Raw genomic sequence first — 138,672 nt, 5'->3', positions numbered from 1 at the left:
CGATCATGGAATGTACACAGCTTGCATAAAATTTCTTGCATATCATTTGGAATTTCAACCCTTACACTGATTTCTCCCGTGGACCTGCTTTTCCGAAAAATTTTGTTGCAATTTCAGAAAGCAACTGCTTTATTATATATGCTTAGTAAAACAACAGCATTAAGTACGGATACGGTATTTTGCTAATCTAAGGATGGGATGATGTAGAACTCACATTTGCAATCATAGATTGCGTAAAAAATTTCGTTGGAGCACTTTAATATATTGCGTGATCCTTTGGTCGCAAAACACAGTCAAAGTATTTTTGGGAAATTTTCCGTTACAGGGTACAAAATTTTCCTTTGCGTTTCCGCGTTAAATAAGTTCTGTTTAATCCATGTGGTTTTTTTTTTCACATTGAAATCACGGGACCACGGTTTTTCCCGTTGAAGACAGGTGTCCGCTTAATACAGGTTCCGTTAAAGACAGGTTTACTGTACTATGTTTCTTGATCAACATTCAAGAGAGTTATCCACATTTGAATTTCGGAAATGTTCCTTTTTGGAAGAAAATTAGTGGAAATGTTACCTTTTGATTAAAATTTGAGCTTGTCAAAGTCTGAAAAATTGGAAATTTCTACCTCTCCTGTTGATTCCAGAAGGTTTTAGCTAACCCAGGAGGGTACCCTTACTGCCCTCTCGTCATTAACATAAGAAACACGACCATTCTACAGTAGAACCTCCCATAATGGACACTTCCATTAGCGGACACAATTTTCAATTACTCGACGGGACTCGATGTATCTTATCCAGTAACGGACACTCTTACCGGACAAAATTTTCGGTCTCATAGGTGTCCATTATCTAGGGGAAAAGTACCGAAGTGTATGAAAAAGGTGGATATGTTCTGTTTTTAATAGGAAACGACTAATCTTGACGACAATGAACCTTGCTTACACCGTCAATGACACCCTCGGATGTAATGAAAATTTTTTGTCATTTTTGTTTCCGTTTCACAATGACGTTTTCCTAAGAAATTCTCAAGATGATCACATCCAGAAAAATGTTTTTCTATTGTTACATTTATACGTACAAAAATAGGATTGATTACATGTTTGAAGCTCCGAATTGATCATTGTACACAACATTTCCGAATTTTTCCCTCAAGATTTTTTCTCATAAAAATTTCCCTTTTTTTCAACGAAGGATGCTTTAATTCCTAATCTTAGCTAGAATAAGAACTGACGGTAATTTGCATTGTTTTTGAATTTTGTTATAATGAATATGACCAAATATTCATCTCACATATTTGCCGAATTCAATTTTTGCATGCAATACATTTTACATTACACTCGCTGTAGCACTGTATTTCTCGGCAAAGTTTAATTATTCATAGCGGTCATATAAGCAATATTTGGCCATTTTGTCGACATTTAGCTACACGTTTAGCGAGAATCGGCAATCTCCCATATACACTCATTGCCATAAAAATTTGCGCACCAAGAAATAACTGTGGGATCGAAACGAAAGTTGGCCTGAAGGTACATGTGGGGCAGATATGCAAATGATTAGAAATGCAGCGTGATTGCGCATTGCGTAATGCCACTAGAGGGCGTTGAACTTCGTTCTCCTTGGAGTATAAAACAGGTAAGCAGAGCTTGCTGGAGTGTATTTAATCGTTTGCAAAGGAAATGCTGAGGTAGACATGCCGTTACGCCGCCGTCGAAGACCATATGAGCAGTTGTCAGAGTTCGATAGGGGAAGAATCATCGGGATGATGGAAGCTGGGTGGTCAGCTCGTCAACTAGGCCGTTCTGATTTTACTGTGAGGAGGTGTTGGGACCAGTGGACAGAAGAGACGTCATTTGCACGGCGACCAGGTTCAGGACGCCCTCGACAGACCAGTCGTGGGCGTCCTGAACCTGGTCGTCGAGAAGACCGTCACACCATCCGAAACGCACGCGTAGAGCCAACTGCCTCATTGGCCGCTATCCAGACACAGGTAGCAGCTTCACTACGGGCCCCTGTGTCTTCCCGAACCATCGCAAGGCGCCTGGCTGAAGGACATCTGGTATCGCGGCACCCATTACGTGTGCTGCCAATGACACCCGCCCACCAACGCCTCCGTTTGGAGTGGTGTCGAGCACGACGGGATTGGACTGCAACGGAATGGAACCAGGGCGTCTTCAGCGACGAATCGAATTCAACTTAAGCAGTGATGACAATCGTGTTCGTGTGTGGAGGCCCCGTGGTGAACGCTTCAATCCTGCCTTCGCTTTGCAGCGACACACCGCTCCCACAGCTGGTGTCATGGTATGAGGTGCCATTGCTTACGATACACGGTCACCCCTAATACTGATCCATGGCACAATGACAGCCCAGCGGTACGTCCATAACATCCTTCAGCCACATGTGTTGCCACTCATGGCAGGGCTCCCAGGAGCCATTTTTCAACAAGACAATGCTAGGCCACACACAGCAAGGATGTCACAAGACTGCCTCCGCCACATTACCACCCTTCCCTGGCCTGCTCTATCCCCAGATTTGTCACCAATCGAGCATATCTGGGATCATTTGGACGGCAAGTTGAACACCCTACGAGGTTGGTCGAACTAGAGGCGCATTTGCAGCAACTGTGGAACGAGATGTCTCAGGACATCATACGGAACTTGTATGCCTCAATGCCCGCTCGTATCGCATCGCGCATTCGCGCTAGAGGGGGGTCCAACAGAGTACTAAAACTTCTGTTCATCTGTACTTTTTTCTGCAATAAATGATCCTTTTTCTTGGATTTTCTAATCACTTACTTATATCAACGTAGTACTTACATGTGTAAAATTTCGTTTCATTTTGACGACTTCTTTTGGGTGCGCAAATTTTTATGGCAATGAGTGTATATTTATTTTATCCCAATTTTCCTTATTTTTCTTAATCCAATTTGAGATCACCCTGGTCACAAATAAACAAAAACTTCATGCACAGTATTTGATTGCCTCTGAATGAATTTTCGATCAAAAAGTATCTGTTATGTCAGAAACGATACTTCGGTCATAATGATAAAAATTTCAAAAATCTTCGCTATAACCGAGTTTGATTGTATATTTTCTGAAGTAAAAGAGTCCTCGTAAATTAGAAAGCCCTGGTGGAGGGGGGGGGGGGGTCTTATCCATGAAATGCGGAAATTTGGCCAAGCTATTATACCCAGTTAAGACCGTTTAATATAGATTATCTATTTTTTCAGACCATATCGCTAGTGGTCACTTCTTGTACATGAAACACCCGTAACGCGCCACCCTTTCCGGCGTGCACCAATTCGTTAGAAATTCTCTAAAGCGGTGATTTCCGCGTGGGGCAATTTGAGATTTTAGGGGGTCAATTTGCGTTTTATATGAAGACTTGGAACCTTCCGAGCTCTTCTTTTTCTTTGTATCAGTTCAAATTTTTAATTTTTAAACTATTTCTTGATGACTTCTTTTTTTTATGCTTCTCTTCTAGTGGAAGGGGTTTGACTTAGGGTTTCTTAATGTTTTGTGTTCCGCGGAAAATTTGTGTCAGTAAGATAAGTCCACGGACCCCTATGCCAATAAAATGAAGAAAAATGAAGGCCGCGAAGTTCCTTTAAACCTGTATATCCTGAAGGCACTTTAAAGTACCTGGTTGTATAATTTGTTTTGAGCTAACTAATTGTTTCAAAAACATTGTTTTTGTCTTTAATTAGAACTAAAATGACCTACCAAATAATTGACATGATATCTATTCATTATTATTATTATTATTACATTTATACTTTTATTTTAATTTATTATAATTTCTTCTTATTCTACTTTTCACAATGTCAAATATAAAGGGTTAAAAAATAATCTGCGTATAGCAATGTAAAAACGATGAGTTAATTGTTTTCTCATCGAAGCGCACAGACCCCTGAAGTTTCTCCGAGGAACCCTGATTAAGAGAGAGAGAGAGAGACCACTGCTGTTTTTTGACTAAGTAAAAGTAACAGAAATGGGGAGGGGGGCAAAGACCCCTGGTTTTGAAATTTAAGGAGGTAAAGCAGAAACTAATGTTTTTTACATTTTACAAAGAGAAAAAATCTTTGTTATGAAACTATGAAGTTTCACCGGAGGGGGGGGGGGGTTCACCTCTTGAAAAACGTACGGGGGGGGGGGCATCAGGATTTCAGATATGCTTTGGTGGAGCATGGTCTAAAAAAGATTGGGAAACATTATTCTCTATAGGAATGTTTAGGCCGGTGGTCCGCTGGAAACTACTAGTAGCAAAAACAATTTACGTGTATGCGAAAAAATTTTATAGTGGTCTTGCGCATACGCGCGACCTACTTTCGTTCGTCGTATCTTCCAGTGGACGACGGCCTTACGAGAAGCATGTGCGGTTCAGTAGTTGTTATCACTCGAGTTCCGACCTGATTGAAAAATAATAGTAAGAGCATCGAATCACAGTCGGGCTTCACTTATAATGAAGTACGAAAAAATAGTGAAAAAATATTGTACTCATGTACGTGAACTCCGTTACATCCTTACCGACTTGATAAGCAATATGAAGTTTATGGAAAATTGAAAAACTTCGTTATATGTGAAAATTCGTAATATCCGGGTTCGTATATAAGTGGGAGTGACTATCTTCCTATGGAGAAGACAACGAAATCATTATACTGTATGTGAATTTATAGAACTCATACTTGCGAAAGGTAAATGAGCAATGGCGTCGGAGTCGGAGGTGCTGTAGGTGCTCAAGCACCCACGGTAATTTCTGCTATAGGTACGAGCGCAGAATTGATTTGAAAATTAAAATTTCCTTTATAAAGGCACGTATACATTAGCGCGCAGATCATGAAATGATCACCCACAAGTTTGAATGAGCACCATGGTCCCCACATCCTGAAGTAGAGCCCCTAGGCTGGGATCTTTTACGCCCCCCCCCCCGACCAGACATTCACGGGGCCTCTTCATGATGAATTTATAGCGTGAAAAAACAAAAAAAATTATTAAAATCCTCCCGGACCCCAGGGTTGGAGCCTTGTCAGCCCACCCCTTGTGGGGGCCATGATGAGCACCCACAGGTTTGAAACACTTCCGACGCCCCTGTAAATAAGGATTCATCAAATATCAAAGCATTTTGTGTTCAGTGTACGATGCATATATTTTCTAAAGATTAGCTGAAGTGTAAAAGACCTATGATTGTGTATGCGTATATTGTATATAACTTTATATAAAACATTTTGTATAAATTTTACATGCATGACAATAAATGATACAGCTGAAAAAAAATTGACTGAAAAAATACACAGTATATAAAAAGTTTTTTCAAAAGAAATTTTTCTCAAAAGACGTTCGAAAGAAAGGAGAACCTCGGTTTGTTGTTTTTCTTTGGAGATAAGACTTTTTGTTTTTAGTATATGTACCTATTGAAAGAGTGTTTTCCCCTTTCGCTTTGCCATTTAGCCGCTGGACACACGTAAAAAAAAACAGGTTTTCGGCACTAATTTTTCTCGTCTTTCCTCGGTCAGTCTCCTTCTCCCTCTCTTCTACCCACCTTTTCCTGCGGTAGAAATAATAAACAGGCAATTGTGTGTATAGTCTACACACGCCGGAATGGCCTTGTGGCCGAGTAACTTACTGCTGGCACAGCAGCATCTTTGCCCGACTCTCTCTTGACTTTTCCTCGTTGGTCGTCTTGAAATTTTTTCCCCACTTGTTTACGATCGCTTTGAGCGCGTGTTTTCATCAGTTTTCCTTTAAGAAAAATAAAGAAAGGAGGATTGAAAAATTTTTCGTTTTCCTTTAGAAACTAACAACTGACGCATTCGTCGCAGCCGATTATCCTTTAGTTCGATTGATCGGTTTTCTTTGATCAACCTCGTAACTGGATCTGGATCTTCCCTTTGCAAATGGATTCTAAAGGGAACGGTGAGTGTTGATTACCTTGAAATATCTATCATCTTACTTAATCAGTTCGAAAAAAACAAAAACATTGAATAATTTTTTTTTTCACTTTGAATAAATTGGTAATTACAGTATTGATTTACACGTCGTCGTATTGCTTACTCATTGCAAATCCCGATTATATATATACTATATGTATTATATATTATAGAAAAACAGATCGCATCGGTTAGGTTAAACTCATTTTATTTCTTTCGTTATAATTAATTTTAATTTTTTTTCTTTCTAAAGCTGGGATTACACTATAAAACTTTTATAAAACATCTTTTATTAAACTTTTATAGTGTAATTCCGGCCTTAAAATGCGTTTTCAATTCAATACTCAATTTTAAAAACAGAAATTTTTTGGTTCGTGAAATACGAGAGCCATTATAAGAATGACAATACAGTTAATCAATGTTATAGTCAATGTCTTCTATTTCCCGTATCATTATCTGCATTATTGAATCTTTAGTTTTAAGTCGGCATTACAGTGTAAAAGTTTTGGAAAAGTTTTTTTTGTAAAACTTGAAAAACACAACCAATAAGCGTAGCTGTTTCATTCGAGTGAATGTAACCAATCGGTTGTTTTTTTAAAAGTTTTTTAAAAGATCTTTTATCAAACTTTTTAATTGTAATCCGGCTTTAAAAAAGTTCATATTCGTCATTATGATATCGTAATATACATATCAACCTGTAGGAGCGAAACAAGTTAGGTCGGTTAGATGCACCCCTACTGTAGCAAAAGATGTTCAGATGTGCCGTGACTTTGGTACCCAGGGCCGAAACTAGGGGTGGGGGTGACTAGTGTCCCAATTACTGGACCGGGAGGAAGGGTGCTGAGTTTACTCCCCCCGTTAAAAAGTACGGTGAGGGATGTGCCAAAATGAATACAGGCCTCCGGCAACAGAGTAAATTCGCATTTATAGTTGCAGTCCTGTCGATTCCCGATCAGTTTTTGTCAGAATCCTTCCTGACATGGAAGTACAAACGGCAAAACGACGGCAGATCAGGCACAGACCATCCGGCCAGTGCCATCTTAATGCATGGGTCCACCCGGGCACGGCCCGGGGGGCTCAAGAGAAGAGAAGCCTCACAAAACTGAGATTGGGTTGAAATTTTCTAGAATTTATCAGGTAGGGCCTCAGAAATACCACTTGGCCCGGGGGCCCATGATGCTCTTGAGACGGCCCTGCATTCGGCGAGACATTAAAAAAAAAACTCAGTTAAAACCCTCAGTAGACATAGTTCTAATTAACCCTCTTGAGCAGAAAAATGTTTCATATTTTTTTCAAAACCAAGTTTTCTCTAAGTTAGTGATACCTTTACTGCATGCAGAATATCTGAGACATTTCATCATTTCGTATACGTTTCATGATTTCGGACGGTAACTAGGTGAGGGATGGGGGGACTGGTGCCCCGGATGCTGGACAGAGAAGGGCGTTGGATTTTCCTTTTTTCGGGTCAAAATTACGGGGTGGGGGGGGGGGGAGTCCGCCAAAATAAATACTAGCCCCGGGGGACAGAGTAACTTTCCGTTTCTAGTTGCGATCGTGACCTTAAGTATAAGTCTCTCCGCAGAGAGTTGGCAGCCCTTCAATATGATACTTACAAAACACGAAAATCCAGACATCTACCATTTTTACTTCAAAATGTACGACAGTTGGCAGTACTGGTATAATACGAAATAAGCATAGCTCTGACAACATGAATACGTTAGGCCACGCGCGCGCGCACACACAAAACTCGTTCTTGCGTTCATTTCTCCGAGGAATGTTTAGGAGGTGCATGTACGGCTAAGTAGTAGTAATAGAAGTAAGCAAGCCCTGATTTTCTCGAATATTCTCGTATGTTTCCTCTTCACTTTGAAATTTTAGCTTTTCCTTTCATGTTGTCTGTCTTTCAGCTTTTTCTTTTATTTATCTGTCACTTTCAATTTTTTTTTGATTTCTTAAAGTCAAGTTAGACCATTGTATGACATATACAATATTTTTTCACAAGATTTTTTGTAAGAAATTCAAACTGGTGGGTCCACTTTCAAAAAATGGCATCCAACAGTGTGGTGGGAGTCATAATTATTCACAAAATAACAATAGGTCATAGCGCACGAGTGAACATTTTTTCCCTTTACTGGTGGGCTAAATAGAAAAGGTGGTAGGCAAAAAACACTACTAGTTAACGTGTTAAAAACGGCTTGGAAAAGTTCTCGAAGTCATACGAAAATCTAAGTGAAAATGAAATAATAGTTAGATCGGTATTTTCCCTGGGGGCGATAGAAGCTACAGGTATAACATGGGATCCAATAGGTTGTCTTGGGTTAATGCGCAATGAGAGGGAAAAAAATTCTGCAGAAGGGGGCGATGGAACAAAAAGTTTGGGAAAGTATGGGTTAGATTATAGTTTCCAAAATTATTTTATTCCATCTTCCCCCATTTTCAGAATTTTTTTTTTCTCTCATCACTTTCTCAAATCAAGCAAATCCATAGGCTCCTATGTTATACCCGTAGCTTCTATCGCCCCTTCCCCTGGATCTTTCCATCTTTCCCCGGGGGTGATATTGTCCACTTTGGGAAACATCGGGCTAGATGGTTACCTAACTTAAATACTGTATAATTCCTTTCTCAGGGCGGAACCACAGGCAGGCAAATAAGGCAAATGCTTCCTCCGGGTGGCAAATTTTAGGAAATACCGTTATAAAAGCATCAAGATTTGCAATGATGGGGATGGAAAAATCATGGTGGCCCTCAGTGCCGTAACTAGGCAGGTGCACCTGCACAAGGCCCTCTTGAAAGGGGGCCCAGAATGGACCTAAATGGGCCAGCGGGAGCCTAAACGCAAATTCTTGCACAGGGACAGAAATGGCTAGTTATGTTACTGGTAGCCTATCCTCTTTCCCCACAAGAATACTAGTTACGGCCTTGCATTTCGGTTGCTTTTATTAGCCAGAAGAAACTTTGCAGTATAGCCAAACTGTAGAAGGAGCAAAGGATGCAGCTTCACTGGGACGAAAAATATTACGGGCCGTTAAACGAAATCAAAATGCATTGACTATAGGTATTGTTTTTCGAGTTTTTATATACAATATACACATATAACTGCTTTAAAAAAACGACTTGAAATTCGATCAATTCACAGATACGCCATAACGAAAATGTAAGTCCTACCTCTTATAAAGAAACCCTAATATGTACAGTATATACACATATTATTATTGCATATACGTAGAAGGCCGCTAGATTGCTTTTCACACGGGATCGTAAAATACTCAAGTTTAAGTGCCCGTGAAATATCCTGCGTTTGTGGGCAAATGAAGTTTAGGGACTATGATTTTTCGTTATTGAATCGGCAAAAGAATTGCACTGTATTTTGCAGCGAAAACAAAATAATCACTCATAATGACTTTTCCTCGTCACGGGAATACGATTTCTTCAGATGCATTCATTAACTTTCGTCGGGCTTTTTTGCCTGATGCATTTATGGTCAAGGATCCTTATTTTGAAGCATCATTTCCGTCCTAAAGAGGATGAAATATTCAAAACTCCACATTTAGAATCAATCAGATAGGCTCGGAAAAAAAAAAATTCCGACGTTAAAACACAAAGCAAGAGGAGGGGGATTTTTATCGTTTTATTACTATTTTATGGTTTTTATTACTATTTTTTCCAAAGGACAATCTGCGGACATAAAAAAAACTCTGTTGCTACTACCTCGCGAAAAGAAGTTTCACTTCAAAAACTTTACTTAACCCTGTATGTGGTCCTGTATATATTTGAATATACATGGATCAAAAACGCATTATGCAAATTTCTTTTCTCACTATTTTAGAAAGTACTGTACATATTTTAACGTCATTTCAGTACAGCTATATTTAAAAACTTTTTTATTATCTATCTGTCTTTTTTTTTTATTTAGAAAAAGTTGATTCCTTGTTGGTGTCCTTTTTAAAAGCTGTTGAAATTTTACATGTTCGGAGATTTATAAAATCTCGTCGTACTGAGGGGATGGGAAATAAAATTCAACGTAAAAACTATTTAGCTTTGCTGAGATAGATAACATCAAAATCAAGGCAAACTGCATATTTTACCTTTAATTAACTATTTTAAGTAATTAAAGAAGTTCATTCTAATTAATTAAATCGTTTATGAGGTATATATGGGTTAGCATATTTAATGTATTAAAAATATGCTAAAAGCATCCATGTATATTCTTATTTAAAAAAATATACATTTGAAGAGCCAAAAAAACTTGTACACTTGCCTAATATCGTGTAGGGCCCCCGCGAGCCCGCAGAAGTGCCACAACACGACGTGGCATGGACTCGACTAATGTCTGAAGTAGTGCTGGAGGTAATTCACATCAGGAATCCTGCAGGGCTGTCCATAAATCCGTAGGAGTAAGAGGGGGTGGAGATCTCTTCTGAACAGCACGTTGCAAGGCATCCCAGATATGTTCAATAATGTTCATGTCTGGGGATTTAGGTGGCCAGCGGAAGTGTTTAAAGTCAGAAGAGTGTTCCTGGAGCCACTTCGTAGCAATTCTGGACGTGTGGGGTGTCACATTGTCCTGCTGAAATTGTCCAAGTCCGTCGGAATGCACAATGGACATGAATGGGTGCAGGTGATCAGACAGGATGCTTACGTACCTGTCACCTGCCAGAGTCTTGTCTAGACGTATCAGGGGTCCCATATCACGCCAACTGCACACGCCCCATACCATCACAGAGCCTCCACCAGCTTGAACAGTCCCCTGTTGACATGTAGGGTCCATGGATTCATGAGGTTGTCTCCATACCCGTACACGTCCATCAGCTCGAAGCAATTGTAACCGAGACTGTCAGACCAGGCAACGTGTTTCCAGTCCTCAACAGTCCAATGTCGGTGTTGTCGGGCCCAGGCGAGGCGTAAAGCTTTGTGTCGTGCAGTCATCAAGGGTACACGAGTGGGCCTTCGGCTCCGAAAGCCCATATCGATGATGTTTCGTTGAATGGTTCGCACGCTGACACTTGTTGATGGCCCAGCATTGAAATCTGCAGCAATTTGCGGAAAGGTTGCACGTCTGTCACGTTTAATGATTCTCGTCAGTCGTCGTTGGTCCCGTTCTTGCATGATCTTCTCCGGCCGCAGCGATGTCGTAGATTTAATTTTTTACCGGATTCCCGATATTCACGATACACTCGTGAAATGGTCGTACGTGAAAATACAAATTTCATCGCTACCTTGGAGATGCTATGTCCCATCTCTCGTGCGCCGACTATAACACCACGTTCAAACACACTTAAATCTCGATAACCTGCCATTGTAGCAGCAGTAACCGATCTAACAACTATGCCAGACACTTGTTGTGTTATATAGGCGTTGCCAACCGCAGCGCCGTACTCTGATTGGTTCCATATCTCTTTATTTGCATACGCATGCCTGTACCAGTTTTTTTGGCTCTTCAGTTTATATTACTGTGTTATTTTAATGGAGGAATGAACCATAGAGAGTTACGTTGGATTTGTGGAATAGCAACTGCCTAAATTCCAAAATCTGGGGAGAAAGTGTTTTTCTTTTCTTCTTCTTGTCACAAGTTGCCTCGGGGGTAAATGAAGAAAAACTTTTCGTGCTGAGAAGTGTGTTATTGAATGCCCCTGCAGCAATCAGCGCTGAGATCTGACACACTTACGTGTTTGCGCACTTTATATTTTTATGACCATAGTTATTGTGTATAGTATTATAGTGTATGTACGCGTAGCTAAAACCAAAGCTTTAATTCTATCACATTGAATGAGCATGTTCTGGTTGACTTGATAAAGTGCGTTGCAAGTTTCCTTCTTTCAAAACAATACAGTCGGACTCGTTTAATACGAGCATTGTCAGATCACGATTAATATGAACATTCCTTAAGCCGTGTTTGCTATTTGATTACTTAACAAATTTAAAACATTTAAGCTCTGCCAAATATGAAGTTCGGTTTATGCGAGGAACAACTTTACTTATGTGTGAGCATATTTTTTTATATAAACACTAGAACATGATGAAAAAAATTACAAAACAGTGAATTTTTCCAAGAAGATTTCTTTGATTGGTATAATAATAATATATAGGTAGGGTTATATATTGAGCGTTTGTATTTTAAAGCGACCTGATAAGGTGTCCGTGCCATAATTTTGCAAAATAAGCGAAATTTCCTTATTTTTTAACACCTTTTTTTTTTTCCATCAATCGATTTTATACCAGGAAATAACTTCATGTTTTTGTGAATTATAAAACAATCGAACTCCTATATAAAGATACTCAAGGTACCGGATAAATCTATCATTTACCGTTTTAGATGAATTATATGCAGGGTACGTAGGTAACAGCACGCACGGCATTTTACTGGCGAACCGTTGGTCCTAGGGACATACTTTCAGTTAGGAAAAGTATCCAAATAATGTGTAGAACCCAGATTCGTCATTCAAAACAAAATTTAATGCAGCAAAACCAGCAATTTAATGCCGGTCTTTTCTGACTTTCCTCCGTTTTTCGAATTCGAATTTTCTCGGCGAATATTGCAGTTAGAAAAGTGGAATTATTTTTGTTGGCATTAGGAAAAAGACAACAACTTTCTGTTTGGGTTTTTGGGCATAGGGTGTCCGTATAAAAAGTTATTTGATTTATTTTAATAAATATAAAATCACTTGCAACATGAATGTCTTATCTGTATTCTACACGTTTTATTTGGATACTTTTCAAATTGAAAGTATGCCTGTAGGATCAACGGTTCCGCAGTGATTAGCCGTACGAACTGCTATCTATGCACCTTGTACATTAAACTATGAAAAGTGTATCTCGGGACCATAGAGTAATATCTATGGTCATATGCAATGCATTGAAAATCCTGTATAAAGAAATAACACTCTAGCCTTTATATAATGATATAGAGGCTAGGGGTATCTCTCTATAGATGATTTTCACTACATTGCATGATATAAGGCAAAAATAATGAGAAACAACGAATTTAGAAAAAAAAAATAGGCCGGCCACTTAAGCCTTACTCTTTTTCCCCGCAATCGGGGAACTTTGGGCTAGTGCAATTTTTTTGCGATCATAGTACATAATGCGTTCGAACGAGGATGACCGCCTCTGTATCAATAAAGCATGGTCATCAATCATCAATGCGTGTCCGCAAGGCCGCAACTAGAAACGGAAATTCCATCTCTTGCCCGGGGACCACTATATTTATTTTGGCTTCCCTTTCCCGTTATTCTCAACGGAAAAAGAGCAGGTCCAGCACCCGGAGCACCCAGACCCTCACCGCAATCCCCTTGTTGCGGTCCTGAGTGCCCATATTTTGAGAGTTCAAAATCTGGTAACCCTAAGTACGGGTATCCAAGGATTCGATTCTACGGTGGTGATATTCAAACTGATTCTGTTTCCCTTAAAATGTCGATTAACTGTCCATAACGTCATGGTATTTTATGCATCTGTCTTTTCAGATGCTCTGTTGAAAACATCTCGAGTAACCGAATGGACTATAAACAACAGTGGCTACCTAACATTTTTTTTCGGAGGTTTTCTGCTGGCCGGATGCCTCTCCGCCTATGTGATAGCCGTGGCCAGAGGAAACGTAGATCCTTTCTTACCTCTCATCAGGTATATATATTTCATTTTATCTTTATTCAGTGAGAATTTTTTCTCGTAGGACCAAAATGTTAAAAAGCAATGAATCTTGGACCGATTGTCATTCATGGATATGTTTGGATAACAGCGATTCTTTTCATCTTTTCAGTGATGCCGCAGGTTCTCCGCCGCAGAATGGAATATTCGGGACGCTCATCTGTTTAGGAGGGATGATTGGTTAGTGAATTAAGAAAACAAATAAGAATAACAAAAACTTTTGATGCTTATACATGTATTTTCTTTTTTTTCTCTTGCACATTATCTTCACACATAAAAATTTAAAAAGAATATTTGTCAGTTAGATTTAAAGATAATATTTTTCCATTAAGATTGCTTAAGTAAATTCGAAATTATCTCTTCGACTACTACTTGGAAAGATTTTGTGTCAAAATTTCTGTAGCCGAAATAAATTTATATGCGTTGTGTGTAAGCTTTGCAACATACACTCTCTATCAAAGGTTTATAGAATTTTGTGAAAGTTGTTTTTCAGACGAACGAAAAGAAATGCAGGAATGTGTGAAAAATATTGTATTGCAGACCAGATGCGATTGTCATTCAACAACTCATTTGAAAAAAAAAAAGAAAAATTTAAAGTTGTTTCAAAAATTCATAGAATAATCAAATACATTATAATTTCTTACAAACACGTGTTCATTAATAACTGATAATTTTTCCATTATTTCGAACGACATCAAACAAGCGATCTTCCATTGATAGAACTAAATTTTATAGGAGTTGTTGGTCCAAATTATGCCATTCAGTTTCTATGGCATGTTTCAAGTTCTTCGCTGAGCTGAATTTTCGTTCATTGGAGTAGACTTATGAGTCATGCTCTACTCGCTTTCTATCTGACTAAGATCGGACTCGTCGGTGGCCAGTCCAGTAGATTCACACATTTTACTTTGAAATAGGTTTTCGCAACGCTGGACAAATGCATTAGAACATTATTATGCTGAAAACACCATTACTGCTCCCTCCCCTAAAATTTTACCAAAAAGAATGAAATGACTTTCTAGTACCTCTATGTACTTTTGTTCGCCCTTAATGATATTCAAGATTGCTAAAGAATGCATGTTCATTGAATGAGGAAGCCGCCTATACCATCACAGAACCTCCACTCTGATGTCTGCTGTAGTATGGGCGTAGCTTTTAACTGAAATGGTGACAATACCTTGTATATGCATCCGAACCATCTGAGTCATATTTCTTTTTCGTCACTGAAAATAACACTGATCCATTTGTCTCCATAAGATAATGTTTGGAGTGCACTTTAACCTCTTGAAATGTGGTGTGTGTGTGTTTGAATGTGGTGCTTTGAGAGCACTAGTTGACGAACAATTTTCATAGGAACCGTAAAACCAGTTTCTTTTTAATTCTCCTTAAAGCCGTATCTAGCGATATATACAAACAAGAGTCCCGAATAATTCCACACACAAACAAACATCACCAGGGTGGACACCATTCTTTTCATGAACCTATCATCGTGTGAAGTCATATCGAGGTCTTGCCGAACATAATTTTGGATGGTAGGGCGTTTTACTGACTAAAACACGAAAAATTATGTTTTTGCAACGATTTAAAGCCTTTGAAATATATTCATCAGGCTTACTTTGCAACTTCAATCTCAAAATTTTGTTAATCTCGTCCACACAAAGCTACGTCGCTTTTGCCATTTTTTAAACAAAAGATTCTCTATCACCTTATGTCGTCTTTTACTGAATTTATAGATTCCAAGATGCGTCACAATTACGAATTTCTAATTTGCATATACAATAAAACGTGGTTAATTCAAATTTGAATAATTCGAACTTTTACGAGTGCATCGAGAATGCGTGGCAATTACTAACGATTACGTTTTATCAACCCTATAGATCAAGGTGTAACATTCAAAAATCTGAATTTTTTATTGTCATTAAGAGTAGGTAAAGTACCGGAAACTTGGAAATTCCGGTATTTTCCAAGTACCGGAAAGTTCAGATTGCGTAATATGTTAGTGAAAGTATATTTCCTTGATAGAATAAGAATGATAAGCAAAGTTTTGGAAACCTTTTCGTAACGGATGATCATGAACTGTTACCGTAAATAAGGCTTTGAGCATGGTCAAGGATTTCTGCAGTGATGCTGAGTCCAGAACAGTGTAATAATGTAACAGCTACGAGATCAATTATTATAGTTATAAATTATTAAAATTTTGAAAACAGTTTCGTAACTAATGATAAAATTTTAATAATTGATTACAATTGTTCTATGTGAATGTTGATGATTAAGTTGCAATTTGTAATCATTTTACGGATCCAGGATAGATTAATTGGATGAATCGAACTTTTTTCCAATGAATTTAGACTTCAAATTAACCAAGCTAGACTACATTCAATAGCATCCATAAACTTTTGGGAGACATAATTTTAACAAATTAACGATTTATAAATACAATTTTTGTTAGTTTATGAAGAGTGTTCATTATAATGTTGAGAAAACGCTTTTTTTTCCTTTTCTGTGCAAAAATTGCATTTCATTACACCACGTGCTACAAAAGTTAGTCACAAAAAATAAGAGCATAAACTTTTGGGACATAGAGTATGTTCTATGTAATGCAATTTATGCAACGTATGCTCTACGAACATAGCAATTTGATTTGCAATTTTCGTCTGAGCAGTAAATCTTTCAATCGTCAATTCTTTTTAAGACTTTTCAGTCCAGACAGAAAAAATTACTAGCTTTTCTATCTCAAGTGTAGGTTTTGTTCGTACGTTTATGTGTTTTATGATGTTTCTATAAAACACATGGATTTTTACTCGTCGTTTTCATAATGTAATCTTTCAGGTGTATTATTCATGATAGTTAGGTATATGATAGTTTTGGAGCAGAATCTAGAGAAAAACAAAGTCGTGAGCTACCTCAATAAGACGAGCCTCGCAGTTGGTATCCTGTCGATGTTTGGCATAACTATAGTCACCGGGTATCCAATGAACTTCTATAGGAACAAAGATGTTTGGGCAAGTTATTCACTTTTCCATCTTCTGGCACAATATGCATTTTTTTTTTCATTTTGCTCGTGTATTTGGCTCATTTTATGACTCGTTTTGAGGACAGATTTTTAAACAGAAAAACTTCATTGTTCACATTTTTAATTAATAATTGTTAATAACTAGTTTAACAATGGAATAGGCATATATGGTATGTGACCTGATATATCGCCATGAAAAAGTCACAAATTTGCCGGAGTGGCCAACAATTCCGTAGTACTTCTACCACGAATAATCATACACGCAATTTCTTGTGAAAAACTAATATTTGAAAAGTGTTTTCCATTCTAGTATCGGACGCGTATTAAGGGAGTTATAAGGTTTTGAAATTTCGTGACGTATCAGTTTTCTAACGATCAGTTACACGCCAAACACCCAACGAAAAAAAAATACTTTCCCCATGGTTTAGTGGCCGATAATTGAAAACGAACTGAAATATTCAACCCCGTTAGAAGCCAAGTTCAGTTATCTTTTTTTATGATTTGGCGCGTTTTCCTCTTCGCATATAGTGATGTTAGCCTTGTTATTAAGTGTTACCTTCACCCCCTACTATATTGGCAAATTTATCTCCAGATTTTTAAAGTGTTAGGCAAACGAGATCTATTGGAAAACTGTTTTTCGGAAATCAGCACTGTTTTGCCAAAATGTGGTCTTTTTTTCCCCCTCCATTGTTAACTGAAATTTTTTGAGGGAAAGGGCAAAGCCCGGTTTTAGTTTTTCAATTAATCATCATGAACCTATTAGTTTCTGACACTTGTTAATTAATTCATAATTACAATTATTTAATATACCTTTAATTAAAAACGGGCTTTTTACTCTTGGGGGTCGTATGCATAACCGAATGAGTCAATAAATGCGTAAGAGACCATATAAGTGACCGTATGAGTCTGTGAATGACTGTATGCGTGAGCAAGTAAGTGGAAAGTGACCATGCACTTATTCACTCAATATGGTCACTCACTTTGGTTTCTCATACGGTCATTGATCCACTCACTTGGTCACTCACACGGTCAGGGAACGCGAAACGTCAGGGGCCACGTATCTGGATCCCACTGCAGCCAATGCAATGTTGCCGTGTTGCAAAAACTCCGTTGGATTAGTATACTCAAGGTGGAAAGTATCCGTTTTAGCAATTTCCAGCGGTTAATTCTATCCCTATTTTAAACATCTGCTAGTTTATCAAATTTATAGTGCAAAGTATTCAAATTCAAGTGCACTTAATATTATTTCTTTAAAAACGATACGACATTTTGAGGGAGGTGGGTGGGAGGGGCTGTTAGTGATTTCTACCGTGCCGCTAAAAAGGTTAAAGAAAGGTGAAAACAGGAAATCACATTCTTGCTGTAGATTTTGCTGCAATAAATGAGGAGATGGGTTCCATGGTAGACGGGGTAAGATTTCCGGGGAGCGGGGGTATGCGAGTAAAAGTATTTGAGAACCGCTGTGTTGCAGCGTTTCCGTCAAACTAAAATGTATAGTGTATGTCAATGTATGATTTAAAATGCCTATATTTTTTCCTCGTGTCCTCTATAACATAATCGTTTTTCTTTTGCAGCTCAACGACGTCGGTGTACCTCACATGATTGGAGGAGTGATGGTGTTCGCCTTCGGACTAGTCTACATGGCTATCCAGTGTGCCTTGACTCTTTTCTTGTCAACTAAAGACCGGACGACATTGTTTTTGAGAGTTGCCATATGCATGATCTGCACTGCATCGTTCGTCTACCGTATCCTTTACATCTAATATACACGAATAGATTCGTGAGCACGAGCTCTTCATCATTCTTTTATTTATTACAATATGAATTAGCAAAATACAGTCGTACCTCGATTTAATTCCCCCATATATTTTGCAGATTTCTGGCACTTTAGTGATTTCCCTGTTGTATCGAGTTGTAATATTTTTACTTCCCCGTTGTAATCCTTAGGAATGGAAGATTCCTTCACAGAAAATTTCTGGCGCTAAAAAATTAAAAGAGTGAAATACTGATCGCATGTTTCTTCTCGGAATTCACACTGCAAAATTCTGCCGAAATATAAATACAGCAGATACATTTTTTTCTTACCAAAAGCTAAAATGTTTAGTAATTAATTCTTGTTTTGGTTGAATCTGTATTAGAATAATGTGATTATAATTCAGGAGATTATAAATCGAAATTAAACTGGAGAAAACAAAGTGATGCTGCCTATTGGGGAAATTTCCTACTCTCTCATCTGATTTCTTTAAATTCCATTAATGATGTGCGCATCATCTCAAGATTTTGTTGTCCGAATTTTGTCATATTTTGACCAGTGCAGCACACCTTCTAAAGCGGTGTTCTTCAACAGCGGAAAGAGTGACGGATGTAATAGTCTATAGCAAATAGTTAACTTTTATTGACTTGCAGACAGCGATGCTTTAACACATGGGGACTCCCGGAAACCTCGAGAGGGGGGAAAAGGGGGCCTCACAAAATAGAGGTCTGGGTTAAATTTCTGAAAATTTCCCAGGTAGAGCATCAGAAAAACCACTTGGCCCAGGGCCCAATGATCCTCCTAAGACGACCCTGCTCATGGAGCCATTTTTGCTGTATGACTTGTACCAAATCTATACAACAAGGATGCTTAACCTTTTTGTAAAGTATAGGTCATTCCACTGCTATCAAAATGTGCCACAGGCCACTTTAGTCATCTGGAAATATGCGACAGGCCACTTGAGTGCTCTGGAACTGTGTGCGTGTCACTCAAGTGATCATAGAATGTGCTGCAGACCACTTAAGTGATGTGGAACTGCACTGCGGGTCACTAAGTGATCTTAAAATATGTAAACTGCTGTTGACACAATTTATACCTATTTTCTGACAATACAGGCTTGAAATTCTCAGCAGCATTACAGGTGTGCGTGTGCATGTCGAAATTCTGCTGTAAGTAAAAAAAAAAAAAACTTTGAAACTTTGAACTTGTGGCGCTCTTGAAAAGGGTTAGAGGTGCACCAGGGCACCGCGGCGCACAATTTAAGAGCCCCTGCCCTAGGGGAATGTTTACGAGGTACAGTAAAAGTCCGTTATAATGAGTACGGCTTATAAAGAGAATCTCGCTATTACGAGTAACTCGCAAGTGATTGTTTGTATTGCACACGTAGTTAAGTCAGAGCTCTTTGGCTTTTCGCAGGTTTGCTTATAATGCCGGACTCGTGATGCGAGGATCCGGGTTCGAACCCCACAGTGGTGGTCGGCTGAAGTTGGTTTTCTGTGGTTCCCAACTTCAAGGCGCAAATGCGAGCCGATCTCCCCGTTAAAAAGTCTCGCCACAGAGAGCAACAGTCCTACAACGGTAAATCATTCAACCATAACACTTCACTCATAGTTAGTAAAACTGGGGGCAGATGACAGCACTACACATAACAAGCATTACACAGAAACAAACTTTACGTCAGGTTGCACTACACGTACACGCACATTCCCGCATGTACCGATTCGTTGGGGGGTTCCACGGGGGGGGGATGCATGTGTGGTCTAGCAGTAGTAGGTAGGGGCTCGGGGATCCATGATGATCTTAAGTCAGCCACCTCGTTGGGCAATTTGCCTGTTGTGGCGTTGTATTTGTATTTGTATTTGTATTGTAAATAAATAAATAATGAACGAATTGTCAAAAAGAGCTAATGTTAAAGATCAAAAATATATCCGCTTATAGCGAGTAATTTATGAATCACAATCACAACACATTTGCTATAACGACAACGGGAATTCTTGAGAAGCATGCTTTCCCCCCTTTCTTTAAGAATCATACGTAAATTTGAGACCGGAAAAAGAGTAGCACTTTTCGAAATCTCTTCACATTATTCATGGATGGTTTATAGGCAGGGCACGTCAGTACCTTTATATGCCCGAGTGGCATGGTGGTAAGATGCTCGTCTACCATCGTGAAGGTTGTTGTCAGGATATTTTCCCTAACGAACTCGAGGCGACCACCGATAGACAGTGCCTTCACTTCTAACCCATCTCACTAATGGCAGTAAATTGCAATATAGCGATATGGCCAGAGTTGGTGTTTCGTGAAGATGGTTTTTTTTTTCCCTCAGCCCGAGATATCAAGGAAACTGTTATTTTCCGGATATTATGCTGAGGTAAACTCGGAAAGAAAAGTCATCCGTCCCACCCAGGGGCCATTTCCTGAAGTTAAGGGAGGCTACTACTGCCTCTACTTCAGCGCCTCACGGCACAGGGCGTGAAATAAGGAAGGCAGGATCATGCTTCCAGTGGTGTAGATGGTAGCGTGCTTGCCCGGTATGCAAGAGGGCCTGGGTTCGTATCCCGGCGGAGGCGTGATGACTTTTCTTTCCGAGTTCAACTCAGCATAATATAATAACTGTTAATAAAATATATAACTGTTATTAAATATATAACTGGAAAATAACTTCCTTGATACAAAGTGTTTGTCTGTAATATGTGTGCATCCATCTTTTTTTGTGTATTATATGTTTGTATTCGTGTAACACATGTCTGAATTTGTGTATTACATGTTTGCATTTGTGAAATAATAAATAAGTCCATTATAACGACAATTTTCTTTCTAATTGTGAACTGTCGTTATAACGGACAGTTACATTGTACGGTTTGGTAGAAGTGATACGCTATACACCGGAACGATCATGAATATTTAGTTCACAAAAAAATGTTTTCCCTTGACATTCTGTCCTAGATATGGTTACGGTTCCAGATAACTTCGGTGGAATATCTCAATATTATTTTGACAACAGCACGGAGACAGCTTCTGATACAAAGCAGATAGTAAGTGTTATCATTTCAAAGCAAAGCAAAAGTACTACAGTATTTATCTTTTATTATTCTTAGAGATTCTTTGAAGACCAATTTTCTGATACTAGGAAGAAACCGTATTTGTCAATGAAAAATAATTGTATTTTTTTTTCTCTTCTAATCGCGAAACAGCCATATCCTGGCACTTTGGGCTCAAGTTTGAAGCTTCCCATCGACACAAGCGGTAATTACGTGTCGAGTGCAATCACAGAGTGGATTCTCGTCGTTTTCTTTTGCGGTTTCTTCCTGACGTTTTTCAAAGAAACTCAAGAGTATTCGTTGCTAGTTGTCATCGAGACTCAAATGCAGGAGACGGAGAGCATGAACGACGTCTCGGCTCAACCGAATGGAAAGGGCGCAGGTGGCCGACGGGAATCTGAAGTCAAGACACTTTTCAGAAGGGACAGCACATGCCAGACGGTTCTAGATTCTGTCGACAGCGATGACATGAAAAAACCAGCCGCGACGACAGCATTGAACGGAAAATACACCAAGAGACAGGTATCCTCTTTCGAAATGTTGGCGGGTGACAAGTTGGAGAAACTGATTGAAAGTAAGGTCAAGAAATCAAAATCGGACGACACGATAACTACGGACACTGGTACAGACGCTGCTGACGTAAAAGCTCAAGAAGAAGTGTCAATGGTCGATTCCGGCGAGACTAAAGTTAAAGATGTTTCAGAAACATCTGAGGAACAAGTGCAAAAAAGCGGAGAAGAAATCGTGCACATAAATGAGGATTCGAAAGAGACTGAACAGAAAGACGGTGATTTGGAAAATTCTGCGGTGCTTCCGAACGGTGTGCACCGAGAAACAGAATCAGTAACTAAGGAATAAAAATCTCAAAAAAAATTTGTACATAAGTGAAACAGTTATTTAAAACAGTTCTTGATTAGCGATTGTTATATGAGTGGATAAGAAACTGAAGTGAGATTGTGAATAACAAGTGTGGAATCGCTTGTGTGGAACTTGTTACTAGTATTTCAAATGTTATTATCAATGTATTCTTGTGTATATTTCGCGTATCTTGCGTAAACCCCACATTTATCATCAGATTTATTCAAAACGAGGTTGTGAAAACATATCAACGAATTTTACTGTGCAGTTTTTCAAGTGTGACCACGATGCCATTATTTTAGTGTGTATCAATGAGAGAGATTGTGCAATAAATACATATTTATTTAAAAAAAAGAGGTTTGTACAAGTAAATATTTTTTTTTCATTTTACGATTTTCTTTTGTTATGAAAGGGAATATTTTATTTCATTCGGTAGTGGCAATCACGGTACTTATACAGTAAAATCTCCCATATTCGTAAATATCAGAATATATTTTTTACGTCTTCGTATTCAAAGAAATGTCCGTGAAATAATGAAAGAGAAGTCAGTAAAAGACGTTGTGCAAATAATTGAGCTGATTTGCTTAAATTTATGTAAAGTTGTTTAACTAACATAACCAAATTTCTACAATATTTCGCCACCTTATAAGCCTCCTTAAATGAGCTCCTTTACAGCTCTAGAGAGAGAGAGAGAGAGAGAGAGAGCTAATTATTACTCGTACCCATAATTTTTCTTACCCCCAGAATACGTTCAGTCTTCTTCATATCAGATAAGCGCAGGGGTTCTCAAACTTCTTCCACACGTGGTGCCCCTATTTTCCCAATCAACGCTTATCCATGGCTCCCCAGAGCAGTTTTACAAAATGTATCTTCAAAACACCTTTGTCAGAGGCATGGCCCACACAAGGGGTGGGCTGACAAGGCTCCAGCCCTGGAGCCCGGGACAATTTTCACAATTTTTTTGCTTTTTCACGCTATAAATTCATCATAAAGGGGCCCGTGGAAGTTTGGTCGGGGGACCCGCAAAATATCCCAGCCAAGGGCCATGCTCCAGGATGGGGGGGGGCGCATGGTCAGGGGCACCGCTGAACACAATTTGAGAACTCTTGAGATAAGGAATGCTCTACTTTATACAAATTCCGATTCTTAAGAACATTTAAGGACAATCTTCTGAAGGAAAAGAGATGAAGGGTAAAAGAATGGTAAACACTGTAAGTGCACTGTAAGAGAAAAATGTTGTGAAATCACTAAAAACTGTTTTTGCAGCCCATAGGGACTCTCATCTTTGCGACCACTTTTACACGCTCTTTTGAACCACCTGGCAGATTGCCAGGCACTTTTTAAGTTAACAAAATTATAAAGAATTGTTCATTTGACACTTTAACGTGAAAAAAAAGATGTTTGAATTTTTTTTGGCTCTTACAGTGCACGCGTTTACCAATTTTACTCTTCAAATATTTCTGATTAAAATAAAATACTTTAATGTGTTAGAATTCACTTCAAAGTTAAAGTGATAGGATCAGGGCTGGAACTAGAGGGGAATATAGGGCAACTGCCTCGGGCTGCAAATTTCAAAAGGGAACAAGAATACCATTATAAAATCATCGGAATTTTACAGCAGTGAAGATGACTTAATTATGTTTGACCCTAACCACAAAATTCTAGTAACGGATAGCCCCTGAATAGGTCGACTAAACCAGACATGCACCTCGTCCATATTCCTCTGCGGAACTTCTGACGAATTGGTACATGCTGGAATGTGTGTGTGAACGTATAGTGAACCTTCCGTGAAATTTGTTTCTGTGTAATGGTTGTTATGTGTAGTGCTGCCATCTGCAATCGATTTTTCAAACTATGAGTTTTTATTCTCAACTCATAGTGAGTGAAGTGTAATGAATGAATAATTGTAATATTGTAGGCCTGTTGCTCTCTGCGGCGAGACTTTTTAACGGGGACATCAGCTTCCATTCGCTCATCGAAGTTGGGAACCGCAGAAAACCAACTTCAGCCGATCACCACTGCGGCGACGGTGGGGTTTGAACCCGGATCCTCGCGATGCGACTCCGTCACTATGACCACTCGACCACTGCAGCGGCCCCTGAATAAGACTGCACGTCACAGAAAGATGTCAGATTTGATCACCTGTGTAAGATTTTTTAAAAAAGCAGAAGTTTTGTTAGGATAAGCAAATTTTTGAGTGATTTGTGAATTGATGGTCACTGATCTTTTTTTTATAGTAGTGGTTGAAAGTAATTAATTTTTTAATGGAAGATTTTCTTTCTGAAACTTAATTAGAAAAGAAATGGAAGGGTAGAAACTCTTCGCAAAACTGAAACAAAAACCATGGAGCAAGCACAAGGGGAATAGAAAATGTTTTCCTTTCTCAACCTTCGCATCATTTATCTTCTTTCCAAATTACGTCAAGAAGTTGAATCTTCCGTGTTCTAGAAAAACGAAATTTGAGAAACCACGAAACACGATGACACCCGCAATGAATTCCTCATGACGTTTGAAGTTGTTCGAGACAGAACAATTCCACGTACCGTTTTTGTTACGTCAATTTTTTTTCCCCCCATTCCAACTTTTAAAATTCGCAGTAGATATGTGATGCTTCGAAGCGCAAATGCAAGCCGGCCTCCCACTTGGAAAAGTCTCTGCGCAGAGAGCAGGCAGACTTTCAGCACGATACGAACATTCAAGAAAATTCAGGCACCTGCCTCTTTCACTTAAAATATGCGAAACAGACGGCAATACTACTAGAATACGAAGCACGCATATCTCTGACATCATAGATGCGTCCGGAAGCCGCGTTTCGGCGTAAATATTTCAAGATTTAATGACATTCATTATATTTCAAGACATTATACTTAAAAATGTTACATCGACATTACATTTAAGACATTTTTTTTTTTTGTTCCTTCATCAAATAAAAGTTCATGACTCGTGACACCAGCAAAAAATTCACAGAATTCTAAAAAATGAACAACTTTTGTTTCTTTGGGTCTTATTTGACTTCTATTTCTTAACGAAACAGAAGAGTGATTGGTCACTTGGGATTGTGAACATAAGTACGAATGAGGAAAAAAATTTACTACTGTACTTAAATGTGTATTTCAGGACGCAGTTGAAAACACGGTTTTCTAATGTATCAGCAGTTTCATCACAGATTAAGTCGGCGGCATGTTACTTAACGTTTCCCCCAAAATCTCCAGTTTTTTTTTTTTTTAATTTTAAAAAATTTAAAAAAAAACTAAATTTTCGAAATTTCTGTACAACATTCTTACAGTTTTGCTAATAAACGTACCGTTTACCGCATAATTCTATTGATCTTTGTTGTAGAGATATTTAATTTTGAAATAAGGGCTTATTCGCTGATCACCCTGTATTAGACTTCTTTTTTGTTACGGAACCATAGCTGCCAACTTTTGAAAATGAAAATTCGGGAGATTTTCGCGCACACCCGCATTTTATGCTAAAACCACTCCCTAATAAATACAATAGGGATTTTTCCAAATAAAATAGGGATTTTCCAAACATAAAAGTTGAAGCGTAGGGAATAAAATCCCTACTCAAAAACTGAAGTCTAATTAAAATAGGGATTTTACACACATGGAAGTTAAACCCTTGGGAATAACATTCCTACGCAAAAAACAAGTGAAATTGGAGGTCAAAACTTCAATGATGTAAAAATAAATATTGTGTTCAATCAGAAACGCTGTGAACAAACATTCTGAGCGAATGACCCCAAAATCATCGGAAGATGAAGGAAAACACCGTCAATTTTTGAAGAACACTGACTTTTTGTGACACTTGCTTGATGTTTTTTTTTCACTTCACAACTGATGACGGCAGTCTTTCCATGTCCGATGTTTATGTCCGTAACACAACTTGTACAAAAAGGAAAAGTCAGCCCTCTTCTGGAACGTTTGATGAAAGGAAATTCATCGGAATAAGAATCTTTAAAATTGATTAAATATGTTTTTGCTTATCATTATTCATGCTTTGTTATATCGCACGTACGTAACTTCAACAAAAGAAATTTTGACCACATGTGCATCACCATAATCTTCAATTATTATCCAGGACTATTGGCTGCTAAGCCATTTTCCCTGCACGATAAGACAAACAACTTTCTTGTTACCATCAGAGGGTTTGTAAAACTTCCTTAAAAAGGGAATTTCCCCATTTACGACGTGTGACGTCATTTCGAAAGGGAAAAAAAAGAGGCTTCATGCCCCACAAGAAATTCCTTAGGGATTGTTTTCATAAGCGGGGATTTTTTTAATGGAGTAGGGAATTTTTAGGGACAATTAGGGATTTTTGTGATTTTCGTAAAAATTCGGGAGATTTAAGAACATTTCGGGAGATCGAGCGATGAAGATAAAATTCGGGAGATTCCCGAAAAATTCGGGAGACTTGGCAGCTATGCGGAACAGAAGAGTGGTCATATTCGTGATTGTGAATCTAAGTATGTATAAAGAAAAATATTTAATACTTACGTAAATGTGTATCTCAAGATGAAGTTGAAAAGACTTGTTTTTTCCCCCAGTGTATATCAGTTATTTTACCACAGCTTAAGCTGATATTATTACTTAATGTTTGCGTCTGTTAGTAACGCTGAAACCTTTTTCGATAAGAGGAGCTGCTATGAAAGCAATGATAAGCAACAAGACCACTTTTAAAAGATATCTTTATGCGCCTCCTATAGATATCTAAAATAATTATTGATAACATAGCAGAGGAAACGAAACGGTAGATATTTTAATGTGCATAAAACGTCTGGTGGTACAACTGATCGTGGAAAGCATCGATACATGGAGAATGCAAGGTTCAAATAATAATAATAAAACGATTTATTAGACAGGGTTCGTTCAAGTAATTACGTCAGCATCGATAAGGTGGGACAGGGTTTATGATTTGCTGACTTTTAATGACGGGGGGGGGGAGATTGTATGGTGTTTACGTCATCAACCACCCTGTATAAAAAATATGAAATATTCTTAATGGTATCTTACTCGGTGTGCCAAAAAACGAGAGAAACCTTTTCCTAGGTTGTGGGCACCTGAACTAACATTCTCCTCTATTGATAAGTCCTCTATAGAGCCACTTTAGTGATTTCTAAATGTTCCGCAGATCCTTCAAGTGATATGGAAATGTGACACTTGTTCTAGAAAGAAATGTGTTGCGGGTCACTTAAGTGTTCTAGAAATGTGCCTCGAGCCGCTCAAGTGCTCTGAGACTGTGCTGTTTACGTGATCCGTAATTATGCCGCGGATATTTTAAGTGATCTGGGAACGGGCTGCAGGTAACTTGAGTGATGTAGAACTGCACCGAGGATCGCTTAAGTGCGCTAAAACTGTGCCACATGCCACATAAAGGATCTCTAAATGTGTAACGTACACCTCAAGTGTTCTGGAACAGTGTCGCGGGTCCCTTAAGTGATATGTGAATGTGCCACGGGCAACTTAAATATTCTGCAATTGTGCCATGAGTCACTTAAGCGATCTGTAAATTTGCCGCTTAGTTCACTTTTATAAAATTAGGTTTGAGAGGGCGGGCCACATTTGGCCTGCGGGTCATGGGTTTAGCATATGTGGCTTAGAAGGTGGGTCATAAAGAATTTTTTTAAAGAGAAATTTTGAGTTCTTAGCCTTCAAATAACATTGCCATTAACAGAAATTGATTATATTAACATATATGAAGGTATTCTATTACGAAATTTTAATTTAAACTAAAATATTTTTTGCGCAGAAAAACCTTGATCGTGGGAAGGGAAATGGGGGCTCGTGCTCCCTCCCTATCGTTTACGTGTCTGATCCCAATATGCGGGGGCAGAGCTGACGAAATTTTGCTGACAAGGGGCGTGGGGGTTCAAAAATGGCTAAAAATTTGTGACGTTATAACTGAACGTCCCACATGAGCAAGCTCGCCGCAGAGAGCACAAGAACGACTGACTCCAGTCGATACAACAGAGCAACTGTCCAAAAAGGCAGGGAAAAATAACAGATAATATTAAGGTGAAAACAGTGCCATCTGTATCGCCATCTTGTTCGCGATATTCATATATAATGTATATATATACACACTACGTGTATATGAAACTCTATAATACACAAAACAATACAAATACAACGCCACAACAGGCAAATTGCCCAACGAGGTGGCTGACTTAAGAAAACTATGAAACTCTAAATATTATATATATACACACTACGTGTATATGAAACTCTAAATGTTTCATGCTCAAACATCAACTATCTGACGAAACCGGCTGTATTAAAAATTGATGCAACGAAAATTACGCTCGGGTGCTAAAGCACCCACGACACCCCGGCTCCAACGCCACTGGTTGGTGACGATGACTGAGAAAGACAGACTAATATATCTTACACTTAGACATATATTATAGTGTAGGCCGACTGTCTGCTGGCAACTCGTGAACCTTTGCAGGGAGGTAAAAATTCGAGGATGTGCACTAGGACCGCCTACATACATTAACCAAATCACGTCTCCCTAGTTTTACTGGTTCACTCACGAAAAATTATGGTCGGACAATTTTTGAACGTACCTCGTATGTGATTATCGTTAATATTTGTTGACAATTTATTACGGCTCTAATTAAATTTTCAAATCTGTTCGAGGCCCACCAGCCCCATCTTAGCGGACTACTTCTAGTCAGCGGACCTCGGTTGAGAAACGCTGCTTCAGTTTCGATATCTGTTACAGATTGGCAAAATGACACATGTTACCGTGTACAATATACGGGACATTGTTTTCTGGGCATAAAAAAAAAAACACTCTAGAAACAACACGAGTAAATATTTTGTAGTTTTTATTTACCGGGAAAAAAATGGTCCCTTTCATAGCCACTTTTGTCCATAAGGGTCCGTTAAAGTATTACGTCATCATCGATGGAGGAGGGGGTTTCCGATTTGCTGACTTTTGATGACGAGGGGGGAAGGGGGGGTTGGGTAATGCTTACGTCATCAATCACCCTTTATGAAATATTTTTAATGGCATCTTACTCGGTGCGCCAAAAACGAGAAAAACCTTTCGATAGTTTGTGGGCACTTGAAGTAACTATCGGGAATTATGAGATGCATCGGTTGCGTGTAGTTACAGAGACATATCTTACACAAGGGACGGACTTTATTTCACACAACATCCTATATACATGACGAGAAACGAACTGCGCAATAACTAGAATAATCACCTGATGGCGCTTTGAGCGCGTACATCAATCCTCGCTCTGAGGAAGTGGCTTTCTTTTCCCACACGTCGGCGGCGACGCCACAGACTATCCCCCCAGTGAGCGAGCGAACGCTAATGTAGGAAATACAAGATTGACATTTACATATTGATGATACAAAATTATAACAAATAATAACCAATGTGCATGTGTGTATAAATACTTGCGACAGCTGAGAATTCAATATTTTGCTAAGACGAATGAAAAATACGAATATATACGATGTTAACATGTTTGCAATGATTTGAAAAAATAAATAATGTAAATTAACACTTATGCGAGAAATGCGAAAATAATATGTACACATATGCGAAAATGTAAAGGCATAACACAAGAATATAAATGGGTGTAAAACATATGCAATCAAAAATACGAAACAAATCGTTCTGGAAAATGAACTCTTCGTCCATAACGAGTTGTTACTGTTTTTTCTGTCGTTGACACTGGACTTTTGGAGTCCTGTTTAGAACTGATCTCATTTGGTAGTTCGGTGACTGCAGGTGGTTCTCTGTCATCCATGGCGAATGCAGGTTTGACTCTGTCAATAGACACTGAGATAGATTTACCATTTACTTTGATTACAAAAACTTTGTCGGTCCTTCGCACTACAGGATATGGTCCAGTGTAGGGTGCGCTTAATGCGGGTCGAACTTTGTCTACGCGTAAGAACACATGAGAACAAGATTTTAAGGAAGGATGAACATAAATCTTGAAAGTATTCTTATGAGATGGAGATACGGGTGATAAACTCCTCATGAGCGAAGACAGCATTGATGCATAGGTAGCGTCTGGTGTAGATTTGGACACCTCATCTGAAAGTAGGTCAGATGGCAATCTAATAGTGGTTCCATACACCAGTTCGGCACAGGTAGCTTGAAGATCCTCCTTGAAAGCGGATCGTAGACCCAGGAGGACTATCGGAAGCGATTCTGACCATTTGGTATTGTCGTGAGCAATGATGGCACTTTTTAGGGTGCGATGAAATCGCTCGACCAGACCATTGGCAATTGGATGATATGCAGTGGTTCGTATGCGATCTGTTCCTAGTAGTGCTGCGAGCTGCTGGAAGAGATGAGATTCAAATTGAGTTCCACGATCTGTGGTCACTGTTGAGGGACACCCAAAACGACTGATCCATGAATCAAAGAATGCTTTGCAGATGGTTTCGGCGCGTATGTCCGGTATCGGTGTTACTTCGGGCCATCTTGTAAATCTGTCTATCATGGTAAGACAGTAGATGTTCCCGTTTGATGGTGGATAAGGGCCTATAATGTCAATGTGCACATGTGAAAAACGAGCGTCGGGAAGTGCGAAGGTGCTCAGAGGTGCTTTTGTGTGTCTCTGGATTTTCGATCGCTGGCATGATTGGCAGCAGCGTACCCAAGCTGTGATGTTATTGTTCATGTTTGGCCACACATATCGTGAGCAAATGAGGTTTTTTGTTACAGCGATTCCGGGATGCGATAGATTGTGAAGGTGGTCAAAAATCAGCTTTCGATACGAGTCTGGAACGAAAGGTCTGGGTGAGCCAGTTGAAATGTCACACCATAATTCACCATCTGTTAGATGACATGGCTTCAGTTCCAGCTGTAGAGATGTGTTGTTACCCTTCAAAATTTCTTTTAGTTCCGGGTCGCTTAATTGAAATTCCCCGAATTCTTTGAAATTAATGTCCTTAGAACCAGTTATTGCGTCGATTTCGATTCTTGACAGTGCATCTGCGACATAATTTTGAGAGCCTTGGACGTGACGGATATCGGTTGAATACTGGGATATCAAGTCCAAATGACGAAGTTGTCGCGGCGAACATTTGTTTGGATTTTGCTTGAAGGCATAAATTAGGGGCCTCTGATCTGTGTAGATAATGAACTCCCTGCCTTCGAGCATATGCTTGAATTTTTTTATAGATGAATAAATTGCAAATAGTTCTCGGTCGTATGCGGACCATTTGTTTTGACTTTTGGACAATTTCATAGAGAAGAATGCGATGGGTTCCCATTTGTCGGCTAATTGCATGAGAGCACCACCCACTGCGACATCTGAAGCATCTACCCAAACACTTAATTTAGCTCCAGGAAGTGGATGTCTCAGGAGTGTGGCATTTGCCATGGCATCTTTGGCCAAAGTGAACGACTTTGTTGCTTCATCGGTCCACGCGAGTTGGTCGTTGGCACGAGCAGAACGAGGTGATTTTTTATTTTTATGACCTTCGAGAAATTTTATTAACGGATGTAACAAATCGGCAGCTTTCGGAATGAAACGTCGATAAAAATTGTACATACCGAGAAATCTTCGAAGTTGTGTCAAGGTCGTTGGCTGTGGATAATCCAAGATACACTGAACTCGATCTGTCAGAGGTTCGATGCCGCTTGTAGATAGCCGGAATCCAAGGAAGTCGATGGTTTCTTTACCGAAGTTGCACTTGGAGACGTTGACGCAGAGTCCATATTCTTGAAGTCTGTTGAAGAGAGTCTTGAGATGATGGATGTGTTCATGAGGATCTTTTGATGCAATCAGGATGTCGTCGACGAATGCGTAAACTCCAGGAAGTCCTCTGGTCACTTCATCGATGAATCGCTGGAAGGTTGCAGAAGCGTTGCACAATCCGAATTGCATCCTGGTGCTCTCAAACAATCCGAGAGGTGTGCATATTGCTGTTTTGTGGATGTCATCAGGATTTATTGGGATCTGATGATAGGCTTTTATGAGATCCACATGGCTGAAAATTTTAGTACCATGCAGTTCAGCAGTGAAATCAGCAATGCAAGGAATGGGATATTTGTCTTTTAACGTTTGTGCATTTAAAGCACGGAAATCTCCGACCGGTCGAAATTCCAAGGTACCATTTTTTGGTACCATATGAAGTGGTGAGGCGTAATTACTCCTCGAAGGTCTCAAATGCCCCAGTTGTAGCATGTTGTGAAATTCCGATTTCGCTATTTTTAATCTGTCTGGAGCTAACCTACGAGGTTTCGCCACCACAGGCGGTCCTTTTGTGGATATATGATGGATGGTGTTGTGCTTTACTGGTGCATTTGGATTAGGAAGTTTAGTGATCTCCGGGAATTCAGAAATCAGCTTGTGATACGCCGAGTCACCGGTAATCGTTTTCACCGAATGAATGCACGTTGCGTTTGAGACGCGTCCGGGACGTTCAGTTTCAATTTCGTTTTCAAGTCACGTAGGAACTTGTTGCGAAGGTCCGGGACTAAGTCGAAATAATGAAGGAAGTCCGCACCCAGTATAGGAGTTGACACATTGGCGATGTAAAATGGCCAGGAAAAATTTCGTCTCAAGCCGAAATCCACGGAAAGAATACGTTGGCCGTACACCTCGATGGATGATGAATTCGCGGCTGCGAACGCTTGAACAGGCCGTTGTTTGCGCTGAGAAAGGCTTGCAGGCAAGATCGAAACATCACTGCCCGTATCAACGAGGAAAGATAGATTCGTTTTCATGTCTTTCACAACCCAGGCGACGTGACGTAGATGGCAAAGAGCAAGTCGCCTCTACTCTTTGCTGAGTTCGTTTCCCGAATATTTGCAGGGAGAGACACATTTCTTGGCATCGGTGCCGAATCGTCGATGATACCAACACTCGTCGCGATTTTTCGATCTGCTACGCTGTCGCGGGTAGCGATTTCGGTACGGGCTACGACTTCGCCCTCGGGAAATCTCGTCGATTCGCACATGGAGCTTTTCGATTTCCGACAACAAACGTTCCTCGATGGAATTCGCGGAAGAGTTAGAACAGGCACTTACCGCTTGTGGTGCTACGTCCATGACGCGATCGGCGATTTCGGCCGCTTTGTCCAACGTTAGTGGTGTGACTGCAGCCAGGATAGATTGCACAGATGTTGGCAAATGCTGAAGAAACAGTTCCAACATGAGCTCGTCCGGAACGCTGTGTGATTCCGCGCGACGCCGCATGACGCGCAAAAGTTCACTTGGACGACGATCACCGAGTTGCTCCCCAGTGAGAAGTTTCCGTATCTCTTGCTGTGACGATTCACCACTGCGCTTGATTAATTCCGATTTCACGTGTCCGTAGGGATCTGTTGCCGTTGGATTCGTGATGACATCGCGGATGACGGAAGCTGCTTCCGGTGGTAGATGGGCCACTATGTAGTTGAATTTTGTGCGACTGTCCGTTACCGGTTTCGGAATCCCCAGTTCGAAAGTTGATTCGCACATCAGGAACCACAGTGTAGGATCGGCGAAATTGTACGGTGGTATCTTTACCGCTGCCACGTCCGCCATGCTTTCGCTTTTGCGTGGGCGAGAATGTTCAACAGCACGTGTTGTTTCCGTTGAGATGCGTCCGCTGTTTCTTTTTTTAGATATAATGTCTCAACTGATGATCAGACTTTCCAAGGTCACCAATATCGGGAATTATGAGATGCATCGGTTGCGTGTAGTTACAGAGACATATCTTACACAAGGGACGGACTTTATTTCACACAACATCCTATATACATGACGAGAAACGAACTGCGCAATAACTAGAATAATCACCTGATGGCGCTTTGAGCGCGTACATCAATCCTCGCTCTGAGGAAGTGGCTTTCTTTTCCCACACGTCGGCGGCGACGCCACATAACATTCCTCCGTATTGATAAGTCCCCTACAGAGTCCCTTTGGTGATCTCTGAATGTTTCGCGTATCCAAATGATCTGGAAATGTGTCCGGGCCGCTTAATTGATCTGGAACTGTGCCAGGCATTACGTAAATAATCTGAGAATGTGCAGCGGGTAACTTGAGTGATGTAGAACCGCATTGGGGGCCACTTAAGTGCCCTAAAACTACGTCACGTGTCACTCAAGGCATCTCTAAATGTGTCACAAATCGCTTAAGTGTTCTGGAACTGTGTGCAGGGTCATTTAAGTGATCTGAAAATATGCCACGGGCCGTTCAAATGTTCTGGAATCGTACCACGGGGCACTTAAGCGATCTGTAAATGTGCCTCTTAGTTCATTTTTACAAAATAAGGTTTGAAGAGGGCAGGCCGCATCAGATAACCCCCAGGGCCAGATTTGGTCCGCGGACCAAGGGCCTTTATGGCCTTTGATTTTTCATTATATGGTTTAGAGCGTGGGTCGCAATGAATTTATTACAGATAAATTTTGAGTTCATAGCCTTCAAAATGGCATTGAAATTAACAGAAATTGATTATAACAAAGGTATTTTCTTCCGAAATTTAATTAACAAAAATATTTTTTGCATTAAAAAAATAAATTGTTGATCATGGGGGGAAGGGGCACGAGCCCCCCCCCCCGTGTTCGTCTCTGATCCCACCAATATGCGTCAGGATTCAGAGGGGGCTGAGCTGATGACGAAATTTTGCTGAGAAGAGAGGGGGGGGGGAGGGGGTCAAAAATGGCTAAAAATTTGCTTACGTAATACTTGAACGGCCTCTAACCAACAATTTTATCAGCCTAAACATGCCTTCCAGAAGATAACTATAAAGTATGTATTTTATATTGAGAAACATCATTAATTGGAACACCTTCTGCCACCTATCGAAGAAATATCACAACTGTTAGGATTCGAATTGGTGACCGGTTTTTGATTAATGTGCCGCATGAGTAAAATAATGTAGTGTGATATTTAGAGAGTAAATATTTTTTATAAGGAATAATGTTAATTAAAATGTTAAGATATTGCAGCAAAATATATTTTCACATAGTAAAATAACATTAGTAAAACTCGGAAAGTATAAAATTACTACAATTTTTCTTGTGATTGTAATCGAAATATCATGTAAATCAGAATTAAAAATGTTGTCAGCTTTCAGACTTCGCTCTTACAAGTTCCTAAATATGACAGTGGCCTGTGGGTTTCGACTGAAATTGGCAAACAGTGCATACCCCTGTCATTTCTTAGCCGTCCTGGACTAGTAGTGCGATTTTCGCCATGGTTGTACATATTTTATTATTTTTTAGACTACTTTTTAATATTACCCATATCGGGTTAACCTAGGGGGAAAGAAAGCTTAAGCATGCAGGAAGGGAAGTAAAAAAAACAGAATGTCATTCGTTATTAAGTTTATAATTAATGCTCTTATTAATGAACAGAATTTAATTTATTTCGTCGTTTCCCAGCCCAATGAGGCTGCCTGATGACTTACAAATAGCCATTCTGAGGCGTTGTGAAGGAGAAAGACAAGTTTGTACATGTATGTGTAAAGCATGAGTGTGTTTGTGTAGAGTAAACAAAAGTCCAGTCCAACGTCATGTCCAAAGTACAAATATAGTATGCGCTCTAAAAGATCACAATAAAGGGGCAAAATTGAAATATTCAATATAAAAAAAATAAATAAAAATAAATAATAATCGTTGGTAGACAAAAAACCATATAACACATACAACGCGTATAAGATATATAGATAACACATACGGATGCAAGAATGAGTACAATATACCAGTGGTAAAGTAGATAAAGTGGGATATAATAGGATGACTTGTACGGAACTATAAAAACAGAAATGCACAGTATAAATATATATTTTTTCAAATCTATCTCCTCTTTTTTCTAATTGCATTCAATTCTTTTTTTCTAATTTTTTTTTTTTCGAAAATATTTATAACAAATAATAATAGAATACATAATTTTCTTTATCAGTAGAGTGTCCAGTCAGAGTGCAATACCCTTTTTGGCCTATGGTATATTGTTCTCTGTAATAGGTCGTAATCCACTATCTCATTCAGATGGCCATATTCAGAGTTCTGTAGTTTGTCATAGTGGGTTGTAGATAGCTCCTTGATGAAGTCCAGTATAAAGGGTATACCCAGGTCTTTCCTGATGTCAGCTCCACATATAAACTTAGGTGCCCTCACAAGAGACCTTAGGATCTTGTTTTGCTGAGATTGTAGTTTTTGCATGTTGCTATGACTTGCGTAGGCCCAGACCGGGGCTGCATATGTCATAATTGGTCGAAGTATAGATTTATATAGTATGACTTTATTCTTTAAGGAGAGACGAGCTTGAGGAAATGTCATTTTGGAGAGCATGCCTAGGGCTTGGGTTGGCCTTGTTCCTGACATAATCAATCTGCGGATCAAAAGTCATTGGCCGGTCCAGAATACAGCCTAGGTATTTTACTTTTCTCACTGGTTCCACGGCCGCTCCACCAATATAGATGGGAGCGTTTCCTGGGTCCGTTTTTCTTGTGAACCAAATAAATTGGCACTTGCTGTGGTTCAGCTCAATGGCATTGATGCCACACCAATTCTCAATGGCCTCAACGATTTCTTGAAGATTTTCACGGCATTTTTTAGATTTCCTATGATTGGTGAGTATGATGGCATTGTCAGCAAAAAGTGCTATGATTCCTACCAGAGGTGCAGGAATGTCGTTAATATAAAGTAAGAAGAGCTGAGGGCCTAAACATGATCCTTGCGGAACTGAGGCTCTCACTGGGTGCACGTTGGATAATATTTTTTCCAATTTTGACTCTGAAAGTTCTTCCTGAAAGATAGCTATGGAAAAATAATATAAAATGCTCCGGAAACCCCATTTCACTAAGTTTGACCAGTAGTGTATTATGTTTAGTCTTGTCGAACGCCTTACTTACATCAAGACATGCTGCACAGACGTAATCTTTGTAGTTAAATGATCCAATTATGAATTCTGTCACCCTGCGCAGTTGGATCACACAGTTGGGCCCTCAGCGGAAGCCATGTTGCTCAGGTCGGATGATGTTATGTTGATTGAGATAGTTATCAAGTCGTGTTTTATATATACGCTCAAATAATTTAGAGATGCAAGAGAAAAGGCTGATGGGTCTATAGCTTTTTGCAATGAGAGGATCAGTACCCATTTTATGAATTGGTTTTATAATAGAAAGCTGCCAGATGCGTGGAAAATAGTTGATTCGGAGCATGGTGTTGAAGAGATTTGTGAGAGTAGAGATAATTGGAGGAGGTAAGATTTTAATAGCATAATTGGAGATTTCGTCACGGCCAGGGGCTTTCTTAGTTTTGAGTTTATTAATAAGTGTCTTAACCTCGTCCGAGGAGGTTAGCTCGGCTTCACTAAATCCACATAGAGCCGGTCTTGGTATGCTCAGGAAATCTTGAAGTTTCCTCTGATGTTGAAGTTCGATGATAGATGATTGATTGGAGTTACTGCTTCTCGTAGTTGTTGGCCAGTACTTCGGCTATTTCACTTTCGGAGAAGACAAATTCATTCCTTTGATTTTTGCTCCCTTTGACCTTGCAGTTCTTCCAGGCCCTCCAATGCGATCCATCCGCTGCTGTGGCATCTTCTATAAAGTTGGAAAATCGTTCGTTGACGTAGGCTGAGGTCTCTTTTCGTATTTCTTTCTCCAGTTTGTTAAGAGCTACTTTGTCCATTTGCCTCCTGTGATGTTGCCACATTTTCCTGATCTTGTTCTTGAGTTTGATCTTGTTTTGCAGCTCTTGGGAGATGCCAAATCTTTTGTCAGTTGCAAGAATTTTCCTTGTCGATTTATCAATTGCGTCTTTAATTTTGAAAGTGATATCAGAGATTCCTTGTTCGACAGTATCAGGAGTATGTTCGTCGAGGGTTAGTTCTTCTTCGGTGCTGAGAATTTCACGGTATTTAGACCAGTTAGTTACTAATTTATAAGGAATGTCTTTGGGTCTTAAAATATCCATGGTGAAGATTAGTGGATTATGAGTTGAATTTAGCACTGGCATTGAACCTAGTTGAATGTTATATGGAAAGTTTTTAGAAATTGCAAAGTCAAGTACATCAGGCCTACCTCTTCCCCGAGGAAAGTTAGTAGAAACCTCGCTGGAGTGTATACAAAGACATTTGTTTCTACAATATTCCTCCAGAATGCGTTCACATCGGTTATATCTGTTGCTATAGAAAGCCGGGCTTTTGCTATTCCAGTCTCCAGCACTGAATGTGGGATTGGTTGAATTGAATAAGAAACTAAGCAAGTTAATGTCCAGATTATTATTCGGTAGCTTATAGATGACACTTATTACAATCGGTTGTCTGTTTATGTAAACTGTTATAGCTTGAACCTCCATCTCAGTAGATGTTGGCAGATCCATTTCCAAAAAAGGAATGTCTTTGTGGACGAAGACGGCGACTCCCCCACACACCCCTTCCGTGGAGTCGATCTTTACGGACACATTTTTAATTAAAAATTTTAAAAAACGGGAAAAACAGAAAACCAACTTTAGATTTACCAACTTCATCACCACTGTGGTGACGGTAGAGTTCGAAACCGGGTTCTCGCATTCGACCACCAACAGTGGTTTAGTGTACATACCTACGTTTGACTGCAGTAGTCTTGAATGAAACGGTTTCTGCTCAGCTCTGCGAACCCTTAGCCCACCACCTCAAAACCCGGCACCATTGGCACAGTGACTCGAAACAACGAGCCAGTGATACCATTGCCACAACGATGTTGAGTGTAAGTGGCTGAGCAACTGACCTCCGAATGCAGAGAGGACGGGGGTGACGAACGCAAAGGGTTCGCTCACTCAAACTGCCGGGGGTCACGATGCTCGGTACCTCTCTGGTCCACAGAGCTAAGTCAAACTAACAGGGGAGAAAGAACAACGAACCACAAAAACATCAAACGAAGATATTGGGAACCCTTCCCAGAGCTACCTAACCGTGTCAATGCCCACGACCGAAGCCTTAAAAACTGTGATTCTTACCTGAATCTAGATTAAGCCTCATACATAGGCCTTCCTTCGAGGTTAGACGCAAACACGTCTTACCGTAATGGAATCTCCAACACGAATGACTTTCAACAGACGTTTCAACACCTCCAAAATGAATTTTTAGAAGATTGCGTTGCTAAATAATGAGCGAGAAAGTAATTCATTTGTTGAAACACATTTTTATTCAACTATGGTAAGAGCGAATCACAGTGGTGCGCAAACCGTGGGTCGTGTCAATGAACTGAGGTGAAGTTGGGGAGGGGCGGGGGTCATGAGAGATTCTCCAAAATAAAAACTTACAAATAAGAAATTTTTATTAAAAAATATATCAAAACTAAAGAATGCCTTTATTCAGCTGAGCTAATTACCATGTATCATACTGTAATTTGTTTTGTAACGTAATTTTGTCAAATTCTGCTTGTACAATAACCAATATATCGGCTACGTCATGCCAGAATCACGAATGAGCAATGTCCTCGCAAAAAAAAAAAAAAAAAAAAACGTGGGAAATGACATTTGAATGGATTCTCTAGCCATGTCACTCTATGGAAGCTATTTTCCTAAGATGTTTTGTAACGTGTGCTTCAAAAGGGATACACATCCGCGTTTCAGGAACAACTTAGATAGTAAAGATCAGCGGTTCTCAACCTTTTTTGTCTCGCAGAGCCCTTTTCAGTACATAACTTTTATATCGGAGCCCTTTTTGTATATAATTTTTATGGTGGAACCCTGTAGGCCTCTTTTTTTCATTTTATATATATCTATCAAATTTACTTATTTTATTTTCCTTAAGTCACCGCGGAGCCCCTAAGAAGTGCACACGGAGCCCCAAGGGCTCCGTGTGCACTTCTTAGGGAAGCACTTCTTTTGCACTTTTCCTTGTGCAAAACCCTTTTACGGAGCACCGGTTGTTGAGAACCGCTGATTTACATGATTTACCGGACGAACTCCAATTTTGGGTTTTGGTGTTGATGTTCCTATTTCTTCTTCAATTATATACGTGTCACCACATATCTCCGTATATTATCAGTAATTAGAGAGGGCTTCAACAGTTGAACCTCAACTAAGTTGGTAAATCCATCTTGAACAATTTCGGTCTCTACTAATTGCATCTGATGTTCGTGAATTTCTCGGATGACTTCGTTATATTTCCTTCCCACATCACTATTTTGGAATTCAGTACGTTTGATTATTTCGGCTTCACAGTTGAGTCTATTCAGTTCGTCTAATAATTCATGCTTGGAGAGCTGTACTGTTCCTCTGCCTAGTATATGTGGTCCTTCTCTGACTTTCCCAATTGGTGTATCCTGTTTATTGTCGTGGGCATTATTAGTTTTCCAGGCTGTAATAGGCTGAGATGAAATTACTTGTGTATTCGTTGTTACTCTGTTGGTAGAAGGCCTGAATGTAAGTATATCCGTGAAATTTTCTTCAGTGTCTACATTAAGAGCTGGAAAGTCCTGCAAGTCCGGAGGGACTTTCGGAAGAAATGTCCTTGAGTTGTCCCCCTTCGGTAGAGGTCGTTCCGGACAACGAGTAAATGTGCCCGTGTATGGACCACCACACAGTATGCATTTAATTTTCGATTTATTACCTTTATCCTGGCAAACTCTAGTACTATGTCCTAGAGAACAGAATGCACATCTTGGGGAGTTATAACAATAATAGGACGTGTGTTCAAACAGGAGACAGTTCCGGCATTGAAGCGGGAATCTGTTCCCCCTTGTAGCGCTCAATCTCTATTGGGAAATCATCAATGTCAACAATATTTGCTATTTCTTTACAACGAATGTCATATAACTTTTCATATTGCAAATTTTGATGATCTCGAACCCTTTTTTTTCCAGATCTTGAGTGATTTCATCAATATTGACATTAGCCGGTAGGCCATGGATGACAAATTTCAAAGTCCTTACCGACTCAAGTTGATAGGTGTGGTACTCCATACCCTGACTATTGACAAAATTTGGTTGTAGTACGATGGTCGTTTACTGAAAAAACATTAAGTAATATATTTTTATTGGTGGGTTTCGATACAGGAACGAATTCCCAGAGTTCTATTATTTTCTTAAAACTTGATATCCAATCATCCCCCCATTTAGTAAGTACTATTTGAGGAACATTGGATTTTTTGCCGTTGCTAGTTGATGCGAAGTACCAAGCACTAAGCTCTCGTCTTGGTTTCTCTACTTAGGTAGAGATATTGGTCAGTCAATGGCACAATGGTTGCTAAAACACAACCACCAGTAAATTTTTTTAAAATTATAAATAACATAGTAATAATGGACTTTTTATTAATTAATGAGTTTTACTAATGTTATATTACTATACACAAATATCAACTGTTAAAATTTCACATCAAAGTTAGCATTTCAACTATTATTATTTTTTTAAGTACTTACTAATTCATACCATTTTTTTTTCATGCGGCACAGTAATAAAAAACCGATCGATAATTCGAATCATAATAGTTGTGATTTTTATTCGATAGGTGGCAGAAGGTATTCCAGTTAATGATGTTTTACAATATAATACTGTACTGTGTAGTTATTTTCTAGAAAGCATGTGTTTTATGGCTGAATTTTTTTTTATCCGACAAAAGTGACTGAGAAATACACAATTTTTTCATGGTGTATAAAATTACAAAATAAGGGCGTTTAGAGTCTGAGAATAACTGGTAATAAATGTTGTCTGAAAAAAAATATTTTTAAAGAGTAATTTCACTCCTCTCCAAAAGTTTAAGAAAACTTTGTAAAAAGAGGATTTTTTTTCTGGAAAACAGAAGGGAAATAACTCTATTTAAAAAATTACCTAAAATTTGAGGGAGTATTTTCTCTCGTCAACAAAATTTGGAGAAGAAAAATTGAATTTTGATGCGTGAATCACTCATCAATATACGTATTGGCGAACACTGCTGAGGATGCTTCCATGCAGGGGCGTAGCCAGAAATTTCGTTCGGGGGGGACCACTTTCATTTTGGGGGGGGGGAACCAAAGTGACAGAACAATGGATTTGGCCATCTTTTTCCCTTTTTTCGGTCATTTTCTCACATTTCGGGGGGGGGGACCAGGCCCCCAAGTCTCCCTCCCCCCCTCGCTACGCCCTTGCTTCCGTGTACAGAGTTTTTTTTACGAAGAAAAAAATTCCATATATTTCATAAGGTAGCATTCAATACTTTTCCATCCGCACAGATATCAAAATTCTGTGCTCAGAGAAACAACGGGTCAGTGCAGGTGAAATTAAAGAGTGCGTGCAATATCTGCAAAATAAAAAGGATCCTTAGTACCACTTGGAAACTTGGTATTTTTTTATTCAGCTCAGCAGGATTTTTTAATGTTTTAGTGTTATTTATATTTCATATATAAACGACAACAAGGGTTCCAATCAGGGCCGTAGTGTGCCTTTTCGAGGCTCTGGGCAAACTTTTCCTTGGGACCCTTCTTGAAAGGGTTATTATTTTTCAAAATAAGTGTAAATTTTTGGAACTGTTTCGCCGGTCACTTAAGTGATCTGCGAATGTGCCACTTGGTTCATTTTTACAAAATTAGGTTACGCCGGCCAGATCAGATAACCCCGAGGTTCCACATTTGGTCCGCAGGCCATGGATATTGCATATATTGCTTAAAGGGTGGGTCTTACAGGCATTTTGAGTTAGCCATCACCTTATCCTTCAAATAGCATTGAAATTTACAGAAACTGATTATAATAAAGTATAAATTTTCATTTTTTTAAATATTTTTTTTTACACTAAAAAAATAAATTTTTGACCTTCTGGGGGGGGGGGCGCACGAGCTCCATATGCCACCCCCCTTCTCCGCGTACATCTCTGATCCCAATATGCGTTAGGAGGTAGGGGCAGTGCTGACGAAATTTTGCTGACGGGGGGGGGGGGGTCAAAAATGGCTAAAAATCTGCTGACGTAATATTTGAACGATCCCTAGCCCTCGTGTACAGAAAATGACCGTGGTGTGACCAAAATGATCAAAGTTCGACTTATTTTGTTTGTTTCTGAATTGAAGAAGGAAGATAGTGCCTGATTCTTTTAATAAACCACTCCAGCGCCGTCTTAACGCATGGATCGCCAAGCACGGCCCAGAGGGCGTGCTCTGGTGCATAGGGCACTCCACGATAATGGGATTTGGTGATATGGTATATAGCAGGTGCCCATTTTTTCACGCAAAAATCCGAGCGATTGACAAGGCCTTTTAAAGGACATCCGATGAGGGATTTGCCCAGAGGCCCCTTCCGTTGGTGGATTTACAGTTTCGTCGCCTGTGGGTTAAACATATTTTCCGCCCTTCATCCATTCTTGTCTAGTTTTCTTGACTGCGCATTCCTCAAAATTAGCCGCCCTGTACTATAGCCCCGTTTAGTTCTTCCCCCGCACCGTAAATATGCCTCTGTGCCTAAGTCCCCGTTTCGGTCGTTCACATGCATACACACCCTCTAGCTCACTGTTCAGCTCGTCATCAGCTTCGTTCAGGCTAGTCAAGTGGTCTGGTCGTCTGGACTTTCTCTTAAACGACACTATCAAGTTAAAATTCAAAACAAAGAACAGCTTTGCGAATATCGATAACAAGAAAATTTTCTTCTTTGAAAGCTCTCCAGGTTCTGGGAATTTTAAGGGTTTTATGACGTTTGATCAAGCAGAACCATAGAAAAACTGTCACGGAGCAACAGGGTTCCGCGGAACACAAGTTGGAAACCCATGCTGTATGCAATGTGTTGGGATTACTACCATCTATCGACCATATTGGAAGCGAGAAACGATAAATTCGTGAATTTCAATGATTGTGATAATTGTTTTTGTGTATGGAGATCTGCTTACGCTCTGTGTTGACACAATTTTGTACATTGTGAATTCTTCTGAAGTATTTTGCTTTCTTTTTTTCAGACAGAATAATAGACAATCGAAACGACAATACGCAGCATAAAATATTTAATAATCAATTTATACTTTCTATTTGAATCATGGTCTGGATATATGTGTCCCTTTCCATGTGTACTATTTATTTAAACATTATTGGTATATATATTTTATTGACACATTAAGATCGTTGCGAACATCAATCACAATATGCGAACAGTTTCCACACAACATATCAGTAGTGCCCGGATTATATACCCCAAAAATGCACTGCAAATAAAAATAAAGGTAAATCTGCATTTAAAAATGCCGAAATATGGCGTGAAATGCAAAGAACTAATACAAATCCGTCTTGGGGATGGAATTGATTTTAATTTAATTAACTTTTATGGCAAAATATATGTGTGGTGCACCCATCACGGACGGGAGGTACCGGTGAGAGGTTGGATTTAAGTGGTACATGATTTCTTTTTCATATTTGTCATACTTATCAACTTCAATCGGAAAATATGCATAATCACAGATAAAAGTGGTAAATGTAGGATAACTGAACAAACTTACTGATACGATTGTGTAGGTTCGATTGTGTGTTGTAGGTTCAAACCTACCCACCTCCAGACAGTTACACTTTTGCCGCTGTGGTGGTCGAGTGGTTATAGTGACGGACTCGCGATGCGAGGATCCGGGTTCGAACCCCACAGTGGTGGTCGGCTGAAGTTGGTTTTCTGTGGTTCCCAACTTCAAGGCGCAAATGCGAGCCGATCTCCCCGTTAAAAAGTCTCGCCACAGAGAGCAACAGTCCTACAACGATAAATCATTCAATCATAACACTTCACTCATAGTTAGAAAACTAGTGGCAGATGGCAGCACTACACATAACAAGCATTACAGAGAAACAACAAAAACTTCACGTCAGGTTTCACTACACGTACACGCACATTCCCGCATGTACCGATTCGTTGGGGGGTTCCGCGGGGGGGGGGGGTGCATGTGTGGTGTAGTAGTAGTAGGTAGAAAAAATGTCTCGGGGATCCATGATGTTCTTAAGTCAACCACCTCGTTGGGCAATTTGCCTGTTGTGGCGTTGTATTTGTATTGTGAGGTGATAATGCATAATAACGGCTATTATGGATAATCACCGATTTGTCACATTCACTGCATACACCCCCACAGTCCGAAACATGGTTGCTATGATTATTTGTGGTTTAGTAGATTCAGTCGAGCTTTATTCCTTTGCAATAGAAAACCTGGTTATACTTAGTAGATTTCTGAATTGGCAGAAATTTTAATTCATTATATAAAGTACATTTTGAACAGCTAATTAGTATAATCATATGGCATACAAAAATATTACTTATTTCTTCAAAACCTACAATAAAACAATTTATAGGGCACTTGACATCTTTACACAATGACAAGGGTGCCATATGTTAAAAGAGCTTGAGAGTCAGTGGTATATATTGTACGTACAGTACAAAAAAAAAGAAACTAAGGCAAAAACAAATCTGGCCACCAATCGATGATATCAGTTCCCCTTGTTTTGATAACGAATTTCTCTTTCAGCCTCGCGTATTGAGAGTCGGAAAAGTAATTTTCCCAATCTCCGACTATCCCTTTCCTAATGTGTGGTGTGGCTGAACCTTGACATTTTCCAGAACTCTCGTTTTTCGGTTTGTCGTACAAATGCACCAAACCGGATAACATGCCAGGAGATGGACCGTGTTGGCGTTCAGCCTCGATCTTAGAATACGTGTCCTTCATGTAACTGAAATCGGAATGCAGGAGGATGTTGTTCATCACTTCGTTGTCAGAGAGGATGGCGTGACTGTACTCCTTCCCGAGAAACTCTGCCACCTCGATGACAATGGACTTCAAGTTCTTTTTCATGGCCTCGTAAGTGGTCCAGTAAACTTGTTCATCGTTCCTGTGAGGGTACCAGGACAACAGATGGTCGAAGTAGTCGTTGCACTCGGTATTGCCGGTGATGAAATGCTCGAAAAATTCGTCGAATGATCCATCCCAGTAACAAAACTCTTTTTTGAGATGTGTATGGTGGAAGAAAGAGACGCACACGTCAAAAGGGTTTCTGATGACGTATATATACTTAGCATCTGGCGAGTATGGCATCCGATCATACGGCAGGTGGGTCTTTATCAGTCCCGGACGAGGCATTTTAGACAGTCCTTCTGTTCCCACCATTTCGAGAAACGGTGAGGCGGTGTAGAAATCCCTAGGGTTCTTCAAGGGTATACCTTTCCTGAAGATCTGTATCACCACCATTTGCATCCAAGTCGTACCGCACTTTGGGTACGTGGAAATAATAACATCATCCGATCGTGGTTTATAGGATAGACTCTCTATCAAGCAATTTTTTAATAAAATCGGTGGGAAACGCATTCCACCAATAATTTGAAGCGGGATCGGATTCTTAGAGGTTTCCATCATTCAACAGAGAATCTATGGTATCATAAAGAAAAAAAATAAAACACTTATGTTACGCTTGGTGCATATTTCTCTTATGGTAAAATGTATAATTTTTTTAAATAAATAATGCAAGAATTTTGGAAAATATATACTGCTAAAAAAAAGTAGTAGCAATGCGTGTTCAATGTGTGAATCGTATATTTATGTCTCTAAGATGTCTGAAACAGTTATATAAATATAAATACGAGGCCACAACAGGCAAATTTATCTGGATATTGATTTACCCCAATATGTTTATCGTATTTATTTTAGAACGTGCCAATTGTGTTAGAATTTAGTACCCCCGGGGGTAAGGTATTCCATTTATTAACAACCCTAGTAGACGAAAATTTGCGACCAATCGAATTGATGCGCATTCATCGCGAAAAAAAAATAATAACAACCTCCATGAAATATTAGTATGTTATGGAAATCTATTGCAGTTTTCGGGGAAAATTCTATATAACTTCATAATTATTTTCGTTTTATACAGCGCATTAAGAAGTGGGTTTCGGGATAAAGTACGCAAAATCCCCAGTAGTGTGGCGCGTGCTTGCGTGAGATAATAGTTTCCTTCATTTACATATTTTCATCTATACTGACGGAAAAAAGGACAAAAAAAATATATATTTTTTCAATTTGTAAGAAGATTGCGGAACGAAAGTAAATATATATATATATATATATATATATATATGGCTTAACATTCCCTCTTATCCTGACTTGTCTAGTATGCATAACATCACACAAAATTGGCTATCACGATAACTGACAGTATAGTGAAAATAATTTGAATTTATTATATCGAAAGACAAAGTTAATCAAGGTCAAAGCCAGGTCAACACTTACTGAAAACCTGTTGGGAAGAGGAAAACGCAAAAAATAGCATACGTATATTGCTTAGCTTTTCGCATGTTCTAATAAAAGGGAAAACTTTCTGGTTGTAGACATCAAATCAAATTATTAGAGGTCAGCCTTTGTTTTTCTTGCATAAAAACTCGATTGGTGAATCTTATATATCTATTTTTTTTTATGTTGAAATTCGATGTTCATTAGTGAGAGAGATTTGCTACACACTCTTGTTTGGACTGCTAGCTATTCTTGTGAAATTATGTTAGCATAGGCTTTTTTTACGTATTGTCATAGAAAGTAAAGTTTTCTACCTATAAAAATCTTAATTTGCTGTAATGCAATTCATTCGAATGGTGTGATCGCATGCCCATTTCGCGAATGATGCGGAGTAGTTGCGTCAAATACAGCGTCACTCCAGTATTGCGTAAATAAATAAAATAGGGCTTTGTGGGCAGAACCTCGTATCCATGAACTCTGTTTCTCGAAAGAACTTTATATAAAACGCATGACCTTGAACTGCGATCAAGTTCTGAACACTTACGGTTTCTCTGATAGATAGAAAAATGATTATTTATTCACGATTGAGAAAATATCTACTTCACGATCTTTCACTGTACAACATTAAACTTTTCACTAATATGTGTTGTAGGCCCATATTAGTAACAGATAAACCTACCCCCCCCCTTCTGAATTCATATAATATAATACAAATACAAATAAATACAAATACAACGCCACAACAGGCAAAATGCCCAACGAGGTGGCTGATATATTCTAAGTGACGAGTAACTAACTAAGTTCTTGAGACGAGAAAGAAAAATTAAATCCACGTGGTACAGTAGAGTCCCGATAGTCTGAGGTGAATGGCGTCGAGGCCAACTCGGATTAATGAAAAACTCGGATTATCCAAAAAACAATAGAAATCGGCTTTTTTCTGGAATGTGGGGGCTTAGACTTACGTATTCGTGTACTTACTTTTTATTCTCTCCTATTTTGTTCTTAATTCAATGGCTTTTATAGTTAGTTCAGTGGTTTAGCCGAAGACCCCAGTCTAAGGATCAAGATCCTTTAAAAGTGAAATTATTTGCATTCGTTGAAAGAATAAAACAAAATAAACACGTAAAGCGCTTTCAGAAGGGCTTTTGAAAAATCCAGCATCTCGGATTTTCCGGGACCTCGAACTTTTGGGACTCGAGTTGTCGTAGCACTCTACTGCACAAGTATTTTATTGATCGCAATTCAACTTCATATAATAGCCTTTCAACGACTTAAATATTCCTATTTTTGCGAAATTACTGATAAATTATACTATCACGATGGTTTTTTTCAGCCTCTATGTATAATGTAGTATACAGTACATTTTAAGACCGTTGTTCTTGTCAAGAATTTATCTTCAACAAGCGATATAAAAAAGTAAAAATACTGAAAATCTAAGTAATATTGAACGTGGTGAAATTTGTTAATTGATGCAAAGCTTGATAACTTTTTGTATGTTCCGAATTTCTCCAGTAACTATTTTTGAGTTGCTGTTTGATCTTCGTGATAGCCTCGCATTGCGAAGGTTTTGGTTCGATTTCCACAGGCTGTACAGTTGTGATCTGGTGAAGATGGTTTTTGAACTTCGAATCCGCGTGAGGATGCGAACTGGTTCCCCATTCAAGAAGAGTATCTGAATTCAAGTATTTGCCATTTTTATTTCCAATTTGGAAAGTAGAAGGCAGCAATCTTCAAACACAAGACACAAACAGCTCAGGCCTCATAAATACGTTAGGGGCACGCACATATGCACATGAAATGTTTCCGGGGGGGGGGGGGGCATAAGAGATTTAATTAATAGTAGTGGTGGTTGTACCTTTTTTGGTATGCATACGTGTGTAGAGGTACTCTACAGCGAGCGTCACTTGTATTGTAGTGAATTGACGAATTGTCACGAATGATTCTCCCCGTGACTAATTATATATTGATACGATTTAAAAAATCGTTTATTTTTGTTGTTTATGTGTAAGCGATGATTCGTAGCTCTGTAATCAAAATAAACAAACAGAAATTCATCTTATCAATGAGTGAAAAAAAATCCCCAAAGATAATCATTATATATTCCTGTGAATCAATCGTTAGTATAGGAAGTGCGTATTTCTTTCTTCTTTTGCTTAGATTTAATTTTGCTCGATAATAGATAGTTTACGATTGCGCAGATATTCAGTCAATGCATATGTTGCTGCCCATTCATTAAAATTCATATTATTTCATTAAAACGGAATATCTCACTTAATTGATGATGAAACGCCTTACAATGAAACATCGTGTAACACTTGATTCACCTGTCTCATCTTCGCAGAGGAATGGAATCGGAAAAAGCCTTGAAAACCCTCAAACAGGAATTACAGGTACATTTTTGAAAATGCTTACTTAATTACTCTTTAAAGCTATTTTATTTAGGGTAAAAATTCCCAGCACGTATAAAAAATTAAAATTTGAAGAAATTTAAAAAAAAAAAAATTCACTCGGGAGTTAAATGACCGACTCGTATTTGTGGATTCAAATTCCAAATATAAAACATACACATAAAATAGAGAGCCATAAAAATGATATAAATGAAATTGAGAAAATAAAAGTAAAATTGTATAGTGACACATATTTGTAGTTTATGGTATTATACGTGTATATATCTGTAACTTATTATGTGAAATTACAATAAAAACCCTTTTTTTTGCGGACGCCGGCGGGACAGAGAAAATTCGTCCGTAAAAGAGAGATGACCATAAAAATGACGTGGGGGGGGGTGTCTCTTTTCGCCCCCTTCTTAGGAAGGGGGGGGGGATTTAAAACAAGCTTAACTATAGTAGTGGACCGTGGTTGAGGTTTTTTGTGGATCACACGATATCCTCTTTCTTTGAGGGACATACAAACCGTGTCTAAGTTAACCAATATGGCGACTTCCTGCGTGACTCTTGAAAGAAATAAATCTAAATTTAAAGAAACGTAGAAATGATTTTTTTTTCCTTTTTTTAAGGGCACTAGGTATTTCAATTTCCCATCCCCCCCCCCCGAACTTCAAGTCCATCTGCCTGTTTCAGATTCCAAAAATGCTTAATTAAAGCTGTGGAAATTCTTCGATGTACTTTACGGGCCCATAATTGATTTTAAAAAATCCTAAACTATATGAATTTATGCAGTTGAATATTAAAAGTCAATACGGAGAACTTTATTTTCATGCCTGAGAAATAAATAAACGGTTGAAATCAGTGTTATTGCATGGATATCCAACTCAAAAGTAAGTCCGGCTAATTACTTCATATTAAATTTTCTGGGCTTCGTATATCTCTAAGCGAATTCAATATTTCAAAAATCGAGAATTCAATACAATTTTTAAAATTATTGATGTGGCGGAAAATCCCACTAAATTTCCGCATTTCTACAGTTAGAATCGGAAATTTTAACACTGATTTCTATGGGGGAATCATTTTTTGCCTGACCCTCAAAGTGATGCTGTTGATGATTCTGACTTCTATTCAAAAAGCCTCATTACTGGGAGGATTGAAAAAGTGTCAAACCATTACGAAGGCTTATACTATTACACATATAGTAACAGGATTAGAGAAGTGACAAACTATTGTAAAGACACATACACAGACACAAGTATCCTATCGTTCAAGCTGGGTCCCATTTGGGCGAAATGGTCCATGCAAAATTTGGCGACGATCGATCTAAAATTGTAAATTTGTATAAAGAACATACACACACACACATACACAGACATACAGAAAATCAGTTTTATATATATAGATAGATATTTGCGATGTTGTAAAAGTTTGTATGTTTTTTTTTCTTTTTTTTTGACACAAAATAAAGTGTTCCAGACTCTGCCACGAAGCTGGGCTGGAAGAGATCTCGGCAACGGGATAAGTCCAGTGGCAAAGTTCTGGCGTTCATTCATTCATGCACGGATAGGAAGGGATTATTTTCAATGATGCACACCAGCGTCGTATCACTACATTAGACAAAAAAGGGGAAATGAAAATTAATATTGCAACATTATATAGGGCGGGCGCTTTCTACGTCACGTTTATGCAAGAAGGAGCAACTAGTCACACTGCTGCTACTCCGGTCAAGGCATTCCTGATACAGACGTTTGGGGAAGACAAAATGGCGTTGCAGGTTCCCATGGCCTTAAGATTTGACACCGGCAGACTTTTGGTTATGGGATATTTGAAATCCCGGGTGTATCGATCCGGCCCATCCAATCTATCGGAACTGAAAGATGCGATCCGCTGAGAGGTGTCAATATACATCCGGACCTGCTGCACTCTGCCGTTGCTGGATTTGGAACTCGCCTGCAATGTGTTATCCCCTGTGGTGGTGGTCATGTGGAACACATACTGCGCTGTAATAAATGATTTGGAGGCATTCTGTTCATTATTTACGTATCTTTTCTTTGACTTGTGTACATCAGAACCACCTATCGGCAGTTTTTGAGTTTTCCTTCCCCTGTCTTAATAAAATTCCCGTGATCTAGCGATGCTAACCCTGCAAACAGTTTTTTACTTCAGTTATTTTTCCGGTTTTTATTCATTTTTAAAGTTTCTACGGACTTTTTTCCTACCCTGTGTTATAAATAATAACACAGCTCAAAAATTTTTTTCTCATGTGAAAGAAATTTGAATGGCTTAGGGTATATTTTGGCTGATGATTCCGAATCTGGCATTGGTTTTATCAGCTTGGCTCTAGTTTTTGAGATAAAATGAAAATTATCTCTCTCTCTCTCTCTCTCTCTCAATGGTAACGCATAAGCAGCAAGCAAATCACATTGTTGAGGGTATGCATTATCCTGAAAACGTTCCAATTCGGCAAAACCAATGCTAGATTCGGGATCAGCACCCCAAAATGACTCTAAATCACTAAAATATCTTTACCAATTATTTAGTTTATTTATTTATAATGCACAGTTTCTCAACGTGATTTGTATGCTGCTTATGATATTACTACTGGAATTTAATTTTCACTTCATCTGAAAAACTTGAACCAATTTGAAAAAAATCTGTCAGATTCGTAATCACTAGCTCCAATATACCCTAACATCACTGAAATAGCTTTGAGAACAAAATCGGCGTTGAGCAGTGTGTGCATACAGGGTGTTCTGTTAATGGACCGACAAACTCAGAGGGTTGTTAGTAGACATCAAGAGGAAAAAAAATTGCAATGGAAAATGGTGTCGCAAACCACGTTGAGAGGGTGAAAATCATCGCGAAAAACGCAAGCAGGCTCTGAATCCAGAAGAGACGGAAGATGGATGTCAGTTGATCACTCAATGCGTTCGTGGGTTTGCTCACCATATCTGACGTAAGCAGAGTGGCGAAACGCTTGCGCTGGGGTAGGATCACGCGATGCGGACGACGTAAATTAGCGCTATTGCGGTAGTAAGCACGTGTAGCAGTTAGTTGTCTGTTTCAATGAGTATCGTGATGGCTGACTACACGGACGAAGAATACGCTGATATGCATCTGATTTATAGTAGAGTAGATGTGTGTGTGAGTGTGTGTGCGTGCGTGCGCGCGTGTGTGTGTGTGACAATGGGCGCTTGGCACAGCGGATATCCGATGTACCAACAGCAATATCTTTGTCCGCACCATACTACCTTCGCCACGATCGATCGACTAGTACGGGACACTGGGACCTCCCACCCAGAACGGCGGGAGAGAGAGAGAGAGAGAGAGATGCAGGGAGACGTGCAATATATACGTACTCCTCAAATGGAAAACTCCCTCCGTGCTGCAACGGCTTGCTGATTCCCCGTCGACAAGTACACGTCGCTGCGGGAGACATCAAAAGCATGTCTGGCATCTTCGAGTGCGTCCGGGAATCGTTTTTACGTCGTTGTAGACTGCAATGACGTCAGCGGCCGCCACTTCCAACAATTTTTGTCATAATTAATCAAATAAATCTTTTTTCTTAGTTATATATATATATATATATTGTACTTTTTGTCGTTTCAGCGTGACGTCGAAACCTGCATGCGTTTTCCGCGATTTTCACCCTCTCAACAGGGTTTGCGTCACCATGTTCCATTGCAATTTTTGTTCCTCTTAATGTCTACCATTGGCGTACGCAAAGAGGGGGGTTATCAAGCCGAGATTATAGTATTATTTTGCAGGAAAAAACGTAAACCCCCCTGAGAAGAAAAACAAATTGAAACCCCCATAGAAAATTCTGCGTACGCCTATGATGTCTACTAACAACCCTCTGAGTTTGTCGGTCCATTAACAGATCACCCTGTATAACAAATAATCATGTATTACGCAGTTTCCATACGATGACACAAATGGTGTTTCTTCAGTCTTTTTTTTTTTTTTTTTGCAAAATAAATGATTTCTAAAATTCTGATTTGAAAAAGAATCGATTATTTCATCATTGTTTCTGTATTTTTATATAAATATTTTACATCGTTTTTTTTCTTATACACATCGATCGATAAAAGATATAGATCGATAGTACTAGGTAAAAGAAAATCACTTGATGGAAGATCATCTACTCTGACTATTCTGTAACATTCCAAAAAAAAAAAAAAGAGAGCTCTTTTCAATTTTGGATAATCGAAAAAATATATAAAATATTATCGTATTATATAACACTACTCTTCAATAGAAATATAAGTTATGTAATTTTGTTCCCTCTTGCTTGTGATTCTTGATTGTTATTCATCTGATGCAGCTTCGTTTACTTTCTCTCTCTCTCTCTCTCTCTCTCTCTCGCTCGCTCGATTGATTCCTTTCTAATGTATCGAGCATAACTAATGAATATTCTGAACTTCCATTATCTGGAATGTTTATGAACCAAACTGCTTATTAAGAATACCATTAGTTTCGATCTTGGGTTCATCGGACTGTTTTTAAGTAATGATTTCAATGAATATTCATGTTTGAAATATTTCACGAACATTCTATCAGATTTCATTACTAGAAAACACGGGTTGGGAACCAATTTGACTTCTTTAACTATTATTCGAACTCTTTGCCCAAGATATGATTTCAACAATGATGTGAAATTTTTTTAAAAACCTCGAAAAATTTATCCTCATCAGCAGTTGATTGGATTTTCCCTTTAAAATTAATGATTAATTGAAATTTTTGTTAATTAATCGGGTTGCCTAATCGACCTTGATAATTAATCGTAGTTAAAAATTTTAGTTGAGATAATCGACTCGATCAATGCGATCAAAAGTTTTATTAAAAGTTCTTATTTATCTTAAAATTTATTTTGCGAAACTGATTAGATGACTTAAAATTACACTTCTAGAGGAAACATATCGATTCAACGAAGACTGGTGATGATTTCAGTCGTAAATTGAGTTTGATGAAACTTTTTGTTGATCATCATCATAACAACAACATTTGTTGTCTCCTACGATTTTGTGAACAACAGGTTTCGTATTCGGGAAATATCATGCCTTTCCCCCCCCCCCCCCCAGTACCATTTGGGAGTAGTTTCAGGGTAAGAAGTTACAGCATGAAATCGAAAGTAGTTTCAAAATCAGTGACTAATCCAAAATGACTGATTTTCTAAAAAAAACGACAAGATTCTATATAGTGAGGAAATTCCAGGATGTGAGACAAAAATGTTTTTCCATTACTTCAAGCATGCAGCCTTAATTAATTAATTTATTCTAATATCTGTTTACATCTAGAGAATAGGTGAGTGAATTGAATAAAATATATATTTGTAGGATCAATTAGTAAAAAAAAATTACCTAATAAGTTTGTTTTAAAGTAATATAGCATTTGAATAATATTCTATTAAAATTCGACTAATCAGTCGATTAATCGATTTCAATTTTTTAATTAACCAATTAAATGTTTTAATCGGTTTCGAGCCCTAATTTCGAGTCATTCGATTGGGAATGAAATAAATGATAATTAGGAAGCGGGTAGCAAAAAATAATCAGTGGGATCGACTGGTGAAAGATCATAAGTTCGAAAATGAAAAGGTTTTCCGTGAAAAATTTCTTCTGACCTTATAATTCCAGTGTATGAGGGAAAGGGGAAAATATTATGCTAATGAACATTTCTTAGGAAATCCAAATGATCAATAACTTAGTGGGAGTGGGGTCAAGGTTTTGAAGTTCAAGCAAATTATAGTAGCCATCTTCGTCTCATTCCATCTCCGAAATATCGTAATATAACCCAGAGAGAAGCGTTTTTTATATTTCAATTTCTTCGAAAGGAAAACTAAAACTAGTACGTCCCCATTAATTTTACATTATTGATATTTCATAGTACGAACCTAATTACCGAAGGAAACATTTTTACCCCCATCGAACAAGTCAATTAAAAAACAATCTTTATTTGTGGAAATGACGACGTCGCAATCATCATCATGATAAATGAACGGTTTTTCGCCCCCATTTCGGCACAAAATTTTCCGTCATTTTGCTCCTACTTATAAGTTTATTTTGTTATCCGCTTAGTAAACACGAATCTGACATTTCTTTAGCTGCATGCTGTAAATCCGGTTTACCTTGAGCCTCTCTCGCACATACACTTCTTGCTTCCCTCCTTTCTTTCTTTGAAGAAGAAGAGAAATAAAAAGAGAAAAGAATAAAACAGCTCAAAAACTCGATCTTGACCAAGTTCAAGAGAGTTATACATTCTATATACACAGTCGAGTGTTGCGGACCATTCGGCTCAACTTCTTCATTTGATTCTGAAATGTCTCGGGGATAACATTCCCTGGAAATCTCGGTCTGCATCTCTTATTTATTACATCGGGGAAGCATTAATTGTGCGTGTTTGTGTACCTGTCAGCAGACTTCAGGGCACCTAGCTGTAGCATTCTTTGTCGTTCGAGCACTTCGTGAAGAGAATGTGGTCACCAAAATGTAAGTACTTATTTCATCGTAAATTTATTTACTGAAGATTTCCGATTGTGATCGAAGATAAGCTGGGGTCTGCCAACACGTTTTTTTTGTAGGATCCTGTTTTTGTTTTTTTTTAATGTTCTTCATTTTTGTGAAATGATCCTTAATTTTTGTGAAAGTAAGTAATCTAGTTTATTTTATACAAAAGCAATGAAATGTCAAAATTATGGTTTCGTTAATTTTCATTTTGTGAAGGGTCCATTCATCTGATACGGAATTTTGTGAAGTGTCCGGAAACGGGCCTATATTTTGACTGAGTATTCCCTTGATAAGTTTCGTTTTTTGCTTGAATGTTCAAGGAATCTTTTTTAAACCTATGCGAACCATGAACACAGAAATTTTATTCATACCGTATACAGAAAACATGTGTGAATAAAATCAATGTATTATTTTAGCACACACAAATGTTTCTATTTATTCATGATATATTTTTCATACTATCAATCAACGGTCAACTCAAATTTGGAATGAAGTACTCGTAACCATGCTGCTGCATGTATTGTATGCAAATATATTTCAATTGTCATACATAAAACGCCTGTTGAGCATTCTGAAGAGATACAACGGATTGTTTAAGAATGGAGAGAAGAAGAAAAGCGTTACATGAATGGAATCAAATTATCGTTTGCGTTGTATTATTACGAGAAAATAGAACATTTTGGAGTCAAATAAGTGGAAGGTATAACTGTTTAAATTTGACCGTTCAGATTAGACTGCTATTAGTTAAATGGTTATTATGAACAATTTTGTAGTACAAATCAATCAGGCAACTTCAAAAAATATATAAGAAAGAAATAAGAAAAAAATATTTAATATCGATATCTTCATATTGTCGAGAATAAACCTCAAACAATAAATGATTTTTTTAAACATCGAGTCTTCAATAACGTTGAACAAACCTATAGTCTCTGAAGGACTACCACAATCTGTATAAGAATAATTTTATAATTATATTTAAAGAATAATTTTATAATTATTTAAAGAATAATTTTATAATTATTTAAAGAATATTTTTTTTTAATTCGAATTCGAGAGAGAGAGAGAGAGAGAGAGAGATTCCTATATATTAGTTCACATATAGGACGAGACTACTTTTTTGAAGGGCCAGTGTTTTGAGGCACCCAGAGTAAACCTATTCGCGGAGGTATTAAACGTTTCCCGCTAACCACATTCTTAGGAAACAACTAATGAGAAACAACTTTGAGAAATTCACATTTCATTACCTATTAACACTTTATCTGGTGCATGACCAGGGCCGACTTGACAAGTTGCGGTGGGGGGAGACACTTTTAAGGGCTTTTAATAGCATTGTCTATACAGGGAAAAGTCGACATCCAAAAAACATACATAATTACTAAATTTATAGAAATTATTCAAAGTCCCTTCGAAAAAAATATTTTCATGATCTAGTGACTGAATTTCGACACAAGTAATTGCAGAATTCTAGTGACAGAAGTATTTTGAAAATTACCGAAGGAAATAATTTTTGACAGAAATAATTTCAGAATTGATAAATATTTGGTATCAATAAAAAAATAATTTCAGAGAGAAAGAGAATTACTGTTAGAAATAATTTCATAACTATTGAAACAAATAATTTCCGAATTGCTGTAAATCCCACAGGGTAAAGGGCTTACATCCCGGAAGCGACGAAGCCCGGGTCGTGTCTGGTATGACAGAATTACTGTAACACAGGGTTGGACAAATCGCAAAAAGACTAAGTGCCAGAAGAAATTTTTACCCGTAAGAAAGGTCCAAAATAATGCTTCTTTTGACTTTTTCAAGGCATAGTGACCCTCTTTTATGTTGACAGTGATGCTACTATAAATTCCAAACATTTTGTGCTTTTCTCATCCTGCAATTTAGTAACTACACAAAGAAAATTTTAGGTGCCAGCACCAATTTTTTAATCGCCATGGTGACCTGGCTCCTGGGATTTGTCCCGCCCTGCTGTGAGAAATAATTTTGGATAAGAAATTTCCTAAGAAATACTGTATTTATTTATAATTACTGGATAATAAATTCTCATTGCAATAAATTTACATTAAATATTTCATAATTACTGAAAAAAATAATTTCAAAATTATTGAAAGAAATAATATCGGAATCATTAAATGAATTTCAGAATTAATAAAAGAAACGCAGTAACTGATCAAAAAAAAGGTTCAGAAATGGTTCTAGAAAGAATACATTTTTCTTCAGGTAATCGGGGGCCGTGTTGGATGATCCATAAAGACGCCACTGTATATATTACATCAAGTCCTGGTGAGCCTGCATCTAACAGTTATAAAAAACGCAATACGACTTTGGTATGGTGGCCCGCGGGCTTCATGGGAAGTTCGAATTCGGTCCGAAATGCCTGCAAGGTTGAATACCCTGACGTAGCATTCCTTATACGCAATTTTCTTTTTATGCATAATAATGATGATGATAACAGTGCATATAGTAATTGTGTGAATATTATAATAACTATGCATGATATAATTTTTATCGTTTGGAATTTTTCCTTGTCCGCACGCCTATTCATACGAAATTTCACGATATTCATGGAGTTTCCTTCAGGCAACGAGACTCTTTTAATTGAAAATTGATCGTGTGTGTGTCGACAAGTTTTTCGGGAACATTCCTCGTCAGAATTCAAATCCGGCACAGTTTCGTCGCATTACGTCGTTCACGTTTTAGCTGAAGGTAAACAGCCCATATAAGACTTAGTACCTATTATGTTAGTTGAGGGTCACGTCGTAATTATAAGCATGATAAGCGGAAAAATTATTCCGACATTTATCGAACTTGTTTATGCGTTGTAGGGAAAAAGATAAACGTGATAGTGTTCAATTTTTTGTAATAACATTGTAGTAATAACACATAACAGGAAGAAATAATTTAGTCGATGTTTTTCGAAGGATATTTCGTTTTCATGATTTCCTTCAACGAGTAATTTACCTGAACAACAAAGAAAAGAAGAATGCTCGCCAAAGTTTGTTGAATCGTTTGGGATTAATAGCATATATGTATTTACAGCATGGGCGGGGGGGGGGCAATGCCCCTCCAGCGTCAGTGACGGAGCCAGTATATGCATGCACATATATATGAACTGGCATCATCATCGTCATCACGCCTCCCCAAATTTCATTATCGTGTCCCCCCCACCCCCCAGCCTTTCATGTCTATTCCTGCCTATGATTTACAGATATTTCGGTCATAAGATGCTCTAGGGTAAGTTCTCAAACTTTTGGCACCTGGCTCCCTCGGCTCAACCATAACATATTCAAGGCTCCCTTGCTCTGACGATAACCTACTCGAGGTGCCCCAACAATCATTTACCCGCAGCTTCATTGCACTAGTGACCAGGGCCCGTTTCTCGTATGAGCAAACAGGGCACGTGCTCAGGGCCCACAAATTTTCAGGGCTCCGAATTTAGCTGCTTTTTGTATTATATACAGGTACGGGTCCCTTCCCCGTAAACTCTCCCCATGAAGTCTCTTTTTACGTAAGGAGAACCTAATATTGCCCAGAGCCCTGAACTTATGAGAAACAGACCCTGCATATAAACTTGCCCTAACGGTCATTTGCCCGTGTTTCCCCTACTTGTGATCATTTACCTCTGGCTTTGTCGCCCGTCATATTCCACCCGCGGCTTCTTCGCCTTAGCTATCATTAACACGCTATTGTGACCATATTTTCGTGACACTCTCATGACGGTAGCAGCTTTTAAAATTATCATGTGAAGTCCGAAATTCTTGGTATTTAATATGTAGTCGGTGATGGAAGGAGTGACTTATCGTGTAAGTTTGTTGGATCGTCCCGTATTTTACGGGACAGACAAATTTTTCCTATATTATTCGGCTCTTGGGAGCGGCCATCGCGTCCAACTGGATCTATAGCTGGTTCGGCGTAACGCCCTAGACGAAGTTTGGCGGCGTCTATGGGAGTATTGTTTGCCAATATGCATATAGATGCGTGATTTAAGCATCAAAATTAATTTTTACTCCTCCAAATTTCCTTGAGGAGTGAAAATACTCCATCAAATTGAAGGTAATTTTTTTAAATAGTTATTTCTCACTGAAAAAAATAAAATACCCCCTTAAAACTTCGGAGTGGATTGAAATTATAATCTTTATAATTATATTTTCGAATAACAGTGCTCAAGAGTCGAGACGCATACGGAACCACTATTCTAGGAAATCAAACACGTTACTCATAAAGAGTTTAGTGGACTTATTAATTCTATAGCATTAAAAAAAAATGAACACTCTATTTCCCTGCATTTCATTTCTTGCACGCAGAATAAGTTAAATTGTTCAGAATAATTATGACAGAAACTATTTACTTTCACATAATTTCTTATTCAAACATTGACGTACCCATTCCAATTCTTGTTTCCCAACTAAATATGTAAATGTATGCATAAAGAGTTTTCTTCTCCTATTAATACTTTTTATTTCGTTGAGAGCTCTCTTTTCGCTTAAACGTTCTTGCCGGACACAATGGGTCAGTCTTGCCAGTCCGAAAGGAAAAAGAACCGTCTTGGATAATGACACTATTCCTCGTGGCGTGAGAGAAAGATGTAGGTCATTGTACTCGATGAAATCGTTTCTGCGTGTGAACGCGATAAAAAAAAAAATAATAACGTGTGCGCCACGGGCATGTACATTGACATAATGGTTCGAACAAAATCCACGAATACCAGGGTATTTGAAAAAAAATCGTAGTAATGGAAATGTGCCATTCTTTTTTTTGTATTAAGCAATGACGTTCCGTTGATAGAAATTTTTTGCGATGTTAATGTTAATGAATTCTGTTGTTTTATTCTGGTTTTTTAGTTTCCTCCTTCGCTGTCGTTGCGTATATTATTTTCCCAGAGAAGGAAATATTTTCGAGAAATTCTACTGACGTGAACTAAACGTTTGTTTAAACTGATGACTGAAATAACATAAAAACAAGATAGGTCGGGCTGTTTTCATATAATAGCAGAGTTTCTTTAGAGTTCTCTCGAACTGAAAAGATAAAACACCGAAATGATTTTAACCCTCTATGGTTCATCCCCGTAAAAACGTATTGGAACTTTTTTCACAAAAATGAATGTAAATTGGTGCATTTAGCATATTTTAAATTGAAAAAATGCATCCAACACAGCAATTTAATTAATTATAGTGATAATACATGTAATTAGCTTAAATGATTAATTAAGGATAAAATTTAGTTTCCCCTCTATTTCGATGTTGTCTAAAACCAGAAAACATCTTGGCAAAGTTGAATAGTTTTACTCCGAATTTCATTTCTAGTCCCCCTCAATTTTGTGCAGTTTCATAAATCTCTGAACATGTAAAATTTCAGCAGCGCTCGAAAAATGACACTTACAAGGAATCAACTCTTTCTAGATAAAGAAATATTGTATTTACATAGCCGTACTGGAATGACACAAGAAGATGTACTGTTTAAAAAAAAAAGAAAAAAAAAAAAGAAAAAAAAAAAAAGAAAAGAAATCGGTATAGTGGGTGACCATGCATATTTAATACATATGCATATTTAAATACCTATAATGTATGTATGTATATACGGGATTAGAGAATAGTTCCGTTGAATACAATTGATTCCCGAATATTTTATATTTACAGCAGATGTATAGTAACTACGTTCCTGAAATGGATGACAGTAGTAGTTTAGTGATTCTATTTGGAGTAATAATTATGAAAGTACTTTCACTTGTAAAATTCTGAAGGATATTGGACTCGTTTTTCACGTCCAGCACCTCCTAGAGATAGAAGGCCCCTGCAGTGTTTGCCATACACGTCATTCAGACTGTGCCTAGCAAGTATGCGACATTTTGAAACACGGCATCCTATTTCGTTTCTTCTTATTGTGGCGTAGAATTTTTCCGATTGGCTCATAAATACCGCGTAGCGATTGGATGTGGGGCATAGAAATCACCACCGATTCTGAGCCCGAGATCATTTCTTTTCCTCACAAGGATGATACTGGCACGAGCAGGGAATTTTTTCCCTGATTATTCTGAGGGAAAATGGACTACTTACTGACGTCACAAGCAGACTGCAGAGGCCTTCTATCTTTAGGAGGTGCTGGTTTGTCTCTCTGCGACTTTTCTCTGTGTCAATGTTGAATAGCTGGTGTATTTGTTATTGAGAATGGTGATTTACTAAACATTTATTGTTTCGAATATATTTTCTTGAGCTTTAAACGCTATGACATTATGCTCAATTAAAAAAAGAATACTTGCAGCAACAGTATTTAAAAAAAAGAGATTCTTGATGTTAAAAGCAGCCTACCCAAGGAATATTATGCGGCTTATTCAAGAACTTTATTCGTATACATGATTTCGAACGGATTTTATAACATAATTCGGTGAAACTTATATTATATAAATGAAGTATAAGAATAATTATTTTTATCATAAAAGAAAATATCTATTTGTCTTAGAAACCACTAGAAAGTTCACTTTCATGAAAATTATAAGTCAGTTGAATGAAAGAAAAAGAAATGATTCCAAAGCAACATCGAAACAAAAGGGGGAAGTTGGAAATGAAAAAAAAAACAAACAAAAACCCACCGAATATATAAACCATTTTGACAGAACTGGTTTCCCTGGAAAAATGAAATAAAACTCGATGTTCGATTGTCGTAATACCAAGACTAAATCGCACGAGAACAAAACCGCATAGTAATTACTATTGCGATGCCAATATGTGAAGCCCGAGCCGGATGACCTTCTTTTGACTTCGTAAGGTTCTTGGATAACATGTTATTACAAGACTGCGAAAGTATACAAAACTAAACCCGAGAAACATCCATTTTGATGCGTTTTCTTCTTAGCTTTTGCGAAAGTAGTTTCTGCGATTCCCTTTTCTTTCATAGATATCATACAAAAAAGAATAAAAGATATATGAGGAAAGATATATAAAATTATAGGATATGGATACGAAAATAGTTTTAAAATTAATTTTCCAACTTTTTCTTACGATTTAATGGTATTTTAGGTTCATTAATAAGTTTCCAACGAGATGATGAGAAAAACTAAAAAATTCCTTTGTATAGATTTTTATGGATTTCTTATGTGAGAAAGGAATGTATTTTTTTTTAATTTTCTAAATCATAAGCTTTCGATTTACTCTCTTCCCTATTATTTTTCACGTATTAATTTCCTACGAAGAGATAATTACAGTCGACGCTCGTTATAACGATCTTCCATTCCGGTCGTTGTATCGAAAGAAAAACATAGAACATAAGTTATGTGAAAATATTTGGGACTTATCGTACCGGTCGTTGTAATGGAAACTATAACTCATGGTCATTATAACGAGCGCTAGGGAAGTTATATTCCGTGCGTATATACTCCAATTTAAACCGAGTACAGTAGCAAGCACTTCACTTCAAAATGTCCAATATTTCGTTATATTTTTACCGATCATAGCGCTCAACGATCAAATGTTAGCTCTCAATCGAGAAGAATCAGGAATAAGATAAACAGCATTGTAGTCGACGCTCGTTATGACGACCGGTACGAGAAGTCCCAACTTTTTTTACGTGCATCCCATGTTATTTTTCATCCAATATAATGACCCGCAAAGACCTTTCAATCCAATACAATGACCGAACTCAGTTCTGTCTCGACTCTTTTTCACAAAGTAATGTCTGAAATCCGTGATTTTTTAGTCAGTCAAAACTATTTGACCTTTAATTTTGATATCGGAAAACCTTCAATACATAGGTGCGTGCACGTAATTAGCTATTATAAATTTTATTATTAATTTTCTAACCTGATGCATTTTCAGTGCAGCTGCTTACATTATAAAAAATATGTATCACAATTTTTCATGCCAGCCAGATACGAATTCTCTTAAAAAGCTAATTTTTTTTTTAAACTTTCGATACAATGACCTCCCAATATAAAGTCCATTTTCTGTGGAACGATATAACTAGCGTAGGCTGTACGTGGATCTCGAATGGTTAAAATGGCGATTGACAAATGATAATTTAGCACATATAAATGTTATCAATTCATATTTTTATCCGCTAGCGTGTTAACTTTTTCTTTCCTTATCTCTTCCGCAGTTCGTTTGACGTCGAACAAATCCTTGGTTCAGTACAGATTCATAGGAGGAGGATGGCTCCCGATACTTCTAGGAATTTTGATGCTAGGTGCCATTTATGTGCCATACTTCATAGTCATCCTACGGGGAACCCTAAATCCCGTATTGCCGTTCGTTAGGTGAGTTGTTGATCCCGTATTCTGAACACAAACAAACAAAAATGGTCAATTAAACCGACGTTTTCACATTTCTGTTCAATATAAGAAGAAAAAAAACCCAAAAGAGCATATAGAGACAGGGCGTTGACTTGAATTGCTGATTTGCTAAGGAGAAGAGGAAAAAAAATCACTTTTTTTTTTTTCTTAACACCCGTTGAGTTAACATGTAAACGCTGGATATATACGAATATAGAGTGACTGGGTCAGTGGCACACAGAAACCGGCTCGTGCCAGTTGTAGTCTGATTTTAGTAACTGCCAGCAAATTTTGTTTTCACTTACCTACGATTTGGTTGAATTCGTTCAAGGTCATTTTTTAGTCATTCAGAAAAGGGGAAAAAAATGAACGGTCTATTAATGGAAATTAATAAATACTATGTATATATTAATGGGATTTAGAAATTCCACAATCTTCAAACTCGTCCAAGGTTAGGAGATTAAGAATGCGTAGCCCCTCGAGTATGGTGTTTAATTCGTTCTGGAACGTTGCTCGTGTCATGAAATTGCCATATTCAAAATTACATTTTCCTATTTAAAATAATGCATAAAAATCTCTTTTTAATTCGTTTTACAACCCACGACATGGATATTCGTATACACAAATAAATTAACTCGAAAAGTGACTTGATAGTGTAGTTTTATGCAGAATGAATGTAGTTTTACAATACATAGGGAAAAACTGACTGTGTGAAGAGATGTCGATCTTTTAAGGAAAGTAAATTTTATCTCTCTCTCTCGGGGAAGAGCAAACCTTGTCTCTCGTACGACGTATGCCGGACGAGTGCTCTACCTCTGAGCTACTCGAAAATGATTTCAAAGCCATCAGATGGCAACACATAATAACAAATATTGATGTTTAGGAAAGAAAAATTCATCTTGGCCGTCATGGGGACTCGAACCCCGGTCTCGTACGTCAGATGACTGCTCTACTTCTAAGAATGAAAGCAGATAGAATGTTTCCTCCTTGTATTAACAAAGGAGAGCTTGTCTTTTCTACATATGAATGTGGTTTTGTTAATTAGTAAGTTAAATGACAGCAAACATTTGTCGTCGTTTAACAATGACTGTCTGCTCGACTTTCATGTATCGAACGAACTCCGCGTCGCAATTACGATAACGTAAGTCGAATATTATGTGAACGTGGGTTAAAGAATTTTTACGAATTTCGATTCGTAGCTTGGATTACTCACAAGTAGATATACTCGCAACCACTGTACTAAAAGCAACCAGATGCATATATAAATAAAATGAATTCCTGCCCGAATGATTTTTGATTAAATACGGTGTGACTCGATTACCTTTTAAAATTTAATCAGGTGATGGGATATCTTAAAAATGATTAATACGAACTCTGTTGAACTGGGTGAAATTTAATGATTCGATCATTTTTGCTACATTGCTTTCAGTTTCTGCGCATCCCTAATTTCGAGACACATATGCGAGCCGATCTCCTCGTTAGAAAGTCTCGCCACAGAGAGCAACAGGCCCACAACGGTACAATTAGCCAATCATTACACTTCACTCATAGTTAGAAAAATTGATGACAGATGGCAGCACTGCACATATCCGGCACAACTCACTAGGTTGTAAATTACCCTTGGCAATACACCTGAGTTGTGCTTGGCTTGAGAAAAAACACTGCACAATAAAAAGCATTACATAGAAACTGACCTCACGTTAAGTTCACAACATGTACACACACACACACACACATATTCCACCATGCACCAATTCGTTAGAAATTCCGCAGAGGAATGCATGTATGGTTAAGTAGTTTCTGCGAACGAGGGAAAATTAATAGCGCACCTACAGTTTGTAGCAGTTTCGAACGGCAGCGGTCTACATTATTTTTTCCATGTCTGTTACCGGGAGGTTTTACCACTGACCCCTGAGAGGTGGGGCAACTTCCAGCAAAGTTTCTACACAGACGGACATCCGACGTGATAAAAATGGAAATTCAGTCACTTCCATTTCCAATATGAAAGCCAGATAGCAACACCACAAAAACACGAAACACGCATAACTCTTACGCATAAATTCGTAACGCGATAAATTCCTGAGAGGAATGCCCATGAGGTGCATGTGCAATCTATAGTAGTAGCTCCATTGACCTGTATTAAAGTCAGGTTGCCGTAATTTGTAAGAGCACCGTTGCATTTAATATCGCTGACATCGAGAGTTTGTGTTCAATTTTAAATAATTAAAAATGAAGATGGAAATAATTTTTTTCTAAAATATTTTTTTCCTCTTTCCTCGTCTCATTTTTCAGCCAAGCTGCTGGCAGCCCACCGCAGAGCGGAATATTTTCAGTATTGTTGTCGCTGTCCGCACTTGTGTGTAAGTATCAAGATAACAAGAAAAACCATTGTATTTACTAATGTAGTTCTGGTTATTGTTTGTCTGCACGCATTTGTCATTTACAAATGCTCGAAAATAGTTGAACCCGTAATCATATCATGTTTTGTCCGGAAAGAGGAATCGAAAAGAAAATCGCGTGTTAATGATGCGTTATTGAGAGAGATCTTACCCGAGAATTACTGTGATTTAGTTTCTCAATGAACACTTCTTAGTTCATCATTTCGATAGAAGAGCATTTTTAAGTTAATGCATGAATTTACAGTGAAAAATATAATCATTGTTTCGGTTTTATATGAGTATTATTTTACGGCATATACCCTTTAACTTATTTTAAAGGCTCCTGAAACCACAATTACTTAAAAGAAAAAATTATATACTTTTAGAGACAAGAATAACAGACATTTAATTTATTATTTTCACAGCATTTATAGGGATGCATTTGTTATACATGGTAATCCGTCTGCATAATGAGAGGTTGCAGATAAAAAATTCGAGGCATGTGGTAGACTTGTTGAATAAAGCCCTGCTCATACCCGGTCATGTGGCAATACTTGGTATGATGATTATCGGAGGTTATCCATTCGATTTCCATCGCTCCAATGAGGATTGGGTGAGTACGAACTAAATCCAAATTTTCCCTAATTTCAAAAGTAGAACATCCAGCAAATTAAAATATAGAAACAATATAACGAGAATTTATTTGTACGTAATTACGTTTTTATTTCGCTTTGTTCTTTCGGGTATAGATGATTGTGTCTCTGGTGCCGCACCTCATCGGAGCCGGTTCCTTGTTCATCGGAGGCATTTTTTATTGCATTCTGTTCACGTATATCATGTCGGTCATTCATCCGGAAAGCAAAGAACTTCGCTCTACGAGATTGGCTCTCATCGCTGTCGTAGTTTTTTGTGCAGCTCTGCGTATCCTTTTTCTCATTACTTTAATTTTTTTCCCCTTTCATATTGAATTCATAAAATACTACAAAATTCTGTTGAAGTATAGAAGTTCCCCACAGAGGAATATGAACGAGGTGCATGTGTGGTTTAGTAGTGGTACGCGTATTCTCGTGGATACATGATGGACCGTTCAGGTGTGCACGAAAAATAACCAGTATTTTCAGAAAAAACAAGTAAAAAGATTTAAAAAGTGCAAAAAATTGTTAGCTATGGCCCATTATTCAAGTAGGGTACGCAAGACACACAAGTAATTCCCCCGGGGGGGGGCTGTGGGGTCAGGAACCATGGTACAAGGTGTGTGCCTACACAGCACCTCCTAGAGATAGGCCTCCGCAGTCTGCTTGTGACGTCAGTAAGTAGTCCATTTTCTCTCAGAATATTCAGGGGAAAAAAATTCCCTGCTCGTGCCAGTATCATCGTTGTGAGGAAAAGAAATGATCGGGCTCAGAATTGGCGATTTCTATGCCCCACATCCAATCACTATGCGGTATTTGTGTGCCAATCAGGAAGATTCTACGCGAAAATAAGAAGAAACGAAATAGGATGCTGTGTTTCAAAATGGGGCAAACTTTCTGGGTAGTCTGAATGACCTTTATGGCAAACAGTGCAGAGGCACTGTCCTCCTATCTGTAGGAGGTGCTGGCCTACACCACATCACTGTAGGCTGGTATTGTGTTTCTTATCCTAATTCTTACCGTAGCCCCTTTTGGAACACATTTTTTTTTGTCGTGGCTCCTGTTCTGTCGTGGTTAAATTAATAAATTTCCGGATACACCCATCCCCGGGATAGCTTCGATATCTCTCTGAGATGGGAAGCGGGGTGTGTGCGGTCCTTCAATGTTCAATGTCGTGGCTCCTCCCCTCCTCATCTAGAAGCGAAATCCTTTCCACGCATTAAATTAATTTTTTTTTTGAGTAAATTAATGTTGAACAAAATTTTTATGAATCAGTTCGGTCTCTAGGCTCATGTTCAGTGAGCTTTGCTCTCGGGGAGGGGCATTGCTGCCGTCTCATGGGGTGAACTGATGTTCTGGGGCTACGTACTCAACTGTAAGGAATAGCTTACGTATTTGCATGCTGTTGCTATTGGGAATCATAGTACCAAATCTAATCGTTATGTCTCTCCCTTATGGACTAGAGACCTCACCCTTCCACCCTTCGGTCATGCCCAGATGTTAAGATGGCCCTATTTCCATGAGCAGCTCTGCTAGATTCAGACATTAATCCACTTCCACATCCATATTTCCTTTCATAGCTTCACGTCTTCACATCTCAGTTTTTTACAGCTCCGAGTGACTTCCTCCCCCAAAGCATTTTTCACGGCTCTCTTTCTCCATTTTCACTCGTGAGCCCCCGGCCCGTCATTTAGGGGGGGGGGCAGGGAGGGGCCGTTGCCCCCCCCCGGCTTTTGAAAATACACTAGAAATGATATATATATATATATATGCACAACTACAGTATATATACATACATTGAGTACATGTGCTTTGCCCCCCCCCCGGAAAAAGGTGAAATGACGGCCCTGGTGAGCCCCCCCCTCCCCCTCCAGATAAACTTTTCCATCAACACAAGGGGGCCATATGACCCCCGTTTGAGAACTATTGGTATAGCTCATCAAATCTATAACCTATTCCTAGGAATATTAATTCACACCTTTACAGGTACACTTCTGCAATCGTTGACTTTAGAAACGTACTTTCAATAACAAAAAGTTTTCAAACCTTAAAATTCATTTGAGGGGTCGTATACAAAATAATAATAATAATAAAGAAATTAACTTTTATATACAGTCCCCGTGTGAACAAAAATCCAATTAAAAAGTTTTTCTGTCTTTCCTGACGCAAAAAAAAAATCCACGCTTGTAAGTACAATATTCGTTGTTAAAGTATTTGAGTTCCTAAATCGGAGAAAAAATGGGAAGCAACAACATAAATAAGGGAAAGAAGCGTTGTCTGTTAGGTTACGCTGTGCTCCACCAACTTTTCTTCGATTTTTGAATTCAAGTGCTTCAGTGACAGTTACACTTGGTTATCACACAATTACACAGTGGATGTTACAATGTTACACTTGGAAACGTGGAATTTGTTTCTATTGACCTCAGAAGAGACAGCGCAGCAACTTTTTAATTAGGTTTTTGAGCTCACGGGGACTGCATGAAAAGTTAATTTCCTCATTTTTTTATGTATACGACCCCTCAAACAAATTTTGAGATTTTAAGTAACCAAACCGTACGTTATTTAAAACTTTTTTTAATTGAAAGTATGTTTCCGAAATCAACCGTTATAGAGGTATACTCTGTGCAAACAATTTGGGACAGCCTTTATTGTTATCACTATATTATTAGGCAATCAAACCTAAGTAACCACCCATTACAGCTGAATGAAAATGCAATATAAAATCATATACATAAATAAAAAAGGGGTCACAATAAATATGAAATGAATGTCTGGATGTGATGACCACAGTAAAGATGAATTCGTAGTATAATTAGGAGCAATTAGGGAGTATATGTCTCTGAGGTCATGGGTGTTGGCAATAGAACATAGTTTTACTAAGCAAACACGGTATGCCAATTTCGAATCCATCGTTATTCGCGACTTCAGCCAGAGAAACGGGATAAATTTAATTATTTTATTTCATAAATTTAGAGACATTCATAAATGACTATACTTACTACAGATGATTGCTATTTGAACAAAATTGACTTTAACACCAATGCAGATGCTGCGACGATGAACACTGCTTTTATGCCTCAGTACTATGATGAGAAACGGCTAAAAACATGTGAAGTGGGAATGATAAAGGTAAAACAACAATATTATTTGTGCAAAAGGAAATCTATACAATGTTGCAATGTTGCAACAGCTGGCTGATGTAACGACGGCATCAACCAGCTGTTAACACTGTCCGGAATTCCATATCCTCTACTGAAGCTGTCTTTTTGACCGCTATCGAAAAAAATATATGATACAGCTGTAAACGTCGATTTTATCAAAACAGTGTCATAAAAACCAAGGTTGCCCGTCTTGAAAGATTGTCGTATTCGGGTTTAGAAGAACACGAGGGGCCCCAATCTCGTGAAAAAAATCTTGTGTTTCCCAAATTTATATTGCGTACCATTGATTTGAAAATTTTGGAATGTAAGTTGTTCCCTGACAGCTGAGTGACACCCCGATGACTTTCCGATGAGGCAAACAATGAAGGGATACCGGGGATGCTAGACTTCTGGCATATGTGGGATTCAATAAAGCACTCGAGGAAGAATACGTGCATTGCTCTGTATGTTCATGAATTATTGAGGGCACACTTCATAGAAATTCTTAGGGGCTCAAGTGGCTTGAATTCTTATAGTTCCGCCACTTATTCGCCCCCCTCTGCATCCCCCTCCTAACGGGACCAGTCAAGAAAATTTCACGTTCGAAGCTAATACTCGATAATATACTAGCCGAAAGAACGCGAGGTGTTGCTGTTGCAATTTTGTCACTTTTGTTTTCAAGCGGTTGCAACAGGTGAATCATTTTATCACTTATCATATAATAGTATAATCAGCCCAAATAATGTGGAAAACAACGATTCTGTCCGATAAAATACGGCAGCTGAGATCACTGTACAACTTTTACTCCAACTGTGTTGACCCTCTGACACATCCGCTTGGGCCTGTGGTCGCAAAATGCCTGGTCAAAAATAAAATGTGATTCAACTTCTTGGCTTTACCTTCAAGGGCACTCTGGCACCTTTAAGCCCTATTGTTATAAAATTATTAAAATATACTTATTTTTTCACAATTGTAAAGACAAACCATTGTCCCTCATTTTCAATGGAACCGGCAGTGTTCAAATTATACAACACGTCCCGCCATTTCATTTTCAAGCATAGAAATTCTAATTATGAAGGAATGTCTGAATATGTCCAGCCCACGCTAAATTTTTTTATTTTTGTTTCCTGGCCCGCTAATAAAAAAGTTGCCCATCACTGGCCTAAGAGATCCATTCTTAATATATTTAACATCTGGGTAAGAGCAACGGAATTTTCAACCGCGGTCAAAATGACAGCTCGGTAGTTCGTTCTATAGGTAGAAGAAGTTTTTAAAAATCAACGGAATGACTATAAAATTTCTTTTTTGCTCCAAAAAATTCCTTTCGACGAATTAGGAAAAGTCACGGAACGAAATTTTCCAAAGATAGAGTTGCAAATGACGACCAAAGTTTGAAAAGCTGTCAGAATGACCACGCGATAGTGTCATAACCATTACATGAGTAGCGGAGAGTGGCATCGTCTTTTTTCGAAATTTAATTTCCTTCCAAAATCATAGTTTTAACAGTTCAACGCAATTTTTTTTTCTAATATTGTTATCGTTATATTTTTATAATTGCTAATACTTATTTTTATTTATTTATTTAATGCAGTACAATACTGACTACATAATTTGCTCAGCGTGTGAGTGGGTCATGGTGACCGCTTTCGTCTTCTTCTTCATGACCGTCCGAGAAGAAGCCAAGAACGTCTCCTTCACGATGACTATGACGATCGACGAGCCTCAAAGCAACAACAACATTAACGATACAGTGAAGAAGGCTCCCGTCAAACAAATTAACGGCCAAACGGACGATAAAAACAACAGCCTTTGCAAGCAGAAGAACGTCAACGGGCAGCAAATTTACAGCAAGAGTCAATCATTGTTATCGGACGGACACATGTGAAAATTGCTCTTACGTTTGTTAAAGATGAAGCAAGCGCTTTATATGTGTGTGTGTGTGTGTGTGTGCGTGCTCGTATAAGGACGTAACTTTCTACCCCGTGTATAGTTCGCCAAATTTGGGGATTTTGCTCAATTAGTTTCATCGAAGCCTCTCGATCTGAGTTGTAAATGCATGCGACAATAGACCATCACAAAACTTGAGTTATCTATTTCATTACTTTTTCCGCCAGGGAAGCTTTACGAAAAAAAAAAACCCCCCCAAGATCTTATTACACCTTGGACAATGTTTTTTTTCCTATAAATTACATCCAACTGTAATTTTTCACGTGTTTTCAGTTACTAAATAAAAATGTTTTGTATTTAAGAACATCTGCGATCACAGCTTCTGTATTTTTGTTTATTGAGATAACAAAAATATGAAACGTGAATATATGCGTCGAGTCCATAAATAACAACCCCACACGTTCTTATCATAAGTTTATCGCGGCCCCTGTAGTGGAAGTAAATTCACTACGGGCCTCTATAAATCTAAAATGGAAATTTTTGGCATTCTAATTGCCATAAAAATTAAATAAAAACTTACAATTTCACAATAATAAGTGTGTCATATAAGTGTCACAATAATAAGTATCAGACCAAATACCAACAAACGTGCCCCCCCCCTTTCCCCGTCCTATAACTTCCTGTTAAAAAAGATGCCCTGTCTTCTGAGCCCAACAAAAAAATCAAATTTTTCAACTGCAATGTTCATTGACATATTTTAATCGGAAAAGATGGGAAAGAACAGCATGTATGAAGTTGTATGAAGAGTTGACCATTAGTTTAGTCAGTTAGCGATCTTCGTGTATTCCCAGCAGATTCATAAGATTGCCCAGGGAATTTTATAGTAAATGTCCATGCCTGAACCGGGATCCGAACCCAGACTTGCACAGTCGAAGGCAGCTAACCACTCAACTACAAGTTGGCAAATACTGATTAATGATTTTTAATGTGAGCTCGAGAGTGGCTGAGGAAGGAGAACATCCGTGTGCGCACTTTTGGATTGTCACTTTTCTCAATTCTTACAATAGATGGCGCCACTATAGTGACAGAAGAAAGAAAGAAAGAAAAAAAAAAAAAGAATCCTTGAGAAATTTGTGAACCACTAATTTCTATATTTCTGAATGGAAGATGTAACGCTCCCCTCTCTTAAGGGGGTTCTTAACGGCATCAGAGCTCCGCCCATTCCCAAGCAAAGCGATTTTTCTGGGGAGCCCTGCCACCCAATTTAGGTACTCGCAGTCGAAAATTCGACCATATCTCATTTTCATGAAGCCATTTCTGTACTTGAGGTCCATGCATTAAGATAGTACTGCCCCCCCCCCTTCCATTTAAGTATACTGCTTTAGCTGTTGGTGAGCAAACGATGGTATTCTCAAAATGGATCTTGCGGTTTTCCTCTTTGAGAAACTGCTTTTCGGACGGTCTTTTTCGTATTATCCTTGAACAAGCTGTTCCGTGGTTAGAATATCATCTGCCATGCTTGGAGGCAACTTCGGCTCTCGTATTCTGGGGTAAATCCCTTTCCTCGAAGTTATCTATAAATGAACGTGAAAAGAATTTCAACTGATTTGACAAACACAATAATAAAGAAGATTTGCTTTTAATATTCATAGAAATCGAGATTATTTACATTTTTCAATCGGGATTACATTTCTCTCATACCTCTAGGCATTCATGTGATTTATCGGAAGTCCGCCCCCCCCCCGTATAATATCCCGTGGGAGAAGATGCTCGTTGTTCTGTATGATTTAATTCGGGAGTCATGATGCGTGCCTAAACAACCGCTTTCATGAGAAATTTTTAGTGACTTTTCCATTCCTAACGCCTATTCCATTCAGCCTGTGCAACGTTTCAGTAGAAAATATTAGTGTTGTTTTTTTTCTCCCTTCGCTTCTTTTATACGTCTTATAATGGCAAGATATCTCTCCGTAATTTCTCACGTTATGGAATCAGTATATTGTTTGCTTCCATAACAATTGGGATCTTTCAGAACCACATTGATGTGAACATGAGCTCTTGTCTGTGAATCCCACAAGCCACAACAAGCAAATTTTATATGATTTGACAAGAAAAATAATAATAAATAAATAAATAAAACGATTAATATACATGGCCCTCATGTGGGGAACGCTAGCAGAGCTCGAGCTTGAGGAAACATCCCTTGCATATATACAGGGGCGTAGCCAGAAATTTCGTTCGGGGGGGGACCACTTTCATTTTGGGGGGGGGGGACCAGACCCCCAAGTCCCCCCCCTCGCTACGCCCTTGCATATATATATATATATATATATATATATACATATTGCATTATTATTTTAATGTGAGTGGAGGGCCCCTCTAAAAGGGTCGGCCCACGTTCAAGGAGAGAGAGAGAGAGATCGTGTTAATATAATATTATTCCGACCAATACCAATGTCTTCCTTTTTTAACATGTGATTTAAATTTCTATGCCACTCTCGCATCAGGAATTTTGAACTCATTCGCAAAATTAATTCCACAACAGTGAAATTTCGAGGATGTGCTGCTCTTCAGAACTTTTTTTACCATGAATATAGTCATTTCGAACAAAAAATTATATAATTAGTTTAACCCTTTATGTACAAATACAACGCCACAACAGGCAAAATGCCCAACGAGGTGGCTGAGAAAAAGATGCCCATAAAAATATGGATGTCATATATTTCAAAAATACAGCAACCCAATTAAAAATGCAATTAATAAAAATTATAAACAATATATACATAAAATATTATACAATGCCCATAAAGAATACTTATGGTTGTCTTATTCTGAGTATGGATAGCTTCTCGATTTACCCCAACATGTTTATCGTATTTCTTTTTAAACGTGCCAATTGTATTACAATTTACTACCACCGGGGGTAAGCTATTCCATTTATTAACAACCCTATTAGAGAAAAATTCCCTGCGACACCATAACCTTGCATTGTCCCTTACCAATCGATACTGGTGTCCCCTTGTAAAAGCAGTCGATTGGCGGTGTACTAAAAGTTCATGGTCCATCCTATTCATCCCATTGAAAATTTTGTACACTTCGATCATATCTCCTCGACACCTGCGTTCATCCAATGTAAACATATTCAAAAAATGAAGTCCTTCTTCATAACTCAAGCCCCGTGTGCCAATAAGGACACGCGTAGCTCTTTTCTGCACCCCTTCAACCAAGTCTATGTTCCTCTGTAGGTATGGTCTCCAAAACCTTACAGCATACTCCAGTGCAGGACGAACTACGCCTCGAAAAAGCGGAAGAATGACTTTAGGAGAACGCGAAGAGGCTTGTTTGAAAATGAGACCAAGCATTCTATTCGCTTTTTTGACCACCGCTGAACAATGTTCAGAAAACCTAAGCCGCTCGTCAATGAGAATTCCCAAATCGGTGACCCTAGTTGCATCCGGGATAGTTCAACTCGTAAGAGAACCGTGGGTTGTTGGAACCAAAATGAGCGACCATGCACTTATCAACGCTAAACGTCATGCTCCATTCATTTGCCCATGCTGCAATCCTGTTTAGACTGGTCTGGAGCGATTCCTTATCGCTTTGATTCCCGATTACCCCCATTAACTTCACATCATCTGCGAATTTGCTAGTAATCCCATCGACACCCTGATCGAGTTTATCGATAAAAGGTGAAAAAAAGTATGGGGCCAAGGACACTTCCTTGAGGAACTCCACTTGTGACGTCTGTCCAACCAGAGAATTTCCCGTTCACCATAACTCGTTATGACCTATCTCTTAACCACGAGTCTATTCCAATTCAGCAAGTTGCCCCCAATTCCAATCTCGTGTAAACGCTTCAAGAGTTTGTCATGTTGGACTCGATCGAATGCCTTCTGGAAATCAAGGTGAACAACATCTACAGTTTTGCTCTTACCCAAAGCCTTAGTCACATGATCATAGAAGCAAAGGAGGTTAGTTACACATGACTTCCCCTTCCTGAACCCATGCTGATTATCCGACAATACATTATTCTCGTCTATCCACTTCACAAACTGCGTTTTGATGATAATTTCCAAAATTTTCGAGAGGGAGCTCGTCAAACTCACTGGACGATAATTGGACACAGCTTCTCTACTACCCTTCTTAAATATCGGAACAACATTAGCAAGTTTCCAATCCCTTGGGACGATACCCTCAGCAACACTACTCCTGTATATCTGTGCGACTGGGCCCAACAATTCATTAGCACATTCCCTGAGGACCCTGGGATAGATATCATCTGGTCCTGGTGCTTTGCTTGCACATACATTTCTTAGAAGATTTAGGACCTCCACGTCTTCTACTTGAATATCGTTGAGGGTTTTATTACCACATGCAACACCCGTATATCGAATATCATTATCTCCATTAAAAACCGACGCGAAAAAGTCATTGAAAGCACTTCACATACCTACATTGCTCTCTACCTTAGAGCCTCCTATCGAGAGGGGGCCAACTGTCCCCTTACATCCATTATTGACGTATCGAAAAAATGATTTTGGGTCAGAGCCAATGTTATCTGCCAACCTAGATTCAACTTCCTTTTTACTATCCCTTACCGCTTCCTTCAACAGTCTTCTTTTATCCGTAAACAATGATAGGTCACGTCGTCCACTTTTATACTCTCTGAATGCTCTTTTCTTTTCAAGATAAAGGTTCCGCACGCTATCCGTGAACCATAGAGGGTGCGATGTGCAAACACGCTTTTTTCGAACAAAGGGTATGACGTCGTGCAAAACAGAGGACAGCTTCGTACTAAATTCTTCCCATTAACTACCACCCCTACTGATTCCAACTGGTCTTTGAAAACCTCCGCTAACCTTCCTCTCAAAACATCAAAGTTAGTTCTCCAAAAACAAGGAATCGGTCTTTAGTTATCAACCTTACCCAAGGAAAAGTTACAGTGACATCTGACTATACGATGATCACTAGAAGAAAACTCTTCCCCCACCGAAACATGTTCAACTAGATCCTCAGAACTAGTAAGAACTAAATCTAAAATAGCAGTACCCCTAGTGGCTTCTGATACATGCTGATACAAAAAATTTTCGAGCACTAACTTAAGAAAGTCTCTTTCATACTGATCTCTAGATGAAAGGTTCTCCCAATCAATACCTGCATAATTGAAATCCCCTAGTATGAGAACCCTCTTACGCTTACACATGTAGGAAATTTCATCATGCAATTTGGCGATGTGGTTTTGATCCCTATTCGGTGGATTGTAACAAACCCCAACAATAAATTTATGACGTCTTTTGTTCTCAAGCTCAACCCATATAGTTTCAATATCACTTCTCCGCACGTTACACTCTCTAGCCTTCAAACAGGATTTCACGTATATTAACATTCCACCCCCTTTCCTATCAGATCTATTTCTCAAAAAAGTATCGTATCCCGAGATGTGTAAGAAAGATTCATCCGCATCGTTTGCCCAAGATTCTGTTATGGCTATAAGATCCAGGCCCTCCACAACTATCATAGTTTCTAAAAAATCTTTCTTATTTCCCAAACTCCTGGCATTTATTAACACATATTTTAATTTGCCCGGTGATTTAGTGTCAATCGAGAAGCCATCCAAGTCAGAGGTGGGTAATTCCCCGTCAGTACTGTTGTGATTATCATTAACTAACCCGCATACCCGACTACGTGGTATGGGAGTAAAAAACCTGACCTAAGACTATCGTAAACCTCCCAGAACCCCCCCCCCCCTCTTATTTAGATGGATCCCATCCGAACGAAGCCACCTATCGGAAATGCGGGAAGCTCCAAGAACGTGACCCCAAGTGAGGAGCAAATGTCCTTCAAACCTATATTGAATTGGTGGATCCTACTCCTATACCCCCCTACTACCCCTTGGCAGCACTGGAATCACTGCCACATCTGAACCCCCCCCCCCCCTAGCGGATAATAGTAAATCCCGGTACTCTGACAGAGACTCACTAATATTCGCTCCTACCTGATGTTATTATCTGCCATGTTAGAAAAATGAAATAAAAAGAAATGGGTAGTAAATAAATAAATAAATATATATATATATATATATACAGTATATACAAGGCCAGATTTAAAGGGGGTGCGAAAGGTGCGGTCGTATAATTTAAGGGCCCCGCAATTCTTTAAAAAAAACCCCTTTTCTTTCTCATCAGATGTTTTGGAAATTTTCGATTAAATTTTAATTTTTTCCCATTAAACTATTATTGATTGTGAAAGGAGGCTTTCAGTTCGAAGCCCCTGTAATATCATTTTTAGTGTTATTAGGTATGGCATCAGCTTATTTCAAACAGGAAAAGAGGTATGCAGGTTGTCACATTCTTTACCTCTGAGAAAAGTTGACATTTCTTTGTGCCATTAAAGAAATAACAAGGCTACATTAACCAGGGTGGGAGGGACATGCTTAGGGCATCTAATGAAAAGGGACACTAAGAAAAAAAATCTAGTAATTTTTTTCCTTTGGAAACCTCCCCTCTCGTTAGAGTTACCATCTTATCTGGAGGTACCAATAATGCGCACAAGGTGATCCGGCGGTGCTTCCACTGTTGATAGTAGCCCGTAGATTGGACATCTCTAGATGATGACTGCCCCGGAGCAAGGCAACTTCCACTGCCCTTCGGAGTGTTAATTGCATGCTTCCTGGGAACCTCTGAACTGCCATGTTTCCCTAGGGAGGCTTGAGAACTTGTTCAAAATTTTCAAACACCACCATCTGAATCATGCTCTCGTATATTCCGGAAGATGGATATACAATGTATAAATTCTAAATTTTGAAAATTTTCACTACTGAACTTCCGAAAAAATGGTAAAACGTGCTTTCCGATTTTTTTTTTCTCAGCCTAATTACTCATTTAGTACAGTACCGACATTAGAGGTATTTTGTTTCATGAACAGAGAGATTCATGCATAAAAACACTTAAGAGTACAAAGGTCTGAAAATTTAGGATGTAGGCTACGTTGCTTGCAGACCCGGTAATTCATTCTCTGATAAGAAAATGTGTTTGTTGAATCTATTGAATAAATTATATCTGAGGTTTAAGCTGATTGCAGCAAGTGTTGCTAATGTTCAACAATCTATATTGAATTTGAATATTCAAATATGGATTTCAATCTTGGATTTTGTTTGTGGCAAGAAACTCTTTGCTTTAAAGGAGTAATAACATTGGAGAGCTCATACACAGTGACTCGTACTAAGCGACAAAACTTTCTAAATGGGAACATTAGGCGGAATATACTGTAGTAATTTCAAATTAATATACATTTTCAAATACAGCTCTAACGTGTCAGCATGTTTTTATTTTTATTTTTGGGAATCCCAGTATTTTTGATTAATTTACTTCTATTATTTACATTAACCAACCATTAAAACCAGCAATAAGAGATTCGAAAAATAATCAAAGTTGTCGAATTGCAACATACACAGTCGAATTCCGTTTTAACGAACACCGATATAGCGAAAATTTCGTTTTAACGAATACCGATATAGCGAAAATTTCGTTTTAACGAACACGTTTCTAATCCTCCAAATAAGTTTACATAGGAACAATGCAAAAAAATCTGGAATTCCTTTATAACGAAATTTCATTATAACGAAGTGATTTCTCCGGTCTCTTGGAGTTCGTTATAACGGGATTCGACTGTATATGATAAAGATGAGGAAATGCTTTAAAAGCGTGTCAGAAATTTCTGTTCAATATGATTCGAGCCACGATGAAGTGTGTTAGTAGGTGGACCACGCTAATTAGTATAAATCATTCATAAATGTTATCAAATTATTTAAAATTGGAGTATAATATATATCTCAATATATCGTGTTTGATTCGATCTCAGCTATCAACGTGTTCCATGAGTGTATATAAAATGAATTTTTTCTGAACAGTTTCTCCCCTTCAGGATTTATTTTCGTAAGTCGCCAAAAATTTATGTGTAGGAGCGACTGCGTAAAATTTTTTGGGAGGGGCCGTAAAAAATTTTTTTCACCGGGCCGCGAAATTCCTAAGCCCGGTCCTGTATATTGCCAGCCGTCGCCTTGGGTGGCTGCGCGCAACTAATTAGCTACAGAATGAGGCGCCGGAAGTGCTCATATGTATCTAATAGTCGGAGACCGTATCTAGTGTTGTGTGTGAATATTTGGTGTTGCCATCCATTTTTCAAACTATAAGTGAAGTGTAATGAATGAATATTAGTACCGTTGTAGGTCGGCTTGTTGCTTTGTATGGAGATAAAGAGTTAAGAAAAAGTGATTCAGGAAATGGCCTTTGTTGCGTATTAAAAATTCACTGGAACAACGTCCTAAATTTTTCTTTAATCTCACCATAAAAAAATTTAATGACAATATAAAATTTATGTAAGACTTACTGTAGTTATGAAAGTTATAACTTATAAAGAATGTTATTTTTAACGGGGAGATCGGCTCGCATTCGCGCCTTGAAGGTGGGAACCACAGAAAACCAACTTCAAGGCGCGAATGCGAGCTGATCTCCCCGTTAAAAAGTCTCGCCACAAAGAGCAACAGGCCTACAACGTTTACAAATATTCATTACACTTCACTCACAATTTGAAGTATAGATGGCAGCACTGAAATATCATACACAACACTAGCTACACACTCAGACTGTTAGGTGCACTCACTTTGTTCCAGACTCTGCCACGAAGCTGGGCTGGAAGTGATCTCGGGAACGGGATAAGTCCGGTGGCAGAGACCCTGGCGTTCATTCATTCATGTAGTTATGAAAGATGATATGGAGTAACCAACACAATAGAATATTTCTTTTTAAAATGATATAATTTATTTTTATCTTATTTGTTTTATCGTAATGAATAACTACTGTATTTTTAAATGAGGAAAAAAAAGCAAGAAATTGTGAATTAGAAATGAAAGAAGAACGTTAAGGGAAAAAAAAGCAATCATTTTGCATTCATAAGTGCAATTTTGCATTTATTTTCCCCTTTCATAATTTTTGTCACTTTTCTATCGAGAATTTGTTTTCACAAAAGCCTAAAAATTATTTGGTCTGACTCTTTTTGTTCATTTTTTTTCTAATTTAGAGAACAATGAAATGCATTGTAATTTAGATATTAGAACGCACATGCATTTTTAGATAAATATAACTGATATAAATAACACTCGATAAACGTGCAAAATCGAAGGAAATGCAGAATAGTTAATTTTTTTCTTGTTATTTGCCGGACTTTCTTCCTTATTATGCTGATTAAGGAAGAAGCATCTAATGGCTAATTCAGGTTCAGTTACGTTTAACCCATGTTCAATTTATTCTTCCCCGAAACATACACGATAAGAAAGAAAAAAAAGATATAGAGAGTTTCGTGATTTTTTTGAATTAACGTAAATAACATTGCATGCCGCTATAAAACTTAACGAACACCTTTTTGTACTTTCATGTTCTTCAAGGTTCTGACGTAAGTTGTTAGGGAAACTTGTATAATAACAATTCCTTTTCCTTTCGTAAAATTAGATTCGCTCTTCAATTTGCACTTTTTGTTTTTCCATGAATAGGATTCCATTAAAGCCTTACGTGACTTTTACACGGACACTTTTTTGGTTGCCTTCGAAGAAGTTGCGAAGACTGAATTTGATCGTGCCTTTATTTCAATAGCACAAATCAAATAAGTGATATAATTTTTTTTTCTACGATTAATTAATATACCAATGTTGTAGAAGAATGGAGAGGGATGCTTATCCTTTGCTACCTTCGTCGCATTTTAAAGTGGTTCTGAAGAAGCTGTCAAAAGGTAATCAATACCTCTCAAGTTCAATCTAATTAATATTCATTTCAACCAATGTCGAAATTTTTGTTTCAAACTTTTCTTGCTGTTTTATATCATTCACATCAGTTTTTCCTCTTTTTCCCCTATGGCTCCCTTCGAACCATAAAGGAAACATTTGTATAACGGTACTGTCTATAACGATGAACCTGCCTATTACGACATTTTCTTTGGTCCGGGCGGAATTCTTATTTAATCAATGTATTTTGAACCTGCCTACAGCGATAATCACTTTTTAGATGCACCTTTCTATTTTGAAAGTCAAGCTGGTAGTACATTATATTCCGATTTTTTTTCGTTTTGGAAAACGACACTCCCATAATCCAGAGTGTGAAATAACAAAAGTTTACGGCACATGACTGATAATAAATCATAATCTACATCTCTCGAGTTTATTTTCCATGTTGATATGTTATAGCATTGAATCTAACTAGCCTTGAAACGTACAGGGTTTCGTTTCAACATTACCAAATGTTTTCGATGAGCATCTGGGACTATAGACGCACATGACTGAGTTAGATGGACTCAAATATATGTATATGCAAGTGTCCACCAAATAAAGAGAAAAAAATTGAAACACAGATTTTCTTTTCTGCAATTTTATTATCAAATAACATTATGCTTACATCTCTCTTTTATGCATACATTTATGTACATTGTTAGTAAAAATTTCAACCAAAATTGAAATTTTGGTAAAAAAAAAGTTTAAATAATTTAAAGTTCGTAAAATTCAATTTTATATAAGCGAATGTTTGTCAGATGAATAATAAGCGCAGTAAAAATAGTTCGTGATACATACGTACACACATTATACGTACATGAGCACCAGATGCGCCAATCCTGAAGCTGTCTACAACGATAACCTTGTCTATAACAATATTTTTTCTAGGTCCCTACAGTATCGTTATAGACAGGTTTCATTGTATTTTCTTCTTTTGCCACTCCCACCCCCCCCCCCCGTTTCATTCCCCCTGCTTTATTTCTTTAGATCTAATTTTTTTTCATAGCTTTCTGTGGCCGCATTAGAAACCTATCATGATTAGCCTTTCATTTGATTTTCACTAGTGGTCCCCCTTAGAATATCCCAGGACCTCAGGGGGCCATATGGCCCCAGATTGAGAGACACTGATTTACATATAGTTCGATATTGAATTAGATCCGATTTTCTTTCGCATTTCAGCAGGGACGGACTTGTAGAAGGCTCAAGAGTGGAGTTATACAGGGCCAAAAACACCGAGGTTTTTTTTTTTTTTTGATACGCGTGTCTTACACCTTATTCATGAAAAAATTAATATCATATATATACCGTGTGACTAAAAAACGAGATGGACGATTTTGCGCTGTTAAAAGAATAGAAAGCATACAAATACAGGGTGTTTTATGTAAATTCGTAAATAATTTAAAAAATTCATAAAAAATGAAGAAATTGGTTGAATTGCTTTAAATGCGGTTTGAGTAAAAGTTAATTTTACAAAGGGGGGATTTCCTTTGGTACGGAAAAAAAAATTAATTCAAATTTTTGTCGATGGAGCATGAAAGTAAATAACTAGGAAATGTGCAAACCAGTCCCGTAAAATCTAGGATGTACGATTAACAGCTCATTTCTGAATTTTCCTGTTACTCGCGCTGACATGAAAAAGGTTTCATTGTGATGACATTAGTGGATAAAGCACTACTGGTATAGTTGTTTCACCTCAGCCACGAATCGCCGACTGAAACTTTACGAACATTTCGGACAAGAGATTGAACAAACGTTTGAGTTCAATCACTCCAGTCGTGCTTTTCGTGCAGCATTCTCTATTGACAAATATTAGAAACAATTTTTTTTTTGTGTAAAAAAAATCACCCTTCGTGTGAGAATAACTTTTTCGCAAACCACATTAAAAAATATACTGATTCCTTCAATTTCTGTAAATATTCGAACTATTTACGAATTTATGTAACGCCCTGTATTATTAAAGAGCCGCAAAATTGTTTTCCACACAAGGTTCGCAAACTGCCAAGCCCGGCTTTGAATATCTTCTTGAAACCAACATAAAATGGCCACTGGTTACCGCGGTTAATTGCAGCCGTGACATCCACCCATAAAGATGTCACGATGAAGAAGGTTGTAATAACAAACTCTGATTTATTCCTTGGGAATAAATTTTCTTTTGAACACAATTGACCCCAATATGGCCTAGTTCAATCTCGAGCATTTCAGAAAAATAGTGTATGATCCTTACAGGGATTGCAAATACTCTCTGTTACCTATGTTCTTTATTATATATACTGTATATTAATGCGTATAATGAAAATTTGAAAATACATATATTACGGTGTATGTGATAAATTGGTTATATTATGCGTAATCGTCAATTGTCTCGACAAGTTTGATAAATTTATCGTTTTTACCCACACAAGCGCCTTTGATAAATTTGATGAATACTAACAAAAAATATCAATTTTATCGGTGATTATGAATAATATTCGAGTTTCATTGGGAAATTCGATAAAAATGCTGAAACAATTATTACTTTTACTGGCGATTAACATTATACCAAGCGCAGCGTACCTAGTAATTTGATAGAAAAATTGGTGTGCTAGATAAATATGAAATAAATTCCCAAGTGAGTCTGTATGCTTTGATAAATATAGTAGGACTCCGTCATAACGAACTTTCAATGAAAATTCCAGGATTTCACTAATAAAATCGTGGTTTTATAATTAAAAATTTGTTAAAATGTGTTAAATTAGGGTTCATTATATCGGGGTGTTATCGTAAAAATTATTAAATATGAGTTTGTTATATCGAGGTTCAATTTCAGAATTCGTCAAATACGGATGAACCTTTTTAGTTATTTCTACGATGTTCGGAAAAACTCGTTAAATCAGAGTTCATTATATCCGGTTTATACTCTCTTTCTCACAAGTATGGGATCATCTGAATAATAAATCTTACCAGGGTAATGGGACAGATTTATCATATTTATCAATACGAAATGGCGAATATGCGTAATATCCGCAAATGCGATGAATTTATGACGATTCCATCACGTTTACCAACGGCACTTGAGTATCATGCATAAAACACCGGTAAAAATGATAATTTTTTTGGTGCTTATTAAATTTACTAACGAAGCTCGGGCATCATGCATAATCACCGGTAAAAGTGATAAATTTAGGGAAATTCATCGAACTTACTGAAATTGTCAGTTGATTATGAATAATAACAACCAGATTTATCACATCTACCTTAACACATACATAGTAATCAGTAAAAAATTATCGATATATACACAATCCTGAATAAATTCAACTTTTTTTCGACACTATTTTGCGCCCCCCCCCCCGAAAAAAAAAATTATCCACAAAGTTTTTCTTGTGAAGAGAAAGGAACGTTTTCAAATTATTTTTCGGAACTCAACAGTCTTTAGACTCAAACGGTTTTTTCTCTATATAATTTTCACGTATTTTGAAAATCTCCAAAAAACTCGTAGAATATAGATGATGACTTGAGACTCCCCCAAGAAATAAGAGTGAAATATTTAAAGGATAGAGTTTTTGAATGAGCTTTTATTTGAATATATATTTGTGGCGGCCTTGAAATTCTCAGGTTATGTCCACTCCACATGCATTATCGACCTTCTTTTCCCGCACGAACTATCGACTCTAATGAGGGGGCAAGTGCAGGTATATTTCATCATCATTTCATCGACTGCCTTGGCACGGTCACGTCAAAGAATTTGAAAAGTTTAGAAGGGTATCATTTGCCATTTATTATTTATTAACAAACACGTTTTTTTCCTCATTCATAAACGAGAAAAAGAACGTTAGGTTATTATAAATAACCATTGCCGCACATTTTGTAACATACAGGGTGATCATAATTAAAGTTCCCATATTCGGAGTAGTTTTTCTCAAAAAACTTCTTATCCGAATGTAGCTAAATTTTTAGGATATCTTGATGAGACCATGGGAGAGAGGTATATGAAAAAATATAGTTCAATTTTCGACCACCAGTGGCGCTTTTTTATTGCATTTTATAATTTTCCCTCGGTCCATATATCGTATATACCAAGTTTCAATGGAATACATTTGCCGTGACGAGTGCTGTATAGGTCTGAGTAGTCCCAGTACACTGACACTACTCAGACCTATGTAGCGCCCGTTCTGGAGGACGTATTCCGTTGAAACTTGGTACGGAAAAAGAAAGTTCAGTAAAATAGCTCCACTTTTTCATCTGGTGGTCGAAAATTGAACTTTTTTTTATTTCGTAAATCTCTCTCCCGTGGTCTCATCAAGATATCCTTAAATTTTGGCTGTATACGGATAAGAAATTTTTGGGACAAACTACTCAGAGTACGGGAACTTTAATTATAATCACCCTGTATTTCATGATCCTCTTTGGATTTTTATGAAAATATTCTTAATATTGAAATTTTTTATGAAAATATACATACGATTTAGAAAAATATCGTTTAATATATCATGTAATCGGTATGTCTGAATGCGGTTTGCAAAAAAGTTATTCTCACGAAAGGGGAACACGGTACAGAGAAAAAAAGTTCAATTTTTTGTCGACGGAGGGCACGGCATAAAAGTAAATAACTAGATGTATGCAAATCAGAATTCTATAAACTGCACGGTGTGTGATTAAAATCTCATTTCTAAATTTTCTTGTTACTTATAAAAGTAGCGTAATGTATGAAATTGATTAACGTAAATATGAAGTTGTACATGCATTTAATCGCAATATATAACTGTATTTCACGAATTTCTCTATCCACAAGTCCTAGTTGGGCACGTGTGATTATTTTTGCTTTCTTTTCTTTAAAAAAAATAGCCCTTCAGGGCATTAGGTGTGAACCTAATTATTCACCCACTTAATGCATATAAACCGTTATGTGGCAAAGCGCACTACTGTTATATGAACCGGCAGAGTAATTATGAAGGAGTTTGATGGGTTATTACTACCCACTGGAATCACCAATTATAGTTTTCAGGTTAAATTGTTTGAGAAAACATTTATCTTCAATTAGGACTAAAATAACCTCCCAAGTAGTTTACCCGAAAATTATTTACATTGTCATTGTCATCATATTTTTATATTTATATATTTATTGTCATTATATTCTTATTTAATTTTTTCACAATGTGCTAGCTAGGATTGTTGAAACGAATTAAGAGTGGCCTAAGGCTATTTTCGGGGTTTACGGAACACGGAATTCACCTACAGCGATTCCCGCTAGGAAAATTCACCGACGAACAGTTCGACACTAGTCAGTAAGTGAACGAAGAATGAGTGAGTCAGTAAATGATACAGTAGTTGGTGAGTGAGTGAGTGACTTAGAGATGGTCAGTGAGCGACAGAATGAGTGATCTAGTGAATAAGTGCGTGAAATGGTGATTGAGTGTGTGATAGAGTGAGCGATCTAGTCAGTAAGTGAAAGACCTAGTGATTGAGTGCGTGTGACAAAGTGACTGACATAGTGAGTTAGTGATAGAATGAGCGACCTAGACAGGGCTACAACAGGTGAGCAACCAAGTGATTTGATGATAGAATAAGCAACCCAGTGGGTATATGATAGAATGAGTGACCTAGCAAGTTGATGATAGAATGAGTGACGCAGTGAGTGAATGACAAAGTGAGCGATCTTGTGAGTAAGTGAGTGACATAGGGAGTAAATGAGCGACCTATAGATCGAGGGAGTGACCGGCCTACTGAAAGATTGATCGAGTGGCATAGTAAGCGACATTGTGAATGATTGACCTGGTGAGTAAGTAAGTGACCTAGTGAGTGAGTGATATAATGAGCATCCTAGTGAGTGACAGAGGAAGCGACCCGAATGAGTAATAGAATGAGCTACATATGATTGACTGAGTGACCTGGTAAGTGAGTGAGCTAGTTCTAGTGACAGGCCAGTTTTGCTCATTCATTCCTTCACTCGTTCTTTGCCCACTCGGATCATTCATTCACTCGTTCATTCACTCATGTCGAACTTATGTCCGTAAATTTCCCATTCGGTGAATTTTCCTGGCGGCGAATTTTCCCAGCGGCGAATTTTCCCAGCGGTGAATTTTCCGGACACGATTGTCGGAGATAGATATTATGTACATTTTTATTGTGGTGCTTTAGACTATGTTAAGTCATCTTAATAGGTTGCGCCCGGTTTGTACAACTCAGAACCAAAACAAAACACGTACAGTCTCAAACTCGGTTATAACATCATTGAAGATTCTAAGAAATTTTGTCGTTGAAACTGAAGTGTCGTTACGACCAAAGTTGAGATTTTCCAAGACATTTTAAATGCAATCCAATACAAAAATTAAGTTATTTCACTTGGTGACCATATTTTATCGAGAAAAATATGTGAAATTAAGATCGTAAATACAGGACACCACTAATTTTTGTCAAAAATGTTGCCAATCATAGGCAATTTTGCCAATTGTTACTTATAAATGACCCTTAGCTGGAAATGAGGAGCTTCATGTCTGGAACGCTAATTATTGACGTTGAGGCAGAGTGGTCGTTTTAACAGAGTTTTACTGTATTAATGCTACCCAACATGCATTCAAACCCTAACAAAAATATTTTTCTAATACACATTTTTCACTGAGGAGGAAGGCAGGACCTTCTTAAGAGCATCATGGGCCCCTGGGCCAAGTGAGTCTTTTGAGATCCTTTTGGGCTAAAAATGTTTGGTACCTACAAATTTACATTTTTGTTCTCGAAATTTTCAATCAGATCTCATTTTTTGAGGTCCTTAGAATGAGACCCCAGGGCCGTGCCCAGGTGGGCATATACGTTAAGACGGCACCGGAGGAAAGGGAGGGGCGAGCTGTACTCAAAATTTGGTTTTAAAGCTTGCTCATTTATCGTTTGCATTGTGAGTGCGGCCTAAAATAGTTTTTTTCTTTTTTTAACGAGGCGTAAAAAACAAAAAGTTCCGGACATCACCATTGGGTTACAAACGAACTCAATCTTTTGTCTGATCCAACAGCAGCATCTGCAATTCCTTACATAGAAGATTTGCAAGGACTGTAAATGAGACGATCTCGCATATAATTGCATTCCTCGTGTTAATGTTACTCTCATAATGCTTGTTTTTATTCTTTAGATAATGATTTTCATGTAGAGGGGTTCTTTGAACCAATCCATAGGGGTGAACAACCACACGAAGGCGCGGTTTTACGGCTTTTTTCACCCCACCGAGACCCTCGTTCTCTTTCGGATCACTGTCAAGGACGATTATTATCATTATACGTACTATTCTTAGGTGTCCATCAATGGGATGAGTTATATTCAGTCTTGTATCTCTGAAGCCTTATCATTTTGCAGAAATTTTCTTTCGGCAATCGTGTATCATTTTTTAGCTCGAGCTCGTAACTGAGGGATATCTCCCCCCTCCCTCTTTCAACAAGGGGGAGGAATGCAGGTGAGGGGCCGTTCAAGTATTACGTCATCATCGATGCGGGGGGGGAGGGTTTCCGATTTGCTGACTTTTGATGACAAGGGGGGAGGGAGGGGTTTGGATAATGCTTACGTCATCAACCACCCTTTATGAAAATATGAGTTAGGATTCAGAGGGGCAGAGCTGATGAGGAAATTTTGCTGACAAGGGGGGGGGGCAAAAATGGCTAAAAATTTGCTTACGTAATACTTAAACGGCCCCTGAGTCTACAGCTCAGCGTTGGACTAGAGGGGGAGGGGCACCGAATTCACTCTTTAACTACCCCTCCCGCATTATAAGGGGACTCCCAAATGCACACTTGCACCGGCTGACAAAGTATTCAACTGTTGTCCTTGCCCTCTTTCATGATTACTGGGAACAACAGAAAAGTGAGCGAAATTCACATAGAAAGAAACAAAACCTTAAAGTACACGTAAACAGAATTTTGGCCTTTCTTGACCCCACCCCGTCAGAAAATGTTAGCAAAGCACTGACCCTCCACTACCACCCCTTTGTCAGCAAAATTAAGCAAGCTGGGCCAAAGCTGCGTTCATAGCGGAGCGAAGAAGTACGAGTTCCACGAATTGCGACTAAGAAGAAAAAATGCATAGGGGGGGAAGAAAGTCATGAGGAAATAAATTCCATTGAGAAATAAATTCTTTTTAACTGAAATTTTCAGCAGCTTTACTTCTTCTTCTCTTTACTACTTCCTCCTTCAGTGATTTCAGTAATAATTAGCAAATTCGTCGTAAATTGCATTTTTTGCCTACAATTACGTATTTTTCCAGTTGTGATATGATTACCTTAAGAACGAAGGTCTGATTTTCTGTTTTAAACCATGAGAATATTACTTTACTTATGTCCATAACAAAAATTCCATAATTTTTCGGTCAGTTAGACAATTACCAAGTCTGTCTGTGGAGTACGTGTCATCGTCACGGACCATAGGATGAGTAACATTGCACTAAACCATGGTTTCCCAAACTTTTTGTTTTATCCTGGTCCCCCCCCCCCTTCTTCAAAAAATTTTCCTTCTCATAACCCCCCCCACTCAAGAAAAACCATAGGATCTTATGCTAAATTCAAAGCTTCTACCGCTCGCCTCCCAGGGGCCGATTTTCCCCACATAGAGAAACACACTACGCTATTACAAACAACACTTCTAGGCATTCATCGATATTTTGGAAATTCCTTATCAGAATGTTTACAAGTTGCACTCGTGGTCTTATTTAGTAGGAGTTACCATGATATAAAAGAGGGAAAATTTTCGTTGCTGTACTTGTACATGCGTATTTATTTAAGGCACCTCCACAGTTTGAACACGAAAGAAATATGCAAATAAAAATATATTTCGCAACTAAAAAGATGTTTTTTTTCATTATAAAAGTAGTGATGCCCTTACCAGACGTGGGCCCCAGGGACGCAACTAGGGGAGAGCAGGCGGGTCTCGTGCCCCGGGCGCTAGACCCGAGGGGGCGCAAGTTTTCATTCTGAAACCTCCCCTTCAACATTACAAGCGGGCGTCAAAATGGGCGCTTGCCCCGAGTGACCAGCATCCAGTTGCGGCCCTGGTGAGCCAGGCGAGAAAATAATAGTACAGCCAGGTGAGTACGAACAATTTCGGCGCACCGAAAATGTTTAGGATCCCCCTTTACCCCAATTTTATATAGCAGTAATTATATATACATACACGCAATATATATATTATATATTTTATTATATTAGGAGGGTAACAAGGTTCTTGCTAGAAATTTATTGTTTGGAAGAAAGGATATAATGTAGAAAAAAAAAGAAGCAAAAAACATATATTTTCTGAAGTCATAGTTCATTCCACGGTGATCCCATCAGGCAGGCAATATGACCTTACTGCGAGTTAGTATGCGTCTAGCGGCCTTTCTTTGCTCTCGCACTGGGCAATTTCCACAGTAGAAATAGTGTATCCTACTGTTTCCTACGGCACTTACAGTGGACTCCTATTAGACGGAATATATCGCGGTTGCACCCATGGAAGCACCAAGTTTGGATTTCCAGTAGAACCAAATGATGTAACGAATTTTAGATTTTTCAACAGACAATTTTACACGTCCCGTATTACACCTAAAAGTTGCAAACAACGAACACATTTTTGCGTAACACACTCTAACGTTTCCAAAACAATCGCGATTATGCAAATTAGACTGTAAACACGACTACTGAAGCTCGTCTGCCGCCAACTATCATTTCTGGCGAGAACTTTGTTCCTCCATCTAATATATACATAAAAAAAATTGATGAAAATTCAGCAGCACTAAAATTTATTTTAAATTAAGAGAAGCGCTTCCCGAAACTGATGGGAGTTTCAGACTTGATGAGTAAAAAAGTAATTGAAGGAAATAATTCCAGCACTAGAGGTGAAAATCCAGAATTTATGAAAGAAATAATTTCAGAAATTATTTTTAAAAAAATTCCATAATTGAGGAAAATTTAGAATCAATGATAGAAATAATTCCAGAACCAACGAAAATTCAGAGCTAACGGTATAAAAAAAAATTACTGATGGAAATTCGGAATTAATGCAAGAAATAGTTTAAGAATGGGTGTGAAAAAGCCAATACCGTGACCGTATATTGGAGCCTCCAATAATTTACGGTTGAATGTGGTTTAATACTGTTACAAGGAAGTTTTTTTTTAATTGGGAAGAAATATATTTATATAGAGTGAGTTCATAATGTTATATCACAGATGGCGCTGCTTACTGGATTTCTCAGAATATCCGAACTTTTAACACTATTCCTAAGAAATTTTGTGATGATGCGGAAACTTCAATATAAACTGATAAACTTTGATAAAAATCATTTGAATTCTCGAAATCGACACGATTGACGAAAAATAACTCCTTCACCATCGAAAAAATATCGAAACTTAAAATTTGACCTACTAAATTAGTGCTGTATTGCATATATACCACATAAGAGTAGTTATAAATGGCTGCGAACCGTGGCGTGTTCGTGTAACCCAGCTACTTTGGGAGCCTGAGCTGGCGGACGGCTTGAGGTTGGGAGTTCTAACCGCTGTGGTGCTATGTCGATCGGGCGTCCGCACTAAGCCCGATGTCGATATGGTTGCTTCGGGGGAGCCCATTGCGACCAGGTCGATTCCTAAGGAGGAGCGAACCGGCCCAGGGCGGAAACGTAGCAGGCAAAAGCTCCCGCATCGTGCAGTAGTGGGATAGCGCCTGTGAATAGATTGCAGTGGTTAGCCCATTCAACATAGTCGGACCCAGTTCTTTTAGCACATTTTCGACAATTCCATTTTTCGCAGAATTTTATTTTATGTAGTAATTTTTTTTATTGTGAGGCTTAAAATTTCAGCTACATCATATTTTTGTGGGGCCACTAAGCGCCACCTCCTGCAGGAGGATCCCTAGGTTAGAATCTTTGGTGACAGGGCCGCAACTAGATGCTTGGTCACCCGGGGCAAGCGTGCATTTTGACGACCCTTTGTATGTTGAAGGAGAGTTTTCAGAATGAAATTTGTCCCCCCTCGCCTGCTCCGCCCTAGTTGCGGCCCTGTTTATCGAGCTCCCAATCTAGACTTTTCACGGACCCTTTTGTATTGAATTCATCGCATGAAAAAAATTATGGTAATATCCCTGGGACCCAGGGTTATAGCCCTACCCGTGTGGGGGGGGGGGAGGAGGGCATGCCTATGTAAGCGTTAGATTGGGAATGCGAAGGGTGCGATCACACCGGGCCACAAAATATTAGATGCCGTGAAACTGGATTTGATTGCAGTGACTCGTATAATATTTTACGATAACTGCTTTAAAAAGTCAGAACTTGAAATTCAATTGATACGTAAACTCATTAACAGAAACACATATGGTAGTGAATCCCTAGCCCCCAATTATTAAACGGTACCTTGATTTTGTTGACAGCACCACAGGCTAAGATTTATAGCTGGCTTCTATTTTTTGATTTTCAAGAAAATTTTCAGTTTTATAGTTTAAATATTTATAAAAAATATATACTTTGTATTTTAAAAATATAAGACCGATACCTAAGGCAGGGGCCCCATGGTCTTAAAAGCACCATAGCCCCACCCGTGTAAAAGAGCTTCTCTGGGCCCGTTACTCTATAAAAGTGCCAGTCACCCGATTCAAAATCTTATGTCCAGTAAAATCTCTCTTTTGCGGACACCGGTGGAACAAAAAAAAAAAAATTCGTGTAAAAGAGGGGATGACCGTTAATCAAGGGTTCGGAATACATACTTTTATTACACAAAGAAAAATTATTATTTGATCATGAAAGAGGGGTGGCCGCATCTGAGGAGGTAACCGTTGAGAGAGGTTTTACTGTATTAGATATTACTTTGTTTTGCCTTGTTTGATAAACGTCAGGCTCCTTATCGACCTGCATTATACAGTATGTCCATGTGTTAAGATGGACCTGCTTTTTTCTGGAACATCCTCGGAAAGGGTTGTTTTTTTTTACTGATCCGAATTTCAATACTCTTACCGGGCCCTCCAAGATGAATTTCGGTATGTGTATAATAAAAATGGGTAAATCTCTGGATCTAACCTTATTCACATCTTTCTCTCTTTCTCGTGATATTGAAAAGGACCGCAAAACTGTTCTTCCACCGGGCCGCTAAATGACGAAGTCCGGCCCTGCATATAAAGATCAGTGATTCCCAAGCAGTGTGCCGCGGCAGTGCCTTCTTAAAAGCTTCATGATGGGCCATCCGGCCAAACAATGAAGCTGAATTGGTGCCAGAATTGATATGCAATGTCAATGGAGGCTATCATTCACCAAGAAATTTCTGAACCATATCCATCCGGTAACCTCATTTGTGTTAAGACTTTGATATGAGGCGTAGCCTGGTCAAAGCAGAAATTATGCCAAAACCATGAAGCCCTGATTTGGCATTCCCCCACTTGTCAATGAATTGAGAAGCCCTATGCCGGGATTTTATGTGGCCCTCCACAGACTTTGAATGGGTCCATGATTTTCTCGGCGTATTAATAAAACTTGTAAAACACAACCAATGAGCCGATTGATTACATTCGCTCGAATGCAACCGATACGCGTGTTTGTTGCATTTTCAAGTTTTATAAAAGAACTTTTATAGTGTAATCCTGGCATTACTGTGAAAAATTATGAAAACATAAATGTTTGATTCTCGAGCAGGGTACGTCGGAAGGTGTTTTAGGCATATACATATTGTGTGCTTGGCTTAAGTTTTTTAAGTAGGAGACACTGATTTTTTTTTTCTGAATCATTTCTGGGTGTACTCAACAGCATGATACAAAATTCAGTGGGCTGGGCCTGCTTCTCCTAAGTTCAGGCTCCGGGCAAATATGAATTTTTGAAGTCCCCATATCTATAATGCCCTGTGAGGCAGAGGCGTGGAAGGGAAGAGTAGACCGTGCCTTACGAAAATTTCAAGCCCTGAAAATTTGTGGGGCCCTGAGCACGTAATCTCATTTGTCCTTGCGAGAAACAGACTATCAGTGACAATAGCCCCGGCTTTGACACCGATGTTCCTAAAGTCACATTCTAGAGCCCTGGGCAAATATGAATTCTCGAGCCAGAAATAATTCAGCCCACTTCAATTTATCTGTCAGCAGGGCCGTCTTAAGCGCATCATACGCCCCCGGGCCACGTGGTTTTTCTGAGACCCTACATGGTAAATTCTAGAAAATTTTAACCACATCTCATTTTTGTGAGGCCCCCTCTTCTCCTGAGCCCCTCGGATCGTGCCCAGGTGGGTCCATGCGTTATGACGGCACTGCCTGTCAGCCTACAACTTGTAGGAGGAGAGCCTGCATTTAAGCTCTTAAGTGTTGTGATTTTTTTGTGTTTCCGGTGGATCTTTTTTTATCCACCACACAGACAGGAACAAAAGATCAACACAAACAAATTGCCAATAATTGTTATCCTCAGTCTATTACGTATTTCGCGTTAGCTTCAAAATTTCTCTTCTTGACAAATTTCACAACTTCAATTTATCTGTTATTCGACAGATGGCGCCTGTTGATTGAAGTGAGTAAATAATCGTATGAGTATCCAATTATTTGCCAGCACTGACAAACAGCGGAAATTTAGAATTTGAATATTTGAATAACAGCCTTGGGCGAGAATGCTATTACGACCTTGAAAATGCATGTAATCAGTCAGGATTAAGAAGTTTGAAGACCCTAAGCACTAGAGGAATTTTGGTCCCCCCCCTCCCGACTTTACAAATCCAATATTCAGTATCACATGTGTATATACATATGCGGCTATATTTTTTTCAATGAATATGTACTAAGAAATAGAAAATATACATTTTAAAAGCATATCTGCTTTTTTTCCCCCATGCTGATTTTTTTAATGCATATTTTCTCATTTTTGGTACATAATTGGAAATTTCTAACTTTTCTTCGGGATTTTTCAGTGCATAACTTAATTTGAGTTGTTTAGGTATATTTTTAGTGCATCTTTTGGGATTTTTAAGTGCTCATTCTGGCATTTTTAAGTGAATATTTTAGCATTTTTAAGTGAATATTTTGGCATTTTTAAGTGAATATTTTGGCATTTTTAAGTGAATATTTTGGCAAAGCATTTTGCCGTGGCTCATCGATCATTTCGAGAAAAAAACATCTGTTTAACAGTGAAAAAGACGGTTCAATAAAAAAAATCATTCGATAAAGCCTGCAGGTCACTGAGAGGTTATGCTGCCGTATTTATGAGATGCTTTCCAGATTCATCATTAAAGCTGAGTGGAATTCTATATATTTCATTATGAAAAAGAATTGAAAAACATTACTTTTAGAGGAAAAACACCTCAATGAATAAGTATATACACAATAATTTCAAGAATTAATGAGAGAAATCATTTCAAATTTATTGAGAAAAATAATTTCATAGTTGTGCTTTTCCAAATAATTTCTTAATCATTCAGAGAAATTCCAAATAATTCCTAAAATTCCAGGGTAACTGAAAGAAATTATTTCAGATTTAATATAAGAAATAGTTAATCGATGTCTTTTAAGGGAAATAACGAAAATGTATTTTTAATCAAAGAATAATGATTTTTCAGTATTTATGAAAATTTATATGTCTTCAATAATTTAGCTCCCACCCCTGTTCAACCCGGGCCCTTTAGCTTACTCACCACTGTACATAGCATTATGTCTTAGTGAATCCAAGTCCAGTGAATTCTAAATACTACTGTGGGAGTTTGGGGCAAGCGGACTTCACTGAAAGTGTTTATTTGGCCCTTGCAATGTCTGAAAGTTTGGTGACCACTGCTGTAGTACTTGGCTTACTCAGTGCCATCTTAACGTATGGGCCCACCACAACACGGCCCGAGGGCCTCATGATAACTGGATCTGTTTACAGATTTTGAGAGTAAGTACGCAAATTGGTAGATAAGTATTTTCAGCTTGGTGAGGAATCTCAGAAAAATCGATTTCTCAGGAAGGGGGTCTATGGTAGTATTTAGATAGCCCTCTACTTATATGGAAGTTGTGCTCTTTAATTTCTATTGGGTGATTAACGCAGGGTAAAAAATTCCAAATTAAAAAAATAAAATAATTTTTTTTCATATCACGAATTATACGATACTTTTTATAATGTTCGGTGAGTTCCATAGATTCCCTCGTGAAAGTCTTCCGGCAGAGGAACTGTGAATGCGGTCAGTTGAAAGAAATTGACCATGAATTCAAAAAACGAACTTTTTTTACCTTTCGCATGGCTTCACTATAGGAAATAGGAAGCACTACACGCACATGGATCGTAGCGGCTATTATGGCCAGATTAGGACATCGTGAACTGAGTACGGACATTTGTGTTGATAAGGAAGCTTTCTGAAATCCTAGCATAATCTTGAAGATGGAAAACGATGACTTGTGGAGAAAAAATGAGTCTCGCTCAACCTTACTTTCAAAAAAAAATATATACTGATAATTATAAACGAATTTCTCTCATGTTATGACATTACTTTTTTTTTTGGCTTAGCTAGTGATAACAATACCCGAATGTAAACATTACTCGTGATTTCAATAAGAGGCGTCTGCTGTATTATTCTAGAAAAAAGCACCAAAACAACTTTTTCTTTCGACATAATAACAAACACACTTCGAACACGATAAACAATTTAAGAGGAACAATTTGATTCAACGGAGCAAAACGAATAACGTTTTGTTTGTGCCGCTTGCCATTTCGTGACTTAATTAACTTTCCAGCGTCTATTCTTTCCCTGTGTGTACGAAAAAATGAACTTTAAAGTAAAAAACTGCAAAAGAGAGTATATGGGAAAGAATTGTGAGTTGAAGGTAATTAATTGTCGGGAAAATTATCGATTTTATTTATATAGTTCTCGTTTCGTAGACAGGGATCAACATATTTATCAGCATTCAAAAAAGTATTTTATCATTATTTTTCCTTTGAAAATCGGCCTACCGTCTTATAATTAAAGTCTTATTATGTTTCACCATTGTAATAAAACACTTCCAAGCCCAAGAGTTTCAGAAAGTGAAGGAACATATGCTGGGAAATATGATATTTTCTAAAGGTCAGGAATTTTCTTTTTTCCGAAACGAAAACAGTATACAGTATATTATTGGGTATTTTGTTTAGATTTTTCGAAAACTACGTACTAGACATATTTTAAATCTGAAATTCTCATTTAGTGACGTCATAATGGGTATGCTAATGACAAAAGGGCCGCAGGCCGAGTAAAACGAGTTCTCTAAGAACGAAAAAATTTTCTCTGGAACATTAAGAATAAATTGCCCTCATGCAGGGCCATAACTACGCTGGGACGACCGGTTCACTGCAACGGGGCCCCGAGCCAAATAGGGGCCACACAATGAATGTACATTTATTTCCCATAATTTTTTCTCCCTTTTAAGAGGCCCCCAAGAAAATGTCTGCCCCGGTGCCCTGAGAAGGTACGTACGGCTTTGCCCTCGTGACTTCTACAAAAATGCTTGAGATCCATGCCCCAAACTCATGAGACGTCACATTATACGTCAATGGTTTTCACAAGGTAATTTTCGGATCTCTTATCTTTGTGTTTCGCCAAGGGGCAAATTGGAAATCATTGCTGTGGGAATGAAACAAACAGTGATAACTAGAGCCCGGATTATATGCATATACATTCGCATATTTTGGCTCTTTTTCATTAATATATATAAATGCTTAAAATAAAAGAATTTTTAGAATAAGTCTATATTTTTGCGATTTTTATGTAAGTTCAATAATTTTTTTAATAATTTTTTAAATAAATATTGCTCATGATATTTTCAAAATATTGGCTTTTTTCCCTCAGGTGAGATTTAGTGAATTAATAGAGATATTTGTTACAACGTTTTTCTAAATATCAACCGTTTTATTGTAAGGAATAGTGTCGAAATTATTTTTGTTACTGGTATTTCATTAACTGGCCAGCTACAAAAAACTGGAAATGTCTAAATAAAAAATATTTAGAAGTTATTTGCATATACAGTATATACATATGCGGGGATATTTTTTTCAATGAATATGTACTAAGAAATAGAAAATATACATTTTAAAAACATATCTGCTTTTTTTCCCGTGCTGATTTTTTTAATGCATATTTTCTCATTTTTGGTACATAATTGGAAATTTCTAACTTTTCTTCGGGATTTTTCAGTGCATAACTTAATTTGAGTTGTTTAGGTATATTTTTAGTGCATCTTTTGGGATTTTTAAGTGCATCTTTTGGGATTTTTAAGTGCTCATTCTGGCATTTTTAAGTGAATATTTTAGCATTTTTAAGTGAATATTTTGGCATTTTTAAATGCATATTCTGGCATTTCAAGTGCATATTCTGGCATTTCAAGTGCATATTCTGGCATTTCAAGTGCATATTCTGGCATTTCAAGTGCATATTTTGGCATTTTTGAGTGCATATAATCCGGGCTCTGGTTAATGTTGATACAAAAATTACCATTTGTGTAAAAAAATAAAATATTTCCACACACACACACACACATTCTGTATATATTTTCCCGTCTGCTAACTGGTTACAATGCTATATAATTCAAATTAGCATAATTAAAATTCAATTTTAATTTTTTTGTGTTTCGTGCTTAGAAAAGAAGACTGATTTTTTTCCCCTCACGGAGATTGCAGAAATTTATTTTTCCCCCATTCAACTAAATTGAACAGCTCCATTTTTTCGGCTAAACATGCGATATTATATGGGATATTGGAATGAAAAAAATAGGTATAACATATAATATATATTGTCTGAAAGTTTTCCTCATATCTATTTTCCTTGTTAGACTTTGCTTTAAATTATCGTTTGAGAGATTTCCTTAATTCCTTTTATCCTTTGTTTTGTTTGACCTTCTACCCAATAATTTTCAGTTTAACGTTTGCGTCTTTTTTTTTTTCTTTTTATGAAAATCGTGATCTGAAAGCTAAATTTTTCTTCTCCTTCCTTTACTTGATTTCATTTTATTTTATTTTATTTTTTCAGAACTCGCCTCGAAAATATCAATGATTTTGATCTCCTGTGAAATGCAAAAAAAAAGTTGTAAATGTTTTATATATTTTTTTGGTAAAAAAAGAAAAGTACCGTAGTCCCCTGGGTTACTTTACACCAATCCAGAAAAAAAAAAGATTCATCGTTGAATAGCGGCAATTCTGATGGAAATTTCCCATAGGGTTTTTCATTTCACCCAACAGGGGACATTATCGGTTAACTCATGTATTTGAGTTTCTGATGCATCCGCTCTGTGAGCTTGGAAATCGCTTTACTAAACATAACTGTGCTAGTTGATTTCACATGGAATCTTTGTCAGCAGAAAAAGTTGCATTTTGCTGCCAAAAAAAAGACTCGATTAAAAAGTAAATGCTGCTTATTTATGTGTACTACCTGTCTTTTAGGGGCCATTCAAGTATTACGTCAGCAGATTTTTAGACATTTTTGACCCCCCTCCCCCACCCGTCAGCTAAATACTGATCCCCCGTCAGCAGCTTAGAATATTTCATATCTTCAAAAAAGAGTGGTTGATGACGTAAGCAACCTTCAAACGCCCTCTCCCCTTGTGATTAAAAGTCAGCAAATCCGAAACCCCTTCCCCCGATGCTGACGTAATACTTGAATGACCCCTTATACTATACTTATGAAGTTATAATTCATTGATTATTTGTCATTATATGCCTGATAGCAATTTGATGGTAATGTTCTGATCAAAACTGGGCTACTTTGCATCACCCAAAAAGTCGTGTAAATCAACAACAAAGTATTTTTTTTTTACTTCGTTTTAGGATTAATTCAGCTCAGTATCAATCCCATTACGTTCAAAATGAATATTGCTTGTCTCTTTTGTTTTTTAATAAAATAATGCAAAATTGCATTCATATAGTTGATTTTTGTTTTATTTACATGTCAAATGAGATGAGTTGCACTTTTGCGAATTTTGATACTTTTTTAACTTCAAGACGAACAAAATCCATATGAGGTAACTCAATAAATTTTAAGTTGGGGTTGACCGTGCTCCAAAACACTACACAGAAACAAACTCTTCACGTTAGCTTTCACTTCACGTACATGCACATTGTAAGATGTACCCATTCGTTAGAGGTTCCACAGAGGAATATGGATGAGATGCATGTGTGGTTTAGTAGTAGTGCTCCAAAGCATTGGTAGAAACATTTTAGGTAGTGCAAAGTAACCCGCTCCTATGGGGTTACTTTGCAAAAATTAAAAAAAAAAAACAATTTAAAAAACTGTGATGGCTTTTTATGGCAACAGACCTGTTCATAAATATCATCAACATCATTTTTAAAAATCATTTTACATATTGGTTATGCCGCATGAGTTTTTCCTAATAAATTCTCAAAAACGGTGCCAAGTACCCCGTGTTACGTTATGGTAATAACTTTGTGCATAATATAGGGAGATTCATCCGAACAATCATGAACCCAACATAAAAGAACACAGTATTGCAACGTGTATTCGTAATAGTGACGTCCCAAGAAACTTGATGAAAATGACTAAGAAAAAAAGTGAAATGACGTCATTAGCACTTTGACTAATACTTTTTTCGCATTGATTTGCTTTTCAAATGATATTTTAGGCCTGAGATAAGCTAAATTTAGTAACTGAAAGTTTTAAAAAAAACTAACTGGTTCACAACTGGCTGTTGTGATTGGAACAACTGGCAACGATTGGAACGCGTTAAATAGAAAAATTTCTATATTTCTAATATATATAATTTAATTTTTTTATTTAATTAGTAGAGACATATGTTCTGTTAGTATTTAATTGTCAAATTTGGTGGAATTTAACTACAATATTTCTAAAGGAAGACTTTTGCAAAGTAACATTGTAAGAAATATAACGTTGCAAAACTTCAACCGTGTATATAATTTTTTTTTTCGAGAAGTATAAAGTAATTAAATATGAATGTAATATAAACTTGATGTCGTGCAGCGATTCTTAACCTCGAGGTCCACGGGGGTCCTTGGAGAGTTTTCAGAGGGGTCTATGAGTTCTGGTGAGAAAACAATTAGCTTATTGCTTTTACGTTATTATGCTAAGTGAAGATGTACGTGGCCTTCATCTTATTGGCAGGGAAGGGGAGGGGACCCCTGTCTTTTATCTTATTGACACAAAGGGTCCGTGAGACACAAAAGGTGAAGTTCCTCCGGTCTAGTGTTACAATATTATTTAAACTTAACCCTTTCTACAGTTTTATAAATTTCATTGATCCGTATTACAACCGGAAATAATCAAACCCTCTGTAAAATGCCATACCTTTTTCCAAGAAGAAGGCCTCACTCCGATTTTGTACTGGTAATAATGCTCTTCCACGACTGAGAAAGAGAAATACAAAATGGAGGAAGAGGAAATACTCTATATTTTCCTATTATTTAAACAGTAAGCATATTACTGCACTGATTGTAGCCAAGGGAAGGGGGAAAAAGTATATTTCAAACAGCGTCTCTCTCCTTCTGTAATCAAAATGCGAACAAAAACCGACTCCGTGACATGTTTGGGGAGAGATTGAAAGTATGTTCGTAGGAGAAGCCGTATTCATGAAGCTTTTTGGCTCGTCATTGCTGAAATAATAGGGTATCAATGAGGCGAGATATCTCTCGTAAATGACGCTGAGGGGTGTTTAACGTACTGTCTGTTTCAAAAATTAAAAATTAAAATGAAAGCAAATAAATGAGAAGAAATCCGTAAAATATACATCATGCGTATACAGTGCCGTAACCGGGAAAGAACAGGCGGGTCTGCTGCCTCGGGCTCCGGACCAGAGTCAACCAAAAAGGTCATAAATTTGACCCTATAATTTCTACTTCAACATTACAAGGGGGAGGGGAGTTGAAATGAGTGCTTGCTTCGGCTGACCAAGCATCTAGTTTCGGCCTTGTGCGCATGAACATAAACGAAGGTAAGTGTAATGAGATGTGCTCCTAAAAATGTACATGGGCACTTCCTAGGGATAAATTGCTCAAACCCAGGGAGTGAGAGGGATCGTTGATTTTATCTGGAACACTAGTTCAAGGATGAATTGAGCGTCATAATGAGCGAACCATAAAGAAGAGGAGCGGAGGAAAAAAAGCAAGAAAATGGCGTGATTGCAGCCAAATACGCATTTTATTAACGGTCCCCAGAAACGGGGACACGAGAGAAAGTTGTGGAAAGTGGTTGCTGGAAACGATCATCGAATTAAAAAAGTGTGGACGTACACAAACGGTTCTTCTACTCGATATGACAACATGTCTTGAAGACGCTGATTTCTTACTACATGGGAAAAATTGATATGGTTACTCTGAATTAAATCGATGTAAAATGCATGCAGATAAGAAAGGTAAGCATTTTTTTCCCCCAACTTAATAGACGTAGTTTTATCAAACACATTACGCTATTTAAGCACCCGCTAGCGCTTTCGAAAACCGGTTGTTATGCTATACATTTTTGTCATTGCGCTCTTCATTAGATACCGTTCGCATATTCAAAAGTCACGTTTTCTTGGTTTATATTTATTAATTTTTATTTGATTCTTGCATTCTTAAAATTTTGGATGAAAATTCAGGTTATTTTCTCAGATATTTTACCCTCTTAACTGGGTTTGGGCAAATGAAATGTGTAATGTTTGCTATTCGACGATTCGATTTTTTTTTAACACGAGAAAAATTTGCTTTACTTTTCACCTTAAAGGCCGAATTGAGTTTTTGTTTATATTTTTATATTTATATAATTCATGTAATCAAACATGGAAAAAAAAGCTTCCATTTTTTTATGCATTTTTCCAAAACATATTCCACAGTTAGGGGTTGAAGTGCGCATTGATGGTGTGCTTTAATGCTCTTGAATTTTTTGAAAGTGAATTCAGTTGTTCTGATCGGAAAGCTTATGTGTTGTGCTAAGTGTTAAACGCTGTATTTTAGACAGTAAGATTCACGCTGTTACCGATGCACTCATATAAGCAAAAAAAAAAGATAAACTCCGCACTATAAAAATTATAAAGAAATACCATCTATTGAAGTAGAGAAATAAATACTTAATCTGAAATGTTGACAGACTACAAGAATCCCTATATGCAATAACAAATCCTTTAAATGATGTCGAATTGCGACCCTAATAGTACGAAATCAGGCAAAAAAAAAAATCAAGAATTATATTTTCTTTAAATTTAACGAGAATTTATATTATTCCTTTTTTGAGTTTGATTGCGATCAAGTAACACACAAACTCACAAACATGTATACACACAATATGTTTCTATTACGAATACTGTATATAAAAATTAATTTTTTTGCAATGTCAACTCTTTGAAAATGTCAATTTTTTCGCATGACATAAACTACCTACCAGACATAAACGCCATGGCACTGCCATCGGACTAATTTCGTTGCCGAGATCTCTTCTAGCACCGTTTTTTTATGGCAGAGCCTGGGAAAGCTTTTTAATTGTGAAGAAGACAGTCAAAGATACAGGGACAGGTCACACTCGCCATAACTAACAGTAAACTACAGGGTTTCGATATTCATTTGGGCTAAAAATGTACGGTTTTTTGAGGAGAGAACATTAATTTATCATTAATTGAATAATTTTGATCTTTTTGATGCTTATTAGTCCAGCAACTTTTAGGAGCAATAGGTACAGATAAATTAGGCAATTTTCTGGGGGGGGGGGGGTATTTAAGTGATAATTCATAACTTTGGCATCATTTTTGCCAATTTCCCGTATTTTTTCGCATTTATAATCCGATTTCCGGTATTTTTCTTGAGAGAATATGGTCTGCCCACGCATGGGCCTCTTGAAGTAGACCGCACAATCGAAAATTTTCCATGCGACCAAGTACACAGGCCGCGATCGAGTTGCAGTGCACCCATGTATAGGTCACGGGCCAAATTTACTCTAGAAATAGTTTCTATAGGCTGTGCGTATTTTTATTAGGTATGGGGACGAGTTCTGTTATCGAAATTAGATATAAAACCAATCATCAAATATTTTGTTTTTAGTTTGGGTGCATAATTTGAACTAAAATGTTTTGATTCGAACGGCATAAATCATACGATATTTTAAATCAATAGTTTAATGTCAAAAAAAAGTCTTCGATTTTGAAGAGATAGTGAGGCATGTTATACGTATATGACTAGAACCTTCGTCTCTCTGAACGAATGAATCCGTGTCAATTTTGAGCTTGCGGCGTTTGGCCTCTGAACGATTTCGAAATTACGGTGAAGGCTACTAATGAAGGAAAGCAGTAGGAAACACGTGCTGTTAAAAAGAAAAAAAAAACCAGATAAGAAACGTGCCTTCTTCTTTTTATATATTTTGGCACAATAGCTGATGGGGGGGGGGGGAAATATATATATATACATATATATATATATATAATTATTTTAAAAATTACTTGAATATACACCATTCATGATTGATGTATGTCAGCATGGTGTAGTCACACATTTGTTATTGTTTGAAAATATTTTTCAAAAAAACAAAAACAGTATATTCATATTTTCTGCAGTTGCGAGAGTTTTGTCAACTTCATTAGTAGAAATTAAAATTTTTAATTAAACATTTTTACTGATGTAGAATTTTAATTCAAAATTTCTATACTCCTCATGTGATAATGGTCATAATCTGTTGTAACGAGACCTCGGCTATAACGTCAATAATTTGCAGTCCGTGCTGATTTCCATATTGAATTGTGTTTATGAACTTTGCTTATATTGTCGATTCAAACTCAACGGTTATAACGACTTTTTTTTTTTTTTTTTTTTGGTGTTTTCCCAAATTCTTAAAATTAGAGCTGATGACATTTATAGAATGTTCGTCTGTCATTCTATTGATATCTAACACGAATTTTTTTTTTTTTTTTGCATGTCCGGGGCTCCGACTTGCTTGTTAGCTTAACACACAAGAGGCACATTCCCGTACTTTCTATTTTAATTATGCTTCTCCGGACTTTTTTTCATTGAAATATCCCGTTTTTTCGCTCTCGAAGCTTACTTTGATTCATAATATTCACTAGAATTGGAAAGCCGAAGATAATTTTCATAATTTATAAATTTTATTATATAATGAATATGACTAAGTATGAATACTGTGCAACATATTACTATGTAAATATTCATACATTTGCAACGTTATTTTTTTAAAACATATTTTAAATAACAGCAGACTTAATGCAGTGCTGTATTTCGCCCCAAGGGTAATTTATAAGCAATGCAGTGAAACCTTGCTACAACGGTGCCCGATATAACGATAAATCCCTCTACAACGATACTTTTCAAATCGTACTTGGAATTGCCGAAAGTCTAATGTTAAACTCCTTTCAATGCAACGATATCCTTTACGACAATAAATCCCTCTACAACGATATTTTTTGAGGAAATTTCGAAACTTCTACAACGATATGTTTTATATTTAGCTCAAAATCACCTTCAATATATTTTTAAATCCCTCACCAATTTTTTTTTCTTCCATGGATGTCTAATTGTCTAATAGAATAGGTATTTTGCAGTATTTACCCTTTGAAAGTGTTTATGAAATTACCGTACAACTACTTTTTGCGAGTACACAGAAAAAGTTGTGCGATAAACTACTTTACAGGTTGAAACAAATAACTTAATATTATTCCTCAACTAATCAATTACAATTTCTTGCTGTGAATTAACATTCATAAATGCATTTTAATTGTGGTACTAACAACTCCAATTCAGAAAAGATGCCAACAACGCAGCATAAATTTGGCGGCGCCTGATAATAACGCTATCCCCAATATAACGATTACCTCTCTACAACGATATTTGTTCTTAGCTCGCGGGGTATCGTTGTATCGAGTTTTCACGTATTTGGCAATTTCGCTGGTAATTGGCAATATATTTCGGGAAGAATTGGCCTTTTTTTATGATCCCACTTTCCTTAATTTTCTCGATCGAACATGGTAACTCCCAATGAAATCCCAATCACAATGAAAACACAACTTCAGGCATAGTATTTGATTGCGCCTTCGTTAAAAGTATCGGAATTGTCTAGGAGAAGGCCAGTTACAACGACAAAATTTCCCCATATCTTCAATATCGTTATAACCGAATTTGACTAATACGCACTAAATAAATTCATGTTTGAGTTTAAAAAAAATATAAGAATTTAGAGAATAAAAAATCGGATATAAAAAAAAACAAATTTTGTCGGGTCGATGCAAAGTACAGTAGACGCCACTTATTAGAATCATGGATTATGTTATCATTTGGGTATTGTTATCACTTTCGCCAAGTACGGAACGAGCCAATGTCATAACGTGAGAAAAAATTTGTTCGTTGTTAGCACGGTCCATATTATCACATTTTTTCGTCGAAAGTTTCTTTTCTTTTTCCATATTTTGAAGATAAGGTTGAACCTTACTCATTTCTCCCCCCCCCTCCATTATAAATTGTCAATATCAACGTACAAGACTATGTAGGATGTCAGAAGGCTTCCTTATTGACAAAAATGTCTGTACCTAGTTCTAAATATCCTAATCGGGCCGAAATAGCCACTATGATCAATGTGGCTGTAGCACTTATTTTTTGAGATTTTCTGTTTCTTTCCTATAGTGAAGGCATATGTAAAGTGAAAAAAAATGTCCCTTCCTTCAGTTCATGGTCAGTTTCTTTCACCTGATCACATTCACAGTTCTTCCGCCACAAAGAAATCCGGCTAATTTCTGAATAAACAAAAAAAAAAAAGTTTTAGCTTAAAAGGGAAAGAGGAATCCCATTTTTGGTTTTTTGGTTTTTTTTTTCTCGAAAAATTGAGTAAAAAAAATCACGATTTAACATTTCGAAACCTACTGTTGGACCAAACGGGGCATATGGTCATCCTACTTATGACTGGGATATATATATATATATATATACGTTATTAGTCGGTTATTGTTGTCAGAAACTACGAGTTTCGATGTGACCACATTAAGCGGCTTGCACTGTAGTTAAATTTTTTTTAAATATTAAATTGTGAATTAGGAATCGACGGAAAAAAGGGGAAAAATTTGTGAAATCGCTGCAATGGTATTTATTTCAGCGGGACTTCATCCAGGCGAGAAATTCTTTTGAGTACGTACTTCGGAATCAGGATTTTCCTTATGTCAAACTCGAATTACATTGCATTCTGCTATGCCAAGGTCTGAAACAAGAAAAAAAAAGGTAAAAAGAAGACAAACAATGGACACGATTGGGATAATTGCAATCACCGACTTTATCTGTTATGGAAAATAATTTCCTCTACGCTATCATCCTTCACAATTATTGAGTTTCGATCAGTCGCGTGTAGTGTTAGCAACAGCATGGCTCCGTGTACGCAGTCAGAGCTCCAGTGACGTGAAATGTTTTGAACTATCGCTCGAATATTTCCGCAAAACATGAATAAGTTAGATACTTTCAATGAAAGTCGCACCATGCTTTCAAATTTGACTCACCAAAACAGCCATAGCATACCGAAAAAACTCTGGAAGTTCCCCAGCGTTCTTTTCAAAAACTCAGGTAAGTAGCTTACTTTTCCAATTGATCCTTCATGGTTCAGCAACTCTCAAAAAATGAAACTGACAAGGAATCAACATTTCCTACATAAAAAAGTAGTGTATTATACAAATGTTATTTATATAGCCATGTTTTGTACTGAAACTACAGAATGTACTTTCTAAAATATGAAAAAAATTGGGAAAGGTATTGATATAATCGTAGTTTTTTTTTTATGTATTTGCCGCGTGTATTCAGATATAGACGGGACCATAGACAACAACTCCTATAGTAGCGTTTCTCAACCGGTGCTCCGTGTGAACTTCCAGGGGCTTCGCGGCCGCTCGAGGAAAAATAAATAAAAAACCAATAAATTTGAAGAAATAATTATTAATATTTTTGAATAATAAAAATAAATCAGTAACTTTGATGAATAAATAAAAATAGGACTATACGGGGCTTCCCATAGAAATTATATACCAGAAAAGGCTCCGTGGGTCAAAAAAGGTTGAGAACCACTGCCCTATGGAAATTATCTACAGACCTCTTATCTATAGGGGGTGTTGCCATAGGGGGCTAAAAGACGACTCATTAAATCTTGTTCAGCGTAAGAATTTATTATTTCAGATTTCTTCCAATTCGGTATAATTCTATCTATAATATACACACGTTTTATGTCCCTGTTTTCACCGAACTCATATGTTCATGCTCATGAAACATAAGCAGCGCTTAAAAACGGTAGTCGCAATAGTCTATTCTATATTGTTTGAAAATTTATCGCTGCGGTACCGAAATTAAATCTGGAATATGTATTTTGTACTGTATTACAATGAATTTTTACGTTTTCAGTCTCAACGAGTTTATGGTGATGTATTTACTATATATATTCAAATATACGTCGATTCATAGAGGGCGAAAATAAATCAGTGATCGCAATCATACGAATAGATCTTTTTCATAACGATTTAACTGAATGTTAAATACGACATTATTTGTATTTAATTTTTGCTGTTGTTTTTCTAGCAAGCATTTATTTTTCTTAAAAACTATGTAGATTCCATTGAAACTGTAAAAAAAAATATTCACTCAGAGAGTAAAAGCAGTTTATCCACTTATTCGGTCACTAAAAAAAAAAAATAGGTACAGTGAAGTTTCTTCTTTAATTTTTCTTTCGGAGTAATGACATTTAAGAGGAAATCAATCCAATGAAATTTAATAGAGCAAGAACACTATCACAAACACACACACACGTCCGGCACAAACAGGTAGACAAGAGAGATCCAACTGAAAAAAATTCAGTATCCACTTGAAAAGTACTTCTTCCATAAATTAATTAAAAAGTACTTCTTTTAGTACTCTTATAAGAAGTACTATTTTCAAAAGTAGTTCTTCCTTGTTTGATAATTTTGGATTGAAAATACGCATTTTGCAAAGCGGTTTTATTCACTGAAACAGTATTCACTTACTTGCATCTGATTTGCGATTTGTATCCGGATAAGACTGAACAAAATCTAAATAAATGCAGTTCATCTTCTTATACAGTATCAAATTATAGAGCTTCAACTGCACCTACATTAATATATTTCATTATTTTTTCTTCCTTGTTATTATATTCCTATTTTATCGTATGTGATAAATAATTAAAAGATACATATATCACTATCCATTCATAACTTCTGACTCTTAAACTGATATCAGTGTTTACTGATTTCTTAATTTCACTTAAACGAAGTTTTTTCTAAAATTTTTTGTATGAAAGTTCATTGAAATTAATTCTTTTTTCTTAAAAATCGAATACTTTACTCAAGAATCAGTAATTCATCAGCACCCCGAGTGTTGAAGATGATGTTAACGGTGAAATTCTGTAAAACTTTTGGATTTAGTAAAAAAATATCATTTGGGGATTTTTTTTTTTTTTTTGGTCTATTTTGGTATACGTATTCTGTTTAAAAATTAACTTACCCCAACTTGAAAATTAATATCATGCTTCTCTCTCTCTCTCTCTCTCTCTCTCATTGGTCGTAATTCCAAGAAGAACCGGAATGCACAAATAAAAATGGACCGACAGCCTCATAAATGTAGGTGCTGAAGGGTATTTGTAAAATCGAGGCCTCGGTTCAAGTAAAATTCTAGTTATGGACGAGGCATAACCTACATCGGTTGGAAGCCAATGCGATTTTTTGTGACGTTTATTGCAAGTGTTGTGAATGCATTTACATTTGCGTTTCCTTCAATACACGTAAATGGTGTTTGTAATGTTTATGATTTAATCATTTCGACAAAGAATCTCTATTGTGTTAAACAAGTGTACCCCCTACTGAGATAACAGCAACCCATTTCCATAAGTGCATCAACCTTAATTCCCCGCATTCTCAAGCAGCGAATGAACTCGTCCCATCCGCAAAAATTCGAGTCGCTGGAGAATCGTTCACCCGATTCATTAACATATTCCGGTACTCTTTGAAATGACATTTAAGAAAGCATATACGGCATACCGATTTTCAAATTGAGATAGGTTAATTGTTATATTGACTATAACAATAACAGTTACGGTTAAACTCAGCTATAACGACATGACAGTTACGGTCAAACTCAGCTATAACGACATGACAGTTACGGTCAAACTCAGTTATAACGACATGACAGTTACGGTCAAACTCAGTTATAACGACATGACAGTTACGGTCGAACTCAGTTATAACGCGACATGAAATATTCTACGATATTTTTTCGTTAAAACCAAGGTGTCTTTACAACCACAGTTGACGTCCAAAAATAAATTTAATATCTTGTTCCCATATAGGAGACGTATAAGATATTAACCCATTAAAGGCGACTTTGATTTTTTGAAAGAAAAAACACTGAGTAGGAACCACTCCCACACCATTTATTGGCAAAAAAAAAAAAATTAAAATTTCTAATGGCAAATTTTCTCACCAACCCGTTAATCGGTTAAACTGATAAGAACATATTTCCCTGTGCGATGTGTTTTACAATGAGTATCACACTTGTGGATTGTCGGTTTCACGTTGGGTGTTAAACCGAGTCCTGTTTAATTCCGGTAAGGAATTCCATGTAAACGTTCCGTGTGACACGAATCCCATCACTCATACGGTTTCCCCCTTTTATTGACTAAAAATATGAGCAGAAGCAATCATATTCTGAGCATGAATTTTTTGCTTCGTTATGTCACGATCATAAATACAGGAAATCACCAATTCTCGCTCAAAATGTTGCTAATTGTCGGCAAAATCGACAAAGGCTTATAGATAACCCTTTTTTTAAATTTTTTTTATTTGGGTCCTTCAGAAACAACTCCTCGTGTTCCACAGAGTATGCCACGAGGCTTACAAACGTAAGTAACATCAACAAACATATACTGTTCAAGAAACTCAAAAATTGCAATACAGCGTAATACAAAAGAAAGGAAAAATCAGATCAGTATGTACAATAAAAATATACGAATGCAATATTGCGCTTCGACTTGCATTCGTATATTTTTATTGTAATATTATTTATAGATAACCCTTGGCGAGAAATATAATGCTATAGCAAGTCTGCAGTGATTTAAAATGCATTTCACGAAAAGAAACATTGACCATATAAGCACACACACACACACACAAATATGTGAGATGAATATTATTTGTAGTCATATTTTTTATAACATAGTTTATAAACAAAGCAGATTACCTTCATCCCCGATTCTAGAAAATATTGTGAATTAAAAACGTAAGGTTCGTTCAAAAAAAACGGGACACTAAAAAAAAATGTCGGGTAGGGAAAAATTACTGGAAAATTGGAGAATGCGGGAATGTCCCCCCCCCCCATACACAAGTCATAACAATAAGCAAGTCAGAGCACCAAACATTTAATATTTTTTTTTAGTGTTAGCATCAGTTGAACGTTAGAAAACATTGTTTCCATGGGATTAGCTCTAATTTTTGGGCATTTCTCAGTAAAACGTCATGAAAATGGAAGCAAAAACGACGGGGAATGTGCCGTTATATCCGAGGTTGTCGCATTTTCATAGACATTATAAGCCTGGATATTTAATATTATTTCCTATGGGAATCAGCTCAGACCACCAATATTGACGTTATAGTCAAAATCTTTATAACCAAGTTTGACTATATATTCTGACGTAGAACAATGTTGAATATAATTATCATCTCTCACTGATTCACTTAAAATTTGCCGCTTGCGTGTTTCTGTTACAAATGTAACTATTACTAAACCACACGTGCACCTCGTCAATATTCCTCTGCGGAACTTCCAACGAATTAGTACGCATGTGAATGTGCGTGTAAGTGTGGTGAAACTAACGTGAAGTTCGTTTCTGTATAATGCTTGTTATAGCGCTGCCATTTGTCATCTATTTTTAAAACTATGAGTGAAATGTAATGATTGGAGATTTGTATCGTTGTGTTGGCCTGTTGCTCGCCTCGAAGTTTGGAACCGACGTCAGCTGACCACCACTGTTTCGCCGGTGTGGTTCGATTACACCACTCCACCACCACAGTGGCTGTTATTTACAAATGTATAAATGTAATTGAAATTTTACAACAGAGGCTTTGTGAAAAAAGATAAATTGGTTCAGTAACATAATTGACTTGTATATAAAGTTTCTCTGCAGTCGACGTTCTTATTTTGACTACATGCATCATATCAGCAAATCGAAAGAATCTGATGGAATTATATCTTGACGGTTCACATAGCATCGCGTGCGTCAATGTTGCCATTCTTTTTTTTACAGCACACAGCTAAGTAATAATAACAATAAACGGCTTACTCTAATTCACTTTCGATGTCTTATAAACGCCCATAATAATCAAACCAACAGACTATATAGATCATTATTATGATGCTATTGATAATGGTTAGATGCCAAGCCACCGTAATCTACTTAAATTTAGGCCAACGGTTATTTTACAAGAGAAAGGCAGAAAAGACTCAAAAACGAGATGTTAAATACGATTACTGTTTTGATTTGTTGCTTGAAGAATAAACAAAACAAAAAAATGCTAACACGTGACAAACGCATTTCTGAGATGGAAACAAAATTACTTTATCACAATGAGAAAGAGCTTAGAGCAAAATAAATAAATAAAACTAAAAAATAGCTGGAGGCTCTTGAAACCAGTTCCTCTCAAATGAAAGCAAAAACCAGGAAGCTAATGTCGAGGGTAAAACTAATTAAATATACTGTAAAGGACTTCATTTCTCTCTTTCTGGAAGAAGACCTGTGAAAAAATTAAAGCTGAATATAGTCTTATATTTTCCAATACCACTGTGTTTGTAAATATTTTATATTAAATGTGGTAAATCTGGTAATCATGCATGATCACCGGTTATTATGCATAATCACCGTACGACCATTTTATTAAGTTTGATAAATTTTGTTCAGATTTTGCGAATTTATTTACCGGTGACTATTTATGAAGCGACATATGTTATGTTATATGTAACGGCGAATGTGATAAATGACTCAACTCCTTGACTCAACGATCGGGAACGAGATATCTCGGCCCAACGCAATTAGAAAGAAATAAATTCAAGATCTCCCCTTTTTTTTCTTCACCTCTTTTTTCAATAACACTAAGCTTTATTGTAACTCTATGAACGGAAATGGGTTTTTCCTATCTTTCAATACAATTGCACTCCCCTCACATTTAATGTAGCTTTCTAGTAATACATTTAATATAACAGAATGAATTAAGTACAATATACCAAGATTAATATTCATCATAACCATATATACAGGGTGATTCCATAACTCCTCTTACCACATTTTACTGGCGAAACGTTGATCCTAGCTAGGGACATACTTCAATTTAGAAAAATTATTCAAATAACACGTGGAACTCAGATACGCCATTCATGTTGCGAAAGTTATAGTTATCAAAACAAAAGCAATTAACCTTTTATACGGACACATTGCGCTTAAAAACCCAGTTAGAAAGTTGTCACCCTGTTTTCCTGAGGCCAACAAAGAAAATTGCGCGTATTAGATATTAGAATTCAAAAATCGGATGGAAGTTGGGAAAGAACAGTATAAATAACGGAAAGAAGCGATGTCCCTTAGTTTTGTCTCGCTGTTCTTTTTCCTAATTCTCCTCTGATGTCGGCATTCAAATATCTCAGTGAATATTGCACTTAAAAAAGTGGACATTTTTCCTGTTGGCCTCAGAAGAGACAGGGTAACTACTTTCTAATTGATTTTTTGAGCACAGAATGTTCGTATAAAAAAGTTTTTTTTTAAATATTTTAATAACTTTATAACCCCTTGCAGCACGAATGACGTATCCGAGGTCTAACCGCTATTTGGGTAATTTTTCTAATTAGAAGTATGCTCCTAGGATCAGTTGTTCACCCAGTAAAATGCAGCAAGATTAATTAAGTACTCACCCCCCCCCCCGTGTGTATATACTTCTAGTACGATGCATACATATGGAAAGAGAAAAAGAACACACAGGGGAGAGTGAAGGGGTATAGTGGTCGATCACGAAAGACAAATCTACTCCACTCATCTTTTTTCTCCCTTGCATTTCTAACATGCGAACAAGAGAACAATTTTCTGAGATTTATCACCGATTTTTCAAATACAGATCATCCACATTTGTTGCCTAAAGTCCGCCGTACATGGAGGGAGGGGTTATGGATGAAGAATTTCCAATACATTTTTCTCGTAACAAACTATCTTTGAAATGAAATACCTCGCCCTGAGCACGTTTTATTCAAAAAAAAAAATTGGCGATGATTATGCATCTGAAATGTGTGCTGATACTTGTTTGTTTGATATCTAGATGGACTGGTCGCCTGCGCTTGCTGGAATACTCACACGATCCTGGGTTGGAAACGGAGCCATAACTTGACCATCATCACGTCTTCAATCATAACGTTTGCCATCCTCCTTCCTTATGCAACCGCTATTGGAAGAAAAGAAATGCCGGCTTTCCTGCCGTTCATTAGGTAACATGTAGTTATTAGAAATTCACATTAACGGCAGTTCGTGGTTGAAAATGTTTTTTTATATAGAACGGAGATATATTAATATTATTCTCCAGCATCATACAATGGAACACGTATTTAATTCGCACTAAGCGAAAATTCTTATAAAGCGAATTCATCTTAAGGGGTCTCCTACATGGTGAAAAATTAGGTTCTAGTAGAAATATTGCTAAAAATATTATTTAACCATTGATTTATTTCGAATTTGGTTTACATATTTTTGATTGTATATACTATGCTATGGCAGTACAAAGTTTTTTTACATATCTTCAATACTTAATTTAATTTTTTTGCAAATTAAAAAAACACATTAGTATAGAACACCTTGCGCACCTGATAAAATATGATATTAATTTAATTGAATAAAAATTGTTTCAAAATAAAGAAAACTGTTCAGATCACAGAATGATGAAAAAGATTGAAGTTTCATTGATTCAATCTTATTTATAATTAGATTTAAAATTTTGAAAGTGGAAAAATTATTTTTTTTTATAACCCAAATATTTTTGATTGGATCTCAAATCTTATCCGTTATGTTATGAAGTGAACAGCTTCCTTAATTTTGAATTAATTTTTATTCAATTGCATTGATGCCATGGTATTTTATCATGCACGAAAGGTGTTGATAATGCGTTTTTAAAGAACTATCAAGTGTTTTTCTTTGCTGCATAATAATAAACGCATGGTTTGTCAATTGTGACTTTTTTCACTCCTATCTAGTCAAGCTGCAGGACATCCTCCGATGAATGGTATGTTTGCGGTGCCATTGATAACAGGAGCATTTTTCGGTGAGTTTAATTTGAAATGTATCTGTGAAATGCTGATTGTTATGAGAAAGTAAATAGATTTGGAATTTAGAGAACGTATCTCTTCGAAATTTATGTTGCGGCAGAACCTAGTTAAATGCCTCATCCGTTGTCTACGTTTAGGGTACGTCGCAGAATGTCGTGTAATGTAGCTATCGTGTAATGACATTGAAGATTTTCTGAATACACGTTTCTTCCAGTTTTCCAAGAAAATTTATTTCAATACTTTTTCCCGTAATTAATTATTTACAATCGATTCTCAAAAACGAGGGACTAAAAAATTACAGTACTAAAGTGAACAGCTCTTCAGAGTAAGGTGACATAATTCTATGAAAAAACATACTAGTTTTCTTCTTTCTGGTAACATAAATTTCGTAAAGGTTTTTTAAATCTTTAATTGGACGGCTTTTATATAAAGGGAACCAAGCTCCATTTCTAACATTTTTGAGATATACCGAAATCATCTGAACTATTGAAAGAGGTAGGATTTTTTTATCTAAATAGAACCAAGTGACATATAGGCTGTGATGCGGTCTGTGTGCACTTAACCAACTACCAAACTGAAAAGATGACCGAATCGAAGATAACTTTAAATAGCTTTTTCTCAGTTTCGATTTAATGCCGCTTGGGGTTCCTTTTATATAAAAGCCGTCCAATTATGCTGTAGCGAAATTTAAATTATTATGTTATGGAAAATACTGAAAATATTGTATTGAGTGCGTAACAGATGATACCCATAATGTTTTCGGTTAAAACTATTTGTCATTATTGTTTTCATGCTTTGTTATTTTGGTATACTTACTATTATTTCATGCGCATTATAGGATTCGTAACTTTTGCTCTTTTGTACGAGAGTCTAAATCACAGGAATATAAACAACTCGAAGAAAATTAGAATTCTGAATAACCTGAGTGCCCTAGTAATCTCTATTTCGTTCCTGGGATTCATCGTTACGGCGGCTTTTCCTGTCGGTTACACTGAAGTTCCTAACAAATTGGACTGGGTAAGTACAATAATGATATAGGTTTTTTAAAATTTATTTATTACACAAAAATAAGCATATAATACACAAATACAAACATATAATACATAAATATATACAAACATATAATACATAAATATATACAAACATATAATACATAAATATATACAAACATATAATACATAAATATATACAAACATATAATACATAAATATATACAAACATATAATACATAAATATATACAAACATATAATACATAAATATATACAAACATATAATACATAAATATATACAAACATATAATACATAAATATATACAAACATATAATACACAAATACAAACATGTAATACACAAATACAAACATGTAATACACAAATACAAACATGTAATACACAAATACAAACATGTAATACACAAATACAAACATGTAATACACAAATACAAACATGTAATACACAAATAAAGAAAACATATAATACCAATCATACACACACACACACACACACAAACACTTTGTGAGGGACTGTAAAGTCCTTCCAGCAGGCCTAAAGGAATTGATTATTCAATAGTTTTAACAGCAGCTGTTATATTTATTGGATATGTTTCTCTGTATTTTTGTTTGTATATTTTGAATAGAAGTTTAGTATTAAACTAATTAGGGGCCGTTCAAGTATTACGTAAGAAAATTTTTAGCCATTTTTCACTCCCTCCCCCTCCCTCGTCAGCAAAAGTCAGTGGTTGTGATAGTGTTCTTGCTCTATAAAATTTCATTGGATTGATTTCCTCTTAAATGTCATTACTCCGAAAGAAAAATTAAAGGAGAAATTTCACTGTACCTATTTTTTTTTGGAAAAAACATGAAAAGATGATTTAGGGCAACAATTTGGTTACATGTAAACGATAAAAAAGTACTGTTTAGACATGATGCATGAGTTTTAATAGGGCGTGTGGTCTCCTCGAACAGCTAAGACTGCTGCACACCTGTTTGCCATGGATGCGATGAGGTTATCGATCAGACTTTGGGGAATACTGTTCCACTCCTCAAGAAGTGCAATCTGCAAGTCTCGGACAGTAACAGGCGGCCTTGGTCGCGCAGCAATGCGTCGTCCGAGCATGTTTGGGACATGCAGGTCAGGAGAGCACGCTGGCCATTCCATACGCTGTATTGTTTCAGCTTCAAGCATGTTCTCCACCAGACGAGCTCTATGCGGTCGGGCATTATCATCCTGGAAAACAAAGGAATCTCCAATGGCTCCAGCGTAAGGGATGACATGAGGTCGCAGTATCTCGTCTGCATACCTTCGGGCCGTCAAAGTGCCATTCCGAATGATATGCAGGTCCGTACGTCCGCCTATGCTGATTCCACCCCATACCACCCATACCATCCAACCAGCTCGTCTGCATTGTGACCTTTCACGAACGAATGCGGGGTTATTTCGAGTGCCCCTGTACCTCCATACCAGAACACGTCGGGTGTCACACTCCAGACTGAATGCAAACACCAAACATGGCCCCCGCTCTGTCCCTTGTGGGATATAAGCAGGCTACCTTGCGGCTGGGCCATGCTGGAAAAAAGAAAATGCCCCGCTAGCCACCAAGACCACTGTCCGACCTCCAACCCACGGAAAGAAATACAGACACCAACACCAAACATGGCCCAGCTCTGAGGCAGATTACCCAGCGGCTGGGACATGCTGGAAAAACTATCTTGATGTTCGGGCCCGGCAGGCATCCCCGGCCCGTAAGCCACAGGACCCAATCCCGCCGAGGCCCCCCATCGCCCCCGACTCCTGGCAATTACACCCCCAAAGTCCCCGGAAACCCCCGCCAAGGAGCCCGGGCGAATCGCCCGCAAGAGGCCAACAAAAACATCTCGAGCCATCCGCCATCATCACTGTACTCTGTCCCCAACCATCAGCCAATCTGCAACACCAACTTCACTCATCTTGTCTTTTGTTGGAAGGGTTTTTTCATAGGTCCGAATCTGCAAATAGAACATGAAAAACAGGATACATGTACAAATTCAGGTCCAATGAACTATAAATATGTAAGTGGGAATTATCGATATTGATCAATTGCTGGTGTTAATAATATCACAAGACTGAAGGAGCCGGGGGGGGGACTTTTCATTGCCAGTTAGAGACATGTTTAGATTTGGTTATTATAGTCCTAATGATGAGATCAAGTCCGAAGAAATTACAAAGTTCACTTGAACATACAAAGTTCAGCTGCGCACTAGTGGATTCACCGGTGGTATACATTGGAACACATGAATATATTGATGAATAACAAAAATTATGGCGTTTCATAGCAGTTGAGAAAGTATATAAAATGTGCTTATAAGCAGGTGTCCGGGTACAACGTCAGAGTTTTTATAACAGATGGGCTGTGGGAATGATCTAGACAAACAGCGATGCCACGAAACGTAAGATATATAGCGTACATGATGATATTATGTAAGCATTAAATAGTATATAACATGCATAGTAAATATACATGAAATGAGATAAAATTTAATTATGCTTACAGGACAACATCTGCAAACTACGCATGATTCAATAATAAAAATTTAGTGAACAATTCAATCAAAAAAAAAAATTAAAATTCAATCGACAATGCAAGTAATAATAAAATTCAATCAAAATTCAATCACAATCAATAATTCAATCAAAAATAAAATTCAATCAATAATTCAATCAAAAAAATTTCAATCAATAATTCAATCAACAATTGCGCTCAGCCCATCAAAGCAGAGCAGAAAAATTCAAACAGGATATTATTAAACATTGAATCTGAAGTAGATACTTTGGATACAAAAAATATATATGAACATGGAAAGAATACATATTGGCATCACTGACAATGATAAATTTCATTAAAATATCACTATACATATTTTATAGCACATGGGGTTAGGAAAGACGTCGCAATTATGGTACATAGTCTGAGTCCGAATCAGAGTCCAAGGGATCTTCTCTGTCTTGATATGCCATAGGTCTCGGGAAGATGTATAACTCTTGATTATTTTCCATAAAGTTGATAAGATTTTTAATCTTATTATAACTGCCAGGATTTTGGAAGACCTTCAACTTCCAAGACTGTGTATCAGCAACAGGGATTTGTAAGTGGAAGTCTTTGGTGAACGGGCAGGCTGTAGAGTAGTGGATGACCGTGCCCTCCCCGCCACATTTGCATTTCTCAGTCTGTCGATGAAATCTCGCCAGATATGCTGGGAAAGGACCATGTTCGGAAAAGAATATAACCATTTCCCTGGTCCATTTCCTATATCTGTATCTTGCTGTGGGGAGGAGAGCATATATTTTCCTGCCAACTTTGCGTTCTGTCTGCCATCGATTTTGCCACTTCTGCATCATTTCCTCAGATAAGATGTTCTTTGCCCATGACTTAGGGAAGAGCAGCGAAAAGTCAGACGTCACTCTTGCAGTCGCAGCTTTTGCAAGTTGGTCTGCCTGTTCATTCCCATATGTACTCCAGACTGAATCGGGACTCGTCTGTAAACAGCACTTGGCTCCAATCTTGATGTTCAGCAGCCCATCTTCTTCGGGCCGCACGGTGGCGTGGGGTCAACGGAATGCAGACCATTGGCCTACGTGCATAGAGCCCTCCCTCATGAAGCCGATTACGTACTGTTTGGCTGGACACCCTTCGTCCTGTTGCCAAGAGCAACCGTCTTTGCAGCTGCGTAGCATTCTCTGTTCGGTTTCGACGGGCTGTTAACCGTACATACCGGTCATCAGTTGCTGTAGTGGCGCGTGGCCGACCTTGCCCTGGTCGACGTCTAACATTTCCTGTTTCTTGGAATCGATTCCACGGCCTTGCAACAACACTTCTGGCGACTCCAACAGCGTCCGCGACACTACGTTGTGTTTGCCCGGATTCCAGTCTGCCTATAACACGCCATGCCATGGATTCCGTTAAATCACGTTGTTGAGACATCCTCAAGTCACCTTGTCTAAAAAAAAAAATACTGCGCAATCGAATTTCACAGTTACGGCAGTAAAACAGACGTTTCTGCAACATCCCGATTTCTGCCCTTATCTCCTTTTTCTGGTTTTTGACGTCGTGAACTTTGATTTGCATATGAAGTTTTCTTTTTCCGTTTCCTGCTAGGCTTTAAATTATGGATGATTCATTTTATGTTACTTATCGGTATACATCTTTGCGTAATTTTGTTAAAACCATGTGTGAGGTATGAGGGAGACAAACCACCCCCTCCCCCCGACCGGGAGGTGAAAGAGATGATGATGCAAGGAACTGAACGGTGATGGGAGAGAAAAGAAAAAGAGAGAGAAAGGGGACGAAAGAAAAGGGACGGTTGGTGTCGGGATCTGCCTGGGGCGGACGCAGGAAAAGAGAGGCTACTGGAAGTAGCGAGAAAAAGAAAAAGGCGATGGTCAATGAAACTGTGTGGTAGTTTTTTTTTTTATAGATATGAGTGTTGTTTTGTTATGTGGTCTGAGTTATTAAAATCTCAAAGAAAAGTCCAGAGTGTTTGTGTGATAAAATCGAGTATTTTCTCGTATTGAAAAAAAGGTTTCGCAGACGAACAATAGCGAAACTTTACAGTCCTTTGCAGCGCCAGGGCCCAGCGCATTAGCTTTGGGCTCTTGGGGGTGGTATCTTGCAGATACGTCAGGGGATTGTGATCCGTTATGATTTCAATCTTGGTCCCCATTGTCCATTTCTCGAATTTCTTAAGGACGAAGAGAATGGCCCATGCCTCCTTTTCTATGGTAGCCCACTTCCTCTGTGTGTCAGTAAGTTTGTGGCTCACAAAAGCTATGGGCCTGCATAGGTCCTCAGAATCCCTCTGGGTAAGACATCCCCCAACTGCAAGGTCCGATGCGTCTGCGTGCACTTGGAAACTTTTGTCATAATCTGGCGTAGCAAGATGCGTCACGTGACATAGGGCTTCCTTTAGTTTCTGAAACGATTCTTCTTCCATCTCCCCCCAATCGACTTTGTTTGGGGCTCCCTTTTTTGTGAGGTGGGTCAGCGGTGCTGACAACGCCGCGTAATCCGGGATGTATGAGCGGTAAAAGCCCATCAACCCCAACACTGAGCGGACTTGTTTCTTATCAGTGGGCGTCTTTAAATTTCTTATGGCTAGTACCTTCTCTTCATCAGGCCCGTGTCTACCCCTGCCGATCCGGTGCCCCAGATACTTAATCTCTCTCTCTGCAAAGCTACATTTTTCCATTTTGACAGAAAACCCGAGATTTTCCAACTCCCCCAGCACCCGTGATAGATGTCCCATATGCTGCTCCCAGGTTTTGGAGAATATAATTATGTCATCAATGTACGCCTGCGCGTATTCCCCGTGTTTTCTGAGGATATGGTTCATCTGTTTTTGGAAGGTGCCGCTTGCTCCTACCAGTCCAAACGGCATCGTTCTCCACTGGTAGACCCCATTGTGGGTAGCAAAGGCAGTGAGATGCCGACAGTTATCGTCCATCCTTATTTGCCAGAAACCTTTCCGTAAATCTAAACAAGTAAGCCAATTCGCACCCCCTGCCAAATACATTAATTCTTGCATATCTTTCATGGGGAAGGTGGGGCTCCTTGTTACCGAATTTAGTGCCCGGTAGTCCACACACATTCGAATTGACGAATCCTTCTTCGCGACACACACGACCGGGTAAGCGATTTCCGCCTCCGACACTTCAATAAGGCCCGCAGCCAGTAATTCCTGGACCTGTTTGTCGACCTCTGCCCGATACGCCACCGGTATCCTGTAGCAATGGGGTTTCCGCCTCGTCGCGCCGGGTATGAGTTCAATCTTGTGTTTTCCCACCTTCGCTGGCCGAATGGGTCTTGTGAATAGAGCCTTGTGTTTCATAATAATTTCCTTCAGTTCCGCTTCTTGTTTTTGACTGAGGGTTTGTGCGCCCAGCGCTTCTATCCCCCTCCTGAACTCGGCAATCCTCGATTGTTCTATGGGGCATGTCTCCACTACCCCAAAATTTTCATCCCCTTCAAAAATTACGTTGACAGAGTTCACGCTGGAGGCGAATCCCCTAAGTTTGTTTTGATGCACATGTTTCACAGTGCCATCTTCCATCTCGACCAGAAAGGAGTGCTGGCTTTTTTGGCTTTTGATGACACCTGGCCCTTGCCATCTAGCGTATACCTTATTTTGGGAATCCGGTATCAGTACAATGACCTGGTCACCCTGTTTATAACTCCTCACTGTCGACCTTAGGTTGTAATAATTTGCCATCCTATCCTGTTGTACCCGAGACGTAAGTTGTGCCTGTTCTGCCGCTCTTTCTAATCGAGATTTCATATCTAATAGATAGGCCGACACCGGCCTAGTATTCAACTGCAACCCATCATGCTTTCCCGTCCATGTATTCTTTAGGATCGCCAATGGGCCCTGCGGGGGTCTACCGTATAACAATTGAAATGGGGCGACTCCAGTGGTGCAATTCGGAATTTCCCGATACGCCCAGAGCGCATATGGAAGTTGTATATGCCATTTCCGGCCCTCCTCGTGTATGATGTGGTTCAACATTTTTTTTAACGTTTGGTTGAATCTCTCCACCAACCCGTTTGATTGTGGATATCCCGGTGTTGAGAACTGTGGACAAGACCCTATTCTTCTCTCGAACTCTTTGGTTAAATCTGCATTGAAATTTGTGCCATTGTCTGAGGCTATGACATTCGGTATGCCTGTCCTAGCGAAAATGCTTAACAATGCCTCACAAGTGCTCTTCGCCGAAATATTCGTGAGTGGCAACGCTTCTGCCCACCTCGTGTGTTGATCCACGAGGCATAAAATGTATTTATGGCCCTTCGAACTACTGGGGGTGATTGGACCAATTACGTCGATATTGACTACCTGGAAGGGCAATTCTGGTCTTGTCACTGGGGTAATTGGGGTCCTTTCCCTCGTTAACACCCGTCTAGTTAGTTGACACTCCTTACATGTCTCACAATACTTCTGGACATCCTTCTTTAGGGTGTCCCAGAAAAACGAGTACCTTATTCTTTCCACTGTTTTCTTTATCCCCATGTGCCCCCCAAATACTGAGGAGTGAGCTATTTGCATTATCTGTTCTCTCCTGCTTCGGGGCAGAACGAGCTGTGCTACTCCTTCCCCGAGGATTTTGTCCCGGTGCCATAAAAGTTCACCAGCCATGAAATAGTTGGCCTTCCCCTCCTTCGCCTTCTCCCAAGCTTCCAGCAAGTCCATACACAGATTTTGCTCTCGAAGGAAGTCGTCCCTTATCGACACCACCGCCACTTCCCCTCTTTCTTTCGCCCTGCTCTCCTCTATAGTTTCTGATGATGGTCCCTCCGATTGACTTGGGTTGCAGCTGCTATGTAGTGACCCTTCTTCTTCAGTCCTCCCCTCCTGTCCCGTCACCTCGCTCAGGGCACTGATCCCCCGTAAACTGATTTTGCCGTATTCGTTCTGGTTGTCTTCGTTTCCACTCAACAGGTCCCTTACATCTGGCGGTAACAAGACCTCCTCTACTAGATTTTCCGCTACCGCACACAGGACCTCCTGATGCGTCACGTTGGGTTGGTCCCCGATCGCCATTCCTAATGGGATGCTTAAAAGTGGGCATTTCACAGGGGGGCCGAAAATTCCTCTCAAGAAGATGGTTGATTTTCCATGTGTTGGAATTCTCGGAACTACATCCTGTCTCACCACGGTAATCTCGGTGCCCGAATCCACGAGAGCCTTAACCAACTTCCCATTCACGCTAACCGAAATCCTTTCCAACTTGCAGAGATGTTCCCGGATGGAACTCCCCTCAGTTTTCTGCCCGAACGATCGAACCCTTGCCACAATGGGTCTTTCTTGTTCTTCTATTTCTGTTTCTGATGTTTGCGCTCGATTTATATTAGCCCTTCTTCGACTATCTCCAGCTTCAGCTACGTTGCGCTCCGCAAACACAGGGCAGTTGCGTCGAAAGTGAAACCTCGAGTTACATTCGAAACATGTAGGCTGCCTCCGATTCTCCCTTAATTGCATCCATTTTCTATTACCCTCATATGATTTGTTCTCACTGCCGTGCGGCTGCCCTAGTCCCCGTTCGTTTGATATATCCCGATGTTCATCCCTCCAGTTTAACCCCCCGTAGTGTCTTCCTTTAGATGCAGCAAATGTGTCGCATTCTCTCCCGAGGTCTCGAGGTTTTAGCCAACCTTCCCCTTGTCGAATAGCAATGTGGGATGCTGTCTCTGGATCCAACGTTTGGAACATTTTATCGGCCACCACTAATGCATTGATGCTTTCGACATCCTGAGCCCCTCTCAAACTAATGTAATGTTCCCATTGTGACGCGAGTCTTGTCGCGAACTGAACGAACGTCTCTTCCTTGTTTCGCCTAGTCTTCCTGAAATTTTCCAGGCAGGTCTGGGGAGAGGGTTGATATTCCCTTAGTACGATAGTTTTTAGTTCATCGTAATCATCGTATTGATCACAGTTCATACACGTAAGTATATTCGCTGCCCTTTCTCCTAGCATGCAAATCAAAATCTTTGCTTTTGCTTCCTCCGGCACCTTCTCACTAAGAAACGCTTTTTCTAGGCTGGTAAAATAATAACTCCAGCCTTCAGGCTCTGAGGGGACCTTTACTGTCAGCATTTTCACTACCCTCAAAACCTCATCTAGGGCTCTAGTTCCCCTATTTCCCGTCTCGTTTTGATTGCTTCGATTAGCTGAGTCGATGCGCAACTTCTCCATTGCTAACCGCTCCTCGCTTTCTAGCCTAAACTGCCGTTCCCTCTGTTCAACCCCCCTTTGGATTTCCTCCCTCTCTATTCTTTCATTTCTTATTGTGTCCAAAAGCACTCTAGCCGTTTTTTCTTCATATGCTTTGCTGTTCAAAATAATGCTATTCAACTCTAATGCCTTTGAGTCTGGTGTTACCTCTTCTCCTAGCTCTATGGCCAGTGCCCTAAGCTCTTCTTTTCGATACTTCAAAAGGTAGGACATTTTGCTATTGTATATATATATATATATGTCTAAAAAAATTCATGCACACAAAAGAAAGGAATGGTAACAAAATCTCGATGGCAAAACAATGATAAACAAACGATTGAAATTATTCAAGAACACCGTACATATCAAATTATAACCAAGCTCAATTATTGCGATCAAGCTTCACACTCACCAACCGCAAAAAAAAAAAAACATCGCATCTCATTTCATAAGTGCTCGTTCTTGTGAACCTGCTTTTCCCTTCATTTTCACTTTTCAAAAGCGGATAAAAAAAATCTCGCAGAAATTTTTGTATATATTACATATTAAAACTATTATATCGTCTAAGAAGGCTTTCAGTCTGAATTCCAATATCTAACTTAAGGAGAGAGAAAAGAACAGAAGCATAGACTTACTCGACCGGTGTTCCTCCACAGAAGTTATGCTCCCTCGTTGCATCCAGGAACTCACTGCCGCACCGACTTATTCGACCAGCGTTCGCACCACTGGATACTGCGAAGTCCACAAGGTTCAATGCCGAACCACGATCACACCACTCGATACCCTGAAGTTCACGAAGTCTGATGCCAAACAATCTCTTCGGAGGTGTCACCGCTGCCACCACTGTAAAGTTTCGCTATTGTTCGTCTGCGAAACCTTTTTTTCAATACGAGAAAATACTCGATTTTATCACACAAACACTCTGGACTTTTCTTTGAGATTTTAATAACTCAGACCACATAACAAAACAACACTCATATCTATAAAAAAAAAAACTACCACACAGTTTCATTGACCATCGCCTTTTTCTTTTTCTCGCTACTTCCAGTAGCCTCTCTTTTCCTGCGTCCGCCCCAGGCAGATCCCGACACCAACCGTCCCTTTTCTTTCGTCCCCTTTCTCTCTCTTTTTCTTTTCTCTCCCATCACCGTTCAGTTCCTTGCATCATCATCTCTTTCACCTCCCGGTCGGGGGGAGGGGGTGGTTTGTCTCCCTCATACCTCACACCATGTGCTCCCCTAATTGTTTTGAGCAGTGTATATATATCGTTATATTGACAGTATTTCTACCAATAACACAACGTTTCTCGCTCAAAACATCAATTAAAATTTTAAAACTACAACATAATGATTTATAGGTAATGCTACATGCAGCTCACAAATACAGCATCGATCAACATGATCGATATGTAAACAACATAGTCATAGGTGATGCATTTCAAGAGTACGGGAAGACACTTTCTTACTTAACCGCACATGTACTTCGTACACATTCCTCTGCGGAATTTCTAACAAAGCGATACCTGCAGGAACGTGTTGTGTGTGTTGGCATGCGAGCCCCTAACGTATTTGTGTTGTCAGAGTTGTGCTCGTTTCGTGTTCTTGCTGTTGCTGCGATTTCTCTTCCATATTTTGAAATGGAGATGGTAAACGCATGAATTTTTCTGTTATGCAAGTATTGTGTTGTTGAAAGTCTGCCCTCGATCTGAGGAGAGAATTTTTCACCGGGAAATTAGCATGGGAGTTATTAATGGGAAAAGCCGGCTAGTTAGTACGAGAATACTAACCCACATGGAGATTTTGAAATTATTTTTAATGATTGTTTAGAGAGAGAATTGATCGAATATTCATCTACGAGAAAGATTAAAATGGGATTTTTACTTTGCTATGTATCGAATGCGAATTAAATTTAGGCACGGACTTTTTCTTTAATTTATGAGCCACAGTGACAAACTCTCGGTACGTTTATGCTAAATTTATAACATGAAAGTAGAATGTCAACTTGTAACTCGATTCATTTCTTTCGCAGTTAATCACCGTGTTAATGGAGCATAGTGCCGGAGCATCGATGATCCTGATCGGAGCAGCAGTTTTCCATTTTCTAGTGACGGGAATATGGTTTTTTCTGCCGGATGCAACGAAAAAGATGAAATATTTAAGGATTGCCATTAGCATCGGATTTATTTGCCTTTTCCTCCTGAGTATCCTTTGACCGACAAGAGCATTCTTTTATTATTATTTTGTTATATCGTTTTCTACTATTCTTTTATATAACTGAGTACAGTAAATTAATACATAATGCATTAATTTACTGACACAAAATAAGAATGGGCCTTATAAGATTTAAGCTGACCCCACCCCCTCCCACTTAGGTTGACCAAAACCCCATCGCGGATCAGGGTTCTTCGCAAAAAAAACTGACCTGTTTATAAGCCGACCCTCCCTCTTCTCCCAACCCTACAAATTGCGGAACGAATTTTTAAACTCGGATCGTACACGAGTATATACGGCGATTTTATAAATACACGAAGGTCACAATAGACAAATTGCCCAACGAGGTGGCTGAAAAAGATGCCCATAAAAATATGGATCAAATACATTACATAAAACCACCTTGTGCCTTTTTCTATCTGCAGAAGGAATGTTCCGCTTTAAAAAATTTTTCTCGCTGAAAATGTAGTGATTGTTGAGTAGGTAATTCTAACTGTACTCACAGTACGCAACTCAGAACTATACACTACTCAGCTCAAAATATATTCTACATAAGAACACGCTCATATCATTGAATCAAAATATTTATGCCCATGCATTTTTTCTCCACATTACATGCGATAATCACATACTGCTCTATATCGTTACTTGTTTATTGAGACAAAAAAAAAATATAGAGAAAATAATTTTAATTTTAAACTCTGCTGAAGAGAGACACACGATGTATTTGAAAACGAATTTTTAAAAGAATTGATGTTTATGTAATTGAAGACAGACTAAAAAGAAGAATGACATGTGCAAACTGAATTTGTCTTTTCGTGGATTCATATGGGAGTCAGATGAAAAAATTTAAGCACGAAGCATTTTGTAATTTTTGACAAACTTATTTTCTTCTCAACTGTTATATTTATCCATCGAATATGTCGCGTAAAGTTTTTGTCTTGCATATAATCCTTAATTTTTAACTAAAGCTGTGAAACCCATGCCGGATTACATTCGTGAAGAACTGGGACCCCGAGGATTCGACATTGAATACTTTAAGAACATTACATATCGATTACCATTAGAAGTGAGTATGGACAGTCATTAACATTATCATTAAAATTGTCACTAATATTATCATTAAAATCAATATAACATACTTATATTATTACACTGAACAACAATGAAATTGCGACCGAGTACTCATGTTGAATACTGTGTATACACAAAATAATTTCGAATGTTTTTGACGTGCTGAAAACGAATATCACCATGAAAAACGTTTTATTGGCTCTTGTTCTTGAAATATTACCATATTAAATGTTGAAAAAGTGCTTTATGAGCGTTATCTATGTATATAAAATCGAGTTTCCGTGTGTGTGTGCCTGTGTTGTGTGCATGTTCTCTATACAAATCTACAATTTTAGATCGATCGTCGCCAAATTTTACATATATACCAAACAGGGCCCAGATTGAACGATAGGCTACTTTAGAATTTCGTCAGAGCAAGGAACGGGCAAAAGAACCTTCGGGCAATAATGGTTTCTATGCCTCAACAATCACTTTCGGAATGTTTACTTTAGTTACCGTGGTTCCGAAGCAATGCGTTTCAGAAATGCATGATTTTACTTTGTCACTTATTCAATCGTGTATAAACTATATGTATAATATTTTATGCCTTTTTGTAATGGTTTGTCACTTTTCCAATCCTCCCAGTAATTGAAGCGAACCGGCAGCGCCGGATGTTATAGCTAGTTATAGTGAAAAGGTAAAAAAGTGGCAAGGACCATTTATATTGCAAGGGGTTGCTTTGCTATTGAAATAAAAAAATATTTTTATACGGATGATCTGTGATCAAAAACCCAATGAAAAAGTAGTTGCCCTGTCTCTCCTGAGGACAGCAAAAAACAATTCCACGTTTCTATGTGCAATATTTGCTGAAATATTTGAATTCAAAATTCTGAGACGAGTTAGGAAAGAAAAGCATAACAAGCTGATTATGTGTTCTTTCCTTTTTTTTCTATCTGATTTTTTTTTAAATTCAAATATCTCACCCAATATTTCATTTAGAAACGTGGATTTTTTTTGTTGGCCTCAAGAGAGACTAGGCAACTACTTTTCTATTGGATTTTTGAGGACATGGTGTCCATATGAAAAGTTTTTTTTTCTTTTTTTCTTCATTTCAGTAACTATGTAACTTCTTGCAACATGAATGACGTACCTGAGGTTTGCATGTTATTTAAATACTCGTTTTAATTTCCTCCAGTAAAATGATTCAAGGAGAATCACGGAATAACTCGGTATGTATCAAATATGCAATTTCAGTGAAAACCGTAGCTAATCAAGCTTTATCATGGTCAAATTCGTGTTCGGTGCACACCGAATTACATAAGAAACAACTATTTTCGTTTTGAACGCAGAAACTTTGTAAAAATTTGTTATTCAGTGTTATCAGAGAAAAATAATATCGGTACTATATAGGTGAGAAGACCAAAAGATATATAAATTTCAGAAAAAATATTTCTATTACTACGAGCACTACTGACAGGGCCAGATTAACCATTAAGCAGAATGCTTAGGGCATTAGGAGAATAGGGGGCACCCACAAAAGTGATCCAATCATTGTTTATAAAAATGTATAATCTCCCTTGAAATGTACAATATCCTACATTGTTTTTAAATATTAAATGTTTTTTCCAGCGTTAACCATCTAGTACAAAATCCAAAAATTTTAGGAACACTTGATTGCGCAATTGAAGGTTTTTAATCGAAAGGAGGGGGGTGGAAGGGGGATCTGTTCCCCAGGCACTGGACTAGGAAGGGCGTCGAGTTTACTCCCTTTCTGTTAAAAATTACGAGGAGAGAATGCCAAAATAGATATAGACCCCCGCTCTAAGTGATGTCAAGTAAACTTTTGTTTCTAGTTACGGCCCTGAGGGTGACACATAAGCAGAGAAACTGAGGTAATTGCGAACAAGAATTCGCGTTCATGCTCAGTTTTTGGATTGAGATTTCGCTCTATGCTCTATTTTCATAAAGTAAGCCCAGAGCCGTCTTAACATCATCATAGCCACCCCCCCCCCCCCCGGGTAGAACAAATTTTTCTGAGCCTCCTCCCTCACTCAGCAATAAATACCTGGCTCTCCCCAATTTGCATACTCACTCTCCCTAAAATTTTAATCGTATCAAATTTCTACGGGGCCTTCAAGACACTTGAGGCTCTCGAGCAGTGGCATCGTAAGCTTTGGGCAAAGGAATTTCTACTTCGTCTAAACCCCCACCTCCTGCCCCAGCTAAAAATGCCTGCTTGCCGAATACCCTACTTACACACAAAAATCGTGAACAGATCTAATTGTCATAAGGTGCCATGCGTTATGATTAAAAGAGTAAAAGGGACGGGGGGGGGGAGGGAAGTACCAAAATATATTACTTGAGTGCTTAGTGCCTTCGTTTGAGTTAATCCGGCCCTAACTACTGAAACGCCGAGCCCTGTGTTTTGATGTAAAGCCGCGTTTCTCAACCTGTCGTCAACTTACAGTATATGGGTCTGATTCTTTATTCGAAACTGTATGATTATTATTCATATATGTTGCGTAAAATTAAATAATTTCCTTTAATTATAACTGAATTTTCAAACCGGCTTGTGGGCCGACCACCTGTCGCACGTTCACGGACTACATCTGTCCGCGGATCAGCGGTTCGTGAGAGACACTGACGTCAAGAAATTTTTTTGTATGGAAACATATTTTTGAAATAAGCGATGACTTATGATATGTTTATTCTTTCTGCTTGTTACAGTTCAGTACCAATTACATAATCTGTGCGTTTAGCGAGTGGGCAGTGAGTGCATTTGCGATAATAAACTTTCTGATGCTTTACGGCGACTTGAAGAGGATTTCATTCCACGTCGTTATTCGCCACAAGTCATGTTTCATGGACACCATAGAGCCAGCTCCAAGTATCATCCTGAAACGCTGATTTTACCAAAATATTAATAAATATATTTTTTATATTTTCTTTCGCTTTGAAATTACTTCTTGAACAAAACCCATGATCGACACATGGATATTTTTCAATAACAATACATCCGCTACTTGCCCGGTGTTCGGAAAAGTTGCTAATTTCTATTTAGTAATACCTGAAGGCTACCTGGTTCATTTGTCTCTCTGTGTGTCCGTGCATGCTGGACTCTCGTTCAGGTTCTAACCCCGTCAGCGGCACAGTGGTGGTCGGCTGAAGTTAGTTTTTTGCAGTTTCCCAACTTGGAGGTGCGAATGCGAGCCAGTTTCCCATTCGAAAAAGTATCTACGCAGACAGCAAGCAAACATACAACAGAACACTAACAAAGCATGAAATGCCATCTTCACTCCAAAATATAGAAGCCAAATGGCAGCATCAGCTAAAACACGAAAGAAGCACATTCCCCGATAACATGAATACGTCAGATACTACACACACACACACAACACGCATTACAGAACACGCATTCTGGCATGCATTGATTTGTTAGAAATTCCGCAGAGGAACGTGTACGAGAACCGTAGTACATTCTTCGGCGGAATTTCTTACGAATCAGTACATGCCGGAATGTGCGTTATGAATGTATACATGGCCTTCAACATATTAATGTTGCTAGAGATTTCACTTGCTTCGTGTTATTGATGGTGCTGCCATCTGTCATCCATATTTGGGAGTGAAGATAATAAATTCTTAAATTTTTCACGTTATATAAGAATGTTGCTGTACAGTGTGCGGAGAGATTTTTTTAAATGGGAGACTGTGGCTCTCATTCGTGCCTTCGGAAAACTCCTGCACAACTTCGAAGATGAATATATGAAAATATATTTTAAAGACATAAATATATACTATTTGCTGTATTTTTATTAGGAAGCCACTGAATTTCGAACAGTACTAAATATTTCCGAATTAGTTATGAATTTCGCCAATCTATGGCGCTACAGACACCCGATGAAATACAGTCGATTTCCGTTTTAACGAAAACTGTTCAAATACCCCCAGATAAGTTTACATTGGAACAATGCAAAAATCTGGAATACCGAAATCTCGTCATTACGAAATGATTTCTCCGGTCTCTTGGAATTCGAACAACGGGATTCGACTGTACTACCATATTTTCCTGGGTACAATCCACGGATTACACGTTGAAAAACATCGGAATTTCTTATATTTTGGATTATATACCTATCGCATTTTAACTGCAGCTTTTTTTTTTCTTTTCCCTGAGAAGTTGGCAGAGAAATTAATATTTTTTTTTAAATTAATGAGAAAAATAATATTTTATATTCGAGTACAAAAATCGATTCTTTCTTCGTTGCAACGTGACCTTTTTTTATTCCTCCGTTCTTTCATTAATACAACGCCACAACAGGCAAAATGCCCAGCGAGGTGACTGAGAAAAAGATGCCCATTACAAATATGGATGTCATACATTTCAAAAATAAAGCAACCCAATTAAAAATGTAATTAAAAACATTATAAACAATATATACACATGATAAAATATTATACAATACCCATAAAGAATACTTATGGTTGTCTTATTCTAAGAATGGATAGCTTCTCGATTTACCCCAACATGTTTATCATACTTCTTCTTAAACGTGTCAGTTGTGTTACAATTTACTACCTCCGGGGGTAAGCTATTCCATTTATTAACAACCCTATTAGAGAAAAATTCCCTGCGACACCATAACCTTGCATTGTCCCTTACCAATCGATACTGGTGTCCCCTTGTAAAAGCAGTCGATTGGCGGTGTACTAAAAGTTCATGGTCCATTCTATCCATCTCATTGAAAATTTTGAACACTTCGATCATATCTCCTCGACATCTGCGTTCATCCAATGTAAACATATTCAAAAAATGAAGTCTCTCTTCATAACTCAAGCCCCGTGTGCCAATAAGGACACGCGTAGCTCTTCTCTGCACCCCTTCAACCAAGTCTATGTCCCTCTGTAGGTATGGTCTCCAAAACCTTACAGCATACTCCAGTCCAGGACGAACTAAGCCTCGAAAAAGCGGAAGAATGACTTTAGGAGAACGCGAAGAGACCTTTTTGAAAATGAGACCAAGCATTCTATTCGCTTTTTTGACCACCGTTGAACAATGTTCAGAAATATTAATTGCTTTATAAATACATGACAAACGGGGGACGAAGATCTCAGTCCAAGCTCGTCTGACTGGAAAAAATATAAAACTCGTTCTTCAGTTGCAGAAAGTTTCCGAGTGTGGAATCCTTTGTTAAATTTGTGCAACGAAAAGAAAAAAATTATGCTCGATCTTTTTCCTTTTCCCCTTTTCATTGTATAATTCAAGGTGGTGAAAAAAAATAGGGAAAGAAAACGAGATAAGTGTACATATAATCGTATCTTTGATAGGGTTGCAATGTCGAGCCAGTGTTGCGCCTAGAAGGAAGGATAAAGTACTCTTAAGCCAGGTTTTTCTAGGAGCAGGTTTCTACACCGCGCGCAGCGTGAAAACGCCGATTGGTGGGAAAAACCTGACTTTCAGGTTTTAACCATTGAGCGTTTTCACGCTGCACTCGGCGCAAAATTTCTACTCCTAGGAAAACCCGGCTCTACAGTTACAATTGAAATTCGCCAGCGTAAGATGTGTTAAGATGGAGTCCTGCAGTTAAAAGTCGATCTGGATCGTAAGAGCAGGGCCGGACATAAGCAGGGGCGAAGGATGCAGTAGCATCGGACCGCTAAATTTTAGGGGCCAAAAAACGGGATAAAAATGCTTTAATTACACTTTCACCTCAACTTCATAACAAAGTAATAGCTCAAAAATTTCTGTTCAAGACAAGGAACCCCTAATATTCAGGCATTGAACCCTCACACCTAGGGTTCTGACAGTCCCCCCCCCCTCCTATGCAAAGAGGATGGACGGGGGGGGGAGGTGTGCAAGCGGATGTGGTTTCCTGGATTATGTAATAAATGGGATGCTTAATTCTTCATTTCATCAATTATTCGAAATGACACGGGGGAAGCAAAATGCATGTTTGCTCCGGCGGAAATAGTATCTACCTATAGTTGTGGCCCTGGGTAGATAATCGATTCTCTAGCCCCGAAAATCTTTCCACTATGGATCCCTGCGTACAGATATTGTAGAGCAGTGATGTTGGGAGCACACTTGCAATTTTCACGCTAGGCAGCATTATCGTCCAAATTTATAACCGAATGGATTTCGCATTACCATGAAATAGTAGCTCGATAGCCATTCTCGGGTGCCAATGTAAACCCCTGGTATGCCCACGAACATCGAAGGGATGGGAAAAGTTTTAGAGGGCTATTTTGGCACTGACCGCAAAATTCTTTAGCCCGTTCTTGCGTAAGAGCAATGGATAAATAACCATTTTTAAATCCAGATCGGGTCAGCTGCAGACTGGTGCATCAAAGAGTCCTGAAAGTGGTAAATACGAGAACCATGATTAGTCACACTTGAAGGAGTTTTATCCTTGAAATGATGATATAAGGATCTTCACTGAGTAGCTTAACTGATTGCCTCTCCATCATATCTATGCTGAATCGAAAACATTAGTGAACTGAGCAAATAACTTTAATCTTTTGCAGTCCTCGTCAGAAAACAACGGTACGTCATAGTTACAATGGTCCGTACGATATATAATAGGAAGTCTAAAACTTACAAAAACCGCAAAGGTATAAACATCGAGGCCTTTCTCATTGCGGGGAAGGCGTTATAAAGTATGAAGTCTACCAACGAAATGCCGAAAAAATCTCTGGACAGCAAAGGGTTAATTAATAGGATATAATAGAAAACTAAAGTATAAAATTTTTTCTGTCGCATTTTTTGTAGCTTTATTACTTATCAACGCTATATCATTATCTTAAATTGTAATTTTTTTTTTCAGCGAATAACTGACACGAGATTGTTAGAGAATTCGAACAGTGGATCTGATACAGTAGGAAAGCAATTTAGAGATTTCGTTTCAACATAATATGCGATCATAATCTTAAATTTTGACATGAATTGTAAATTTGAATCTTTACTTTTGAATATCGTCTTGTGATGATATTCACACACACGTCTATGGCAGTACTTGAAGCATGAAAGGTTAGGAACCATTTGCTCTAAGCAGTGAAGACTTATAATTTAGCTATTCCCCACCGCATCTATATGTTAAGTCATTAAAGTTATCGCTCGTGAATTGTCGTGCCAAAATTCCATACCACATTAAGATCGGTCAATCGGAGCATGAGATTTGAAGGTCCGAAGTGAAATGCTTTAGTCACGATGAGTAATTTTATTTTTTTTATTTGGGCCCTTCAGAAACAACTCCTCGTGTTCCACAGAGTATGCCACGAGGCCACGATGAGTTTTATTTTAAAAAATAACGTTGTCAAAATCTTCACTCATAGATGGCACTGTGCAATCTGTGTTTCGCCAAAATCGAACACTTGGAAACAACTCGCAAGCAATCCAGACTGTCGCTATTCATTATAGTACAACAAAGAGAGATTTTCTGGATATTAATTTTGAGAGGTGACCTTTCGAGAGAAAAGTTTGTTATCTCCTCCAAGAGTCAAATCCTGGTCCTCCCGCAATCCAGTCAAGCACACAAATCCGATGTACCAAAGAAACAAGACTACTTCCTTCTTTATCACAGCACGCACAGTGGTATGATGCGATGAGTAGACATAATAGTTTCCCTTAACTCAGCGAGAGGCCTCCACGTGGTAACACTGGAGAGATGTTATTTTTCAGCAACTTAGCATTGCAGGATATCCAAGAAACAGAGGCTACTGTCTCTACGTTGTTATCTTACTTATCTTGTTATCTTAGAGGCTACTGTCTTACGTTGTAGTGTCACACCACTACGCGTGTTATAATATTGAAGGAAATAGCTTTGTCTCTGTGGTATATTGGTCAGTGCATGTGCCGACATTGTTAGAGAACCAGGATTCGATTCCCGGTGTAGACAACAAATTTTTCTTTCAAAAGTTAATCTCAGCCATTTAATATCCAGAAAATCTCTTTGGATGTGCTGCAACGCTAATATCAGCTGAAATGAAGTGTACCGTATAGTTTGAATATTATGGCTGAAGCTACAAAGGGTGTACACATTGATGTGTGCGGTGAGTGGTGGTGATAGGTAAAAAAGGAAAGTCCTAAAATGTTTAATATATTGGAGTAAAATTTTTATTTCGCAAATCATTCGCATTTTCATGATTCAGTGACGTATACGTATGCGAGAATTTTCGAACAATTGCATTTGATCATCACAAGCATTCCACTGTTGACCACTCTCTCATAAACGCAAATCGATTCATTAATTTTATATTGATTTTCGAGATGCACCATGGAATTTTGGCTCACTTTTTAGCCTACAACAAACTCTAAACAGACTGCGGGCTAATTAAGTGGTTTGAAAACGAGTTGCTGGCCTCTTAACCAATCTGGAAACATGCCGCGAGTCCCTTTAGTGATCTGGAAACATGCCGCGAGTCCCTTTAGTGATCTGGAAACATGCCAAGAGCCACTTGGTGATGTGAAACTGCACCTCAGGTCACTAAAGTGATCTGGAGATGTGCCGCTTAATGCATTTTTGCAAAATCAGGTTTGGAGCCACGGGCCACATCAAATGACTCTGAGGACAACATTTAGCCAGCGGGCTACGGGGGTGAGCCCGTATGACCAACAGAGGGAGTGAAAAGTCGTCAATAATTTATTCATTTTACTGTTACTTTTCTGACATCATTGTTGGTTCTCATTATCGCCAATGTTGGTCATCATTCAAGTGCAACAATGAATGAAAAAAGTCGCATTGGCGTACTGTTGAAAAAAATACGCTGTGATTGTTGAAAAAACATAAAAGAGCGATGGAGCTTCTGACACCTTCAGAGTGTGTGTTGATCTTCCTGCCTTCCTTTCAACTATACTTGAGTGAATCTAAGAGTCTGACAATTATTCAGAGTTAGGAAATGTATTTTCTTCCCAGTGAAGAAAGGGAAGGAAGGAAGAATCACACACACAAAGAGAGAATTAATTGCCTTGGAATTTTCGAAGCAAACTAGGGGCGGAGCGGTCGAGGATTTTTGTTTGGAGGCGGTGGTTATAGCCGCTACCGGGTGACTGAATTGTGGCACCCTGTTTCGCACTTCTCGGGGGTACATATGGCGAAACCCCCCCTGTCGCGAATGCCCCCAGAAGTTCACATTACAAGGGAATGGGGCGGTACGTGGTA

The 138,672-nt window shown here is 38.0% G+C and overlaps 5 protein-coding genes and 1 non-coding gene across 10 annotated transcripts; 4 read left to right on the top strand and 2 right to left on the bottom strand.

Annotated features, from left to right (window-relative positions):
* Positions 1-5,575: 5,575 nt before the first annotated feature.
* On the top strand, positions 5,576-22,573 carry LOC149086437 (uncharacterized). The gene is made up of 7 exons (XM_089255548.1): positions 5,576-5,902; positions 13,377-13,533; positions 13,670-13,737; positions 16,384-16,556; positions 18,142-18,313; positions 21,267-21,355; positions 21,515-22,573. The coding sequence occupies exons 1-7, from the start codon at positions 5,884-5,886 to the stop codon at positions 22,217-22,219; spliced, it is 1,383 nt and encodes a 460-aa protein (XP_089111674.1). The 5' UTR covers positions 5,576-5,883; the 3' UTR covers positions 22,220-22,573.
* A 10,388-nt stretch (positions 22,574-32,961) lies between these two features.
* Positions 32,962-34,058, bottom strand: LOC149086436 (uncharacterized). Its single transcript, XM_089231810.1, has one exon. It carries the CDS (start codon positions 33,725-33,727, stop codon positions 32,978-32,980), a length of 750 nt encoding a protein of 249 aa, XP_089087936.1. The 5' UTR covers positions 33,728-34,058; the 3' UTR covers positions 32,962-32,977.
* Positions 34,059-45,267: 11,209 nt separating this feature from the next.
* Positions 45,268-70,609, bottom strand: LOC149086435 (sulfotransferase 1 family member D1-like). Of its 3 annotated transcripts, XM_089255547.1 has the most exons (3): positions 70,480-70,567; positions 50,947-51,024; positions 45,268-46,459 (listed from the first exon to the last, which is right to left on the bottom strand). In XM_089255547.1, the coding sequence occupies exon 3, from the start codon at positions 46,445-46,447 to the stop codon at positions 45,491-45,493; it is 957 nt and encodes a 318-aa protein (XP_089111673.1). In that variant the 5' UTR covers positions 46,448-46,459; positions 50,947-51,024; positions 70,480-70,567; the 3' UTR covers positions 45,268-45,490. The 3 variants fall into 3 exon arrangements, 2 of the variants coding, with proteins under 2 accessions (XP_089111673.1, XP_089111672.1); XM_089255546.1 differs by lacking the exon at positions 50,947-51,024 and having other exon boundaries at positions 70,480-70,595; XR_016196065.1 differs by lacking the exons at positions 45,268-46,459; positions 50,947-51,024 and adding an exon at positions 67,354-67,489 and having other exon boundaries at positions 70,480-70,609.
* Positions 55,718-72,873, top strand: LOC149086434 (DNA damage-regulated autophagy modulator protein 1-like). The gene is made up of 7 exons (XM_089255545.1): positions 55,718-56,189; positions 64,299-64,455; positions 66,763-66,830; positions 67,274-67,461; positions 67,598-67,769; positions 70,527-70,609; positions 72,212-72,873. The coding sequence occupies exons 1-7, from the start codon at positions 56,174-56,176 to the stop codon at positions 72,503-72,505; spliced, it is 978 nt and encodes a 325-aa protein (XP_089111671.1). The 5' UTR covers positions 55,718-56,173; the 3' UTR covers positions 72,506-72,873.
* Positions 72,874-82,151: 9,278 nt separating this feature from the next.
* On the top strand, positions 82,152-132,458 carry LOC149086432 (uncharacterized). Of its 3 annotated transcripts, none has more exons than XM_089255543.1 (7): positions 82,152-82,287; positions 115,522-115,687; positions 116,447-116,514; positions 117,357-117,535; positions 128,283-128,454; positions 129,436-129,533; positions 132,245-132,458. In XM_089255543.1, the coding sequence occupies exons 1-7, from the start codon at positions 82,218-82,220 to the stop codon at positions 132,422-132,424; spliced, it is 933 nt and encodes a 310-aa protein (XP_089111669.1). In that variant the 5' UTR covers positions 82,152-82,217; the 3' UTR covers positions 132,425-132,458. The 3 variants fall into 3 exon arrangements, with proteins under 3 accessions (XP_089111669.1, XP_089111670.1, XP_089111667.1); XM_089255544.1 differs by lacking the exon at positions 82,152-82,287 and adding an exon at positions 103,383-103,575; XM_089255541.1 differs by lacking the exon at positions 82,152-82,287 and adding an exon at positions 108,519-108,739.
* Positions 92,720-93,021, top strand: LOC149086433 (signal recognition particle RNA). Its single transcript, XR_016192623.1, has one exon.
* Positions 132,459-138,672: the final 6,214 nt, after the last annotated feature.

This window comes from Pholcus phalangioides, unplaced genomic scaffold (genome assembly GCF_987345545.1).
Source record: "Pholcus phalangioides strain wild (caught in Gottingen) unplaced genomic scaffold, Ppha-v1.0 ptg000004l_1, whole genome shotgun sequence".
Classification (NCBI taxonomy): domain Eukaryota; kingdom Metazoa; phylum Arthropoda; class Arachnida; order Araneae; family Pholcidae; genus Pholcus; species Pholcus phalangioides.
This window is presented reverse-complemented; position numbering and strand designations above follow the sequence as displayed.

Bases quoted from the DNA above. Each gene is read 5' to 3' on its own strand.
- LOC149086437 (XM_089255548.1), top strand. The intron at 13,534-13,669 runs GTATATATATTT...TCATCTTTTCAG, and splicing joins CCTTTCTTACCTCTCATCAG to TGATGCCGCAGGTTCTCCGC. The intron at 21,356-21,514 runs GTAAGTGTTATC...ATCGCGAAACAG, and splicing joins CTTCTGATACAAAGCAGATA to CCATATCCTGGCACTTTGGG.
- LOC149086436 (XM_089231810.1), bottom strand. From the start codon at position 33,727: ATGGCGGACGTGGCAGCGGTAAAGATACCACCGTACAATTTCGCCGAT.
- LOC149086435 (XM_089255546.1), bottom strand. From the start codon at position 46,447: ATGATGGAAACCTCTAAGAATCCGATCCCGCTTCAAATTATTGGTGGA.
- LOC149086434 (XM_089255545.1), top strand. The intron at 64,456-66,762 runs GTGAGTTGTTGA...CTCATTTTTCAG, and splicing joins CCCGTATTGCCGTTCGTTAG to CCAAGCTGCTGGCAGCCCAC. The intron at 67,770-70,526 runs GTATCCTTTTTC...ACACCAATGCAG, and splicing joins AGTTTTTTGTGCAGCTCTGC to ATGCTGCGACGATGAACACT.
- LOC149086432 (XM_089255541.1), top strand. From the start codon at position 108,619: ATGAATAAGTTAGATACTTTCAATGAAAGTCGCACCATGCTTTCAAAT. The intron at 116,515-117,356 runs GTGAGTTTAATT...TGCGCATTATAG, and splicing joins GATAACAGGAGCATTTTTCG to GATTCGTAACTTTTGCTCTT. The intron at 117,536-128,282 runs GTAAGTACAATA...TTTCTTTCGCAG, and splicing joins TTCCTAACAAATTGGACTGG to TTAATCACCGTGTTAATGGA.